We start from the raw sequence: 144,179 nt of genomic DNA on the forward strand, positions 1-144,179 counted from the left end.
CGTAGGATGTGGCACACTCCGTTTCCGGCGCCCTTTGTACCACAAACCTCCCGACTACCTGCTGCACCTGACTAGGCTGGGACAGTTCTTTCTTTGCAGCGGGATCCCAATCGGAACTGGGAAGCGGCCCATGCTCTCCTGCATTGCCCCCCCCCTTTTCACTATTCTCGACATCTCCCCCTGCTCTGTTATACGGGGGTGGCCTATCTGTCAATAATCTGTTTATCCGGCTGTCCTCTGTCTCGCTCTCATCATCTTCTTCTAGGGGGCTTTTGTTCCCGGGCATCTCTAACACTGGATACAATTTATTTACTTCCATGTTATGCACTCTCCATCTTTTAGCATCCGCATCCCACTTGGCATCCTGCACTGCCCTTACCGATCGTTTCACCCTTTCCTGTCGTCTGTTCATGTTCTTTTCGTGCGCTGCCCTAATCCATGCATTAAGGGCTTCAAACTGGGTCGGTCTAGGCAAGGGTCTCGTTGAGGTCATAACTGCTTTTAATCGGTGTAGCACCTCTAATCTGAACGTCCCGTACTTCGGGAACGTCAGTTCCTCATTTCCTTCTGTAATCTTACTCCACTCTGAGATCCACAAAATTGTATGCAGCCCAACATTTGCCGCCATGTAACGAGCCGGCGTACCCTCCGGCGGGGCTTCTTCCCCTTCATACGATCCCCGCCTCTCTTTTTTAAACGCCGCTCTCAACCATTTAAAACACTTCATAATTATACGCACAATTTCCAGCCTCAATACTCTGTTTACTTCCTGATGACAATCCACCAATCCTAGCGCGGCTTTGCTAGCTGGCCTATCGCAGCGCGGTCTTTCTCCGGCCGGCCAATCCCAGCGCGGCACTTTCTGACGTCACTCGTCTCCGCTTCGCAGCAGCACCCCTCCTTTCTCAGCTCTTCGCCCGGTCATGCATGCGTCCCATTCATACCCTGAAAAATGACTACTTTCGACCAAGCGGTCACTTCCCTCGACTGTACGTCCACAGTCTATCTGTAATTGTCAACACAACTGACGAAATGTCTATCGTCTCTCTGATAGGTTCTTTACACACACAGTAACCTCCGACCAGCGTCCGTTACTCACGCACTCACTCTTACGTTCCCCCTATCCCGGTCTTTCGGGTGATCAATGGTACCTCATGACCCCCTTCACACTAGTTGACAATTACTCTGGGTGTCCGATACACCCGAACCACTTAAGCTCTCCTTGAACTTAAGATTTCCACCGGTTGCGCGCGCTCACAACCTGTTCCACAGTCTCTCTACAGGCATTCAACTCCGCCAGACATTACAACATAGATACAACACAAAAACACCGCAATCTAGCACGCATGACCCTTTATACTCACTCTCGACCGATACTGCTGCTTTTCTGTCTCACGTCATCCGGACCTTCTTCGGCGGGCGGTTCTTCCGATCATCGATCTCTAGGGGCCTTGGGGTAATCTAACCTGGCCTAGATCACCTTCCTCAAGAAGGCAACCATCCTCTATAGCTACCAACTGGAAGGGCGAGATTTTGATCGATACCTTATCACTATTGATCTAAAACCCCGATCTGGTCGACTGAACCTTTGTTGCCTGTCATTGAGGGAAGAAAGTGCATCTCTTACCAAGTTAGTTCACCCAATAAAGGACTCCGCTCCGAAAGATCACAAACAACTTCTAGCTTTCAAAGGTTTATTATATAGTCAGAATAAGCTGCAAGTACAGGCATCTCAGAATGAGATTCACAAGATACACGGGCCCAACTACATACATGTGCTCTCTGAAAACTCTCAGACGAGCAAAGAAGACTACGAGTACAAGTTCTAAGAATAATAAAGCTATCAGCATTGATACGTACTGAGATCTCTCCGTCATTTAAGTTGGAGGAAAAACACAGGTTAGGCTGTCCCTACCCTGCTCTAGATGGTATCCCTACTTAACCCGGTCTCAACCTAACAAAAGGTGTCAGCGGTGAATGACCCCCTAGGGAAGTCACCCACTCTTAGTCTCTTGGTGAAAACCTATAGTTCTCCAGTCATGACCCCTCTCTGCCTACCCATCCGCTCTCTAAAGGGTCCTCAGGCATCTGCTCTAACTCCACCCAGGGGTGCTGTCCCTAATACAAAACATACAACAGCATTTGGGACGCCCCTCGTGAGACGCCCCTCACGTGGTGTAGCTTCTGGCTTTTTCCATGATGAGGCCTCGTGCGTTAGAGTTGACCTTGCTTCTCAGACTCTTCTCCGGCCCGCTGATACCCCTTAAAACATTCCGGAACCCTCCTCCATGTCTGGGCCGTCTCCTGAACAAACCTCTATTCATTTCATTTATAATTGGATCCCCCCTTTCTCTTGCAGACAGACATCTGCAGCCAAGATCCCAATTCTCATAGACTTCCAACAAAGGTTTGCAACATTTCTCGGCCCAGACCAATACGTATAAATCAATGTCTATAAACATTTCAGGCCTACAGCATTTCTCATAATGATTATAGCATTCAACTCCTTTATTAATTAATAGCATGTTAATACTCTTATTCTATTATTCGGTAAACACATCTATAAATCATGGCTCATTAACGCTATTACTAAAAACATTAGTGCAATCCATGTCGTGAAAGGAAACACCTTTCCCATTCCCTTCCAGCTCTGGCCCTGAGGCCTACCACGTTCTACGTTTAACCGCATGCCATCTTACATTTTAGCAGCTACACGACATGGATTCAGGATTAATCACGTCTAATAAAGTCATATAATTTCACACATTTCTGCATTAGTTCCACTTCTACTTAAATCTCTAAGTTAACTACACATTTCAGAATATAGATGCAGGTACTATCAGCACTCATGGCATTTCTCTTCATGACTTGTGCTTACTACGTGTAAGTGTGATGTACTTATACATTTAGGTCAGTTTGCGCTCTCTCAATGGCCATTGCTTATATCCTTACTAAACGTAAGCAGTATGGTAAAAAGACCAGCACACATTTTGTTTTCCAATCCACAGATTGCAGTACCCCCAGGATTGGTGCACTAGTTCCAAGTCCAGGGAAAACAAAGACAAGAAAACAAAAATAGTGCTTCACTGGCAAACTCTGTACTTCACTGGCAAACTCTGTAAAAGTGGCGCTGTTTCAGTGTGAATAAAATCAGTTTGGCCAGTTTGCTACCACTCTGTCTTACTTTATTTAGTTATTTAGTTATTTATCTATTTTTCATGTTATTAGCCTTTTATTCACAATGCTGCACTTTGGAATTAAAATGTCAGAAAAATATGACATTTCCAGCAACAGCGTCCTTCTTTTTTGGATCCATTTCATAGGGAAGCAAATAAAAGAAAGGAGAGGAAAGAGAGTGAGAACCCTGTCTTGAAGTGACGGTTTTCATGGGCGTCCGCAGGGGGGGCAAGGAGGGTTGCTCCAGGGGGGGGCAAGCGCCCCTCCTTGCCCCCCCCTGTGGACGCCCATGGATCGGAGTCTCTTGCACTGGCAGTAGTCCGCCCGCATCGGAGGACGGTCATTTAGGCTGTTGGCCCCTCAACTATGGAACTCTTTACCTTTGTCTTTGCGTTCCACGTCCAACTTACTCGCTTTCAGGAAGAGTTTAAAGACCTGGCTTTTTACCCGTTAGAGATTTTCTGCCCCATCTTAGGTTTGTGTCTTTTTACCTTTTCACTGTTATGTTTTGTCTGTTCTTTCTCCTAGGTCTGGAGCACAAAGCGCCGGGACACTCCTTTGGAGTAGCCGTGCGCTATAGAAGACCTATAATAACATAACATAACATAACATCTTGCGTGTGACTGTGCCTTTGGTACCCTGGTGGCAATGTCTGTGCCTGCTTGCCCTGGGCTATGTGTCCAAGTGCCACCTGACTGTTTCCATGTCTCACCACCATGTGTCTGCATATCCCTGTTCCTAGTATGTGTGGTCCTGGGTCTGTGTTCGTCTGCATCAATCTCCCTTGTTAGTACATTGGGCCAGTGGATACTCAAGACCAGACATCAGAGGTTGTGCAGATTTTAAAGAAATACTGCACATAGAGTGAAACACCAACCTTATGGGCCCGATGGATGAGGCAACACTCTGAGAGACACTTTATTTCTTTTCCGTTCTTTAGTGTCTATGTTGAATTAATGTATGTACTTATTGTTTTATATAGCGCAACTAGGACGCCTTTTGGTCTCTGTCTCCGTAGAGCAGTGTGCATACTTCATTAAAATGCTGATGGGTGTAATTAGATAACTGTATGCTATGTGTGAGCTCAGCTTGTGTGTGCAACTATTGGGCTAGCACTTTCAACAATCAAAAAGTTCAATTGCCTTTGTTATGGAATTGAAGAAGCTGCATTATTAGTAGTATTGAGGGTATAGGAGTAAGTCTACTGAGGAGTGAATTAAGGGTTATTTTGGTTGACTGGCACATCAATTGGTCTGGGTGATATTGTTTGTTGCTGTCTGTCTGCCAGTGGAGTCAAGTATCAGTCTGATGAGAGCCTGAACAATTAATTTTTCAGAATTATCCTGAAAATAACTTAACTGCAACCTAGAGCTTTGGGTCAAGAATGTAGTCAATTTAGAAATGGGAAAGCAAATGAATATCCTTAAAAATTGAAATATGTTAGGATGTTATGGAAACAGAACAATATAAAATTTGATGCAATTGTATAGCTTGACCTGAATGAATTTTAAATGACTGTCAGCAGAAACCGTGCTTCTTCCTCTTGTGCATATTAGTTGGGAACTACAATCAAAACTGAATAGCACTGCAACCTCAAATCCAGAAGATGAAACCAAGGTAGTTGCTAAGAGAAATTGTAAAACCAGCATTATCAATATTTATTTATTTATTTATTTAAAGGTTTTGTAGAGCGCGTAGTAACCCTAGAGCATCCCAGCGCTAAACCAGAGTCTCCGAGGGTTTCGGCATTGGAGGGAAGTATGGGTGAGGGAAGAGGAAGGTCTTTAGTGATTTCCTAAAATGGAGGAGATTAGGTTCTGTCCTCAGTCTTCGTGGGAGGTTGTTCCAGAGTTTGGCAGTGTGGACTGAGAAGCGGCGGCCACCTGTCCTGGCTTTTTTAACTCTGGGGACTTGAATGAGATTTTATCCGCTGGATCGGAGGTCTCTTTCCGCTTTGTAGGGGATGATGGATTCCCTGAGAAGCGGGGGGCCGTTGTTGTTGAGGGTTTTGTGGGCCAGGCAAAGAGCCTTGAAGGCAACCCTTTCTCTGACTGGGAGCCAGTGTAGAAACTTGAGGGCTGGCTTGGCAGAAGATCTTGCAGATGTGCCAGTCAGTAGGCGGGCGGCGGCATTTTGAACTTTCTGCAATGAGTTGAGGGTAGCTTCAGGGGCTCCCAGGTAGATTGCATTGCAGTAGTCCAATCTCGACAGGATGAGGCCCTGGATCAGGAGTTTCTTGGCGTTCGCGGGGAGCAAGGGGAAGATCTTTCTGCAGGCTCTGAGGAGACCGAAGCATGTTCCTGCCGTCTTTTTGGCCTGTGTTCTAAAGCTCAGGTCGTTTTCAATCCAAACGCCCAGGCTTTTTACCTCGTCCTTGGGAGCGGGGGGGATCACCCAAGCAGCTAGGCCAGAGTTGAGGCGGTAGGGAGGGCCCTTTGTGACCAAGCATGAGTATCTCGGTCTTTGAACCGTTTAGCTTCAGTGAGGAGAGGTTCATCCATCGATGGACTTCGGTGAGACAACTGTGGAGATCAGAGGGGGAGTGATGGGGGTGTGAGAGGGTTACCACCAGCTGGGTGTCGTCGGCGTAGTTGATAATTGAGACGCCGAACGGACTGACCCTTTTCTCTAGTGGGGCCATGTATACGTTGAATAACGTAGGGCTCAAGGATGAGCCCTGCGGTACTCCACAGCGGAGGGGGATGACGGGTGAGTGGCTGTCGTTCTCCCAAACTTGGAAGGAACGGCCTGTCAGAAAGGATTTTAGCCACTTCAAAGCCGTACCCCTTACTCCGATTTCTCCCAGTCGATGGATTAGGGTGGGATGGTCCACAGTGTCGAAGGCCACACTGAGGTCCAGGAGGATACAAAGAAAGGGCAAAGAGGCTGAAATGAGTTGGCTGATTTAAGTTATTTTCCTTACAACACAGCATGGACATCATTAGGGGTTAGTAAAGGTCGCAGCTGCAACCCCTGACTTGCCCCCTTGCTACCCTGACACTGCTTATCCGACTCCTGGCAACAGAGGTGGTAACATCAGTTCCTGGAACACAGGGGCAGCTCTTCTAATGGATGCTGGTCTGAGCACCACTTGCCTTGTTTCTGTCAATTTTATTATTGTACAAAAAGTTATCATTCACTATTAGTGCAATAAAAAATGGAGTACATTAGTTGGAATGTGACCCTATATGGAAGCTAAGGTAAGTAAACTATGCTGTTAAATGAATGTTCTATGCATGGCTGCAGGTGAAAGTGCGTTTATGTGGGTGAGAGTGTGTGAATGTGTTAGTGTGTGTAAGCATGTGCGTGTGAGTCAAAGTAAAGGTCAATTGGCTTGCAATGTCACTTCCGCTACCCCTGGCATTTTCGTGAATTGATGTCCATGGCACAGAAATCTTCTTTTTATGCTATATTTTCAAATATTTTGTCACCAAACAGCCAGTATTCCACTTACTTCTTCTAAAAAGTGAATAGAGGGATCCCTAAATTAATTCTTCTGCAAGACCCAAATTGTTCATAGGCAATCAATACAGTGTCAGCTGCTTAAGATGGAAAGAGTTAGGGTGGAAATACCCACATCGCTCTGGATTAGAAGCAGTGATGGCCGGTTAAGAGCGGTGAGGCAGGGTGGGTTGACAGATGAGTGAAAATAACATTTAAAAAAAGGAAACCACTTACCTTGAACTTGCTGGTGAAAAAATTATTTTTACTCATTGTCGGTCGACTCGACCCCCTGCCTCACTGCCTCACCGGTCTTACCTTTACCAGCCGCTACTGATCGGAAGACCAAAGTAAGTGATTCCCACTCTAGCTCAAGTGATGTGGAGAAATACGGAAATACAGAGTGAAATGGTGCATTTAGAACACATTTAAGGTGTGCCAGGAAACCCTTACCCTCCCCAGGGATGTTAGGGCTTACTCTTCCTTCTCCTGTTTGAGAAAAATGATTATGAATTAATGGTCACAATGTTCCTCAGAGTAATTGAAATCATCTGTTTTAGAGATAGTTAAAAATCTGCCCATGCAATGTGACACAGCCCATGATTTTAGGCCTTTCATACTAGACAGCACATGCGCTGTTTGTTGTGAGTCGTATAATTAGCTTATAAAGGGCTTCAACCCCCCCTTCATTGTCACTCTTATTTGCTTGCTTTTTCATTGCAAGATTGTGTGGGCTTCCCATTCGCTTTGTGCGTTTCTCTCTTCCTGGAGCATGGATAAATTGCTTGTGCAGGGCACAAGTCCTAAAAAAAGAAGTGGGGGGACTCTCCAAGGTAGGCGTGGTCACAGGAAGTGACATCACGACAGGAAGTGACATCACGACAGGAAGTGGCATACCAACAGGGAGTGACATCACAACAGGAAGTGACATCACATGTAAGGCACATCTATCATTTGCATATAATGCAAGATTTAACAATTGAAGCTGCTTGGTACTTAAGCCTGTGACTTAAGGTCCCTGTATGGAGGAATTAGCAGCCCAAATGTGGATGAAGTTTGGCGAAGGTGACATGAACACATTTTCAAAACGCTGCAGGAAAGTTTGACTGCAAGATTTTGTATACGTTACAGGTTCCCAGAGAGGCTGCTTCCCACACTCGACAATGACTATTACACACAGTAGGGCTCCATATTCACGTTATTCTATCGATGAGTGTTATATGTTATCTCCCCACCTATTGTAAACTAGCGACTCTGTATTAAATAGTTTTGTCCCAGCTGCCTCTCTCTAGCTGTGGCTAGATTTATTTATTTTATTTATAAAGTTTTATATAGCGCGAACTTGATCCCGAAGGATATCAGAACGCTTTACAATTTGCAGCAAAGGTAACAAATCAGAACATTAGTCTAACATTGGGAATCTTGGATGAAGACAATGGAGCTGCCGGGGCATTAACTTGGGTCAATGCCTAAATTTTAGATATATTAACTGGCCATTGTATTTCTTTTAGCAGATTTATTTATTTCTATTTATTTTAGGAAATGTATTTAGTTTTGGTATGTTTTAGTTTGACTTATTTGCCTTCATTTACTTCAGTGCAAAAAAATATAAACATTGCTTTACTTTGTATTAATACTGTTTATTTTTGTGATAGTTCCTAAAAAACAGGGCCGATTATGACTCATGCATTGTAATGGTTGTTTCCCCCTTTACAGAGACTACTTACTATAAAATCGGGGTGGGCCTAGCTCATGATGTAATTTTGTAGGGACCCCTTGAAGAAAGCGGGCAGAACCTTTTCAAAACTTTGTGCCCCCCTATCCAGTAGTACAATTATCCAAACACTGACAGGATTGAGCCTAAATTAAAAATATACTGACATACGTAATGCCAAGTCAGACGTCATCATGGAGTCATGTTTAAATGAACAATCCAGCTCCATCCTACACCTCCCCATTCCACAAAATTATACAATTCAGACCGACAACACAAACTAGAAGAGGGCGTTGCTGTCATCATTAAACATTCCATGTGGAAACAGCGACACACGGAAGAACACACAAGGGTACACCATCATACTACTTACATTTTGTAGCCTGGTGTCAATTGTTCAATGCAGGGCTTAATTTGTGCCAGTGCTTAGCGCCGGCACTTAATTGGCAGGGCCGGGTCTAGTGGGACTCTGATTCTACACGCACGAGGCGCACAGTGCATGTAAAATGTTTTCATTTAACCTACAGCACACTTGCTAGTACTAATACTTAATTAACTCCTCAAGTCTCGTGCAGCCGCATCGCATTGTGTTTAGTTTTTCACATCTCAGTTTACCCTTAATTGTTCACGATCACTTGAATAATGAAATATTCTGAGTGGGAGAGCTCTTTGGCAGCACTCTGCCAGGTTTCTCTCTCGTCACTCTCATGCTGCTGTGTTAAAGAGCCTCGGTTCTACCGCACAAAGAATTTGGGTGACCAACTGGCATTGGTGCATATTCAGGACGGTGAGTGTAAAAATTCAGGACAAAGGGTCAAAATTCAGGACACAAATTCAGGACAGGAGGTCAAAATTCAGGACAATAGGTACGTTTTACAGACACATCAGAGGTCGCGCAATAGTATATAAGTAAGCCCAGCCATTTCCAAAAGTATTCAACCATTTGCAAACCTATCCATCATGTATCCTTCCATCTATCATTTCACTCATCCATCCCTTCATCCATCCCCTCATCCATCCTTTCACTCATCCTCCATTATCCATCCATTTATCCACCCTTTCACCCTATCCATCTGTACACTTATCCATCCACTCTTCATCCCATCCATCCATTCACTCATCCATTCAGCCATTTACCCTTTCACCAATCCAGCCATCCTTTCACTTACTAATCCTTCCACCCATCCACTCTTTTAGTCATCCATCCATCCTCCCTTTCTCTCTCCATCGACCCTTTCACTTAGCCTTCCTTCCACCCATCCATCCACCCACCCATCCATCCATCTACTCATCCACTCATGAATCCATCCATTGCCCCTATCACTCATCCATCTATCATTTCACTCCTTCACACATCTATTCATCCTTTTGTCCATCTACCCTCCCTTTCACTCACTCATCCATCCTTACACCCACCCTTTCACTCATATGTCCATTCATTCACCCTTGCACTTATCAATCCATCAATCCATCCATCATTTTACTCATCCACCTACCCCCCATCATCCACCCACCATCCACCCACCCACTCATCCATCCTTTCACCCACCCACCATCCAATCCACTGATCCATCCTTTCACACATCCACCATCCACCCACCCACTCATCCATCCATCCTTTCACCCACCCACTCATCATACATCCATCCATCCTTTCACCCACCCACTCATCATCCATCCATCCATCCGTTCACCCACCCATTTATCCATCCATCCATCCCTTCACCCACTCTCCATCCATCCATCCTTTCACCCACCCATCCATCCATCCCTTCACCCACTCTCGATCCATTCATCCTTTCACCCACCCATCATCCATCCATCCATCCATCTGTCCTTCCCTCATCATCCATCCATCCCCTCATCATCCATCCATCCTTCCCCTCATCATCCGTCCATCCTTTTCCCTCATCATCCATCCATCATTTTCCCTCATCATCCATCCATCCTTCACCTCATCATCCATCCATCCTTTTCCCTCATCATCTATCCATCCATCCATCTGTCCTTCCCCTCATCATCCATCCATCCTTTTCCCTCATCACCCATCCATCCTTTCCCCTCATCATCCATCCTTCCCCTTACCCATCCATCCATCCCATCCATTTATCCTGCCCCTCATCCATTTATCCTGCCCCTCATCCATCCATCCTTCCCCTCCATCCATCCATCCATCCTTCTCCTCATCCATCATCCTTCCCCTCACCCATCCATCCATCCCATCCATTTATCCTGCCCCTCATCCATCCATCCTTCATCCTTCCCCTCATCCATCCTTCCTTTCATCCATCCTTCCCCTCACCCATCCATCCATCCCATCCATTTATCCTGCCCTTCATCCATCCATCCTTCCCCTCCATCCATCCATCCTTCCCCTCCATCCATCCATCCTTCCCCTCATCCATTTATCCTTCCCCTCATCCATCCATCCTTCCCCTCCATCCCTCATCCTTCCCCTCATCCATCTTTCCCCTCATCAATCATCCAGCTACCCTTCCACCCATACATCCAGCTATTTACATTTTCTCTCCATCCTTCCCCTCACTCATCAATCCATCTATCCTCTCTCATTATCCATCTATTTAATCTTTCATTCATCCATTCACCCTTTCACTAATTCATCCAGCCATTCACACATCCCTTCACTTACTTACACGCCCACCTTTCCATATTAATTTTGAGCTGAGCCCTTTTGAGAAGAGGCCCATCAAGAACTTCACCCTCGCTGCAGGGGCCGTTCCAGGACTGGGACAGAAGCCACCCAGGGCGGAGACAGGATCCACCACAGGGGGGGACAAGAGCCATCACAGGCGGGGTGGACTGGAGCCACAACATGGGGGAACAGGAGCAGGAGACATCACAGGAGAGGGAACGTGATCCACCAGGGTGGGCACAGGGGTGGGCATGCAGTATTCTAGTATCATCGTGGGCTTCTCGCCCCCTCCTGCACAAGACAACGAGAAGACAGGCTCTCTGTTCAAAATGCCATCCCCCACTGTGATATACAGTACTTACAGGAGATACTCCGAGAGAACTGATTGTCCTCCATACTTTGTTAATCAGTGTGGGTGCGATTGTGCCATTTCTTTATTGTATTACATTATGCATGTTTGAAGAACCGAGGTTTGCTTACAAATTAGTGACAGTAATTAAGCTCGGTGAAGAGAAGCAGGTGCTGCCTCGGTGTAATCAGGGGTGTAATCTGGCCGAGTCTAGGATGTTTGGGGCCCTGGGTAGAAATGGAATGTGTGAACCCCCCTCTAAATAGCAGATACAAGACGCATTCAGGGTTGTTTGCGTGTGAATGGATGCCTCCTGCTCCTGAACCTGCAGCCCCTCCCTCTCAGTCACCTTCAAGCACCTTTTAACAGCTCATCGAGGGCTGGAGGTCTGAGGGTTGCCATCCCGCTGTGCCTCTACAGTGCTGCTGGGGGTCGGAGCTTTCACACAGCATCGGAGTCAAGAAGGGAGGTGGGGGCAAGCTGTGCCCGGTTAAAATTACGGACAAATAGTAGGTGCAGGGGCGTGGTGACCACCGGCGTGCTTGGTAACTTCCGTTTTCAGACAGCCACTCGCCCACCCGGAAATGCTTTATTTGTGCGCACCGCGCTCCCGTTTTTTAATGGTGGACGCGATTTTGATTTAGCAGGGTGGACGGCGTCCACCCTGAAAAACCCTCGGAAATAAGTGGGGGGATGCCGTCCACCCGCGTGGTACCCCGACTCGTGCCCTGTGCTTGTGTCTTTCCACTGCTCGCTTTTCAAGTGCTACTTTTTTATTTTTTTTAAAGTACTCCATGAAAGTGTGTGTGTGTTACAGCTGTCAACCTTGTGCATTTCTCTCTCCACTTTACCGCATTCTGTGTTTCTCTCTCTTTTGCCTGTGTGCTTCTCCCCGTCACCATCTTGCTTTCTCACCAGTGTGTTTTTCCCCTCCAGCTACACGTTGCTCTTTTCAACTCTTTGCTCCCTCCTGTCTTGCTTCCACCCACCTGTGGCCCCTTTGTGCTTCCACCCCTGTCCTCTGAGTTGCTTCTGCCATCACCTGTGTCACCACCTGTTGCTTAGCCCATCTCCATATTGCACAGCTTTCCAAACCTTTCATGTTGGTGACACACCTTTTTGTGAATTTTTTTTCAGGGACCCGGTAACGCGAGTGAGCGCAGCGAGCTAGCCCGAACCACCCACAACCCCACACACAACCCACACCCACATCCCCACACACACAACCCCACACACACACCCCCCACCCCCAACACACACACCCAGATAATGTACGTATGTTTTGTATGGATCTGAAGAAAACCCACATGGTTGGTAACAGCATGAACAGGAGATTTGCACATTTGTGATATTACATTTTATATATTTACAATCACTTTACATTCCACACATATTTACAATTTTATGCACAGTGAAGTCAACTCATTTGCCCAGAAGCACACATTTTAAAGTCAAGTGCCAGAGCTGGAATTAAAACCAAAGTTCCAGATCACCAGGTCAGCCGTTTCGGCACCAGACTAAATCTCTGTGGTCTAGAATCCCAGAATGTTGCATGTTCTTGGAGGAATTCTGTCTTGTAAAACTCTGCTCTTCATGGCCACACTTTTGATCTAGCATCCTGGCTTCAGCTGGGTTTGCTTTTCCACACTGTTAGAAATGGGATAGCCAATTCTACGGGTGTAGCATGGTGCAGAGCGGGCAGGCCAAACTCCTGAGGACATGTGTGAAGCATCCACGCAGTACGCACAGACGACACATCAGGCACACCACAAAAAGAGACACAACACCAGTTTTGGTGAAAAAGAATAACTCTTGTACTGGGTCAAAGATGCAATAGTAAACACAGTAGTCACAATACTACGCCCACCGGCGCCAGGGCAGTATGTACACGGGGATTATTTACAGGGAGAATGAAAAAGAAGAAAAAGGTAAGTCCATTAGGGTCAATACTGAAATAGAAAAACATAAAGCATTCTCGGTTGGCATGAGAACTCATTAGGGTCAATGTTGCAATTAAACCGCAAGACTTAACATCCCTCGTACGCCTTAGGTGGGCCCCTATCAGGCCTATAACGTTAGGCGCAGAACCATGAGCAGGGGCTGCATTTCATAAGATCACTTCAATAAACATGACTCTCTGCTCGGTGCAGACTAGACCATATAATTTCCAAACAACAAGGGCATTAACCATACCATTTCACCTATGCAGGTTCAGTCAGGCGCGGTGCGTCCATTGGGGCGTAGGGGCGTAGCCCCACTAAGCCCCATGGACCCACCGCGTCGCCACTAAACCACATACAATTTTTTTTAAAAATCGCGCTACCTGCCGGCCGGGAATCCGGGAGACACCCGACTTTCCCGGAGTGCGCAGGGGGGGTGGGGGCCTGATGGGCCTGCTAAAGCTGTGCATGTCGACTTTTGGGCACAAACATGCCCGCGCATGCGCAGATTGTTTCCCCCCTGATTTTCCCTTTAGAGAGAGGACATGGGGGCGGGCGGCAGCCCCCGGGGTTGTACAGGGCGACTGGGCGAGCAGTTATGGTGCCCCCCCCCCAGCCAATCCTGGCTGGGGGGGCACCATACAGCGCCAGGATTGGCTGGTCAATACCTAGCCCGGGTACATAACCCCGTCTGGGGGGCCAGAGCTCTCTCCCTCCCTCGTACTGCGGCCTCTGTTTGTTTATGGGGTTCGTTTGATGGAAGACTTGACCTCAGACCTGACCTGACCAGACCCAGGAAGGAATACTTGAGAGGGCGACACAGCGACAGTCAAGTCCCGAAGGAACCGCTCGGCCAGGTAGACCCGGTGTTCACACCAGCTCAGGTATGATCAGAGTGCTATGAAGGAACATTGTTTACTAAACGGGTTCACTCTAGTAGTGTAGTGTACACGGAAAGTGAAATCCGACCTTGAGAAATATAGATGCCGAGTGATTTTAATTTATTAAATTATGCTGCAGTAGCAATCGCCAGTTAGGCAGCACAGGTTTGCTTATGAAATGTGGTGATAGAAAAGTAAATACCTGATTAACTCATTAAAGAAACACTATAGGAAGTAACGTCGTTATGCACGCGCTTGGAATGGCGGTTTTTGGCGCGTTGCTACAAATGAGTGTAGCTTTGTCGGCAATCTAACTGCTAATGACTCGTTTTGCTGCCCTTATTTAGACTCGTTTTGCTGGCCCTTCTGCCCTCATTTACACTCGTTTTGCTGCCCTTCTGCAACTCGTTTTGCTGCCCTTCTGCCCTCATTTACAGTCGTTTTGCTGCCCTTCTGCAACTCGTTTTGCTGCCCTTCTGCCGTCAATTAGACTCGTTTTGCTGCCCTCATTTACACTCGTTTTGCTGCCCTTCTGCAACATTTGTGTTTGTCAGTGTTACATGCAATGTTTATTCCCCACGATCCCCACCCCTTTATGAATGATGGATGCAGGATGGATGCAGGATGGATGAGTGGATGGATGGATGGATGAATGAATGATGGATGCAGGATGGATGCAGGATGGATGGGTGGATGGATGGATGGATGGATGGGTGCATGAATGAATGATGGATGCAGGATGGATGGATGGATGGATGGATGGGTGGATGGATGGATGGGTGGATGGATGGATGGATGGATGGATGGATGGGTGGATGCATGAATGAATGATGGATGCAGGATGGATGCAGGATGGGTGGATGCATGAATTATTATTATTATTATTATTATATTTCTTATATAGCGCCAGAATCGACGGATGTAGGATGGATGCAGAATTGGTGGATGGATGGGTGGATGGATGGATAGATGGGTGGATGCATGAATGAATGATGGATGCAGGATGGATGCAGGATGGATGGGTGGGTGGATGCATGAATGAATGATGGATGCAGGATGGATGCAGGATGGATGGGTGGATGGATGGGCGGATGCATGAATGAATGATGGATGCAGGATAGATGGGTGGGTGGATGCATGAATGAATGATGGATGCAGGATGGATGCAGGATGGATGTGTGGATGGATGGATGGGTGAATGCATGAATGAATGATGGATGCAGGATGGGTGGGTGGATGCATGAATGAAAGATGGATGCAGGATGGATGCAGGATGGATGGATGGGTGGGTGGATGCATGAATGAATGATGAATGCAGGATGGATGCAGGATGGGTGGGTGGATGCATGAATGAATGATGGATGCAGGATGGATGGATGGGTGGATGCATGAATGGATGCAGGATGGATGGGTGGGTGGGTGGATGGATGGGTGGATGCATGAATGAATGATGGATGCAGGATGGATGGGTGGGTGGATGCATGAATGAATGATGGATGCAGGATGGATGCAGGATGGATGGGTGGATGCATGAATGAATGATGGATGCAGGATGGATGATGGATGTGTAGATGGGTGGATGCATGAATGAATAATGTATGGATGCAGGATGGGTGGGTGGGTGGGTGGGTGGATGCATGAATGATGTATGGATGGATGCAAGGTGGTTCCGGCTCGCTTGCTGCGCTCGCTGCGGTGCAATATGCAAATTAGTTTACGCCTCACCACTTTCAAATGTCACTAGCCGCCCCTGGGTTCAGTATTGACAACATTTCCTGGGACCAGTTCCATGATGAACCATTGCGGGTGAACGGGGTTCCTCAAAGCAGCTCAACAGGGGCCTCAAACATGCACAAGCAATACTGGCCTGATTCATGGGTATGGCCGGAGCAACAGGCACTTTTGCCTAGACCCATGGACATCAGCAACACTAAAGAAGGGCCATCAACAGTTCCGAGGCAGGGATTAATTCAGGGTGTGCCTCCGCTGGTCAAGGCAAGTATCGTCAGGCAGTCAGTGGGTGTGAGCAAAACAGATACCCTAACTTCGGGGGTCAATAATCCAGGCCGCTACACACCCCTAGGCCTTACTAAAGGAGACAGGAGCATTCCGTTACCCCCAGGACTGCGGGGATGCCGGGCAGGTCCCCTCCTGCATTACAGTTCCCAATGTTCACAGGCGCCTGGGCAGCGCGCTAGGGAATTCAGGCCCCTCTGGAGCCCATCTCCCCAACAATGGTCCTGGGGATGGGCACGACTCTGTGCCCCGACACACCCTCCCACTCCGTCACACGCCCCACTCACCGGCAGACCTCCAGCACTCCTTCGCTGACGGAGGCGGGGTAGGCTCCCGCCTTCCGCGCAGCCCTCTCCCGGGCTGCAGGTGTCTTCAGGGGCTCTGGGCCAGCACGGGCTAGGCTCCCGCCTGGCTCCTCGGTCCACACGGGTCTCCCTCGTTGCCACGGAATCCTCACAACGCCACTTGCTTTCGTCGTCTTCCGGGTTCCGGCTCCTGCAGGGCGGGACTTCCTCCCGACGTCCTCGCCAGCGCCAATCACAGCACGGCTCCAGTGACGTCACGGGGAAGCCCGCTCGGTGCTCCCGGGCCGGCGGAGTGATCCTGGGCAGTTCTGCGGTGCGGGGTAGGCTCCCGCTCTCCAAGTACGCTTGGCGGCACGGCAGCAGCGGTGATGTTGGCAATCTGCGGGGTGGGTACCCCCGTAGAGGCACTAGAACGCGAGGTAAGCACCCACCATATTAATAAGGCGGAGAGGCAGCGATAACGCGGGGTAGGCTCCCGTGGGGTTTTCAGGCAGGCACCTCTCTTGTGGCAGCAATAAGGGGTAGGCTCCCTCCAGGGCACAAGCGCACACGTGGGGTAGGCCCCCACAATTCTCCCAGAGGCTCATCTCCCTCAGGCAGCACTATAGGTCCCACACACGTCGCAGCCTCGCGCTGCAGGCCCCCAACACTCCTCACCTCCGCAGGGTCCTGAAGGTTAGCACCCCACCAGCGTTAGGTAGCCCCACCGACTCCGAGGGCCACACGACAGCGCCTCTCTCTCTCAGGTCAGCGCCTAATTGGCACAGCGCTAGCAGGAGGGCAGCAAATTCTTCCAGTCTAGCGCTTTAGCAGCCCAGCGCTAGCAGCAGGTCAGCGCCTAATTGGCACAGCGCTAGCAGGAGGGCAGCAAATTCTTCCAGTCTAGCGCTTTAGCAGCCCAGCGCTAGCAGCAGGTGTTGGCTCCTCACCTCCTGGGCAATAGAAATCTCACGCTCCAGGGACAGCATAACCGGACCTCTCTCTCCTGGCACTCCACTTACAGCACTCACAAGGCGCTAGGAGGCCGGGGAACAACAGCAATTCCCGTCTGGCGCTCCTTTCTTCTTCAGGGGCCAGGGAACAGAGCAGCAGGCACTACTGGGCCAGGTCAGCAGTCAGTGGGAACTCATCAAGACAGGGCGGTAGGCTTTCACCATCCTCCACTGTAGCATTGTCCTCCTCCTGTACAGCAGCCTGTACTCTTGCAGTGGGGCTGTCACCAGCCCTGGGGGACCGCAGAGGGGTTCTAGTTAGGTGCAGGGTCCAGCACACAGGCCCAAGTGGCGGTATCCCCTGGCAGCAGGTCCCCTCACTTCCATGTCCCTGCTCTGACTGAGCACATGGTGGCACAGCCCCCTTATTTATATGCCCCTCACCCCACCTGCCAGGCAGTGCCAGAAGCTTCTAGAATCATCTGGGGAATTGTTTCTAGCTGGCTCAGGGGGAGGAGTAGAGCACCCTGGGTTCAAGGCTTTCCCTCCAAAAGCTGGGATGGCTGGGTCTCAAACAACTAGACCGCTAACCCACTGCAGTCAGGTGGCACAACACATAGCCATGGCACCCATTTTAAATGCAGCATTTCTCCAGGGTGCATTTCCACAATTGGGGGGGGGGGGTTCATAAGTGCACACACCATTGCATTACATTTTCACATTAACCAGGGCATCTCACACCACACATGGCTTATATATGTCTTTACCATGGGAAGACATCCTAACACAGGGGGGTGAAAAGCGAAAGATTTTGGAGGAAAATGGGCCAAGTCCAACACACACAACACTCAAGCCTATTCTTGCCACCCAGTGGCCTAATGCACAAGTTACTTACCTTCGGTAACGATATATCTATAAGAAACAATAGTTAGTATTAGATTCCTTACCTTAGAATATCCCCAGGTGTCAGACTGGATCCGGAAACTTTTGCGTAGCAGTATCCTTGCGCGTCGGTAGGCGTCGTCTGCAGCTCCGCGTTCGTCGTTGGCGCCAGGATGACGTCGCATGAGTACTTAGATGCCGCCCTTGCGCGCTGACGTAAGTTCTTATACATAGCTTTTCTGCGCCAGAAACGCAGAGCCATGATCAAAACCAACACTGGTGCCATGAAACTAGGGTCCTGAAAGGGGATGAATTTAAATAGAAAGAAAGAACACCCTGCCTCAGGATATAAAGGCCCCAGCTAGAGGGTCCGACAGATATATGTGAAGGGATGATTAACCTAGGGGTTGACACTACACATAACAATCACATGGTCAAATCAAATAGACTATACAGTTCATGTTAGAAATATATATATTTTTTCTTTTTTAAAGATGGCAAGGATATAAATATTGAATGAAATTTTTGTATCACAAGTACATTTAGATCATAAATAGGACAAACATAGATATGGGGGCAACAACAACAGGGAAGATAGTCCTACCCAGTACCGGCCACACTTCACACACACTCTTTCTCATTCACTTCAATCTATTCCCACTCTTTCTCATTTTGTACCATTCACCATTCATTCTACCATTCATTCTTCTGATCCTGGCGAATACAACACATAGGTGGTTAATGTGTTGTATGGATCGGAGTGTTGGTCCAGGTAGATGGTTTTAACTACGGGTCCTGATGTAGTAAGGACAATAACCGTATTCCTGGAGACACAAGCCGACGCGCGTTTCGGTGACAGGCCGGTGAGGCCGCACCTTCGTCAGGGCTAGGGGCAGTATACTGGGAGGGGCACAGGGGTAAAAATCTGTATGCTTATTTCACTCTGTTAATCAAAGATAACAGGCATCTGATGGCAACATGTAGTGCAGGAGCACCACTGTAACTGGTTTTCATAGGCAAGACTTCAGGTCGATTCGGATCCGGAATAACCGGCACATCAGCGCTGTGTTTTTTTCAATGCCCCGGAGGTCACGCAAGTTCTTAACAATAGTTGGGATCTATCGAGCCGGGGCTGCCGGCTCGTCAGCGCTGTGTTTTCTTCCCAATGTCCAGGGGTCACAGAGGTACACAATGATCTTAGGCGTATGGCGAGCCTTCCGTGAATTGGACAACCGTTTCTAGACGGGATTTCAGTTGATTCTTTACTTTGTCAGTTTTATCCGTAGATAGCGGGCCGATGCGGTGCCTTCTCTACGCTGTAGATAACCTCTGCAGGGGGCTGACTGAAGCAAAACCTTAGTCCTGAGGGCTGTCTCCTTCAAGATGGGGTTCCGCCGACCGAGTCTGCCGGCCCACTGCTGGAGACTGGACCCCATCTTGAAGGAGACAGCCCTCAGAAACGGTTGTCCAATTCACGGAAGGATGTGCCGGTTATTCCGGATCCAAATCGACCTGAAGTCTTGCCTATGAAAACCAGTTACAGTGGTGCTCCTGCACTACATGTTGCCATCAGATGCCTGTTATCTTTGATTAACAGAGTGAAATAAGCATACAGATTTTTACCCCTGTGCCCCTCCCAGTATACTGCCCCTAGCCCTGACGAAGGTGCGGCCTCACCGGCCTGTCACCGAAACGCGCGTCGGCTTGTGTCTCCAGGAATACGGTTATTGTCCTTACTACATCAGGACCCGTAGTTAAAACCATCTACCTGGACCAACACTCCGATCCATACAACACATTAACCACCTATGTGTTGTATTCGCCAGGATCAGAAGAATGAATGGTAGAATGAATGGTGAATGGTACAAAATGAGAAAGAGTGGGAATAGATTGAAGTGAATGAGAAAGAGTGTGTGTGAAGTGTGGCCGGTACTGGGTAGGACTATCTTCCCTGTTGTTGTTGCCCCCATATCTATGTTTGTCCTATTTATGATCTAAATGTACTTGTGATACAAAAATTTCATTCAATATTTATATCCTTGCCATCTTTAAAAAATAAAAAATATATATATTTCTAACATGAACTGTATAGTCTATTTGATTTGACCATGTGATTGTTATGTGTAGTGTCAACCCCTAGGTTAATCATCCCTTCACATATATCTGTCGGACCCTCTAGCTGGGGCCTTTATATCCTGAGGCAGGGTGTTCTTTCTTTCTATTTAAATTGGTCTCTCCCCCCTACTACCTGCCCATATCCTAAAGCTACCCACGGGGAACCCCCTTCTTTGTCTTCCTGAAAGGGGATGACCTTAACCCTAGATATCGGTTCGCAGAACGGGGAGGATGGGTGGGGCGGTAAGGAATCTAATACTAACTACTGCTTCTTACAGATATATCGTTACCGAAGGTAAGTAACTTGTGCATCTGAAAGAAACAGGTTAGTATTAGATTCCTTACCTTAGAATAGATACCCCAGCAATACCAACCCCGGTGGTGGGTCTGCGAACCTATGATCACCCCAGAAAGTCCTGGAGAACGGAACGGCCGAAAAAGCCATCTCTCTGGACTTGGCTGTTCAGGCAGTAGTGTCTTGCGAACGTTTGCAGCAAGGCCCACGTAGCTGCCTGACAGATGTCCTGCAAGGGGACTCCCTGACCCAGGGCAGTAGTAGCCACCGTGGCCCGATTGGAATCGGCACGTAGCCCCAAAGGAGGCTGCTTTCTAGCCAGAGAGTAACAAGCCTTGATGCACAATACGACCCATCTAGAAATGGTTCGCGTGTGCACCGCCCGACCCTTCTTAGCGCCCACATAACCAACAAAGAGTTGGTCATCCACCCGGAACTGGCATGTGCGATCCAGATAGAATGAGAGCGCACGTTTTGGGTCCAGACGGTGGAGCCTCTCTTCCTCTTTCGAGGGATGCGGAGGCGGAAAGAAGGTGGGCAAGGTGATGGACTGCCCGATGTGGAAGGCTGTGACTACCTTGGGCAGGAAAGAGGGTCGTGTCCGCAACACAACTTTGTCCGGATGGACAGAAAGGAAAGGGGGTTTAGAAGAAAGAGCCTGGAGCTCACTCACTCTCCTGGCAGAGGTGATGGCAACCAGGAATGCAGTCTTAAGAGTAAGGAGACGAAGAGGACAATTATGAAGTGGCTCGAAGTGAGCGCACATCCGATAAGTCAGAACAAGGTTCAAGTACCACTGAGGCATCACGAAAGGAACAGGAGGGAACATATGAGTGATGCCCTTCAAAAACCTATTTACAACTGGGGACTTGAACAAAGAGGGCTGATCAGGGAGCCTTAAGAAGGCGGAAATGGCAGAGAGGTAGCCCTTCAGAGTGCCCAGAGCAGAGCCCTGCTGGGCAAGAGAAAGAAGAAAGAGGAGAATCTCTAAAAGAGTGGCACAAAGGGTATCTACAGCCTTTCCTGTGCACCATGCCACAAATTTGGTCCACCTGCAGGCGTATACCGATTTTGTGGAGGGACGCCTGGCTACCAGAATCACATTACAGACTTCAGGAGGCAAGTCAAATGGCCTCAACTGTTGCCGCTCAATCTCCACGCATGTAAGTGGAGACTGGACAGGTTCGGGTGGAGGACCGTCCCCTGCTGCTGTGACAGAAGGTCCTCCTGAAGAGACAGACGAATCAGGGGATCGACAGACATGCTGAGTAGCTCGGGATACCAGTATCTTCGTGCCCAGTCCGGAGTCACAAGGATGACTTGGGCCCGGTCGCGTCGGATCTTCTTCAGCACTCTGAGCAGAAGTGGTATAGGCGGAAAGGCGTACAACAGACCGCAGCTCCACTCGCGACGAAAAGCGTCTCAGAGCGAGTGCTGCCTTGGAAATTCCAATGCGCAGAACTGATGACATTGCGCGTTTTCTTCTGTGGTGAATAGATCTAACCAAGGCTCTCCCCATTGCTGAAAGAGATCTTGCGCCACGTCCGAGTTCAGACGCCAATTGTGATCCATCATGCACCGACGGCTGAGCTTGTCTGCCCTGGCGTTCAGGGAACCTGCCAGGTGTTGAACCACCAGGGTCACACCCTGATGTTCCAGCCACTGCCAGAGGCACAGAGCCTCCTGGCATAGGGTCCACGACCCCACCCCGCCCTGTTTGTTACAGTACCACATGGCAGTGGTGTTGTCCGTGAACACCTGCACTACACTCCCTCGGACAGAGGGGAGGAATGCCTTCAGTGCTAGCCGGATCGCCCGCAGCTCCAGAAGGTTGATGTGGAGCCGGGACTCCGCCGGAGACCAGAGGCCTCTGATCTCTGCCTCTCATGTGGCCCCCCCCAGCCTGGAGGGATGCGTCTGTCACAACTACGTGCTCCGGTTGAGGCAGGGAGAGGGATCTACTGCTGACCCAATCGTGGTCCGTGAGCCACCACTGCAACTGTCTTGCAGTGCCCTCCGAGATCAAGACATGGTCGGACAAGTTGCCCTGATGCTGGGCCCACTGAAACTTCAGGTCCCACTGCAGAGCCCGCATCCGCCACCTGGAGTGATGCACCAGAAGGATGCAGGAGGCCATCAGCCCCAGAAGCCGCAGCGTCAACCTGACCGAGATTCGGGATAACGGCTGAAAGATCGGAATCAGAGCCTTAATATCCCGAACCCGCTGTTCAGGAGGATAAACCCGAAACTGCGCCCAGTCTAGAACCGCTCCAATGAGGAGGAACTTCTGAGAGGGACACAGGTGTGACTTCGGCACATTGATGGAGAACCCCAGCAGGTGCAGGAGGTCGGCCGTAGTCTTGAGGTGGCTGACGACAGTCTGGGTTACATGTACATTCATCAAGGTAGTAGACTTATTCTTATTGCCCAAGGAGGGAAGGGCGTGGGAAAGAGGGACAGGTAAGGGAGGTAGAGTGTAGTGAGGGTAGTGTGAATATAGAAAGTTTCAAAAGAAATCACACGTGGTCACATGTACATTTAGAAAATGGTACCACAGGGGCATATTCACATTGCCATTTGAGTGTTTTTATACAATTGCGTATTCCTATCCCATTACATTCTAACACAACCAAAAATGATCTGTTGCTGGTGGGTAGGAATGGAAGATGGTATGTCGACGTTTCGACCCCAGAAATGTAGGCTGATTCATGCCCTACTGCGGGGTCTTCATCAGGACAAGTGGGGGCGGGATGCCGGGGAAGTGAGGGAGAGCACCTATGAGTAAAAACATACTATTCAAGATGGGGAATACCATGTACAATTACTTGAAAAGGCTACTACATTCGCAAAGCATTACCTATCAAGCCACACTGGATCGCGTGGCACCGTCTAAGACGAATGGTGGGCCTGAAAGCTACCCACCAGCAACAGATCATTTTTGGCTGTGTTAGAATGTAATGGGATAGGAATACGCAATTGTATAAAAACACTCGAATGGCAATGTGAATATGCCCCTGTGGTACCATTTCTTTTGAAACTTTTCTATATTCACACTACCCTCACTACACTCTACCTCCCTTACCTGTCCCTCTTTCCCACGCCCTTCCCTCCTTGGGCAATAAGAATAAGTCTACTACCTTGATGAATGTACATGTAACTGATCTGCAACTGAGGATGTGAATTAAAAAAAACATCACTCTAAATTTATATTCTCCAGAAAGTTCTTAATTTTTTTTTTTCATGTAAATCCTGTTTTTGTGTTCTAAAATTTGTTTCAACTGGGACCCCTTTACATGTAACATTGACTACCCAGGTCCCAGTACCGTTGGGTCAACCCTTACTCTATAACGTGACGACAGTCTGGGGCGAGCCCGCCTTCAACAACCAGTCGTCGAGGTAGGGGAAGACTGAAACCCCTAACCTGCGCAGATGAGTTGCGCCCACCGCCATCACTTTCATGAACACCCGTGGGGCGCTAGTAAGGCCGATGGGGAGCACGGTAAACTGAAAGTGCTTGTGGCCTACCATTGAACCGCAGGTAGCGTCTGTGGGCCGGCAGGACGGGGATGTGAAAATAAGCCTCCTGCAAGTCCAACGCCACCATCCAGTCTCCCGGGTCCAGGGCAGCTAAGACCTGAGTCAGTGTCAGCATCTTGAACTTCTCCTTCCGGAGGAAGCCGTTGACAATCTGCAGGTCCAAGATGGGGCGTAGGCCCCCTTTGCCCTTCTTGGGAACCAGAAAGTAGTGGGAGTAGCAACCACACCCTACATCTGGCCCAGGAACATGCTTGATGGCCCCCTTGGCCAAGAGGGCCGTAACTTCCTCTCGCAGAAGTTGCAAGTGAACCCCCGGCACATGGTGGTACTGCGGTGGCATGGCTGGAGGGGTCGCCTCGAAGGGGATGGAGTAGTCCCTTCGGATGATTTGCAGCACCCACCTGTCCGATGCAATGGAGCGCCAGTGGAGGAGGTGATGGCGAACCATGCCCCCCACTGGCGTCGAATGGGCCTTAAAGCTCGGACTAGGAGGGCTTTGAGGCAGATGCTGCGGGGGTGGATGTGGACTGGCCTCAGCGTTGTCCCCGGGCACCGCCACGGTGGTTACCATGTCCGCCACCGTCCTGGATGTTAGTCTGTGGCCCGTGGCTGGTAGGACGTGAGGGGGCGCCCCTTCCTTGGCCACGAATGGAGCGAAAGGCAGCAGTTTGTTGGCGCGGGCCGACAGGCCCAAGGACTTGGCTGTAGCCCTGGAGTCCTTAAAGCGCTCAAGCGCATTGTCTGCCTTGTCGCCAAAGAGGCGACGGCCATCAAACGACATGTCCATAAGGGTGTTTTAGACACCAGCTGAAAAGTTGGCGGACCTCAGCCAGGCGTGGTGACGAATCGCCACTGTTGTTGCCATCTCTCTGCCTAGCGACTCCGTTGTATCCAGTCCACACCGGATGGAATACCGTGCCGCATCTCAACCCTCCGCAAGGGCTTGGGCGAGTTTAGTCCAGGCCTCCTCCAGATATTGTGGCAGCACATCCGCAACACTGTCCCACAGAGAGTGGGTATAATGGCCCAAGAGGCACGCGGTGTTAACTGACCGCAACCCCAAACTCAGTGAGGGGAACATCTTCTTACCATACTGCTCAAACCTCTTGGATTCCCGATCGGGGGGAGCCGTCGGGAATGCGGTCTGGGAGTTAGAGGCCTGAATGACCAGGCTCCCGGGAGTGGGGTGGGTGGACAGGAAGCAAGGGTCGCCCTGAGCTGGGCGGTGGCGTCTGGCCACGTTCCTATCTACAGGGGGACCTGCAGCGGGCCTGGACCAAGTGGCCAGAAGAACGTCAGACAAGGCCTCATTAAACGTCAACAGAGGCTCCGAAGAGCTTGCTTGCGGTTTATTGACCTCAGTGAGGAGGTTAGTCCTCACGGCCGCGACGGGGAGTTCAAGGGATAAGGTCTTGGCCGCCCACGTCAACACCACACTATAGGCAACCCCCTTCTCCGTAGCCACGGTAGGAGGGGAGACAAAACCAGTGTCTGGCGAAGTGTCCAAACAACTGGCATCCCCTAGCTCACCTGCCCAGTCCTGATAAGACTGGCACTCACATGCCAGAGGGTCCTCAGACCCCTTCCAATCCGCCTCGCCACCCATCTCTTAGTACTCAGGTTCAAATGATAGGGCCGGATCATAGAAGAAAAATTCTTCTCTCGATGTTGAATGCGGCGTCGGCGTCGGAACTGGGTCGAGGGGGGGGCCGGGGACGACGACGTCCGGGGACGGCATCAGGGGCGATACCCTAGGGGCCGGCGCTGGCGAGGTCGTAAGGTCGACCGGCGACGCCCCGGATAACCGGATCCAGCGGGGGCCTGCGGCGTTGGGACTGAAGTCCTCGACGGTGCCAGGGCCTAAGCACCTGACGGCGCCGGGGCCAAAGCACCCAATCCGCTTGGGCTCCCAGTCGGGACCGCAGGGCCCGAAGGCGCCGCGGAACCCGACGGAGGAGTGAGCCACCTCATGGCCGTGAGGAAGGCATCGATCTCCTCTGGCGTCACGTTATTTCCAGGGACCAGCGGGTATGGAGCAGGCCGCGACACCTGCGGCTCCGGCGGAGCCGCGTGGGCGGTGTCGCCCAAACCCCCGGCCGTGTCGCGCAAGCGTCGGGGGAGTCAGAAGAGCGATGTTGCTTCTTCGACTTCTTGTGCCTCTTACCTGAGGACTTGGAGCCCGAGGAGTGGTGACGACTCTCCGAGCTGTGATGACTCCAGTTCCGTGACCGGTCCCTCGACCTCCTTCCGGATCGGGACCTCGAACGGCACGGGGCCTACTGCCGGAGCTCGAGGCGCTTGAGGGACCGCTCCCGCCTAGCCTTCGACGTCAAGGCCCGGCAGTTGGGGCACGACTTGTCATCGTGGTCGGGCCCCAGGCAATGTAGACACCGGTGATGGGGGTCGGTAACCGACATCAGTCAGCTGCAATCGACGCAGGGTTTGAACCCGGGCATCCCTACCGGCACTGTCGGAGTCGTTTGACTTCGAAGAAAGATAAAAAATGATTGAAAAAGTTTAGTCAAAAATTGACTAAAGGGTACCACTTTTTCCGGATCTGTGCTTGCTGGCGCGGAAAAAGAAGAACTGACGTCAGCGCGTGAGGGCGGCGTCTAAGTACTCTGGCGACGTCATCCCGGCGCCAACGATGCCGACGATGGACGTGGAGCCACAGACGGCGCCTACTGACGCGCAAGGGTACTCTGGAATCGTCCAGTGTGCAGTTATGTGTTGAAACTGTTTACAGAAAACTGCAATGCTCGTGCTTAGCTGCGATATGAGCAATCCCACACGAGAGTCAATAAATCCCAAAATATTAGCGATGCTGATTTTTAGGACTGCCCCCAAACTTTCATATTAAGAACATTTTTCACCGCAATTTTCTCCTTTTTTGCAGGTGAGACACTGTGTGCGTGCTTTGTTAAACGTTCTGTGAATACACCCCGGACTGGATTCTAAGAGCCTCAACCTTCACTCATGTTTTTTTTTTTTTTGTTCTTTTAACCAGGCGTATTCCAATGACAACCTTCCACCACTTCCCCTGCCAAAGAGATGCTTTTTACCTTTGGGACACCATTTACTGAGAACGCCGCTGAGACTCTGACAATGCCCCCACTGAGCCTCGGTATAGCTGAATGGAGCTCCTGACCATGAGGCTCCGCTGCTACTCCGCCTTGCACGAGGTAAACACTGAGCAAGGCTGGAGTCAAATTACCCGATATCGGCCACCCCTGACGTCATCGCATTGCAACGCAACGCATCGCGTGACACACCTACGCATGGGGCGCACAGTTTGGAAAGCTGTGCCATATTGCTTCCCCCACCTACGTAAAAAAATCACTTTTGCTCATATTTTTTACTTACCAATCAAACATGTATAGAATAGATAACTAAAAAAAAAAAATACAACTGCATAATTTTGTAGGCACGTTGACATGTATGATGAGCATGCTTACAAAATGATGCAGCCGTTTTAGCCATGTCTCACGGCATTGGAGATGCTGGTCAGAATGGCTTCTGCCTCCTCAGATTCTATGTCATTTGTTCTAGCTGTTTTTCTACTCAGCATGGGAGATAATCAAAAGTAACACAAAATTCCCAAATGAAAGGGCACCTACAACAGGGCTAGGAAACTCCTATGAGCTCATACAGTAAGGCTACTGCCCAATGGAGTGGAGCTGACAGGATCAGACAAGTTGCTCACATTCTGCAAGCAGAAGTGATAATATCATGCACAGCCATTTTTAAAAAGATGAATAATCACTACAAAAGCCCTGACATATATATCAGTTATACCAGTAAGCCTCTGGCTCAAAGCAACCAAAATTAAGAGTAAGCATCCCGACACCATAAATGACTCATTACACACATCCAATCTTTAAATATGATTGAGCACAAAACATCAGCTTGTCAGGTTCTGGAAAAAAACAAACATTTCAGCATAAAATTCTGAAATTTCATTTTGTATACATAAATTAATTTCCAGAGACAGAAGCTTGCCTTTTTCATGAAAAATCTGTATTTTTGACAGAAATAGCTGGGTCTGTACTACATATAGGATGCACTGGCTCCAGTCTGTGCCACCTTCAACAGGATGCGCTGAACACAGACTGGGTGGTGTGCCCTACTGCGGTGTATGGTACCAGCTGTTTGAAGCGGGTGGTTTGCCTTTCACTGTACAGGCAGCAGCACATCCTGCATTTCAAAGGGGTGCACAGAACCCACCGCCACCCTGTGTGTTTTTGGTCCCCATGTGAGTCTACCCTTTTGAATATCTTAACTGCAACCTGCAGTAGTAAATTAGTACAATAATACAGCAGTATGGGGAGTACCGCAATCTAGCATAGTGTTACCTTCCCCATGTCCCTGTGACCAATCGTGGCAGAGTGAGCCAAAGCCCAATATTACATCATCCGCGTACAGTGAAACGAGGCGAGAAGTGTACAACAGGGTAAGGCCCCTGTCACTATTCTGTCGCCTATCATGGTTTGCTAGTGGTTCAATAGCAATGGTAAATGCAACTGTGGAGAGGGGGCATCCTTGATCAATTCCATTTTCTATCAGATAAGGTGCCGTGGGCATCCTGTCTGTGTATAGTGCCGCAGTTTGGTAGGCATAATGAAGCGATACCAATGCATAGACTCAGGCTAGACATAGCCAAAACAAGGCTGCCTAGAGGAGTTTCAAATAAAAGTCTGCCCAGCTGCTTCCTACATCTATGTTTTTTGCACCTATATTCCAATTTTGTTGAGCAGAATCCACGCAAGGTCACAAATCGCATCCCTTTGCTCATGTATGAATTCAGGCAGCGTACCAGCCACAATAAACATTTTAATTTTACCAACCCCCTCATTTTTAGTGTCATATTTCACACTTTGCAAGTTTTAAATAGAGAATATCCCTTTCCTTTAGGCATATCAGCTCTGAGTTTTTTCTGCGTGCCTGCCCAAGCTTCTGGGCCTGTTCCTAGTTTTTATTTTAATTCATTCAGCAGGTTTTGTATCTAATCTGGCTTAGCCCTTATGATATTTCGACTTCAAAGTAGGCATTCCACTTTCTGCGCAAGAGATAAACACTGCGTTAAGGGATCAGGGTCTCCAGAAAACCCTGTTCCCCTTGATATGTATTTTTGTGGTTGTTTTTTAACATCAGTGAGCACTTTGCCTGGTATGCTGAGTAGAGTCTCACACATTTAAATGGTACCACACTTGGGAGATTACAATGGAGCTGCTTGTTTATGAGGCAATGCCATTGTGATTAATCTTCATTTTGCATTTGTAATTCAAAAGGAGCGCGTGATGAGCTCAGCTTGAAGTGATCTTTTTTTTATCAAAATGGCCGCGCTCTCGGACTCAATCAACAAGCAGCCTTTATTCCCCGTTTGAGATGTCCTGAAAGCAAATGAGTTTTCAGGAAATGCTTCCAGCAGAGGGGATCCAATTTGCATTGCCTGCAGAACTGTATCACACCGCTACGCTGAAGAAGGGTACAAAAAAGCTGCAGAGGAGAAAACAAAAGAAGATCCCGGGTGTAGGCTTCTCAAAGGGCTCTTGACGTGACATGCCAAGCCTCCGGCACCCCTACTTTCTCCTATTCTGCATTTGCAGTGTGGCTTTTCTTTTGCCCATCACCCGCTCATTGCAAAAAGAGAATAAAATGTGTGCATGCAGAGATGTCCAAATGCGGTGTGAACTGTTCCCGACCTCTCACGCCGCCCCCCCACTCTCGTCGAAGATTGACAAGACCACCAACCCCTCAAGGAAATGTACATTCAAAGGGTGGACAGGCACAGAGCAGGTCAAGAGGCTCTTTAACTCGTGAAGTAGGCACCAAACAATACACACCTGTGTCTCAATATGTGGGGCGTCGCTTCTCTTTTTCTAAAATTCATATCTCCTCTAGCTTTGGGGACACTAAAAAGTCTCCTTTTTGAAATCAGTAGCCTCAACCACATATCTAATTTTTCATTTAAAATTTAAACATTACAAGGCATGCTAACTTTACCCAAAGATAGTATCTGTAAACTCTGTAAATTCACTAAAATCTATCACTCAAGTGTATTCTAAAAGAAACTCAGTGCAATCCGATAATGATTTCAATAAAGATTTACTAACATGTCTTATTGGTTCCCGAAATCAATATGCTGTGGTTTTTCCGTCGATGTTTTATCCCAACTGAATTTACATTTGTTATCTTTCACTTTTGTCAAGTCAGCCATCTTATGAGAGAACTCCCCATCGTAGTGTTTACTCATATTTAGAGCCCTACGCGGGGCAGCAAATGTAATTTTCTACAGAGCCTGCCACATTGCTGCCAAATTCAGTCTTGTTGAGCTCTCCAGCTCTGTCGACTCACGCTTTCTAATTACACCTCAGTCACTATGTAGGCTCTCCCACCAGAATTACCAGCAACTAATTCTAGACTAATGACCAATGAGAATTATTGTTAACATCAGTAAACCCTTATGGTTTTAGTTCTGTCTATGTTTGGTCTGGTCAGAGAGAAGCTGGTTATAACTCTTTGCAGATGGACTTTGGCAAGATTTTAATTCAGTAGGCTGCAACACCAGTAGAGTGTGCGGTCTCCTTCATTTTGCTAGGTTATATCCCACAATGTAAATCATTCCTGTCAGTGACATGTGTACTACAAGGCTATGTATGCATCTGTAGGTTAACACCAAGAAAGGGAACTCAACCGCTGGTGGAGTGCCATACCACACTTCATATAGGTGATTCCAAGGTTTATTAGACTGGAGGGAGAAAAGGTTGTCTCCTTGACCAATGGAATGAAGCATGATTTACAACTGATATGCTAGCGTTGTTCCTAATCAATAGTGTTAGGAGAATTCAATGAAGACCTGGGATTGTTCAAGAATGTTCTTTTTGAGTGGGCACGTTTGACAGTATGCAGAGGGTTGTTGTGGAGTTGGAGAACAAAAAAAGTTTTTTTGCTATCATAGGAAAAATGAGAACTAAGTGTTATGAACCGATGTTCATTGACGAATAAATAGTAATTTTTTGTAACTCCTTGTGGAATTTTGGGTGAGGGAAGTCACCCCTGCTAAGGAAGAAAAGTATTTTAAAGTCCTGGGCTCCGAAATCTTTGGCTCAGAAATGGATGTCGCGGGGGCTAGACATTGATGTTTAACACCGGAGGCTCATGGGAGATTTTGCCTTGAATGATAGCTATGAAACCTGAATGTCAGTATAATTCTACTAGATTTGTAGCATGCATGATGAATAAGACACAGGCACCTAAAAAGGATGTTACAAAGAGAGAGCTGAAATGGCCACCATCTTCCCCTCTAAAGTCTCTCACTGTTATGTCTGCAACATTAAATATATTGTAAGGATTGCAAAGCATCATCTTTCTGATGACAAAGGACGCTGGTATTTGCAAAGAAGCATATGTCTCTCAGGACAGACGACACCTGTGCTCCAAAGGTATAACTGGTTCCAAGGCGTGGTCAGGATGCTCAACCAATTAAGGAGCCACACTGTCTGAAAGCTTCCCCTGTACACCCTGGAGGGGTCAATCCTTTTCTTGGGGGCCCTCTCGAGTCTCACCAAAAAGGAGGAACATTCTGCATCCATAAACAGAACCCTCTTCACATTAGAAAACAATTCACGGTGGATGCACTGAACTTCAATAATACACCTTGTGTGAAAATCCCACAATGCTACCACTTAAATGTGCATGCCTTTAACTACAACTTACTTAGGTAAAAATCCTAAGGTATTACATGGCTCTTACCTGCCAATGTCAACCTAAAAAATGAAGATGGTTGCTCTGTCTTATGGTTAAGTCGTAGGGGATTCTCATAATGGACTAGTGATCAGAAGGTGAAGTGATGAGGTTCTGGTTTTAGATGCAGAATTCTCTTTATTTTTGGTTAGACTAGAGAAAGATCATAAAGGGATCAATAGCTTCTCAAGGGTTGTGTAGGGGATGATGTGAATGCTGTGGCTCCTTCAATGGTTGAGCTCTCTCACCACACCCTTGAACAGGTGCATCGCTGGACCCAGGGCTGCGCCTGTCCTGAGATGCATGTGTTTCCTTGGAAACACGTCCTTTATCATCAGAAAGATGATACTCTGTTCTCTTTACCACATTTCTGAATGCGGCAGGTATGGCAGTGAGAGAGCTTGGAGGGAAGGATGGTGGCAAGCGTTGGAGCTCTCTTAGTATCGATACCCTCATTTTTAGGGTTTTGTGTCTCATTCTTAATGCATGCTACAAATCTAGCACTGTCTTACTGACAAGCTTGATGGCTTTGAAACCCAGCTTTCACCAAATGCCATGTCACCTGGATACACCTTGGACACCAATGTCACCCTCAAGGGCGACACTAATTTGGCCTGGTATCACCTTTCTCTTTTAAAGAAAATGAAACCTTTTCTTCCAGAAAGCTACTCGATGGAGTCCAAGAACCAACACATGCACCCCATAAGGGCATCCTAAATGCTGTAGCAAATCTTGTCCAGAGCCTGAAGATATATTATTACATTACAGCTATCCTGAAGGAAATTCACTGGGTCCATATGCCAGCCCACACCATGCTCAAACCCAGCTACATCATTTACAAAGCCAGTACAAACCGCTCAACCAAAGGTTGACCTATTTTACTAATTATGGAGCTTGACCATGACATATTGGAAAGGAAAAGCTGACTTGAATCTAACACAGAAATAGAGACAAGAGGGCTTAGAATAAAACAAGTAGCAACGGAAACAGAAATTCAAAAATGAGATACAGACTCCCATTATCAAATATCATTAATATATTTATTTTAGTCACACCACAGTGTGGAGACTATACCTTTTCAAGTAGGCAGGTTTGGTCTTGCCTTTTCTATTTTTCATTGTACAGCTACCTTTACAGGCAAATGCCTAGTAGGGTTTACTAGCCCAGGGGCTTTAGCTTCTAAAGGAAATGTCTAAATTTACTACTTCCCACTTACCAGGCCCATTACCATGATTCTGCTCCACAACTGCAGGTTCTTTTACCCAAGCAGTGGCAGGACAGGGGTGTAGCAATGGCCTGCATGGGATGCTGGAAGAACTTCCTTCTGGTAGCTGCCGGGTACTTCTGATGGTCCCATGAAGTTGTGCTGCACTTTCTTAGCATTCTCCCATCTTCCTTAAGGATCAAATAGTAGAAGGCTAGGGGAAGTGTAGCTAGGCTGAGACAGCATTTAGAAGACATTAGCCCAGCCAGGAGCTCGCCTGGAATCTTCTCTTTACTGGGGGATGCTCCTCTTTGCTGACCATGCACCCTTGAATTACCACATTTCTGGGTGCACCAGCAGTGATCTAAGCTAAAAACGTGTTTGTCCTGTATACGAGGCAGTGAGTAATAGCATATGTTAGAAGAAATAGATCAGAGTGACATTTATTGCGCATTAAGTACTACCTTTTTAATATTCGTTTTTGTTCATATACAATTTTGACACTCCACAACAAGTTCAGAGAGTGAGAGCATGTGAATAAGAAGAAATTATTTTGACCACCAAAATAATAGCTGAGAACTAAACAAGCATTATTCTCTGCCCCTGCTACAGTTAGATTCTACGTCCATGTGCCAGAGAGTCCATACTACAAAAACATGGAGAGACAATTTGTCTGAGGCTCCTAGGCTGATCCGCTGACTCTGACGGGTGAAATGTAACTCCCAATGAGGTAGGTTTAATTTCAGACTGCTGTGAGATTTTAGGATTCCCCAAAGTTTCAGGGTACAGAGTTCTCCTGTCCATATAATGAGTGTGTGGCATCTGCACAGGGGCACCATGGGTTGGCATCTGGGAGAGTTCTATGGTGCACCAGCTTTGAGGAATCCCCTGAGAGTACCTTGACCTTCAGTACCTATTTTCCAAAGGGCACCCTTGCAGGAACATTTTCCTCTTCACCCAGGTTGTGCACATTCAGTGTATCACCCGTCAAGGTACGGTGTCGTGGTGCATGCTTTGGAAAGTGGGGCATATTGGCAGGCCAAAGTGATTCCCTCATTTGCACATAGCCACACACTCAGGCAAGCGAAGAAATGCCCACATAGTCCTGCTGCTAGGGTCTGTCCATACTCTGTCCTAAGGAAAGGTCCTAATTAGGGGTCTACAAAGTAGCAACGTCCATCAATGCACAACTCCATGGGATGAAAGCCAGTTTGTGGGTGCAACCAACAGGAAATATTTGCTTCAGTTATGTCTGGAGAAGTCTAAAGATTTTGCCCAGCTTCACTGAGGAGAAATTTACAAATCTGACTGAGTAAGGCGTTACCTTCACCCTCCGCTAGTTCCAATAGGTCCCATCTAGTATACTGAACTGCAGTTCTTGCATAACCAACAGAATCATGTGCAGTTTGTGTTGGACAGAATTTCTTTGTCTATCGGTCCCAGGAGTTCCATTTGATGAATTTGCTGTGTATCATTATACGATATTTCTTATAGGCGGGAGAATATTGCTATGCAGAAAAAAAACTATTTCACAGAAATAGGAACTACAAAGACAATCTAAGCTCAATGAAGTATTTGAGCCATTTGTGTAAACATTCAGCTAATGTTTGAATTGTTTTCTAATATATCATACTTGCAGCACATTTTCAAATAGGTAGTAAAAACATTATTGATCCTGACCATAGTCTGAAATAGAGGTGGGCAAACCACTGAAAGCTTAAGCCTGAAGCCAGGCTTTGGCTCAGCTCGAGGTCCCGTTGGAACCTTGAGCTCATAATGAGCCAAGCTTCCTGGGGGCTTCTGTCTCCCTCCCTCAACTTGGGACATGGTGTATGGCCAGAGCTCTGAACCAAGTTTGAGTCTTGGGGCAGATCAACATCATGTGAATCTGGCAAATCAGTTAATATCCCCAAGCCTATAAACAAGGTGTGTGTGACCTTGTGTAATGTAACTAATGCTCATGTAAAGAGCTCCAATACTTTTGGTCAACCTTGTGCTTCACTTTAAAAACTGCAGAAGAGTGCAGTAAGATGTAAAAACAAAGCCTTAACATAAGGAAAGGCAAATAGATCCCATTTACTAGCTGAATTGTACAGAGTGAAACCAGAAAACCTAGATAAATCGTGGCTTCTCTGCTTAAATTGTGTGATCTTAGGCACATATTTTCTTTCACCAACACTCGTTTTTCTTAATTATCGCATATAAAAACAGCTTGTTCGTCTCTAGTCTAAAACAGTAGAACTTCACATGCCCTAGTAAGGGTGGGTAATCATTTAATTAATAGTAATTAGAACATTGGAATGCTGAGAGCTCCATGGAGGACAATGGAGTGGCTCCGGGCTTAAAATAGCAGGTGTAAGCCTTCTGCTCCAACATTCCAATGTTTCTCTTTCTATTTCTCCCTTTTTGATTTAGAACATTCTATCTTTAGTGAGCGAATGTTCTAATAGCCTTAGAGCCCTTCTGCCTCGTTCTATACCTGTGGTTAAAGCCCCTCACCCATGTTATAGGCCCTCGCCAACTAGGGTCCAGTGCCTTTCACAACCAGCATAGTCCTCTGCATAGTAACTATCTTGGGCAGGTTTGTTGATATACAAGACACACAGTGTGTATGTGGCGAAGAAAGTTAATGTTTTGTCGGCAGTAGGGCTGACACCCCCTCACCCTGGCCCACAGATCTGAGTAAGCCTGGTCCAAAACTTCAAACTGCTTACAACACATTTTTTCCTGAGCAAAGTGCAGGTTTGAAAGGAAAAGGATCAATATGATAATATTAATAAAACAATCGCATAGCTCACAAACTGAATGGTCTCTAAGGAGCTAGAGCAATACGTGGGATCATCTGACGAAGCAAAGGGCTCGGATTCCTGAGGTTTTAAGTGTTAAGGGATGGTCAAAAATAGTTTTGCCACTACTGACAGCAGGTTGGGGTCCCTTTCATTGGGACTTAGCATGGAAACTCAACAATTGCTTTTCCTTTTTTAGGTCGAGCCTTTACCATTCCGCAGGAATGGGAAATGGGGAGAATTCAAGTCGGCTATTTTCTCTTCAAACCAAAGGGCTTTCAGCCTGCGGTTTTCATGCAGTGCCCGTCAACATGCACGCGCATCGCATGCAAGCCCAGCCCAGTCCTCCCCTCATTCACGCCCACCCACCAGGCTCTCCCGCCCCCATCAGGCTTCTCTCCCAATCCGCATGCAAGCCCAGCCCAGTCCTCCCCTCATTCACGCCCACCCACCAGGCTCTCCCGCCCCCATCAGGCTTCTCTCCCAATCCGCATGCAAGCCCAGCCCAGTCCTCCCCTCCTTCACGCCCACCCACCAGGCTCTCCCGCCCCCATCAGGCTTCTCTCCCAATCCGCCTGCCTCCCCTCGCGCATTCACGCCTCCCACCAGGCTTTCCCGCCCCCATCCGGCGTTTCATTTTTTTGTTTCTGGTGTGCCTTCGCCACAATTATACTTCTGTGCGACCGTCACTTATCTACGCATATATTTGAATGCACTCGAGTGACACATATCAGGTAATCAGCCTCCCTCCCACAGCTCGTGCGTGCGCTCTCACTCTCTAGCTCCGCTTTAGATTTCCCATTTACTTTCGCTTTCCTTGTTTCAGGAGCATCTTCCCATTAACTCTTCAACTTGTTAAAACATGGCACGATGCTTCTCCCTTAGTGTTTCACGTGATTATGTTGGTTGTTACCTCTTAAACATAAGTGCCTTATTGACCGACCTATAGCTTGGCTCTTTTCCCTTCCTTCTCTTAATAGTGTGCCTTCACCACAATTATATACTTCTGTGCAACCGTCACTTATCTACGCATATATTTGAATGCACTCGAGTGACACATATCAGGTAATCAGCCTCCCTCTCACAGGCAGCTCGTGCGTGCGCTCACTCTCCAGCTCCGCTTTAGATTTCCCATTTACTTTCGCTTTCCTTGTTTCAGGAGCATCTTCCCATTAACTCTTCAACTTGTTCTTGTTGCTTACATGTTTTGTGTGTTAATGACGCTCGCTCGCCAATGTCCCTTCCACCCTTCCTTTGATCTCGCTTTTCTTTGAACTTTCAGGCTCCTCTCCGCCCCCTTCCTTTAATGGCCCTCTCCCTCCCCCAGCAGAGAGCGCGCATCGCTTGTTAAACCCTGCCCTTGTAACTACGTTTGTGTTCTCGCACACTGCCCCTGCCATTCCAATTGAGGAACTATAAGCAAGCTAACGGTCCGATATCACTTCCTTGGATTCATAAAGCATCTAACATGCCTTTCTCTTGTGGAATGACCTCTATCACTGTCAGTCATCGGTTACCCTATCCCAACAGCACGTACTGCTTGTGTGCTTCTCGGCACTTTTGGCTCCCTGTCTCTGTGCCTTATGCTCCTCCTTGTTTGAGTATGACTCGTACTCCCCATGCGTCCGAACCGCCACCCGCCTCGAGGGGCCCCCTCCTCTCCCGAAGGTGACAGTCTGCTCTGCCCCACCTGTGCAAACCAGCTCCGGCTTCCCTCGCATCTCTCACTGTATAAACTCCCTTCCTACCGCCCCAGACAGTCTCCCCCCCCCCCCCTACAAGAAATGACAGTCTTTCCTGTAACTGGCCTTGGAAAGATGCAAGGCGGAGTGCTAGGTAAACTTTCGCCGTCTCACCCCTACAAACCAGATTTGAGGGACCGCCCAATGGCTCATAGCCAGCCCACCCCATTCTCCTTATCTGAAAATTCCTTCTCTTGGAGGGTCTCGTCCCCCGGCTCCACCCCCCCCCCCCCCCTTTAGCCCTGTAACTAGACCTGTCGCTGCCTCTTCCCGTGGCTGCCTCGCTCATTAAACCTTCTGTGGTACTTCTATTCCTTCACAGATAGTTACATGTCAGTGGGCCGAGCCCGGCAAAACATCCATCCTCTGCCATTTCCCAGTATTTGCGCATACCCAACTTGAATTGATAACGCCCCCACCCTACACACGTTAAAGCCAAATCTTGTACATTTGCAATTTTTGTTTGTTTGTATCTTTTATGGAACGCAGTAATCCACAGTCCTTATGTTTTGCAACTGGTTCTTATGTAAAGCGCTCCGACACCTTCGGGTAAAGTTCGCGCTATATAAAATTGCATTAAATAAATTAAATAAAATACCCCGTGTAACCCCCCTCCCAATCACCCATCCTCTCGCACGTTGCTCCACTCCTGCCGCCGGGTGAACTTGGGGGGTGGTGGTGGTGGGGAGGCCCAGGGAGGGGGTGCAAGTCAGTCCTCCATGCGCGCTGCAGGTTCCACGGAATTGTATGTACTCGATGCCCAACTGTAAGAACACCCCTTCACCCCTCCCCAGACAGCGCCTGACCCCCGCTCATGTCTCTTGGGCGCCCGTAGGCACCGCAGTGACAAGGAACTGTAACTTGTCTAACTGGCCTCAGAAGGATGAAGGGCATGAAGACTGGACCTCGAACCGCTGCTTGAATTTTATTGTTTATTTTAATGCAGATTCTGCTGCATCAAAGGCTTTTTTTAAAGTGTCACGAATATGCAAACGAGGGCTGGTGTTTTTTGTTTTTTGTTAACTTGCACAGACCACTGTGCAAGTGTTTTGCAGGGTATGGCGGCCTGTTTACAGGCAACTGAAGAAACGGGCCACACTGATTCATCAATTGAACCCTTGTCTAGTAGACTTGTCAATTTATAACCACCACGGTGTTTAATTAACGTCAAAATGAACTAAGAATGTGTACTTTAGTTACTCTCTCTAGTCATGCTAATGAAGCTTTTGTTATCTGTGATTAGCACCTCTCTTTCTGCCTGTTCTAAACAGCTGATTTGGGTGTGTTCTCAGTAACTCCAAACACTTGCAAGGAAAGAATTCAGGTTTTCTCCTGTAACTTTTTTTTGCCGCTCCCAGATTTACCTGACTGTATACATGTATGCCCGCCATCTACAGGACTCTGGATGGGCACACCTATGCCCCACCCCCAGATTCCCTTGGCTGTTCCCACCTATGCCCTGCCTCACAGCTCCCTGTCATTACACATCTATGCACCACCCAGATCTCCCTGACACTACACACTAAACCTTACTGTTCCCACCCCTGTCAAAGACAGGATGTTCATTCTCACTGCAGTCACTCTGCTAGATCACTATTATCAGGCATCGTCAGATGACAACAATCTAAAATAAATGTAAATTACTACTGAAGAAAAAAGAAATGTGCACATGGAGAAGAAGGAAACAGAAACTACAATTAACTATCTGATGACACCCATGGATGGGGCGAGTGAAAGAGGCCTCGCTTGGATTGAATGGACCAAACACAGTGGCAGATTGTTTTGTGGGTGTTCGTGAACTAGTCTACAATTTCAGAGTGGGCTTTTATCAAGTGATGTGAGGGTCTTGTCTTCTGTGCACTGAAATGCAATGTTTGTGGGCACACGTTTATTGCGGTGTGGGAGGGGCAGTTTCGGTTTGTTGGGTATCTGCTCTCCCCCACACATCTCTGTTCCCTAGACCCCTCCCCGCTAAGCGTGCACCCACGGCCCCCCAGCTCCTCCCACAAGCCCCTTTGTGTAAGCAGGGGGAGCTTCTCACCTTGTTCGTAAAACCTGTTCTATAGATATGTGTAAATCAATACCCCTCCCCTCGGCCCCACTTCCGCTTACGGCCTGGAGGGCTGGGAGCCTTCCTTCATTCATTAACTCAAAAGTGCCCTCTTCCAGTGCCCCTTGCGTAAAAAAAGAAACCCGCTCCCTCCGCTTCGGGCATTCTTGAGGACAAGGAAGAGGCTGGCGACGCTGTACTTTTATTAAAACCCTCGCTCTGAACAAAAGCCTCGTAATTGACTTCTGGACTCTGCCGTTGATCTTTCCAGCCCTCCGAGAGCTGCTGCGCAGTGAGTCAACTCCTTTGCAATCTGCTGCTACTGGGGACAAATGCGCAGGTTACCAGCAGTTTAACAACAATCGTCCCGCCTGACATCCGGGCCGTGTTTATTTGCTGGGCACTGACATCACCTTAATGAGATCTCATTCATCCAGGTCTGCTGCTCTGCAAGACTGTTGTCGTGGAAGGGGATGGTGTGTGTGCCTCTGAGTATGTGTCAGTCTGTGTGTGTGTCTCTCTGACGTGCAATTGTGTGTCAGTGTTTGATTCTGCCCGCACGCCAAAGCTGGTCGGTCTTGCTTTAATATACTAATGCAGCCAAGATTTTTTTTGTTTTAACATACAGTGGGCTTCTGGCCCAGCCCCTTGAGCTCCCTACTTCCGGTCAGCCCCCTTCAGCCATTGCTTTGTGATCATGTTGTAATGCGCCACAAGTGCCAACACATAAAACGGGGCACCGTGCATGCCCCTGCTTTTGCCTTTCAGATCTCTGGACGTGGTGCAAAAAGCAGGATACAGTAGCCATTTCACCCACTATCCAGCACTTTAAATTCAGTTTTGTCGTTGATGTATTGTTCCACAGACCTGCACTTTAAACTGTCCTACACGCAGCTTGCCACAATCCAAACACTTAATTGCACCATGGCCCCTGACCGCTTGCTCTAGCGACCTGGCACTTCAAAGTTCTCAAGTGCCAAGAAGGGAGTGTGACATCCCTGCGTACTTTCGGGTGTAGATTAACCAACAATGGTGCTTTTTTGAACAACTATTAAACGGGCCATCTTGCTATGATCAGGACGGGCTGCTAGTCCTTTCACACATGGGTCCACGTGTGGTGGGGGCACTTTGGGTTATACACGTATGTCGGCACACTGCGCAGCAGCTTTTGTGTATTTTGCTCTGAGAGGTGCATAATAATTGGTCGCGTTTAAGGGTAGGATGGGGTCGTTATCTATGTTTAAACTTGATTTTATAATTATAGCAAAGGCTTCCTAGGGATCCGGCCCTGTGTCGTTGGCAGTACGAATCAAAGACGATTTATTACCCTGCCAACGTTATACCCCCACCTCTGTTTTTTTGCTTTCTTTTTATTCAATTACTTTGCCATTCTGGACACAAGCAGCTCTTATTTCACAGGCTAATTTTTGTTTGGCGAGGCCATGAGCTTAACTTCAAAGGCATCCGCTCCTCCACCCCCTGCTTCAGTACAAAGGAATGCGCCGGCCCGGCCGCTTTTAATTTCATTTCCCGGCCGCGTTTATTTAATTTTATTTCGCGGCCGCGTTTTTCTGCCCTTCTGCCCTCTGTTAGACTCGTTTTTCCCTTGCAACCCCAGCATCACTCAGCGCAACCCCTGCATCACTCAGCACAACCCCTGCATCAATCTCTGCAACCAATTAACAACAACTGGTTCAAATATGTTCTCTCAATGTTTCAAGCTTTATTACAAATGTCACAAAAAAAGTTAATATTTCATTTCTGTTCTTGGATTTTCATCACAATAAAATACACTGAACATAATCTTCACAAAAGTTATTTACAGAAGTTTAAGCTATTGCCATTATAAATTACAATCACTTTTATTTAAGTATTAATTATTTAAAAAAATTAAAAGCCATTGTAATTTGTAATATCAATACGTCCAAGTCACGTAAATACAAAACATGTTGCATTACAAATGCTATAGGTATCCCATTTGCGAACGTTATAACTATTGGCATTGAAAATGACAAAGCTATTAATTTAGCTATTTTCAAAACCAACACATAAATAAAAAAAAATGTCATTTACAAGACCAATAGCTCAAACTTTCCTACTGCGAGACCTATTGGCAACGCCAGTGCTTGTTTTTTGTGCCAACACAAGCATGAATTATATGATAAAGTAACAATGGCGGATAAAGTAACAATGGCGCACCTCGTGCCCATCCCAAAGCATCCATCCTTTGCACTTTGTGCACCATTAGCAGAGACGTTTTAAGGCATCGGCAAAGTGGGTTCTGGCACAGGGCCCAGCCTTTCGGGGGTGGGGGGGCTGGTAGAGACAGCTCTGTTCTGCAGGGAGTCTTGTCCTTGTGACTTGAATAATTCGTAAACTGATTGTTCTGAATACGATTTCCCTTTAATTTATTTTAATGTGGGTGTTTTGTGAGTCTATTTAAAATATTTTGAAGAGAAATGCTGTGTTTATGTTAAATTCAAAATCCATAAAAAAGTTTATTTTAGATCAAAACAGGACCTCACTTTTGAGAAATAGGAGGGTGTCACAGAGATTATTCACAGCCATATTACATGTCACAGTAATTGAATATTAGATGTAAACACATTTAAAATGTGGATGAGCCTGTGCACTGTCCTTTACCTCTAGTCTACCCCTCCCCCCTTTTAGGTTTCCCACACCCCTCTCTTTGTTTTCTTTCACCAATACGCAGGATGTTTCGGATCGTTATGGTTGTCTGTCTCTCACTTGACTGCTTTTATCCCCCTGAAGTTCTTTCCCCTTGCCGGTATACCTGACACTTCCTTCTTTCCTTTCCCCTTTTTACCTTTCCCCCTCTACCTTCCATTCCCAATTAGACGTGTGTCCTGACTATGCCATGCGCTAATAACTCATGTCATTCTGTTATCACTGTTTTTCTTCTATGTTTATACATGTCTCTGTGTAACTGATGTAATTTTGTAACATGTAACTCGCTGATCCTCATGTAAAGCGCTCTGATACCTCCGGGTCTAGCCAGCACTATATAAAACTCTGCAAATAAATAAATAAATAACACTTCGTGACCTGGCCAAAGAATGCATGAAAGAGCTGAAAGTAGATCATAAATTCAAAGCTATTCCGAGTAGGGAGCCCCAAAATGCGTTTGGCCCAGGGCCTCCAAAATCATTAATAGGTTTCTGACCATTAATAAGGGTGAACTGGTCGTTCTGCAGCACCACAGTTGTTTGTCTTTCTTCCTAGCTGCTCTCATACACTTACTCAGCAAACCAAGGCCTGTTGATGAAATGCAGGTCCCGTCCTTGACCCAGATACTATTTCTGTTTCTGCTCAGCATGTTCTTTGCTGCTGTTTGTAAAATAACAAGCACGTTTTCCTCCCCTCCCAGGAGCTGACAACTCACAGTCTTGGCGAGAGAACAGCTCACAAGTGTATTGACCGAGTTCATGTCAAGGAGGCATGTCAACCGGGCCTCTCATTTCATCATTTAATTTCCTGCTTTGAAGGGTGTCCCTGCTGAAGTATTTAATATAATTGCAATAGGGCACCAGGGCAACATCAAAACACTCCATAGTGCCAATATCTAAACACTCCATAGCGCCTCGCACACACATTCTGGGAGCGAGTTAAGATAGAGGGAACGGAGCCATAAAGCTAGAGAAGAGAGGGCTGGATTTACAAAAACAACACGCGAGACGTGTGTTTCCTCGTTTTCAGGGTCCTCAAGTTAAAGTTGAATTTTTGTGCGTCTGGCCTGGTGCCCATTAAGGACTAAAGCATGGTAATTTACCAGAGGCATTTAGCCTTTCAGATTTGCTTGAAACCAAGAAACCATAAAGTATTTTGGTTATAGTGAAAAAATCGTCCTTTATAAACATTCACGATTAAGCAAGTATTCCTTTAATTGAAACGATCGCATCACATTAGAGTCTAAACAACATCTGTCTACACACATTTTCACTACTAGCAAACACCCTCTCGCTTCAAGAACTCCAAGAAGCAGCTCAGAACTATATCACGATTTAAGACAGCTTTGTCTGTGCCATCAGCCCCAGAGAAGTTTTAAGGCATGGGCATAGTGGCCCTGGCCCAGGGGCCTGAGCTCCAGCCTTTCAGGGGGCTCCCTGAGAGAGACAGCTCTGTTCTGCAGCGAGTCTAACCCTGATTACCTTAAATAATTCTTAAACAGATTTTGCAAATACCGGTTTCGTTTAATTTATTTTTATTGTGGGTGATGTGTCAGAGTCTATTACAGACATTTTGCACAGAACTGTTGTGTTTATTGCCCAGATGCATCAAACTACTTTTTTGCGAGTCCTAATTTGCGAAAATTACCGAATCGCAAATTAGGATTCGCAAAATGGTATGCATCATTGTTTTAGCATTTTTTTTGCAATTCGGTAAAAATCGAAATTTTTACCGAATCGCATAAAAAATGCCATTTTGAAATTGCGAATTCGCAATTCCCATTCATTCCTATGGGCTGAAATGCCCATAGGAATGAATGGGAATTGCGAATTCGCAATTTCAAAATCGCAATTCAACAAAGCATTTCAAGGGTGGAGAGGGGGGTCCAAATGACCCCCCCCTGCACCCATGAAATGCACTTTTAGCTATAAGTTACATACACACATGTCCTAAGGACATGTGTGTCTGTAACTTAACAGTTTAAAAAATGCATTTTTGTGCATTTTTAAACAATTTTGCAAATTACCACGAGGTTCAAACTCGTGGTAATTTGCATTTGTAATTTTCAAATTCGCAAATTTAAAAAAAATGATGCATTGCATTTAAGGAATCGCAAAATTGCGATTCCTTAAATGCAATTGCATTTAAAAAATTCGCTAAATTAGCAATTTTCTACAAAAAGTAATGATGCATATCAAAAAGCATTTTTGGAGTCGCAAACGGATGATTTTAAGAAATCGCACCGTTTGCGACTCCAAAAATGCTTGATGCATGTGGGCATATGTTTCATGCAACATCCATAAAAAAATATTTTTAGATGAAAACAGGAAATGGGTGGATGTCATCTAGATTGTTTACAAAATTAGTGAGTTGCTGCTGTGTTTCAATATTCAAAACATACATCACTATCCCCGTCAGCCACCAGGCCAAAAAATGCATGAAAGAGTTGACACCGGATCACAATTTCAAAGCTGTTACGAACAGCAACTCCCTTAATAGGCTTCACCCTCAAAATCCCTACTGAGCCCTGCAGTAAAGTCCACTTTTCTGATGCGCTCCGTCCGCACAGTGCTGCCCTTTCACTTGAGTCGCTGTAGGTCCAAGCTGTCCAGTGTAAGAAGTGAGCAGCCTGTGTGCTGACCTTGAGCCTTTGGTAAGGTCACCCACGCTGGAGCTTGTCTCAGCCGGAAAACAACAATGCTGACTGCTTTACTGATGTTGGTCAGGCAAAGCTTTTAAGTGTGACCCTATTTAGGCAAGGACGAAGAGGTGAGGTACAGGAGAACTGAGACATGGGCAGGGCCAGATATGACTGCATTTTGCTGTCGCATTAAATGTTGCTCCATGACTAGTGATTTAAATTGGCATTACTGAATTTTTTGCCCATGAGTATTGGAACGTCTCCCTGGCCAAATAGAGTACCGGTACTCATGCGGCAGAAAGGCAAGTTAGTGGAATGGATATATACAGTAGCAGCAGCTGCTCCTCCACAATGGCAGAGGAGCATAGCCCCACTAGATCAGAGCCAGCAGCTAAAAAATAAAACATTCTATTATCGTTTTATTTTTCAGCTGCTGGCTGAGCCAGCATGTGCAAGGCCAGGGGATGGGTTGGAGGAGTGGTATTTGTACTTTTTTTTGGTGCATAATCTTTTATGACATTTTTGATAAAAGAGAACATACAAAAAAAATGCTCAGAAAATGTACAAATGGATATCAAGTAAAACAATATGCATGCAAATAAACATATATAATATAGACAAGCATCAAGAATAATTTATAAAGTACCTCTAATACAAAAAAAATATCACTGCAAGAGAAATGAAAAGAGGACAAATTCACAAATCTATATCTATAAATTTATCGAGCTCCTACAGTTAAATGTTAAACCTAAACATAGAAAGTTAATACCCATAATAACACTTATTTGATGATTTAGACCTAGATAATCATCCATTAGTTTCCAAAAAGTTTGATCGTTCGGAGAATTATGAATGATACCAAATAATGTCAAATTAGCACCTCTCCTACTAAAAATTATGCAGGCCCACCACGCATGAACTAATAACAATGAGGCATCTTTCCAATTAGTAGTAATTGATTTTAATGCTGTGGATATTAAATTAAAATGTTTGTTGTACATTAGAGACATTTTAGTGGAGAGTGTAGAGGATTTACAAATTACTATAGTATATGATAAAGTATCTGTGACATTCAATATTTGAGTAATAACCTGCCAAACTTCATTCCAGAACTTCGTAACAATATGACGTTCATATAACATGTCTTAACGAACCTGTATTTAAAAACAGTTCCAACAAGTGGTTGAATTTAAAAGTTTTGCATTATATAATTTTTAGGTGGTCCATAGGCGATTAAAAAGTATAAACAAATTCGTTTGGTATAAAGATACAGGCAACCAACCTGAGACAGAATTCAACCAAATTTTCTTCCATATTTTAAAAGATAACGACAAGTCTAATTTTGTATTCCAAAACATAGAAAGAAAATTGACATTACCCCTATTAGAATTATTCAATACTTATATAACAATGAGACTATATGGGCTGAAGAAGCTATTGTTTGGAGATACAATTCCAAATAAGAAGTAGCAATTAGAGGAAAGTCATTCGAGAATCGATCAAGAACAGAGTTACATAGCAATTCATATTTAAAAATATCTGACGGTTGCAAATTAAATCTTTGTTGTAATTCATGAACAATTGAAATGGCATTATTATTGTAAATATCTATTATATAAAACATACCAGCTTTTATCCATGAAAGCTAAAAATGTGTTTGGTGTGCTAATTTTAATAACGTATTATGCAACAATGTTAAATATGATGTATGTGAAATAGAACACTGTAACACCATGTAATATCAATTTTGTAGATTTTAACGTTACTGATTACTTTAACAAAGCAGGACAATTGGACATTGTGAAAAAACTAAGTAAAGGAAATGGTGATATTGAATTTTGTTCAATGCAAAGCCATGAAAGTGAATTTTCAGGTTCTGTATGCTGAAACCATAAAGTACTTTGTTTTAAAATAGGAGCCTTATGATAAACAAGGAAATCCGGTAAACCAAACCCACCATTCTTTTTTGACAATTTCAGTTTTTTATAACTTAACCCAGGAGATTTGTTATTACAAATACATTTAGAGAAATATTTATCAATGGCCTTACAACATTTAAGTGGGAGTTGAAAAGGTATCATTGAAAAAGATAAAAAAGGTTTTGGAGCCATAATCATTTTAATTGCATCTAATCTTCTTTACGGGAAAGTCAACCATTAATAAAAAGTTTGAACGATGGGCTAGAGTATAAAGCTGAAATTATATGGAAAAACAATATACCAAAAATGAAAGCAGACAAGGTGTAAAAAAGTTATTGACAATGTATTTTATCGAAAGCCTTTTCCGAATCTAATGCCTGTACACCTGCTGGTAACAGAGTTAATGATCCAGCATCAATTGCATGAGATAATTGATCTAGTATTGTTTGTCGAATTCCTGTTCTTCATAAAGCCAGACTGGTCCACATGTAAAGTCTGAGGAAGCATAAGAGATAATCTAGTTGCAATAATTTTAGTATAAAGTTTACAATCTTAAATTATTAAAGAAATAGGGTGAAAATTTGTAACCAAAGAAGGATCTTTATCAGGTTTCAGGAGGACTATAATCAGAGCTTCAGAGAACGACCTTGAAGTAGATCCAGTACTACAAAAATAAGAAAACGACTAAAGCAAGTGCAGTGAAAGGTGAGGTGAAAATTTCATATTAAATTCTGAAGGAATACCATCTGGGCCTGGAGATTTATGTCACTTCACAGATTTAATTGCTGAAAGTATGTCATCCAAAGTTATTGGAAGATCCAATTTAGGTCTGTCTGCTAGCAAAATATTAGGTAAACCACATCCTTCCAAAAATGTATCAATATGCAGTAGACCATTAGGAGGTGGTTTATAATGTAAGTCAAAATAATATTTCACGAATTCAATAATTATGTCTTCACTGGATAATGCAATTGATCCATTTGGTGCGTATAATATAATATTAATTTGATTTGTATCTTATAAAGCTCTGTAATCAAAAGGCTAGCAAAACAGAACTGAAATATCATTGAGTTCAAGTATCCGTCTCATTTATTTCCATGGAGAACTGTGACTGTTGATCCAAAAGGGATGAAGATCATCTGGATGCTGAAAGGCCTTAGAAGACCCATCATTCCATATTCGCATAGTGGACGCATCTAACAAACTATACTTATAACCATCATTTCTCAGTCTTGGTCGAAGATCTGCTGGCTGCAGACTCGCCCGCAATGTAAAAGGACTGTGCACAGCATTGCCATGCACTACATGGCAAGCGCCACATGGTGCCTGCCACATAATGCACGGCAATTATAGGTACCCCCCAATGTGCACCCCCACCCCCTCTTCACGCAGGGGGCCCGCAACGGGCCCCCAAAGCAAAGACTGTATGCCTTTCCATGGCGGAAAGGCATACAACCGCCAGCATTGTAATATGGTTGGCGGTGTCTTTCAGACACCGCCACCATATGCAAGCACTTTTTCTGCCGACCGCGGACCCTCCAGCCATCATAATATGGCGGGGTCTTTTCTGTGTGGATGACGGGCGAATCGCACCCGCCGGCCCGGCGTGGTCGATCCGTCCACTATCCTAATGGGCCCGATGTATCATTTGAAAAGGCTTATCCTGTCTTGGATTACGATGAGAAGGAATGCTAGGCGCATTATCAATCTCAAATTATTCAGGAAACTTTACGCGTAAAAGACCAGGTAATACGTTTTCTAAATATGACCTGCAGCAACTACCTTCCACATACTCTGGTAAATTAAACATTTGCAGATTATATTGTCAGTAATAACATATTAATTGGTACAATTTTAGCAGCAATAGGCATAAGGTGGTCAATTTTAGATTTATTATCCTGAATTTTAATAGCATTGTCAGAAATTTTCATGGAAAGGCCAGCCATATCCTTTCGTAAATTTTGTACTGTAATTCTTCCAGTGATGTGGATAATGAAGGCTCATTAATAGCCATTAATTTAGACTTAACTGGTGGAGGAGAAATATTTTGTTAGCGTTTAGTAGACATAGCTTCAGTATTCAGTATTCTTATCATGAGAATCTCAAATAAAAAAGTCATTCACAATATTACTTGAAAAACAAGTAAGCAGGAATCAAATTCTACCTTAAAATGAGCTGTGCAACTGTGGAAATGGCCTAGGCCACATCTGCGTCCTTTCCTGGGAGTCACTCCACCCTTCTGACAAGAAGAGTTGGCAGTGCTAGCACAGAACACACCGGAGAGCAGTCCACAGCAAGTTGCTCAACCCAGCTGACAACGAAAGGCAGCAGAAGTACTCAGCCAGAAATGCTGAACAAAAGAGGCCAATCCCCACGCTGCTCTCACGTTTGAGAGCAGCTCTAGGATTGGATAGGGAGTTTGTGATGCCAGGAACTGGAAGCAGAGGAGCACAAGGTGGCCGGCAGCACCAGCTAAGTCTTTTATTAATATTCTTTTTTATTATGCAACCCTAATCGTGCGCTCCTCCCGCGCACACCCACCTCACCACTCCTAATGTGCATCGGCCGCCACTGCACACTAGCGTAGTTGCAGCTAACTAGCTGACAATGAATTAGTCTGTTGATTGTCATCCTGCACTCTAACAATTGAGTGCCATTCTACCATTGGCCTGTGCTGCTGATAACTAATTCCTACAGTTTGAGTGCTGAGAAGCTGCATACTGGCCAAGAAGAAAGTTCCAGGAGTACATTTTATTATGCATTAGCCTGAAATTCGATACTGGAATGTCACTAACAAGACCTTGTTAATATTTGGTGAGCGTCCATCATTAAATGGGCTACAACCTCCTAAAGTTAATTTGAAAAAGAACAGACATCCTGATGGCGAGTGGTGCCAAAGCACTCTTAGTTCTTCCATCTGGCCACCTTCCTAGGACAATTTCCCATCTAAGATGATTTTGTTAAGAATTTAGGATTTAGATTTTAGAAACAGCTCAGCAGTGACCTTCTGCTAGCACCATCTCTAGTTTCTTAGGAAAACCTTTTCTCTTTTCCAACACCCATTACAAGCAGCAGATTTTGCCTAAAACGTTTATACTCTTGAGACTAGATCAGATTAGAACAATGACCTTTCTAAAACCTCTAGATTCCTTCTCATGCAACACCAGTGGGTACAAAATCTTACTATTGGGCTAATATGCAGCTTCAGGAATTGAGATCACATGACTGAAGCTTAGAGAACATTCCATTAAAAGTATTTGCACTGTCCATCCCTCTACCAATCTGGCAGCAAAAACGTTATCGCCCACAGTTCTGCCCACATCCTGTGTTCAAGCTCTGAATGGCTTAAGGTTTTTTTCAGTTTTTCTCATTTGCCTGCCTTTTCAGTGACTTGTCTTGGGACTATGATGGCTTTCAAAGACTGTGCTCTTTTCAGGCTTCAGCTAACAGGCACATTATTAAACAGTCTGAAAAAATGAAGAAAAACTATTTCTGTTAGTAATCAAAATATATGTGCTTTCCAAAAGTTCCTTTGGTTCAGTGACTTTTTTTCTCCATCTAATGTACTGTTCTTAAATAGGCATCCACCATGTTATAATAGTAAATTAAAAACAGCCGCCATGAATAATGCATCAAATATTTGTACCATTACTGTCCACCACCAACAAGACACTGACTCCATGCATGTGTGACCTTGGTGGTGCACCTATTTGCAATATGGGGAGCCACTAGTGCCCCTTCCCTCCAAAATGGTATGATGCAGTTTGCCCCATTGGCCTCTAGTGTGACAGATTTCTTCACCCCACATCTTGGTTTGTTGAACTACTGGATGCCTGATTTTCATACCCCTGCATTGCTTCATACTGGTAAGCTCTGGTCGACTTCAAGCCACTATATGTGTGTGTGTGTGTGTGTGTATGTGTATGTTTTATGAAAGCAATCAATCTGTTTATGGCTATATACTCCGAAGGGCCCTACCCTGAGCAAAGTAACAAAACTCAAACAGTTCTGAACATGATAATAGCGAGCAAAGATTTCATGAAAAATGTGAATTAAACAACTATTAAGATAAATGTTAAAGGGTAGTGAAATAAATTGCTGTTTCTGTTAATTTGCTCACTCAACATGTTGCAAATTTAAAAATATAAATGTGCACTAATACAATTGATCTAATGCAGGCAAGAAAAAACCCCAAGGAGGCAAGGGGGCAGTACACGCTAGCACTGCATCTCATCTTGGCTAAGTTCAGACTGTGAGGTTGTTCCAGTTCATGTGTTTCTCATGCAGTGTTGTAGTGGCTGCCAGACATTGTGTACCATGAGAGATGCGGAAGAAACGGTGTGGGTACTGAAAGGCTCATGGTGTTCTAACTGGTAATGAGTACCAGGCTGCAGTGGCATGGGAGTTCCTTGGGAAAGTCACTACTGAACTACTTTACAAATGCAAAAAGTTGCCTCCAGGATGCAGAGGAAGGATTCAACTCATTCAATCAGAAAACTGTGAGACCGAGACCTAAAAATGGTAAGAGCTAGAAAGAAGGTTAGGTGTGGAGATGAGGTATAGAGGTAAAGCAGGGAATATGTATAGCCATGGCAGAAGCCAGAGAATGAAAATATTCTAATTTGGACCATACCTCAAATACTACAATCATACAAGGCAAGCAAACCCTACCCTCTTTGGGACAGCATCACCGTTTATACATACATCCAGCCATATATACATCTATCCTTTCACAGATCCTCCCATCTACATATATATATATATATATATATATATATATATATATATATATATATATCCACATATAAAACTATCCATATATTTATCCATATACCGCTCACTTTTCCCCATCTTATCATTCCTCATCCTTCCACTCCTTCACTCTATTACCCATCAATTCTGCTGCTCTCTCATCCATCATCTCACCTTGCCATCTATCCACCTTTTTACCTGTTTTTCCTTATTTCCTTTTTCCTTTCCTTCTATTCATCCTACATTTCTCCTCCCATTCTTTCTCCTTCTATTTACCCATCTTCTGTTTAACACAACTACTTTCTCTCTCTTACGTTTGTCTCATGCTGGCTTTTTCTCTTTGGACCTTTGTGTTTTCCCCTTAATTTCATGAGTTCTTCCCTTTTAGGTTTTGCCTGCACAGCACTTGACCTGTTCTTGTGAAATCTATTGCATTTAATATATCTTAAAAGGGACTTACATTCTGCCTGCACTTCTTATTGGTCTGTGTGCTTGCCACTTACTTTCCCTCCATTTCTATTGGCTGTAGACTGTTGCTCCCCCGTGCTTCTCTTATCAGTTTCCAGAGCCCTAACTACTCATTCCCATCCACTTTGATGCGTGGAACTTTTTTTCTTTTCAGTTAAAACTGCATACAGTTTACAGTGTTTGTTGTTTATGTTATTACTCCTGTCTTTGATTAAAACATTTTTGTGTTAGTTCGCATTTCAAGCGTGGTTGTACAGGATGCTGAGCCAGCGCCGAAAGACGAACTGGGCTTCCCTACACCTAGGTTAACAGTTATGGCCACTAGACCACATCCTCTGTACTGCCCTTTATCTTCCATTTTCACATGTCCATAAGAGCACTTTCTACTTCTGGGAGGCTGAAAATAACCAGCCGGCTAACAGTGAAGAGGGCCCAGAAATGTAGTAATATAAACAACGAGCATACGTATTACCTACCTTGTTATATTTCTTCAAATTACATTTTATATATTTCACTGTACTGAACGAAAGCGATGAAGTGATTTGTAAACTACTCGCATATAAGCGCTACACTGCTTTGACAATGACATGTGCTGTGAGAGTGGAAAAACAAGCTAGCTCCGCACCGTAAAAGTACAGGGCTTGTTGCACATGTCACAACACTAGATTAAAGCGGCAACGGGGTCTTTGTATTATCAGTTGCTTTGCAGACACTGACTATGAGAGATGGTGATGTGTGTGTCTAGGGTCCGTCAACACATAAGTTCAAGCTGCAGGATCAACCCAACAGTTGTTAAGTGACGAACATTGGCACATTAAGCTCACTGGAAAAGGAAAGCAAAGAGATACATAACAGACAAACCCTACCATCCATTTGCATGTGTTATTTTCTTTTCAAGTTTCCTCTGAATGTGGGGGTCTTAACAAACCTCTTACTCAGTGCCCACCTTGTCACCTCATGGCAAAATGTGAAAAAAGGTTATGAATTGCAGATGCAATTTCCCAAAGTCACTCCGCGCTGTTCTGACAGATGAAGGCCTTCAAGCAGCAGATTTGTTGCCCACATAAAAATCTGAGGACTTCCTGGTGGTGATGGAGAGAGCGCCCCCCCTAACATCTCGACAGGAGAGGAAACCCTGGGGCTGCGGACGGCGGTGCAAGAGGGGTGACCGACGCAGTAGAGGGCCGTGGGCCTTCGAGGTGGGTCGTGACTCGGCGGTGTTGCCCCCCCCCTGGTCATCGAGAAGAGGAGGCCGACTCGACATGCACCCCGACGCCCGCTGAGGAGACGAAGGCGGTTGTTTGCCGCAAGAGGAGCTGAAGGGGGTCGCAGAGAGTGACAGGGGCCCCGCGTCGGGGTGTATAGGAGGGAGTGGAACGAGAGGCTGCAAGTGGACACCGACCTAGACACACTTGGGACCGCCATGGATCGCGGAGCCGCTGATTGCGGTCGGGGTGCCGCTGCAACCCCCGTGGGGGGTTTCCCTCCTCCCCCCCGCACGCTCCAAGGAGGGCGCGCATCTCGTCGGCGGCCGTCATGAAAACCAAGAAACCCACGAACACCCAAGCCAACACTATGGACAACTATACGGCGGCAGCCCATGGTGGGGGGGATGTGCAGACCGGGGCCCAGACGGACACACCGGAGCCTTCCCTGGCATCGATTCTGCAGGCAATACAGCCATTAGGGACCACGCTGGAATCGAAAATAGACAAAGTATCCATTGAAATGACATTACTACAGGCGGACCTTAACAAAACATCGGACAAGGCTGCCCAGAACGCTGCGGACATTGTGGAACTCCGAACGACCACTAAATAAATGCAACAGCAGGTGCAGCGTCTAACTCAGCTGCAGGACCAGGAAGGGCGGGTCCGCCGGAACAACATATGCGTAGTAGGGGTGCCAGAGAAGATTGAGCGGCCGAGCGTGGACCTTTTTCTCGAGGACCTAATCCTCAAGCACCTGCAACCCAAACGCCTTTCGAAATTCTTCGCAATCGAGCGGGCCCACAGAGCACCGGTCCCCCTGCCGTGTCCAGGAGCTCCACCGCGGACCATAATCGCATGGATCCTTAACTATAAGGATCGCGATGCCATCTTGCAAGCGGCTCACCAGCGTGGAGATTTGAGGCTGGACAATGCCACCATCAGGCTTTTTCCGGACTTTACGATGAAGGTGCAGCGGGAGCGTAAATCCTTCGATGGAGTCAAAAAAGTGCTTTGTGATAAGGGCATCAAGTACATGATGTTTTTCCCAACGAAAATTAAGCTCCTCAGTGGCGGGAAGTCCTATTTCTTCACCTCTCTGGAGGAGGTCCATTCCTGGCTGGAGGAGCGTGTGGATGTGGATGGCCCTGGCTCGGAAGGTGGCTGGAGAGATACGGCGCCACAGTCTCCGGCATCTACAATTGGCTCTCCAGGGAGGGGGCAGCGATGGCGGGGTTCTCCATTACCTGCCAGCAGGAATCAGCCACGAAGCCTGTCGGCCTCGCCGGACATGGGGTGAAGGGGCTGCTGAACTTCACGTAATGTATGCTGTCTACTTCAAGTCCCCTGGGACTGGGTATCGGGGCTGAAGTTGGATGTTGTTTTCTTGGGGGGGGGGGTGGGGCGGTGGGAGGGGGGCCTGAGCGGGATTATCTCCCGAGTGACTATACAGTTGAGATCCTACGGGGCAGGAAGTGATGTTCGCCAGACTATGAAGCGGGGCCGGGGGAGCCCTCAAGTTGTGGGACTAAGTAGAGGAACTCACCCCCTTGTTTATCGTTCTAAGGGCTACACGAGCTCTGCTCATTGGGGGATGTCCGGCCCTGTTGGCTGGAGTAGCAGGGTAGCAGGGAGGGGGGTTAGTTCTACAGGTTTGGGGGCGATGAGTTGGTCGCAGTTTAGTTTCTTGAGTTCCTTTCCTGATGTGTTTGTTTTGGCTCCAAAGGCACTATTGGTGAGACGACGGGATGGGGGGGGGAGGAGGAGGAACGGACTTGTCCCCCTGATGGTTTGTGTCAGTAATCTATCATGCCTATGTCACACGCTAGCCACATTAAAGTACTGTCCTGGAATGTTAACGGCCTGCAGAATAAGCTAAAGAGAACCATGGTACTCCAGTATCTTCATAGACACACACCAGACATTGTCCTCCTGCAGGAAACGCACTTGTTAGGGAACCATTGTAAGGCCCTTAATAGGTTCAGCTACACGCTACGAGCGCACGCAGGGTACACCACAGGCCCCCCCCCGACTTGACACGTTCTTGTTTAAGGACCAGGAGTTTCAGGACGCATTTAGGGAACGGGTTGACCATTACTTTGCCGACAATGTTGGCTCTGTTAGCTCGAACTGTAAGTGTGGGAGGCGTTCAAGATGGTAGCCAGGGACTATGTGCAGGCGGAAGTAGGGCGACGCCGTAAAGATAGAAGGGCGCAGGTTGAACGACTTGAGCATGACCTGCTGGCGCTGGGTGGCGCGGGAGGGTGATCTCCTGAGCAGGAACTGGACAGAAGGCATAGGCAGAGACTCTTGGAGAAGGAAATTAGGGATGTCCTCACGGACCAGGCGAGATCCCATGCCCTGGCAATCCAGAGGCAAGTGTATGATTTGGGGGATAAGGCTAACAGGATGATCGCTTGGCTGGAGTGCAGGGACCGGGACCGGATCTGGGTCCCGAGAATTGTGCGGTCGGATGGATCGTGAACACCATGGGTCGGGAAACAGCGGCGGAATTTGCGGACTATTACAAATCAATTTATAGATCACACACTATCAGACAAGAGCTGGACTGCTGAGACTTCCTGGCTCCCCTGCAGCTTCCCGTGTTGGAACAAACAGATATAGACGCCCTTGAGGCGCCTATTACAGTTCAGGAAGTGGCGCACGCCATGGGGGATCTGCAGAGGTGGAAGGCACCGGGGCCAAATGGGTTCCCAGCGGAGGCATTTGGGTGCGTGTCAGGGCTACTAGCGCCCCACATGCTGAGTATGTTTACCGAAGCCAAACAACGGGGAATCTTGCCGAAGGATCTGCGGTCGGCAACGATCACGGTCACACATAAAGCCGGCAAACCGCACGAGCGGTGCAGTTCTTATAGGCCCATCTCCCTACTTAACTTCGAAACTAAGGTACTTGGTAAGATCCTGGCCACCAGACTGGGAGCAGTTATCCATTCCTTGGTCCATCTAGACCAGTCTGGCTTCATGCCCCATAGGAGCACACGGCTCAACCTAAGGCGGTTATTCGGGATCTTGCAGGGGGTGTCAGAGAGGCCTGGGGTACCGGCGCGCTGCTGTCTCTTGATGCGCAAATGGCATTTGACAGTATTGAGTGGCACTACCTCTATGCAGTCCTGGAAAAGCTGGGCTTTGGCGAAAACTTTCGGGCTTGGGTGCGACTTCTGTATACCGAACCGCTTGCTAGAGTCTGGGTCAATGGAGCGCTGTCCAGGGAGTTCCGTCTGCACCGGGGCACGTACAGGGCTGCCCCCTTTCACCCACCCTGTTCGCGCTGGCACTGGAGCCACGAGCTCACTGGATACGTGCGGACCCCTTGATTTGGGGTGTTGACTTGGGAGGGGGCTAGGAGGAGCGTATTTCATTATACGCAGATGACATCCTTCTCTATGTTCAGGGGCCGGACGGTTCCATTCCGAGATTGATGGAGATTATGAGTGAGTTCGGTATATACTCAGGCTATCGTATAAATTGGGGCAAATCCTTTGGTCATGTGTTGACGGGACCGCAACCATCGGTGACCTGTGAGGGCTTGGCCTGGAAAGAAACCTTCAAGTATTTAGGAATTTGGGTCAGGCGGACCGACTCGGAGTTCCTGCGCCTAAATGTGTCAACCCAGCTGGACCGGCTCCGAGGGGATGTGGGGCACTGGAGGTCCCTACCGATTTCTTTAATGGGACGTGCGGTCTTATTCAAAATGATGGCCCTCCCCCGCCTGCTCTACGCCTTACAGAGTGTGCCCTTCCTGATCCCTGATTCGGTTTTCAGGACAATTGATTCGGAGATACGATCCCTGCTGTGTGGCGGTGGGTGTCCCAGAATAGCTCTTAAGAAATTGCAGAAGGGGCCGTATGAGGGGAGTCTGGCGGTGCCGGACGTGCGTCTTTACTATTGGGCAACGCAACTAGTAAATGTGAACGGGTGGGTGTTTGCCCCATTGGATGAACCAGCCTATAGAGCGGATAGATTAGCATTTGGGAGCGCCACATATCTGGGCGCCGACGCGGCCGGCCTCTGCCTCCACAAACGGCGGCAGTGGTTGGGGTGTGGAAATGAGCTACTAGGTTGCTGGGGTGGGACACCAAGCTCACGCAACAGACTCCTTTGTGGGCTGGGACCTTCCTGCCCGCAGTGGCAAAACTGCAGGACCTGAGTAGTTGGAGCCTTATAGGGATCGATGTGCTCGGGGATGTCTGGAAGCGGGGAGAGATGGTGGGGTTTGCAGCATTACCGACCGAGTATCAGATGCGTAATGGGACTTCCTACACTGTCAGCTTAAGTTCGCCATACAAAGACACCTGACCCCGGGGGCGGAGTTGCCAGAGTACACCCGCTGGAGGACAGATTGCTCTTAGATCCGATGATTGACAAAGCGATTTCCCTCACCTACAGAAAACTTGTTAATAATATACCAGACATCTTAGGGCCTTTGCGGGAAAAGTGGGAGTCGGACCTAGGCTTGCTGGAGGGTGACGACTGGGGAGAGGCGTTACAGTGCCCCTGAGAGGTGGTGATTCGGGCCCGGTTTAGGCTCGTCCAGCTGCGTATCTTACACAGATCATACACCCCGCGATCCACACAACACCTGATGGGTTGTACAGACTCCTGTTATTGCCTACGAGGGTGTGGGGAGGAGGGGACCTTCTTTCACATACTGTGGGACTGTGTTAAAATACGGACGTAAAGGTCCAGACTAATAGACATCATGGCCGCAGTGGTGGGATCAGGGGTTCCGCTTGAGCCCAGATGGCATGTGCTGGGTGTAACGACAGATGTCACCCGGCCGAAAGGGGACAAAGTCTGGTTGGCCCTAGCAATCATGGTGGCCAAGAGAAACATCGCAAGGTTGTGGGGTAGTGATCTATCACCCACGGTGGAGAAATGAGAATGGGATCTGGACTGGTGCCAACGGGCAGAAAAGGTGATTTACAAAAGTCGAGGATGCCCCAAGAAATGGGAAAACATATGGACTGCTTGGAGGAGATATAGAGGGGAATGGATGGACTCCCAGCCGACCGTAGAGCCATTGTGAATGAACGGTAATATATGATTTGCTGACTCTGGCCTGTGTCCTGCAGGGCATGCAACTACACGAAGGGGTGTTGAAAGGTTCGGGTGGAAGGGAGGGGGAGGGTGAGGGATGGTGTGTGCCATGTGTAGGAAATGTTGGGTCTGATGGAGGGTGGGACAGTTGAGGGAGATGGGCTTAGCCTGTGCTATCTCCCATTGGGTGATTACGATGTGGTGGTCAAAGAATTTCCGTTGATAAAATGATGTGATTCGCTTTGAAGCCTGTTACTTCAATAAAAAGATTTTAAAAAATCAAAAAAATCTGAGGACCTCAAACCAAACCTAAATTTAAAAAGTAGCACAATTTTTAAATTCCAGCTGGGTAGGGAGCAGGCAGACTTCTGCTGCAGAGTGCTGTGCAGTCTGTTTTTTAGGTTTTACCTGCAAGTTCAAGTCGTATATGTAGCTCGCATATAAGCACTACACTGCTTTGAAAATGGCATATGCTGCGAGCGTGAGGAAACAAGACATAAAAGTATGGGGCTTGTCGCACATTTCCTGGCACTAGATTAACGTGGCAGCAGCATCTTCGTATTATGCTGGCGCTGCATAGCAATTGTAAAGCCGGGTAGACCATTACCCCATGCTTGAAAAAGGCAAACTCTGTGCGGATTGAAAAATAGTGCCCACACTGCCAGCGCTCGCTCTGCACTGCACACGTGAACACTTATATACCAAGGAGACTCATGAGACATATTTGTGGGAAAGCAGTGGTGCAGGTTTATTTCGTACAACAAGTAGCTGATAAGGTGGGTCATCTTACAGGCGATCCAATGAGGCAGCCCCTCGCTGACCCGCATGCCTAAGGAGCCATCTTGCACGGCGAGTCGATGCTCTGACGGTGCAGTAAATTATCACTTTATTTCGTTATACTCCCGCCCCCCCTGTCAGGGCGGAGCGATGAGGCACACCCCCGGTCGGTTCAGGCCCCCCGACCGCCCGAAGGACTAACGGGGCGCCGACGCTGTTTCCTGGAACCCCCTCGGCTCCAGGTTCTTGGCTCAGGCACCCTTACTGTGCCAGGCAGAGGTATTTAGACTGTATCCTTCTGCCGCAGAGGTACCCCTACTGTCCATCTGCTTCCAGATCGCCCTGTGACTCCGCCTGCAACACAAAACATGACCATTAAAAGTTCACAACCTTCGCCCTCCGCTCTGCAGCTGGGTCAGGGTTAGGGTGGGAACAGCGCAGAGCAGCCCAAGGAACCGCGCAGGAAGGAGAGGCCGAGCAAAGTTGTTGGACCGCTATATACCCCCCGGGAACGCCCCCCATCCCTAAAAGAGCCCTCCCATTGGCCGTTGGCGAGGAGTGCGGCTCAGGGGGGGTTGGCGCGCTGCAAGCTCCTCTCGCGCGACGTGTGGGACTAAGACGCTGTCTCGCCCATGCTCCCCTCCGTGTCACGCGGCCAGCGGCACAGACAGTGTTGTCTCTTCCAGTGCAGTGTGATGACGTAGCGAATTTGTCAACACTTATTATTTTTTTTTCAAAAAGAGACCTCTAAACCAGCAAGTTTTTTCAACACATCTGTAAATCCTTGGGAAATTAGCATTCTGAAAAGGTTGCATCATTTCAGTGAGTCAGTGTGGGCTGCTTCAAACAAAAAAATGCCAATGACATTCTATATACACATGGCAGTTTTGTGATTGAGTCACACGGTGGACACACAATAACAACAGCTTCATCATGTAAAAATAACATCTGTCATGTTGAATATGTTATTTTGCCGACAACAGTAGGTTAATAATCTGTTAATTCTGCAGGACACTTATCCAAAGCAAATTCTATACACCATATTTGTTTACAATTATAATTAATCAATCGAAAATGGTTCTAGTTTAATTGATCTTGGAAGAGTCACAAGCCATATTTACCATGCAGTGATTTGATGCTGCGATCCTGACATCACTGGCTAGATTTTGTAATGTAGAAGGATGAAACATACTGTAACTATTGTTTATTTACACAATTAGGTTTCCAAATACTGGGGCATCTCTCAACGTTCCAAACAGCTGTGCACATGTTAAAGGCATAGGAGAAAACAGCCAGCAGAGACCAATCATTGCTACAAGGCTTAAGTAGGTATCTGCATAGGGAGTTAAAAACACATAATTCAGTTAGGTTGTACCAGCTTTTGTATAGTACATATCTTCCGTTTGTAATGCTAGTGGGGCTTGTCCATGGGACTGGGCTTTTGTATACAATTGCCCTCCATGTCAGGGAACCTATGGCTTCCACTCCTCTGCCTGCCAGATGCAGGAATCTCCGCCTGCCTGGGACCTGTATCAAAACTAATACATTTTCCTATACCGGTCCTGTAACGGTTGAAAGGTTGCAACAAAAAAATGTTCTCAACATTCAAATATATAACACTCTTGTTAGGTTTTGCCTACAATGCGCTTACGCTGTTCTTGTTTGGTTTTTACTCTAACTTTTTCTTAATCTCCCTGTGTTTGCACGCATTTCAAACGTTTTTGGCTGCTATATGTTTTTTTTTCTTTGTCCTCCGCCCTTTACATACTTTCCCCGCATTATATTACCACCAGTTACTGCACAATATTTTGCCTTTCTCAATAAACAAGCCGTAACATTTTTATGGAGTTTCAATAACGTATATCGCGCAACTGCTCACCAAGCTAAAACTTACAACAACAAAAAATGTATATTAATCATGTAGGCGGAACCAATTGCATTTACCAATGCTTGTTCTTTCCCTCTGTGTGTGTGCAAGTCTGTTCGCTTTCCTCAACCCTCTGTAATTTATAGCTAACCAGTATAATTTAGGAGCTTTTTGTCGCCACATTGGCAGAGGAAACCTATAAACAGCTAATTAATGTTTATTGTGACCAATTTTACAACCCCATGGCACACAGTGGCAGCCCCCGCTTAAGCTGCTTATGTGAGTGGTTACCTCCTGGGTACAACAATATGCCTAGAGCCACAAGTAGGGATAGACATACATGTAAAGGAAGTTTCAGGGGCAGGTGAAAGGTTGTTATAGAAATAAAGCAACATCTATGCCAAGGTTTAAGTGAAGAGGTAGGTGCAGCTGAAGGGTAGATATGTGTGCAAGTGTAGAGACAGGAAGGAGCAAGTGTAGATGTAAAAGTAGGTGCAGAGGTCGCGGTAGATGTTAGTGCTAGGAGAAGTACAAGGTTTGGAGTGATTACCATGTTTTGCCATCATTGCATTATTTATTATGGGTTCATTATAATTGCTTTGCAACAAAATGCATTGAAGGAAAGTGGCTATTAAAGGGTTTGCAATGATTGCCTCCCCTGCTGGCAACATACACTGTTAACATAGCACTATGAAAAAGTTGTGTTCATTTCAACATTGGTGCCCATGCGGTCTAGCAGACCCGCTTATCACAGCTATCAGTCCAGCACCTCAAACAGACCCACACTCATAAATGGCTTACACATGTAGGAAAACAGCCGTGGCACAAGAAACAGAAGGCATCAAGGACCCTTCTGTTTCACCACGCACATTCCACCCTCCTTATCTAATTGACCAAGCCTTTCATAGGCTGCCATATCCAGGGATATCTTCGAACCCTCGCTGTGCCAAAGGCATGAAATGCCACTTTTTATGTTGAATAATATTTTTCCTGGCACTGCGACATTTTAATGCACAGGCAGGTTTCTGAAACTTTATAATTCAAAGGGTTTCTTCGTTTTTTTCCATAGGTTCACAGTATACAGTTAAAAAATTCCTTTTTATTATTCCTTCCATTACTTTATATAATTCATATTATTATTTACCCCTCTTTACTTTCTATAATTCCATTTTTATTTTCCCCACTGTGCTTTAACAATTGCTCTCAGATCTAAGAGACTTCAAAATGTTTTTCTTCTTTAAGAATCTCCAATTAATGTTTTCATTTTCGAGTTAAAACTGCTGACTTTTGGACAATGGCACTTGCATTTCAGGCTGCACATACTAAAGTTTTAATCCAAATTTGAAACTCAACATGGCTGACCTCGAGTCTGAAAACATGCACACAAGCAAAATAGAACATAGAAAGCCACTGATTGACTATCGTTTCCACCATGTATTTTAGGAGGGGAGTTAAAGTATTGAAAAAAATATATATATAGCTCCGATAGGCATAGAGCTCCGTGTAGGAGCTAAAGGTATAAAAAACAGAGTATACTCAATACAGAACACCCTGGGTCTTCTACAAAAGAGTGAGAGAGGAGTGAGTCAACTAAATGAAGCAACCACTAGGGTACCAGACTTCCGAGTGGGAGCGAAACGTCCTTCTACCAAGACCCATCAATCACCCAATGTGATGTCTCATCATCTGGGTTTAGGTATCATCCCATCAAGGAAAACCGATCTAGGGATTGATCGGAAAAAACCTTGACTAAGAGGAAGACTATGGGTTAGCTGGTCACCCTACATAGTACTTACTCACATCCAGAGACTCACTTAGGAAGGTGAGAGGATCAGGAAGGTATGGGTAAAGGATGTGAAATGTGCAGCGCAAAATAAAGTGAAAAGGTGGTGTTCTAAAAATGACTAAGGAGTGCTTATAACAATTTTATTCAGCAAGCCCCCTTGCCATTACTAAAAAGCAGAGTGCTGACGCTTGTTATTTACAAGACGTCAAACAGTGTGAAAGGTCAACATGTTTCTGCCCTCACTAAGATCAAACTGTATCGGGGCATTCTTCAGGACCAAGCTATAAATAAGTACAGCTGCTGCTACAAAAAGTGAAAATTATAATAGTGTGAAATTAATATACAGATACTCCACCGGTAATGTCCAAATTGGATGGTTAAGGATACATTAACCGGAACCTGCAATAGATAAGAAACATCATATACGTGTCAAACAGTACTCCATAAGTTGCACTCACTCATACTCACTCTGTGCTTGCGTCAAATGACGCTTTCGCATTTCTAATTGTGTGGTGATACTCAAATGTGGTTTATCACTTACCCAGAACACTTGGGTGTCGCCCTCACCTCGACCTGGTACACTACTCAGGGAAGGGGGCCCCGCTCTAAAATAAGGACAAAAAAAGATATAGTCAGTGATGTATCTACATAACGACCAGAACGTCTTATATTTACTACACTCGCCCCTGGCTAGGGCCAATTGAAGGTACAGCGCGTCAGGTATAGTCCACAAGGGGTACCCGTCATAAATCTCTTCCCTCATTAATCACGGGGTGTCATGTGGTGTTCTTTCATAGTCTCACATATTATCCATTTCACCCCTCTTAGTGTAATCCTCTCTGTCTAACCTGCTATTTGATTGAGTAAAGCAGTATGCTCTTGAGAATGGAGCAAGTAATTTTAATTAAACACAGAGAGATAAAACTAGAAGCTAAGTCTTGGCTAGGTTGTTGTTGAATACAAAGCAAGTAATCCTAGTTTAAAACAGAGATACTAAGTCTCGGCTAGGTCTCAAGTGGGGTATCCAGTTCCCACTCCTGAACCAGCGTTCGCCTGCTCGAGTCAAAAAGTCTAGGCATCTCTTGTGAAGAGACTCACCTGTCCGTCGGTACCCCGGGCCGTGAGGAGTAATGACCGGAGGTACCGACGTTCTAATCTGTACTGTTTTTAAAGTAGATTAGCCGGCTCGCCGCGTCGCGGGGTCCTCCTCACATCAGGCGTCCAGGGATGTGCCTGCAGTGCTATGCTGATACCGCGCATGCGCGCGGCGACATACACTGCATCTGGTGTGCCCGGCCCCGATTGCGCATGCGCCAGGCACCAGACACTCTAGAACGGACATGCTCTGTGAGTCAAGTGTAGTGCTAAGCATGCCCGAGTTCGTGCCACTATACTCACATGCCTTGAAATTTATCTCGTTACTATATATCGGTGTCAAGTTTCTGGTGGAGTATGGGCAAGATATACAGAGGTGGAACACAGGTTATTCTCACTAAAAAGATGTTCATTAACACTTGTGAAATCCTCATCATAGGGTACATACCCATTAGCTTCACTCATATTCATTCTGGTGTGTGGAGATTTCGGTGAATAATGATTTTTATCACAAATGAGATGAGTGATGTGTTTTATGTACATTAAAGTATCTGGTGTGTATTATGTACATTAAAGTATCTGGTGGAGATTTTCAACCAAGACAGCCTCAATAGTCTGCAGTAAGTTCTAGAATGCCTCCCTCTAAAAGGTGTTATTTCTTAGAGTAATTGTTCTCAATAACTTCTGGGATTGTTACTCCCCAGCATGGGGAAAAATGACAGATTGCCTCACCCACTCAGAACCTGGCCATGTTACACCCAGGAGGTTACTATATGAGAAACAGTTGATTTTGCTCAAATACCACATAGATGTATACAGAAAGTGGTATTTCCTGCAACATGGTGGTTTTATTTATTGTAATGCCAGCCACGGAATCTCTTCATTAAGCCCATCCACATCTGTATGTAATCGGAACACCCAGCGCTGTTCGCGTTGTAGGAGACATTTTTGAATATCCGTGATGTGAGTAGGGATAAATGGTTTCTCTAGAATCACCCAGTGTAATTCTGTATCCGAATGTCCTGCCTCTATGTAGTGATTAGTTAATTTGGTGGCACTTTTCTTACACCGAATAGTACTCCGGTGTTCGGAGATTCTCACCTTGATCTTTCTAGATGTCATCCCTATGTATCTCTTTTTGCAGGGACAAGTGATGAGGTAGATGACCCTCTCGGTGTTGCAATTAGTGTGTTTATTTAGGGTCCAGGGCCTGGCTGTCCCTATGTCTACCTCAGTGGTATGACTCGTCAGTGGGCAAACAGAACAATTGCCACATGGGAAATGACCTGTCACAGGTGGCAATCCCCATATTCCTGGTTCCATGAGATCCTTCTTGGGTTCACGTGGTCTCGTATGTACCAACCGATCTTTGACATTCATACTCCTTTTGAATGCAAAAAGCGGAGGGGGTAATGTCTTCCCTCCGATTTCCAGAATCTTCCAATGTTTTAGAATACTCTTCTTCACAGCATTTGAATGTCCTGAGAAGGTGGTTACACATGTCATCCTCTGTGTATCTGTTCCATCATTCGGTGGTATTCTGGGCTCCAATAGGGCGTCTCTATTATTATTGGACGCTCTTTTCAATGAGGTTTTGATTGTTTTCTTCGGATAATGCCGTTCCTGCAATTGTACAGAGAGTGCTGTTGCATGTTCTTTGTATTTCGCACTGTCAGAGCAGTTCCGCCGAACTCTCAGAAACTGTCCAAAGGGCAGATTTTCGCGAAGTGCCTGGGGATGATAACTCTGAAAATGTAATAATGAGTTCCTCGCCATTGGTTTTCTATATAGTTCAGTACTCAGATGCCCATTCTGAGAGTAGATGTTAACATCCAAAAACGGGAGATTCTTCTTAGAGAATTCACAGGTAAAATTCAGGAATTGGTTCCGATGGTTCAACCAATGGTGAAATTCTTTTATACTCTCAGCTGTTCCTCTCCAGATGACTAGAACGTCATCTATGTAACGTTTCCAAGTCACAATGTGATTCAGAAATGGATTAGTGTTACATAATACATGGGTCTGCTCAAAGTGATGAACATAAATGTTCGCCAGCGAAGGAGCAAAAACACTGCCCATGGATGTACCAGATACTTGGAGAAACAGGTCTTTATCAAACTGGAAAAAGTTCTCTTTCATGACTATGGATGCACATGCCATAATAAAACTGAGCGGAGTCCTGCTATCCAAATCAGTCTGTAGCAGGAGAGTTTCTATCACAGAGAGTGTTTCGTCCTGAGGTATACAAGTGTATAAGGACTCTACGTCAAAAGACACAAGAAAATCTTGGTCCTCATCATACTCCATGGCCGTTAGTAGACGTAATTCTACCATTCTCTTGATACCAACGCTGAGTCTATGCGTGGGGTCCATTTTTAGAGGACGATAGAATTTCTTATTACCCAGTTGTCTCTTGCACTCATTGTCGTATGTGTCTATATCAAGGATCACAGTTGCCCCCCCCTTGTCGGCGGGTTTGATGACAATGGACTTGTCATTAGACAGAGTTGATAGTGCTAGGTGTTCATGTTTTGAGAGATTGTTGTATTGTTGATGGGTAGTGTGGAAGATCCGTTCTGTATCATTGAGTACTGCTCTTTCGAAAGTCAGAACTTCAGGTGGAGTGAGACTTTGCGGTGGATTGAATGTTGACTTATTACGTAGACCGGTATTCTTATCCTTGGTTTGGTCATCATCCTTGGTCGTCTCATCTTTGAAAAAGGCACGCAGTCTGATTTTCCGAAAGAAAGCAGCCAACTCGAGTCTGGTCTCGAAAGCATCGCTTTTATGTGTAGGCACAAATCCAAGTCCTTTCTCTAGAACCTGGGTCTCCTCTGTTGTCAGGACGCGTTGGCTCAGATTGACAATTAGACTCGCGCCGTGCTCGGTCCCGGTGGAGCCGATTCCTGTTGGTTGCTCCGGGTTCGTGAAGACGGTGGGGGGCTCCAGTGTACATTGGCCTGTGTTGGTCGTCTCTTGCCTCTGGAGCGGCGTTGGCCCTGGCCTAAAAAATGCTGCTGTTGTGGGTAGTTGGTAAATGGTTGGTAGGGATACATTTGTCCCGGAAAACGGTGGATGAGCAAAATCATATGGACCAGGTGGCCACCACTGTGGTGGAGGAGGTTGTTGAAACTGGTTTCCTCTTCTTGGTCCTCGCGATCGACGATTCCCACCCCTCCATTGATTGTTAGCAGAGGAGTCAGAGTCTGTGGAATTCCCATCACTCCCAGAGGTGGAGTTTATGTATCTTACCAAAGATACATAAAGGAGTTACACCTCCTCCTGGAAGGCCCATTATTTCAGGGATAGGCTCCTTATTGGAACCCCTGTCGACATTTGTTGATTTTTTTCTTAAACCTCTAGTAAAACTAATGCCAACATACATTCAGGACACCAAACATCTATTACGTCTACTAACGGCCATGGTGTATGATGAAGACCAAGATTTTCTTGTGTCTTTCGACGTAGAGTCCTTATACACTTGTATACCTCAGGACGAAACACTCTCTGTGATAGAAACTCTCCTGCTACAGACTGATTTGGATAGCAGGACTCCGGTCAGTTTTATTATGGCATGTGCATCCATAGCCATGAAAGAGAACTTTTTCCAGTTTGATAAAGACCTGTTTCTCCAAGTATCTGGTACATCCATGGGCAGTGTTTTTGCTCCTTCGCTGGCGAACCTTTATGTTCATCACTTTGAGCAGACCCATGTATTATGTAACACTAATCCATTTCTGAATCACATTGTGACTTGGAAACGTTACATAGATGACGTTCTAGTCATCTGGAGAGGAACAGCTGAGAGTATAAAAGAATTTCACCATTGGTTGAACCATCGGAACCAATTCCTGAATTTTACCTGTGAATTCTCTAAGAAGAATCTCCCGTTTTTGGATGTTAACATCTACTCTCAGAATGGGCATCTGAGTACTGAACTATATAGAAAACCAATGGCGAGGAACTCATTATTACATTTTCAGAGTTATCATCCCCAGGCACTTCGCGAAAATCTGCCCTTTGGACAGTTTCTGAGAGTTCGGCGGAACTGCTCTGACAGTGCGAAATACAAAGAACATGCAACAGCACTCTCTGTACAATTGCAGGAACGGCAGTATCTGAAGAAAACAATCAAAACCTCATTGAAAAGAGCGTCCAATAATAATAGAGATGCCCTATTGGAGCCCAGATTACCACCGAATGATGGAACAGATACACAGAGGATGACATGTGTAACCACCTTCTCAGGACATTCAAATGCTGTGAAGAAGAGTATTCTAAAACATTGGAAGATTCTGGAAATCGGAGGGAAGACATTACCCCCTCCGCTTTTTGCATTCAAAAGGAGTATGAATGTCAAAGATCGGTTGGTACATACGAGACCACGTGAACCCAAGAAGGATCTCATGGAACCAGGAATATGGGGATTGCCACCTGTGACAGGTCATTTCCCATGTGGCAATTGTTCTGTTTGCCCACTGACGAGTCATACCACTGAGGTAGACATAGGGACAGCCAGGCCCTGGACCCTAAATAAACACACTAATTGCAACACCGAGAGGGTCATCTACCTCATCACTTGTCCCTGCAAAAAGAGATACATAGGGATGACATCTAGAAAGATCAAGGTGAGAATCTCCTAACACCGGAGTACTATTCGGTGTAAGAAAAGTGCCACCAAATTAACTAATCACTACATAGAGGCAGGACATTCGGATACAGAATTACACTGGGTGATTCTAGAGAAACCATTTATCCCTACTCACATCACGGATATTCAAAAATTTCTCCTACAACGCGAACAGCGCTGGGTGTTCCGATTACATACAGATGTGGATGGGCTTAACGAAGAGATTCCGTGGCTGGCATTACAATAAATAAAACCACCATGTTGCAGGAAATACCACTTTCTGTATACATCTATGTGGTATTTGAGCAAAATCAACTGTTTCTCATATAGTAACCTCCTGGGTGTAACATGGCCAGGTTCTGAGTGGGTGAGGCAATCTGTCATTTGTCCCCATGCTGGGGAGTAACAATCCCAGAAGTTATTGAGAACAATTACTCTAAGAAATAACACCTTTTATAGGGAGGCATTCTAGAACTTACTGCAGACTATTGAGGCTGTCTTGGTTGAAAATCTCCACCAGATACTTTAATGTACATAATACACACCAGATACTTTAATGTACATAAAACACATCACTCATCTCATTTGTGATAAAAATCATTATTCACCGAAATCTCCACACACCAGAATGAATATGAGTGAAGCTAATGGGTATGTACCCTATGATGAGGATTTCACAAGTGTTAATGAACATCTTTTTAGTGAGAATAACCTGTGTTCCACCTCTGTATATCTTGCCCATACTCCACCAGAAACTTGACACCGATATATAGTAACGAGATAAATTTCAAGGCATGTGAGTATAGTGGCACGAACTCGGGCATGCTTAGCACTACACTTGACTCACAGAGCATGTCCGTTCTAGAGTGTCTGGTGCCTGGCGCATGCGCAATCGGGGCCGGGCACACCAGATGCAGTGTATGTCGCCGCGCGCATGCGCGGTATCAGCATAGCACTGCAGGCACATCCCTGGACGCCCGATGTGAGGAGGACCCCGCGACGCGGCGAGCCGGCTAATCTACTTTAAAAACAGTACAGATTAGAACGTCGCTACCTCCGGTCATTACTCCTCACGGCCCGGGGTACCGACGGACAGGTGAGTCTCTTCACAAGAGATGCCTAGACTTTTTGACTCGAGCAGGCGAACGCTGGTTCAGGAGTGGGAACTGGATACCCCACTTGAGACCTAGCCGAGACTTAGTATCTCTGTTTTCAACAAGGATTACTTGCTTTGTATTCAACAACAACCTAGCCAAGACTTAGCTTCTAGTTTTATCTCTCTGTGTTTAATTAAAATTACTTGCTCCATTCTCAAGAGCATACTGCTTTACTCAATCAAATAGCAGGTTAGACAGAGAGGATTACACTAAGAGGGGTGAAATGGATAATATGTGAGACTATGAAAGAACACCACATGACACCCCGTGATTAATGAGGGAAGAGATTTATGACGGGTACCCCTTGTGGACTATACCTGACGCGCTGTACCTTCAATTGGCCCTAGCCAGGAGCGAGTGTAGTAAATATAAGACGTTCTGGTCGTGATGTAGATACATCACTGACTATATCTTTTTTTGTCCTTATTTTAGAGCGGGGCCCCCTTCCCTGAGTAGTGTACCAGGTCGAGGTGAGGGCGACACCCAAGTGTTCTGGGTAAGTGATAAACCACATTTGAGTATCACCACACAATTAGAAATGCGAAAGCGTCATTTGACGCAAGCACAGAGTGAGTATGAGTGAGTGCAACTTATGGAGTACTGTTTGACACGTATATGATGTTTCTTATCTATTGCAGGTTCCGGTTAATGTATCCTTAACCATCCAATTTGGACATTACCGGTGGAGTATCTGTATATTAATTTCACACTATTATAATTTTCACTTTTTGTAGCAGCAGCTGTACTTATTTATAGCTTGGTCCTGAAGAATGCCCCGATACAGTTTGATCTTAGTGAGGGCAGAAACATGTTGACCTTTCACACTGTTTGACGTCTTGTAAATAACAAGCGTCAGCACTCTGCTTTTTAGTAATGGCAAGGGGGCTTGCTGAATAAAATTGTTATAAGCACTCCTTAGTCATTTTTAGAACACCACCTTTTCACTTTATTTTGCGCTGCACATTTCACATCCTTTACCTATACCTTCCTGATCCTCTCACCTTCCTAAGTGAGTCTCTGGATGTGAGTAAGTACTATGTAGGGTGACCAGCTAACCCATAGTCTTCCTCTTAGTCAAGGTTTTTTCCGATCAATCCCTAGATCGGTTTTCCTTGATGGGATGATACCTAAACCCAGATGATGAGACATCACATTGGGTGATTGATGGGTCTTGGTAGAAGGACGTTTCGCTCCCACTCGGAAGTCTGGTACCCTAGTGGTTGCTTCATTTAGTTGACTCACTCCTCTCTCACTCTTTTGTAGAAGACCCAGGGTGTTCTGTATTGAGTATACTTCTAATAGGGGATATTCACCCTGCTGGTCTATAAAATTATCCCTTAGACCCTCCATTAAGATATTTGTCGTGATTGAAGGGATAAAAAACAGAGTACCGGCCAGGAATTGCCGGTCATACGCATGGTCGTTTGACTGAAACGTTTGGGTGGCACTTCGTGTTTCATATTTCTATGTAATATTATTAAAATTTGCTTTTCAGTTGAGTGTAGCTCAGCCTCTCCTTCGGCATTTGAGAGCTTTATATATTGGATATATATACCCCCACACACACACCAAATATATATATATATATTCACTTAAATTCACTTATAGGTTTCAGGCCTTATATAGTTAGGAATTAGCATTTAAAAAACCATTGAAATTTCTCCTATATAGTTAGTTGTACTAACTATATTTCGCGCACCCGCAATCCACTGCTGATGATGTCACATATTACATCATTCATGACATGGTCAGTGACATCATGCATACCCTCGATTTTTATTTTTTTTTGCCCTTGGGGGTCCTTCTGGGACCCCCTGAGAAGGGCTAGAGGGTTGGGGGGTCTCTACCCTGCCCCCTTTTTGTGTTTTCCACTCTTGTTTTGGGCTCCCTTGTGCCTCAGTTCTCCTGAAAAACAAGATGGTGGCCAACACTTCCTGGTTTGGACAGTTTGGAATGTTGACAGTCGACTGCCAAGCCAATCAGAAACTCGCTCGCGCACGTAAGGGTACGCGTACGGTACGCGTACGGTACGCGTACGGTGCGCGTACGGTGAGCGCATATAGATATATAATTTGCTCAAATTCAATTTTCTCAACAACTACTGGAGGAATTTTCACCAAACATAGCAAAGGCACATGTGCATACCAGGCCCTATCATTTTGGCAAGTTTGGTGTAATCCTATTCAGCCGTTCGGGCTGTAGCCGTGTCTAAAGGTCCCTATGGAAATTAACATGGGGAAAACACGTTTTGGGACCTCCTTGCGGCCCCCGCTTGACGAATCCCCCCGAAACTTTCAGGGAAGGAGCAGAGTGTAGATGAGCAAATGTAAGGAAAATTACACGCAGATTCCTTAATCTGCGCCAAAGTTATTCCCAATAGAATGTTGGGGATTTCCTATGGTAACTAGGTCCTAACTATATATACCTACCGGCGACCGCCAGTAGGTAATATATATATATATATATATATATGTATAATGGCTGTCGCTACGCTGGTTAAGACCACGATTCCATAGGCAGAGCATTTTTTGGTTTTCTTATAGCATAGGTGCCGTTTGACAAATCTTGACAAAACTTTTTACAAGATAAACGCATTTCCGCATTCATTTTTCCATAGAAAATTTAGACTCAGCCTAATGGCTGAGCAAATTTACCCACATTTTGTAGAAAGCTGGATCTTGGTCCAGAAAGTGTGTTTTTGTGATTTGGAGTAGTTTTTTAGAAATTAATTCTCAAAAACATTGTATCTATCACACCGTGGAGGATCCCTGGAGCTAACAAGGAGATCCGATTGGCTGGCACCACATCAATAACAATGTCTCAGTCAAGTCAAGAGACCTAGAAAAAAAACATTTATAAAAAGATATTAGGGGGAAAGATTTTCTCAGCACTAAGGGGACCTTACTTGTTGCACCCCTTCAAAGAACAGGGAAATTGACCGGTGTCAAGCACTCTTCTCTGTGGGATTATTTGTAGATGTGCAACCCTCACACTGACACTCAAAAGCATAGCAAACACAACCTGTATGTCAGCAAAATTATTATTGTAATCTTGGCAGCCATAATATAGAATCAGTTAGGCAACAGAAAAACCCAAAGCATTTAATGCCATACATCCATACTATCTGTAATAATTGGCCGGATTTCTACTGATGCCTACATATATATATTTTGGGTACAGATATTGTGGATTTTGCTGACTCCGCATCATCGACGTGCTCTTCAATCAGGAGTATGACGGCGGCCAGTAGTTACGGATGAAGATATATATCGATGAAGAGGAGTCAGCAAAATCATCAATATCTGTACCCAGTACATCACTCCTCCTCAAGCAAGGGAGTCAACACTTAAGAGTGTTGCCAAATATTAAATTTGTTAATATGGTGCTCTTGTGCTACCCTGATGCGTTTTGGTTGCACTGTAGACTTGATAACAGATATCGAGGCACCATTTTGATCCAATATTTACACCACACAGCATGTGACCTCACATCGGTCACTTAAGACAGACATTTTGCTATATTACAATTGCCATGATCACATCAATATTGCTTCACAAAACATTTTAAAGCATTATAAAATAATTTAGATATTTAAATATTGTAAACATTTTAAAGCAGGGCATATTAAATTCACTTGTGGGTCGCAGAAAATTATAATGCTGTTAAAAACGAATTCAAACTAGTTCTGATTATAATATACCAAACTATTGACGTTAAAAGTTAAAATTTAAAACAAGCATTTTTTTAACTTTATTTTCCAGTTTTGACATACAGACTTTTGAAGATTGGTACAATGCAGAATATAGCAGCAATAATATCAAATCTCATGTAAAGCAGACCAAGTATAGCATGGTTACATACATCAATGGAAGTGTGACTAAATCCTAGTTTAGCAGCATTGTATAAAGCCCTAATGGGTAATGCTTGTTGTACTAATTGTACAAGTTCCGTGTTAATCACCACAATCATGAATTTTGATATGCAATTTCTACACTTCAAAATTACTGCTTTAATGACTGTCACTAGAATAAGCTAGGAATTATGCCCATGTGGGCTATGATTAATTTCTCTCATCTGAAATTACATGTGGAGTTGTTGCCTTGTATAGACCCATCTATACCTATAAAAAAATCATAGACATGCTCTGTTTCACTTTATTCTTGATTCTCTAAATTTTAAAATATATATTTTGCAACAGAAGGAATGAATGATCATACATTTTATCATATTTGTCTTATGTATAGGCCTATCTTACTGACCCAGTGGTCCCTATGTCCATGTGTTACATAGGTTCTATGCGCTAATTTCTAAATAGTTAAAAACCTGAACTACCTCTATTCTTTGAGAGATGACATTCATTGGATTGTCTACAAATGCGTATATAAGTCCTCTCCTCTTCCATGTTCAGTCCACCAGGGGTTTTTGTATTGAGCTCAATGATACATCGAGACTCTCGTTGTCTTAGTGATTTCTCTCGATTGGCCCCTCTCTTGTTAGCTACTTTTGCATTTACGACCAAATATGTCAGACCTTGAACATCACTCAAATGCTTTTGTTTGAAAGGATGAGATGCTGGATACGTTCTTTCTTTATTTTTTATAGCTCATAAGTGCTGGAGTATTCTCTTGTGGACCGGGAGCATAGTACTAACTACATACCTTAGTCTTCAAGGACATTGTAGAATGTAGACTTCATAGTTGGTTTTACAGTGGTAATTTCCCTTAATGAACGTAATCTTCTTAGAGAAGGGTTATTTAAATTTGTTCACATTTTTACCATGCCTGCAGGCCTTGCATCTGCCGAAGTTCCTGAACCCTGGACTGTCACTGTTTTTCTTTGTTTGTTTGTTACTTTCAGGACTGTTCTTTATTAGATCATCACTCATCAATTTAGTTCTTCTGAAAGTAAGCCCTGTTCTGCTTGGTGTCACTTTACCTAGCACTAAACAGTTTTTTATTAGGCACCAGTATTTCTCTATTATAGATCACACTGCCCCTTCCCCCTTATTGAAAGGTGTGATTAGTTTAAAGTGGGACTCAATCCTGAATCAGTGGTAATGGTTAATGGGGACATATCAGATACCATCAATGGGACTAGAGGTACAAGGCAGGGCTGCCCTTGCTCCCCTCTATTATTTGCTATTTTTATTGATCCATTTATTTTGAGGTTAGAAACAAACCAATTAATACAACGCAGGAAGACAAACAATGGTGAAACGAAGACCTTGGCTTTTGCCGATGATATTGCAATAGTTACAGCTGATCCAAAGGAAGCAATTAAACAAGTGCAAGAAGAAGCGAAAAAGTTTGCCGCAATATCAGGGTATAAATTGAACAAAACTAAAACCCAGATCATAATCAATAGTCAAATAAATTTCTCGGACGATAGGGTGGTAGATAATGCATTATATATCGCATCAATATTACCTCAAATTTAAATAATTTAGTAAGCCTTAACTTGAACCCACTTTTAAAAAAAACAGAAAAAAGTCTAATTAGCCTGCATAACCTACATCTAACAATCATAGGAAGATGTAATCTTATTAAAATGTTATTCTTTCCTAAATTCCTGTACTTTTTTCGCTCTATCTGTTTAAATTGCGATCATTTGTGGAGGCTAACATATGACGGTCATTTAAAAAAAGTGCGCTTTAAAACACTTAAAGGTATTTATATCGTCTGGAACCACGTGCGAAAACTCTTGGGGCTCGGTAGGTTCTCCTATTATACCACTCTAGATAGAAATACTAATCTCCCCGAGATTTTTACTGATCACTGTATGATACGATGGGTCAGATCGGGAATTTCACAATTCGGCTCGCTATACGACTGTACGGGCTTTTGCTCTTTTGATTCCTTAAAAACTAAATTTGGGTTAGAATCTCGTGATTTTTATAAATATCTACAAGTTAGGGATTTTATTTTAAAAAAGGGGGGTGGTAGTGTGGCCATGAATAAAACTCCAGCAATTGAAACAGTGGTGCGCACGGATAGGGTTAAAATTGGTGAAATCTATAAAGATCTAGTTGTAAGTCTTCCAGATGACTTAGACAAACATATTCTTCATTGGCAAAACAAATTAGATATAACAGAAAACCTTACACAAAAAGCACTAGAAATTTCAAACTTCTCATTAATGTCAACCAAACTACAAGCCCAATTTTACAAGACGCTCTTCCAACTTTACTATACACCAGATAGGATATCTAAATGAAGCACCGGTAAAGGCACATTAAGTCCGCGATGTGCGAAGTCCGAAGCAGATCTGATACATGTGCTGGCCACATGTCAAACCCTAATTACTATCAGACGAGATATATCTACGTTTCTATCAGGAATCTTTGAGAACAATATTGAGATCACTACAGCTGAAATAATACTAGGGGTAGATAGGAAAGCTAGACCCGCCAATATGCAGGGATTGCTGTTTATCTCAATGGCGGTACTTAGAATCTGCTTAACAACTGCATGGTTGGATTCATACCCACCTACATTCCAGCAATGGTGGGGACGACTCTTAGCCACCTATAGCCTGGAAATAGCCATATATAAACATAAGGGCTTAAAAAAGAAAAGAAAAGGATTAGAAATATGGTACCCTGTCACACAGTGGATCTGGGGATCGGATGTGTAATGCCGATTAACTGCTATATCAGAAAGGTTTTTCTTTTTTATGTATTTGTGCTATTCTGTTGCGTTTTTTGCTTATCGCTTTGTTTTTTTTACTGTTTATGTATTGCCTTTTCTAAAAAATTCTTGATTAAGATAACATTAAGAAAATATACGCACTTAGTATCTATTGTTGCCTGTATGGGGGGGGGGTATATTTTATTTTTGAGTGGGGTGGGTGGGATAGAATTGTAAAAAATTTCAATAAAGAATCATAAAAAGAAAAAAGAAGGAATGAATGATCATACATTTTATCATATTTGTCTTATACATGGGCCTATCGTCGTGTTCATATCTAGGACCCTAATTCTACATTCCCGATTTATGCCCTTGTGAGGTTATAATCAATAATATCCTGATAAAGGCATGCGAATCAGATTCATATTCAGTAATAGCCCATGCAATTCAAAGCACAGCACGGCTACTTCCATCGACTCCTAGAAAGCACAATGCGTTCTTTAAACAAACCAAGCCTACAGCAGCCCGCGAAAACACCCCTGCTTTTGTTTTGATTTGAACAAGAACTCCTGAAGTCCAGAAAGAACTGTTAGTTCTTAGTGACGTCTTATGTCCAACCTTACGTCAAACCCGGCACCTTCCAGGTATAAAATACCAATGGTTGCCTTAAGCAAACACACGGTGGTTTGGAGCAGAGCGGCCATCTACTTGCCAGAGAGCCCAGCTGATGCGAGTGCCCACGGAAGCCGCCCCTCCTGTTTGACGCACTGAGAGAGACGCTGTCTTTTTCTCCAGCCGAGAAAATCCAGCTCCGGTGTTTCCAGCCAACCCTTGCGGGTTGCTGGAATATCGAGTCCTGAGGAAAGAGATACCAGACCTCCCACATTCTATTACCAAGGTACGGAACTGACTAAACCCTTAAGAGAATTCTTGATGCAGATTCTTGGCAAAATTTTATCTTAACCAACTGAACTTAAACTGCTACTTACTCATCCCTTCCCACATATTAGGCTTAGGTCAGGTACACCGGGGTAGGCTAAGTTAGAAGCACCAGTTGAGTATGTTAGTCAATGTATTTATGTATGAGTATATTTTATCCATTTTAAAGTATCATATGGCTAAGAAACCATATCAATGATTTGACAGTATTATTTCACAATACTACTTTTACTGTACACACTTTACTTTACTTTAAGTATTGCAATTGTGGCAATTCACTTCTCTTGCATGAGAAAGAAGACTGCTCAATAAATAATACCTTTTTATTGGAAAAGCCCGTCTTTCTATTTCTCTGCACTCTGGTGAAACTAAGTGTGCACTGCTGACTGAGTGAAATAGCTGTCTATTGTTTTCACACAACTCTAGAGATAGACTCTTATTCTGAGGGAGCAAAGTTGTCATGTTTATGCGGTTGTCGGAAACTGAATCCCTTCTTGTCCGAGCCAGGGGAGGTTGCCCCTCCCTATTCATTCAAGAAAGTTTCCAGTGACCTCTGAGCTAGCTGGCGCAAACCTAAATTAAGTTTAACATAGTCAGTAGAGACCTAGTTGACCTCAGTCCTACGTCTACACTGCTGTTTATGTTATTCCAATGCGCAGAGCCTATTGGGAAAATAGGAACTACACTACATGGCGCCCAACGTTTGGTAAGGCGATAATCTAAAGCAAGACACTAGAGTAACTCAGTCGTGCTTTTTCACACAGAACCCTTTCCCCGTAAAAACTCCAATAGACGTCTGGAGTGGGTGAAAGGTTAATATCCGCCGGAACTTAGTAGGATGAGAATCCTATGTACTAGTTTTTGGTTTGATCAACGTTGAAGGATACAGTGTTCCAAAATATTGTGCACCTAATCTTTGTTTCCTTGAAACTCGATCTGCAGCAGAAAACTTTCAGTCAGTTAAATGGCAGAAAGTGACGAAGAAAGGGACCGAGCAAGAATAGCAGCTCAACTCTTAGAGGAAGACGTAAGTCTCCATGAAACCGACCCGGATGCAATACTCATTCCGGTCAATGTAAGAAGAACTATAACTCTAAAACTTATAGAAAATGGACTGACAGCACAAGGTGGTACATTCATATTTGTGATAGAGGCACATGAATATCGGCAGACAGAGGTATTCTATACATGGATACATTTTCCAGCAGCACACGCTACAACAAAAGACTTCCACTATTCCACTATTACAAAATAGAGGAACCTCTGGATGAATACACTCCTTTCGAGGAGATTGTAATTCCACTAAAATACCAAGAGCACCTGCTCTGGTTTAAAGGCGCCCTAAAACATAAAGATCACATTACCAGGCTCGGTCCACTAGGTAGACCAGGAGAAACGGGGCCGGTCCTATGCAACTATGCAACACACCCAGACTACGAAATAATGTCAAGCGAACAACTCCTAGTTAAACTAAAAGAATTAACAAAGGCATATAGAGAATTAGTGGCAAGGGATGATATAAAGAACCTCCAGAAATTGAAGGAAACAGATATAACAGAACAACCATTTGAACTCGCCAGAATCATAGAAAAATCCTATGAAGAGCTAGGAAGAGATAGTTTGGGTGGGAAACCGGTAAAATCCCAACTAACTGAAAATCCTGAAAACACATTTATTAAAAATAATTTAAAAACTCCAAAATAGAGTTGGGATGGTAATAAGCAATCCACTCCCAGGGAAAAGCATTTCCAGTCCAGAGGAAGGTCTCCTCAGCGTAGAGAGAGATCTCAAGGCCGAGAAGACAAGTCTCCCCAAAGGGAACCCTCTGAAAAAAGATACAACCTTAGAGATGGGGATAAAATAAGAAAACCAGACAGATATCAAGATATTGATACACGTCCCTCTCGATCCTTCTCACTGAATCTTTCTCGATCTTCCTCACAGAAATCGGAAAGTAGAGGTCGGTCAGAACACAGAGAAGAGCACGTCAAGTCCAAAGACAAGGAACCTGCTCATCAAAGTAAAAAACATACAATATCCCAGAAAGAAGGTAGCAAGTATTAAGAATAAACATGCCGAGAATTCTGAGGACACAGCTGAAAAACGGAGAGTGGGCACAAACAATGCTAGACCGCGCAGCAGAAGTGAGCATAGCTCGCAAGATCCTGATGAATCTTCTGGAGACAGTGGACACGAATGAGTACATTCAGGTGGAAACTGCAGACACACGGGTTAGTGTGCCCCATAAACTATATGAAATAACATTACGTATAGAGGGAGATAAAACTAGGAAAATAAAAGGTCTCTTTTGGGAAAAACTTTCAAAAGGCTATGACATTCTGTTAGCTGAGAAAGACTGGCCACAAGAGTTTGTCAGGGAGTGCCCTCACGGCGAAGAAATTATTATGCCTGCCTTCTCGAATCACATCCCGATTCATAAAAAATACACATTGGCAAGAAATTGGGCAGTAGCCCAAGCTCCTGCTTTGTACAAAAATCATGTAGGATGGGATGAAGACTCACCTCACCACAAGATCCAGTTATAAAATCAGCCCACTGCACAAAGGCAGTATCCAGTTAAGCAAGAAGCTAAAAAACAAGTCAGGCAGATCTTAGATCAACTTGAATACCAAGGGGTGATCGAAACATGCACCTCTCAAATGAACAATCCTTTGTTTCCTGTCTCCAAGCAGATGATTCATATCATCTAGTTTTGGACTACAGACACCTTAACTCATGTTGTAAAACATTTGCAGTACAAAACTCACATAGTGCAGCACTAATGAATAACACTATGCGCAAATAATATAAAACGACATTAGACATCTCTAATGGATTCTTCTGTCAAAACATTGCACCTGAAAGCAGGTATTTGACCGCTTTCTCAATATTTGGATCGCAAAAACAATTTTGCCGACTCCCACAGGGATTCAAGAATAACCCAGGATTATTCTCAGCAAGAGTAACAGAGTTACTACAAATATATGATGATGAAGCATTGTCATATGTCGATGACATCTATCTCACAGATGATGACCTGAAGACTCATTTAAAAAGGGTGAACACCATAATACTTGGACTCACTTCAGAGGGTTACAAATTCAACCTTAAAAAGTCACGAATTGCCCATCTAACTGTCCTATTTTTAGGATATGAATTATCAAGTGAAGGCAAAAGCCTGGCAGACAATTTCTTAGAGAAATGTGCTGTACTCCAAGCACCAAAAACGCTGAAGAATTTACAATCACTACTAGGTTTCCTGAATTTCAGAAGAACATACGTTCTAAATTATGCTGAGAGGGTTAAACCTCTCTATGAATTAATAAAACCAGATTTCAAACAAACACATTGGACTCAGAAACACACAGAGATTTTGAGATCATTGTAAACAGACATGTTAACTAAAACAAAATTACAAACACATGAGAATACACGCAATCTTGTAATCCGAGTCATCCCAGGAAGATGCAGATTCACATACCTGACCTCTAATGAGGGAGAAACGGTACCTATAGCTTACAAATCTCATTTGTACACTGAAGCGGAAATGAAATTCAGCTCTACAGAAAAAAATCTAACTGCAGTTCAAACGGCTGTAGCAAAAGAAAGAGCCCTGGCCCAAGCCAGAAGGATAACTGTTTTTACATCAGAACCAGCCCTTGAGGCATTAACAAGTCCACGTAATCTGATTAAAGTGGCCTTAGATCCAGAATGGATACAATGGGAAAATTATCTTGCTACACAAGACGTGAAATACTATTTTGACTCAAAACTGAAAAAACTAGATCTAGTATATGAACGCGAATATCCTCTGCCAGCTGAAATTCTGCCTCTAGAAACATATACCTGCATAATCTATATGGACAGATTCGCACAACACTATGATGTAGAAAATAAATCCTATGAAGCAGCGTGCGCGATTGTTAAAGGTCGCTGGCGCTCTGGTAAATTCAAACCAATGATTACCAAAACTGAATCACTCAGGAAATGTTCAGCTCAGCGAGCTGAAATAAGAACTTTAAAGATGGCGCTTGAAAATGCCGATCGCGAATTCCCCACACTAATAGTGTGCTATTCGTATTTCTGCGTCAAATCCTATAACAGTGACATGCAGACATGGATCAAAAACGGTTACAAAGATGACACAGTTGCTACAATAAAGCATAAAAGGCTTTGGGAATAGGTAGTTATTTTGCTGAAAGAACTACGAAGGACTCACGTGATACACGCATTGAGTCATCAAAGTGAGGGCGTTCACGTTGCAGGGAATTCATTGGCTAACACAGCCACAGCGGAAGCGGTTCAACCGGCTTCCGTAGCCACTGAAAAGCGTTCAGAAAAACACATAGATGGGGAAACCATGCTAGCGGTGAAAGCCTCATTAAAAGGCTATTATGCAGCATTACCTCTCAACTATCCACTCAGTAATACATACATAATTGATGCAAACTCCGTTCCGTTTGCTCGAATCCCTGGAGTGGGGGATAGGGTAATTCCAAACACGAACCGGAGAATCTTCTTACTAGAAAAAGCACATATGGGGTTGGGTCTGAGGCACCAAGAGATCCTGAAATCTCTGATGGAACTACAATCGGAGTACTGGTGGCCGGGAATGAGCGTAGATATCTACTATTTTGCAAAAAATTGAAAGGACAGCAACAGAGATCGCAGTTGTGAACTGGCCCAGCCAGTAGCCCAGATACCACTATTACATAGCATCAGGCTATCTATAGCACAGAAATCCAGTCGAAGAAATGCGTCCCCATAATAATTAAGACCGAATTCACTTAAAAATGTAGACCCCAGCGCTCGGCTGACGCCAGAACTGTTATAAAAGATTTGCGAGTCTTTATCGGCACATACGCAATTGGCATGCTACATTCTGATCAGGGTCCTGCGTTTAGCTCTCGAGCTTACAAAGAGGCCATGAACAGTATGGGAATCGCATTGCGGTACTCTTCTCCCTTCAATCCTGGGGGAAATGCGTTTGTGGAAAGAAAAAAAACGGGACATAAAGCAATCTATAACGGCGAGGGTATTAGGTTCGGGTGATGGGTGGGTCAAACATTTAACAAGTGTCCAACGTAGTCTTAACAATCTGCCAAGAAACTCTCTAAAAGGTCTCACTCCATACGAACTATTGTTCGGAACTAGAATGCATATTCAGGACAATGATAGTCACACTTCAGTGGTAGAAGATAAAACCTTTGATATCAAAGATCGTTTGGCTGTTTTACAGGATTTAAATGAAAAAAGAAAAAACCTGAGTAACAAAAGGTGAAACAACAGTCGACAGCCACTGAAGAAAAACCACCTGTCCCAGCAAGACCTGTCTGGATTCCAAAGATTGGGGATCTGGTCAGAGAAAAGATTGCGGTAAAGAAGGAATTTGGGCCTTCTTACAGAAAAGCAGTACCTGTCTTAGCTATCAACGGAACAAGATCAGTTCTACTACCACCGCTTGCTGGTAAAAAGGAGAACCGAGTTGTATCCATCGACCTGGTAAAACCACAATCATGTGGCCGATAATAAGTAGTAGGCCCAGTGGACTCCCAAGAAATAGCAGAATACCAAAATTTGCAACAATCCAAGAGGTTCAAATTGAGATACTAATCACATTTGATAAACCTACAGTGCATAAAAAAGGACTATGCAACAAAGCCATGGAACTTGTGCCTCTTGAAACACAAATATCACCAGTTCGTCAAGAAACACCTGTCTACAACGATGTAGCCTCGGACTATGGAAATCAAACAAATAAAAATGCAAAAGCAAATGAAAATCCGGAAGCAATTCCAACAATTGACAGAACTGCATCAGGCTACTTCATCAATTTCGACAATTTCTCTGAAGATCCAAGCGAGCATGAAGAAACGCCTCCAACAAAAGTTTTAAAAACAAAATCATTTAACTTTTTTACCAACTGAAAGAGACATATCTAATTTCACCATGGACTGAATTTTGGATTATGTTAGGTGTACTTTTCCTCTTGCTTTGGCTCATCATGGTTCTATGTTTGGGAAAACTCATTGAGGGGAAATATTGTACAATGGACACAGCAAGTCAGAACATCAACTTGGTCCTAAAGCCACACACATCCTCTCACATCGAGAAAAGAGAACTGTCATCAGTGAACATCACAGCCATTCCAATACTCGGTGGGGTAGCATGGGACAGAACTGATTATGACATTTTTGGCCTGGTCGAGCTCTTCAAGTATCCTCACCAGCTCAAGATTTTATTAAGTGACTTTGTGACACCTAGTACCTTCACTGATGACTGGGACTTTGAAAACATTAATAATATGATGTCAGATTTAGTAATGTCAGCTAAATTTACAGAACATGATTACTTACAGGGTTCATCCAATTATGAAGGGCTATACTGCTACAACCATTATGGTGATCACTATTTGCATAAAACTGCTCAGCCTAGAAATGCTTTATCTTTTAACCAGTGGGAACACTGTCCAACTTCACCAAAAGGCAGTTCGAAAACATTTTTTGAGAAATTCCAATACTTCTCAGGGCTTAATAACAGTGATCCAGGAATGTTTTATTTTAAAATGTTAAATAGAACAGGAATGAAAACAATGTTGACAAATACTAAATTGATTTATTCAGAAACATTTTATGACAAAATGTCTACATTAGGTTTCGAATTTTGGAAAAACACCATTGAAACAAAAACAATCTGGGGTTCCAAAGATTGGCAAGCACAAGGCCTAGAAGCACTATTTAGGGCTGCATGATCCCAGAACAAATGATATTTTTGAATGACACAATTCAACAAACTACTTGTCTTGGCATAGCTAAGATAAAAGATTTGAATACATCGTCTATTCCAAAACCCATACCTGATAGTGACAGCACTACTGATGTGGAGATAGACGTATCTAATATTTTACACCAAAACAGAACACATACTGATTGGAAAAAGTGGTTGATCTGGCCAACAGACACGAATAACTGTCAAGATAGATTCCTGAACAAAACACAGGGCTTCAAAATGACCAGACCAGACCCTAGGTATTCCCAGAGACAACATCCAGGGATAGTTGCAACATAAAGTGTAAGGAAACTATGCCTTGAGTGGCTACAGAAATCCACTACGGTAGAAATTAAGCAACACTTGACTTTACTTAAAGATGGTGCTGACTTGTGTGGTTTCATAATGGGACCATGCAAACAGCGTCAAAAACGTTTCATAGCGGCCGGTTTATACGCTGCATACAACGAAGCATTGAAAGTAATGCAAATTGAGACAGCAGAAAAAATACGGGAAATTGATCGTATAAATTTGGAAAAATCACTTTCTGTTGTGGACAATGGGTTAACGACTCTGTCTTCCAGAATATATTCACTGGACAGCATTGTATCATCTGCTTTTGATATAATAGAGCAGGACTTACTTATGTTACATCATGGTCAGTCTCAATTACGTTCTATTGTACAGCTTGGCTGGACGTTGCAAAATCTACGTTCTGGCTACGTACCATAGCGTTTAATCAACACAACGTCATTATTCCGTATCTATAACCTTACTGATAAACAAATCAGTTTGGCGCAAAAAGGAGCAGACTATACGATTCTGAGCATTGAAAAACTTGAGAGATTACCATTGACAATGTCAGAGAGACCTGTTCTAAATAGTGATTTTAGCTGGGGAATTGAAACAGGCACACTGACACCTTCTCTCACGCTGTATTTCCTTTGCCCTGCCTCACCCAGCCGTCTTTTGGGAACTGCTGTTTGCGGCGGTGGGCGCCATCTTAGGTAGGGCTGGGGGTGCGCTCTAGTCGCGCCGCCCTCCCGCCCTCCCAGGCTATTTAGAGCTGGCCTCTCAAGCCCTCGCTGCCTTTCCAGAGCTCTCCCTAGCGAGAGACACTAGGGCTGCGAGCGATTTTACTGGCTTTTACTCTTTGGCATATGTACTGATGATTTTGTATGAAAAACGGCAAAAATAGCGTTTTTACGAATTTTTAATTGGGGGTTCTAAATAGTGATTTTAGCTGGGGAATTGAAACAGGCACACTGACACCTTCTCTCACGCTGTATTTCCTTTGCCCTGCCTCGCCCAGCCGTCTTTTGGGAACTGCTGTTTGCGGCGGTGGGCGCCATCTTAGGTAGGGCTGGGGGTGCGCTCTAGTCGCGCTGCCCTCCCACCCTCCTCACACACTATAAAATGTGTATTCCGGCCAGACGGCGCAGCGGGCTGGCGCAGCGGGCGCGCCGAAGCTGCGCCTAAGCCAAGCCCGTCTGCGCCCGTCCGAGCCTGGACCGAGCCCAGGGACACCCCCTTTACATCTCTGGCGTCATCAAGGTTAGTTTATACTGCAAATGAACTTCACAACTTAAACAACACTTTACAGAAGGCGCATGTTCCCCCTATATGTTTACTAGCTGATCCTATTGGAGGGCCATTTCTATGCACTATGTGTACAAATAATAATTCAGTAACTCCAATTCCAAAACCCCAGAAACTGATACATGCTGCACTAGTTAATGCCCGCTCGCTTCCTTGCCATAGAATTGACATATTAGAGTTACTTAACACTTACGCTATTGACCTCCTATTTCTTACCGAAACTTGGGGAGACGATGCATCAGGACCTGATTTCAAGGCTGCTATGCCAGAAGATTATTGTGTCCACAGGCAGGACCGCATCTCTGACCATAAAGGCGGAGGGATTGCAATAATATATCGCAACAGCCTCCGCGTCAAAGCTATTGATTTAAAACATAGGAGCTGTGAGGCGTTTGCCTTTACGGTCACTCTTACTACTAACCAAACATTCACAGGCACTCTTTTGTATCGACCTCCAGGCTCTCGTTCGATTTTTCTCTCACAACTCCATCAACTGAGTGAGTTAGCCGCAGACCACAAACACTTTACTGTTCTGGGAGATTTTAATTTTCATCTTGAATCCCTGTCAGATAGAGACACTGATCAGCTTATTAATGACCTTCTTTCTGTAGACCTTGAACAACTGATAACAGCTCCAACACACAAAGCAGGACACACGCTTGATGGCATTTTTACTAACAACCCCTATATTATCATGAATAAAATACTTCCCTTAATGTGGTCTGATCATTTTGCCATTCTATTTGATATTCAAACTAAATCTATAGCACTTAAAAATACATTTCAGAACCCTCATCTTACCACTAGAGACTGGAAAAATCTAGATTATAATCAACTTACACAGACTCTTACTGATGCTTTCATGGGTATAGACATGGTAACCGACTCTAATATTGCAGCTACCACATACACTTCTATTCTGGAAGGGGCTTTTTCTATATTAGCTCCATCCAGAACCTCCAAACATATTAGGAAGACCCCTTCGGCCCCATGGTTTACTGAAAATCTTAGACTTCAACGACAACATTGTCGTAATATTGAGCGCCATTGGCGCAAACACTACAACCTATCAGACAAAGCAACATATAAAGCTGCACTTCATAATTACAAGCAGAGCATAGCAACAGAAAAAAACATCTATTATACCACTCAAATAGATCAAGCTAGAAGCAGCATGAATAAAATGTTTGAAGTTGTAAACCACCTCGCCGAACCAGCCAACCCTCCTACCGAAACATCACAAACTCTTTGCAATGTACTGGCTGATTTCTTTTCTGAAAAGGTCACACCTATATTCAAAGATTTTACCCCAAATTCTGACATTACTGATTCTTCTAACACTCAGATAAATATCATCTCGACAGCTTTAACTGAATTCACCAGGATAAACCCACAATACATTTATAAATTAATTCAGTCAATTAAATCTGGCTCTCCACTGGACCCTTGCCACCCTTCCATACTCAACACTATTCCAGACATCATTACTAAACCACTGACACATATCTGCAATATTATGTTTTCTACAGGTTCTTACCCTACTATTTGGAAAATCACCATAATCAGGCCACTCCTCAAAAAACCTTCCCTGGACCCCTCACTGCCTTCCAGCTACCTTCCTATTGCTTCACTGCCGTTCCCAGCTAAGATCTTTGAATCTGTCATGAACAAACAACTGTCTGACTATATTCAAACTAACGACCTGTTAGATGATACCCAGTTCGGCTTCCGACAAGGTCACGGAACAGAGACTGCCTTGATCAAGGCGGCAGATGAAATAAGGGCCACGATGGACAAGGGTGGACAGGCTGTCCTGATTTTGTTGGACTTGTCGGAGGCTTTCGACACGGTCGGTCACTCTACTCTGATCGGCCATGTCGAGGCCATCGGTATTAAACATAGAGCCAGAGATCTTATCACATCCTTCCTGGCTGACCGCAAGCAGGCAGTCAAGTTAGGCACTTTCACTTCACCTACTTTCAGCCGTCCGTGTGGAGTCCCTCAGGGTTCCTCGCTAAGTCCGACCCTCTTTAATATCTATGTTTCGGACTTAGCGAGGGTAATAAAAGAGTATAACATCAACCTAACAACTTACGCCGACGATACTCAGTTGGTATTATCCATACATAAAAATGGACTCAATGTTGCAGCAAACTTCAAGGACGGTATGAGAGCCATTAGTAGTTGGATGGCCTCCAAATGCTTAAAACTTAATTCATCTAAGACGGAGGTCATGCTCTTTGGAAGTATTCAACCTTTGTGGTCCCCCTTATGGTGGCCAGAGGAACTGGGAACTCCACCTCAACCAGTCAGCAAAGTCAGAAATTTGGGAGTAATATTCGATGACAAACTCCTGTTCCATCACCACGTGAACGCTGTAGTATCATCATCTTTTAACATCTTAAGGAAAATAAGGAAACTTCTTCCATATCTTCCTATAACTACAGGCAAAACACTTATTTCTACACTGGTGTTTTCACGTACTGACTACTGCAATGCCCTCCTCCTCATTGCACAAAAAAAGGTTATTTCCAAATTACAAATGATACAAAATGCTTCTGCCAGAGTCTTACTGGCCATTCCTAAATACAGCTCTGTCTCTGGACATCTGGATCAATTGCACTGGCTTCCAGTCAGAAGTCGTACGAAGTTCAAGGCCCTTTGTATTGTCTACAAGGCAATAAACAACACGGGACCCAAATTCCTTAGAAGTTCCTTTAAGCCTTTGGCAACTCCCAGAACGCTTCGTTCCAACACGGCTCATCTGCTGCAGATACCCAGAACAAGGAAAGTTAACTGGGGAGACAGATGTTTTACTATAGCTGCTGCTAAATTATGGAACTCCCTCCCTCTTAATATAAAAACCAGCCCATCTCTGATTGTCTTCAGAAAGCAACTAAAGACTTGGTTGTTCTCTCAACGACATGATTAACTATAAATCAATCTAACCTCTGCCTAGAGATCTAATCACCGGTATCGGCTTCTAGCCCCCAGCGCCGAGACACCCACGGGTAATTGTAGCTCTTTAAAAATGGCAAAAATAAATAAATAAATAATAAATGGATAATACATGGAACGATTACAATTCCGATAACAACTTTCCACTTCAAATACTGTCAAGAGTATATACCAGCAGGCCAGTATGAAAGGTTGGGTAAAGAATACATCAAATCAACCTGGGATTTACCTTATACACACAGATGTTATAGTGAAGGAAACAAGGAGGTATTTCTTAGTGGTAAAAATTGTAAAAAATCACTAAGCGGTACACTTCTGTGTCAAGGAATTAATTTGCATGGAGCCTGCAAAGGGTCTTCAAACAACCTTTCATGTCACCTGCATGGCATGCATGCAAAATAGATAGAGCCATTTTTTTGACCAGTTTCTAACGGTAGTTACATTTTAATAAGTGACCATAGCTGTTGTGGCATGCTGCCAGGAAAAGCCTATCTGACCACTGTAACTTCCAGGGCCATTTGCTGTATGCAAGTATTGTATCCACACAGCAATCCAGATATGGGGGCTGCGTTATGGCCTCGGTTGAATATCTCGTCTATTCGAATTGATACTTTAAGCAGAATGAAGTCTATTCTTTTACAAACAACTGTGCCTTTAACGTCATCAAAAAAGACATATGATCTGCAAGTTGCAAGGACAGCAGCAGAGATACATACCCTTTTATCAACAAATTGCCCCGTACATTTCGTAGAAGTGTTAAGCCAAATTTTAAACATGTCTGATACCAGTGGCATCGCACATGTATTTAAGACAATTTATTTGGGACTGTTAGCACCCTTTGAAACAGTTCTGGGCATCTCCCGAATTTTGTCCATTCTGTCTTTGGCGGCCTACCCTTAATCTTGGGACTCGTGGCAGGAATTTTATTTTTGCTCCTTCTGCACTGATATGGCAAGCCAATCCACAAGCAAGACTCTAGCAACAATGGAAGAAACGATCCTAGCAATGCGATACCGAGACCGTATCACTAAGGTCCTCGGATTGGCCCGGCTAAGAGATCTAAGTACAACCTGGTTTCTTTCATTCAGACCGATCTGGCAAGATTGCATCATACCTGTGCTTCGATGTCTGCTATGCGGTGAAGAATGTGTGTTTGACGTCTGTCGTACACTACAATCAGCAGTACCAATGGAAATCGATACTTTGCTAGGTCCGGTAACGACTCATGCATCGTGTTGTCCCCAGCGGCTACCGATTCTGATGACGGCATTCGTTGAGACTTCAGCACTACGAGTAGGTGGCGGTGAGGTACGAGAGGAAAGCAGCACCAAACAGGTACAGCCTTCTGTGAGCATTGCTGATCCAACCATCGATGATAGCACTCACACAGAGAACTGCGCAGTTTCAGTATTTTCAAACTTAGCCGAATTTTCACCTGATGTGGTAGACCAATTTTTTGCAGGTCTGTCTGAAATAATGTTCTCTCCAGTCAACGAGAATAACTCTTAATAAAAACAATGAGCACACAGCGTTCCCTGAACTCTGAATTCGGCCTTCAGTTTTTGATAAACAAAGCTACAGAAAATATTTGGAACTTTTTCCCCTGAAAGCGAAATTATTTTCCCCATTTTTTCAAAATATTTACCTTTTATTTTGGTACATGGAACTCTGCTTAAAGTAGAACTATTCTTAGAGAACAGAGCTTCTATTTTAGGATACTAGAGACAATATTTTACCTCAGCCTCTAGCACATATACAGCAATTTGTATAAATATGTGATGAAATGGTCTCAACCTTCTTTTCTGTATTTAGAGCCATTTCATGTGTAATTTTCACAATTCATTCAGCTGATATATATGCATTTATCTGAATGATGACACTGCTTGAAAAGCGTACTGTACAAACACAAATTTTTCGTGTATTTACCTTATACCATTTCAAATGCGAAATATGTATTTTGGGGTGGGTTGGAAAAAACACATGCATCATTGAATGTTTACTATTGCTTAGTTTTTTAGTAATGATGGACATCAATCCGTGGAGTGGGTGTCGTGTTCATATCTAGGACCCTAATTCTATATTCCCGATTTATGCCCTTGTGAGGTTATAATAAATAATATCCTGATAAAGGCATAAGAATCAGATTCATATTCAGTAATAGCCCATGCAATCCAAAGCACAGCACAGCTAGTTCCATCGACTCCTAGAAAGCACAACAGCTTCTTTAAACAAACCAAGCCTCCAGCAGCCCGCGAAAACACTACTGCTTTTGTTTTGATTTGAACAAGAACTCCTGAAGTCCAGAAAGAACTGTTAGTTCTTAGTGACGTCTTATGTCCAACCTTACGTCAAACCCGGCACCTTCCAGGTATAAAATACCAATGGTTGCCTTAAGCACACACACGGTGGTTTGGAGTAGAGTGGCCATCTACTTGCCCGAGAGCTCAGCTGATGCGAGTGCCCAGGGAAGCCGCCCCTCCTGTTTGATGCACTGAGAGAGATGCTGTCTTTTGCTCCAGCCGAAAAAATCCAGCTCCGGTGTTTCCAGCCTACCCTTGCGGGTTGCTGGAATATCGAGTCCTGAGGAAAGAGATACCAGACCTCCCACATTCTATTACCAAGGTACGGAGCTGACTAAACCCTTAAGAGAATTTTTGATGCAGATTCTTGGCAAAATATTATCTTAACCAACTTAACTTAAACTGCTACTTCCCACGTATTAGGCTTAGGTCAGGTACACCGGGGTAGGCTTAGTTAGAAGCACCAGTTGAGTACGTTAGTCAATGTATTTATGTATGTATATAATTTATCCATTTTAAAGTATCATATGGCTAAGAAACCATATCAATGCTTTTACAGTATTATTTCATAATACTACTTTTACTGTACGCACTTTACTTTACTTTAAGTATTGCAATTGTGGCAATTCACTTATCTTGCATGAGAAAGAAGACTGCTCAATAAATAACACCTTTTTATTGAAAATGCCCGTCTCTCTATTTCTCTGCTCTCTGGTGAAACTAAGTATGCACTGCTGACTGAGTGAAATAGCTGTCTATTGTTTTCACACGACTCTAGAGATATACTCTTATTCTGAGGGAGAAAAGTTGTCATGTTTATGCAGTTGTCGGAAACTGAATCCCTTCTCGTCGAAGCCAGGGGAGGTTGTCCCTCCCTATTCATTCAAGAAAGTTTCCAGTGACCTCTGAGCTAGCTGGCGCAAACCTAAATTAAGTTTAACATAGTCAGTAGAGACCTAGTTGACCTCAGCCCTACGTCTACACTGCTGTTTATGTTATTCCAATGCGCAGAGCCTATTGGGAAAATAGGAACTACACTACACTATGTTACTGACCCAGTGTTCCCCATGTCCATGTGTTACAAAGGTTCTATGCGCTAATTTTTAAATAGTAAAAACCTCAACTACCTCTATTCTTTGAGAGATGAAATTCAATCAATCAATCAATCAAAAATTGATATAGGGCGCTACTCACCCGGAGGGTCTCAAGGCGCTTGGGGGAGGGTGGTCTTCTACTGCTCGAACAGCCCGGTCTTGAGTTGCTTCCTGAAGGAGAGGTGGTCTTGGGTCTGACGGAGGTGGATGGGGAGGGAGTTCCATGTCTTGGCTGCCAGGTAGGAGAAGGATCTTCCTCCCATGGTGGCTCTTCGGATGCATGGAACGGCGGCGAGGGCGTGGTTGGTCGAGCGAAGCTGGCGGGTGGGAGTGTAGAAGGTCAGGGGGTTGTTGAGTTACCTGGGGCCCAGGTCATGGAGGGCCTTGTGTGCGTGGGTGAGGAGACGGAACTTGATTCTCTTGTTGACGGGGAGCCAGTGCAGGTCTCTCAGGTGTCCGGAGATGTGGCTGTGGCGGGGGATGTCCAGGATGAGTCGTGCGGAGGCGTTCTGGATGCGTTGGAGTCTCTTCTGTAGTTTGGCTGTGGTTCCGGTGTAGAGGGTGTTTCCGTAGTCCAGTCGACTGGTGAAGAGTGCCTGTGTGACCGTCTTCCTGGTTTCGGTGGGGATCCATCGGAAGATCTTCCGGAGCATGCGTAGGATGTTGAAGCACGAGGACGAGACGGCGTTGACTTGTCTGGTCATCGAGAGGGAGGAGTCCAGGATGAAGCCCAGGTTGTGTGTGTGGCCCATTGGTTTGGGTGCGCTGCCCAGGGCAGGGGGCCACCAGGAGTTGTCCCGGGCGGAGGAAGATGGTCCCAGGATGAGGACTTCCGTCTTGTCTGAGTTGAGTTTCAAGCGGCTGTTCTTCATCCACTCAGCTACTTCTTTCATCCCTTCGTGTAGGTTGGTTCTGGCGGTGGCTGGGTCGTTGGTGAGGGAGAGGATCAGCTGAGTGTCGTCAGCGTATGAGATGATGTTGAGGTTGTGTTGGCGTGCGATGGCCGCGAGGGGGCTCATGTAGATGTTGAAGAGGGTGGGGCTGAGTGATGATCCCTATGGTACGCCGCAGATGACTTCGGTGGCCTCGGATCTGAACGGGGGGAGGCGGACTCTCTGGGTTCTTCTGGCGAGGAATGAGATGATCCACTCCAGAGCCTTCTCTTGTATTCCGATGTTGCTGAGGCGTTGTACTAGGGTACGGTGGCAGACAGTGTCGAATGCTGCGGAGAGGTCCAGGAGGATGAGGGCAGCTGTTTTCCCGTTGTCGAGCAGGGCTCGGATGTCGTCAGTGGCTGCGATGAGGGCGGTCTTGGTGCTGTGGTTGGCTCAGAAGCCGGACTGCGAGGGGTCGAGGGATCCGTTTGTCTCGAGGAAGGTGGCAAGCTGTCAGTTGACGGTCTTCTCGATGACTTTAGCAGGAAACGGGAGGAGCGAGATGGGGCGGTAGTTCTTGAGGTCGGTGGGGTCAGCTGATGGTTTCTTCAGGAGGGCGCTGAGTTTGGCATGCCTCCAGCTCTCCGGGAAGGTGGCGGTGTTGAAGGAGCAGTTGATGACGTCTCGGAGTTGGGGTGCGATGACGGAGGCGGCCTTGTTGAAGATGTGGTGGGGGCATGGGTCGGTTGGTGATCCGGAGTGGATGGAGTTCATCGTGTGGATGGTGTCTTCGGTGCTGACCGGGGTCCAGGCGCGGAGGGTGGTGGTGGGAGGCGTCGGTTCAGTGGTTGGGTGCCTGGGCTGTGTGCCGAAGCTGTTGTGTATGTCGCCGATCTTGCTGTGGAAGAACGAGGCGAGTGAGTCGCAGAGTTCTTGTGAGGGGGTTATGTCATTGATTCCGGCATTGGGGTTCGAGAGCTCTTTGACGATGTTGAAGAGTTCTTTGCTGTTGTGTGCGTTGTTGTCTAGTCGTTGCTTGAATGCTGTATTCTTGGTGGCGTGGATCAACTGGTGGTGTTTGCGGGTGGGGTGCTTGAGGGTGGTCATGTTGTCTGTAGTCGGGTCTTTGCGCCAGGCTTTCTCAAGGGTGCGGCAGTTCTTCTTGGAGTTCATGAGCTCGTCGTTGAACCAGGAAGCCTTCTTGCTGCCGGGTCTACTGGGATGGTTTTTCAGGGGTGCGAGGTCGTCAGCGCAGTTGGTGATCCACTGTGTGAAGTTGTTGGCTGCCTGTTTGGGGTCCGTTGAGCTGGCGGGAGGATTGAGGTTCAGGGATGTGGAGAGCTGGTTGGGGGTGATCTTGTTCTAGCTCCTGCGGGGAACCTGTTGCGGGTGGTGGTGGGTTGTGGTCCTTTTGAAGCTGAAGTGGACGCAGCTGTGGTCTGTCCAGTGGAGTCCGGTGGAGTGACTGAAGGAGACGTCCCTGCTGGAGGAGAAGACGGGGTCAAGCGTGTGTCCGGCGTAGTGGGTGGGGGTGCTCACCAGTTGCTTGAGTCCGAGGTTGGCGAGGTTATCCAGCAGGGTGGTGGTGTTGCAGTCCTTGTTGTTTTCCAGGTGAAAGTTGAGGTCTCCTAGGAGGATGTAGTCAGCGGAGGAGAGGGCGTGCAGGCTGATGAAGTCTGCGATGTCTTCGCTGAATTGTGTGCGGGGTCCTGGGGGTCTGTAGATGAGGGTGCCTCTGAGTGTGGTTTTGGGGTCGGTGTGTATCTGGAAGTGGAGATGTTCGGCGGATGTGAGGGTGTCGTCGGAGTTGGTCGTGATGCGGATGGTGTTCTTGTGGATGATGGCGATGCCTCCTCCTGTCTGGTTGACGCGGTCCCTCCGGGTGATCTTGTATCCGTCCGGGATGGCGATGGCGATGTCGGGCGCTGAGGAGGCGTTCATCCATGTATCCGTGAGGAAGGCGACGTCTGGAGATGTGGTGTCGAGCAGGTTCCAGAGTTCCACGGCATGTCTGTGGACAGAGCGGGTGTTCAGGAGGATGCACTTCAGGTGGTTACTGCTGGTGCTCGGCTTGGCGGGTGCGGTGCAGGTCCGGATGCAGGAGAAGTTGCAGGATCGGCAGCGGAAGGGTCCGGGGGTGCGTCGCGGGTCGGCTCGGTAGCATCCGGGGATTCGGCCGGTGTTGAGTGCGTTGAGTGTGGCGGTGTCGTAAGTCCGGCGGGTGGGCTGGCATCTGCGGGGGCCAGGGCTTCTGTCGCTGGGCGCGGTCCAGGCACGGACGGGCGCAGACGGGCTTGCCTTCGGCGCACAATCGGCGCGCCCGCTGCGCCGATTCATTGGATTGTCTACAAATGCGTATATAAGTCCTCTCCTCTTCCATGTTCAGTCCAAAAGGGGGTTTTGTATTGAGCTCAATGATACATCAAGACTCTCGTTGTCTCAGTGATTTCTATTGATTGCCCCCTCTCTTGTTAGCTACTATTGCATCTACGACCAAATATGTCAGACCTTGGAACATCACTCAAATGCTTTTGTTCGAAAGGATGAGATGCTGGATACGTTCTTTCTTTATTTTTTATAGCTCATAAGTGCTGGAGTATTCTCTTGTGGACCGGGAGCATAGTATTAACTACATACCTTAGTCTTCAAGGACATTGTAGAATGTAGACTTCATAGTTTGTTTTACAGTGGTAATTTCCCTTTATGAACGTAATCTTCTTAGAGAAGGGTTATTTTAATTTGTTCACATTTTTACCATGCCTGCAGGCCTTGCATCTGCCGAAGTTACTGAACCCTGGACTGTCACTGTTTTTCTTTGTTTGTTTGTTACTTTCAGGACTGTTTTTTATTAGATCATCACTCATCAATTTAGTTCTTCTGAAAGTAAGCCCTGGTCTGCTTGGTGTCCCTTTACCTAGCACTAAACAGTTTTTATTAGGCGCCAGTATTTCTCTATTATAGATCACACTGCCCCTTCCCCCTTATTGAAAGGTGTGATTAGTTTGGGACTCAATTTTGGTCTTTTTCTTTTTAAACAGAAGTTGCTCTCTTGGTCTCACATTAGCTTTTCTTTTTGCTTCCACAATGCAGGTCTGTGAATATCCCCTTGTCTGGAACCTCCTCATCAGATCTTCTACGGCCTTTTTTTCTTCACATTTCTCACTGTAATTTCTTCACTTTGAAACGGTACATAAAAGCAACAGAGACCTGTTAAGATTATTTTGCTTAGACCAGGTGCCTAAGGACGAATGAGGGGGAGATAGAACTAGAAAATTATCTATTTTAGAATCAAAGTACATAATAGAACTTCAAACAATGGCCCCCCTAGGTTTTAATAACGAGGAAGAGCTGTGTGTCTACCTTGTCTAAAAAAACTAGAAACAAACTATGCAGGAACATGTCCAGGGATCTGGGCTTCCACCCATCACTCTAACTTATCAGGCTAAATTCTAAAATCTGATACTAATCATACCAGATACGACTGACAACATGTGATACTAAATATCTAGCCTCCACTTAATATATGAATCATGTAATTGAAAAATAGAATTTATTTTATCTATGCCGCTTCAAACGTTCCGTGAATCATGTATGATTGCCCATTCAGGGCGCTATTATGTAGATACATGAAAGACTTATTGAATGCTATTGAATTGCAGCTTTCCATATTCCATAAGAAAATTGGGGACATCAATTATTAATTCTTATTAATGACTGTAATCATTTTTTTGCGCTATCCAGTTGATGAATTGTCACTGTACGGTCGCCGATTCAGGGCACAATTGTGAAGGTGCATGAGAGTACCATGGAGTATCATGAAATTGCCGCTACCCATATGGTATTAGGGGATATATGATTGACATTTATTATGAAGTGACTTTAATGATTGGAATCATCCCTTGGTGCGATTTAACAGGACAAATAGTCTTGATGTATGTAGATTTATTTATCACATTTACTATTTTCACTTTTCTTAACACATATTTATGTTTTCGAGCATGTTATAAGATGGCTGTCACGATTCTGGCACTAACTGAGACCAGAGGACTGTCTTCTAAGTTGAATATTGACATTCAGTCATGAAGTTTGTCCAAACTTTATGGATAATGTTGTGTGATCAAGCGCTCTTTGGAGCGCGAAACGCGTCACGTTAGGTTTATGGAGTCAATAAACCTTCCCTTTTTGGATACGTTGTAGTAGCCCTGTGTTTATTTTCGACCCGAGAGCTCGTTTGGAACGCCGTTTTTAGTGGATATTGTCAGCCGGCTGCTCTGCCGGTATCGAGCCACTCCAGCATAACGCAAAGGATTTCCAGCAGGAGTACTTTTGTTGTTTTATATATATATATATATATATATATATATATATATATATATATATATATATATATATATATATATATAGCTGCACGTTCCTGGAGCCCAATGATGGTATCAGAAAAGGATTGGCTGGCACACTGGTATCCGGTTCACAGATTTTATTACACCAAACCCCCTTCACCCCTTACAGACGCGTTTCGCCTTTGCAGGCTTCGTCAGTGTAACGTTAGTGCATAATTGAAGTCGCCATTTAAAGCCGTTGGCCCGCTATACATGTCATAAACATAAAAGAAGGACATTATCTGTTTAACATTTTGGAGGCCATCTTGTAATGTGCAAATTGCATTAGAATATCAGGCTATAAAATGGTGACTGACGTGAAAGTGCATCGTGCTCATTAAAAACTTTTAACGTTATTATACAAAAGTATGTTTTCAAGAATTCATTAACACAGCAAAGTTAATATAATAAGCAATTGAAATATTTACAACAATTATTTTTTCAATATGCCTAATGTTGGTTATTCAGCCCTGAATGGGCGATTTCATCGACAGTGCAAACAATACTATTAAGGCATGACAGATTGTTGGAAAAAATGGAGATGTTATATGGTTTCGACTCATCTTCTTCCTATTTTTTCCATACACTCAGGACAATTCACAGATTATAAATGAACCCAAAGCTCTTCATTATTATTCAAACCCCACAGAGTCATGGTTTTTAAACTAATAATGTGTTTGGACTCCAAGATACGTAGGGACTTCTCTCTATCACCTCCTCGTTCTAATTTGGGGGCCTGATCGATGCAATAGAAACTAAGTTTTTCCCACTTGCTCTGATGGTATTCGGCAAAGTGGCGGGCAACAGGATACGATTTATCTTTGTTTGTGATCGCCCGCATGTGTTCAAGAATTCTTAGTTTCGCTGGTTTAATAGTGCTGCCAATGTATCGCAGCTTGCAAGGACAGGTGAGACAGTATACAGCAGGGTTCTTCAAACTGTGGGGCGTGCCCCCCTGGGGGGGTGCGGCACCATCCCAGGGGGGGCGCGCACTCCACTCCGATCTTCCCTTTGTGCCCGTTCCTTTGTCTGGGGGATTCTCCCAGGAGGGGGCCAATTCATGGAGTCGACAGCTTTGGCTGCAGTGCAGGCAAGGAGTCTCCTCTGCTAAAAACTAAAGCAAACAAACAGACACACTTTCAGCTTTAGCAGAGGAGACCCCTTGCCTCCCACTGCAGCTGAAGCTGTCGACTACGTGAATTGGCCCCCTCCTGGGAGAGTTAGCTCTTCCCCGAAGGGAAATAAGGTTTCCGTAGAGGGTTTGAGGCACGGGCGGGGTGGGCTCTGGCCCAGGGCCCCAGCCTTTCAAGGGGGGTGGGAATGAGGGGGAGGGGGGGACGGGAGTCCTTCAGTTATTTTGGGAAGGGAGGGAGAGGTTTGGCCTTGAATCGGGACGGTGGGCTCTGGTCTGCGGTCATCAACTCATGAGGATCTTTGTGTGGGGCACCGAAGTGTCTGTGTTCAGGGATGTTGGTCTGCAGATTCGAATTTGAATCATCAAATGTGTGAGGGATGTCGGGTGGAGCCGGCCACCAGACGTCCATTATGTTACCATGTGGGTGAATAGATGTATGGGTGGAGTGGTGGATGTATGGGTGGAGTGATTGGTGGAATGGTGGATGTGTGGGTGACATGGTAGATGTATGGGTGGGGGGGATGGATTAGTGAGGGGATGGATGGATGGGTGAAGGGGTGGATGGATGGTGGGAGAGAGGATGGATGCATGAGTGGAGGGATGGATGGGAGTGGATGGATGTGTGTATGGTTGGAAGGGTAGATCGATGGGTGGAGGGATGGATGGATCAGTGAAATGGTGGATGGATCGATGAGGGGGTGGATGGTGGACGAGTCGGTGGGTGGATGGATGAGAGAGGTGATGGATGTATTGATGTATTGATGGGTGAAGGGGTGAATGAATGGATGGATGGATGAGTGAAGGGGTGGATGTGGGGATGGATGGGTGATTGAGGAGGGTGGATGGACGGGGGATGGATGGAGGAGTGAAGGGGTGGGTGAGAGGTCAATGGATGGATTCATGAGTGGATGAGTGGATGGATGGATGAGTGGGTGGATGGGTGAAGGGTGGATGGAGGGATGGGTGGCTGGGTGAGAGGGGAATGGAGAGAGAGGGGGAGGATGGATGGATGGATGAGTGAGGACATAGATGAATGATTGGCAGAGTGGATGGGCAGGTGTGTGCATGGTTGGGTGAGGAGAGGAGCATGGAGATGGATGGGTCAGAGAGTGCATGCATGAGTGGGGGGAGGGTGGAGAGCGGGAGGGATGGGTGGGTGGATGGATGAGTGGGGGGTTGAGTGGGTGGACGGATGAGTGACTGGGTGGATGGATGAGTCGGTGGGAGGATGGCTGGATGAGTGAGAGGGTGGGTGGTTAGATGGATGAGTGGATGAATGGGTGGAAGAGTGGATGGATGGGTGGAAGAGTGGATGGATGGGTGGAAGAGTGGATGGATGGGTGGAAGAGTGGATGGATGGGTGGAAGAGTGGATGGATGAAAGGAGGAGTGGGAGGATAGCTTGGGAAGAGTGGATGTATTGGTGAGGGGATGATTGGGTGAAGGGATGTATGGATGATGGATGGATGGGGGAGCTGATGGATGGTGGATGGGTTTGCAAGTGGTTTGGATGTGGATGGGGCACAGCTGGAGGGACGGAATGAATGGTGGGGGAGTTGGTGGATGACAAGGTGTACATGATGGATGGGGAGGGTTGTGATGACTTCCTTTGCCTTGGAGGATTGTGTTTTGAGCTGTGTGGTACGCCTCTGTCGTTTCGCCACACCCACTCACAGGACTGCCGTTTGCTAGGCACTCTTGTTGTGTTGTGTTGAGCATTGTTTGCCGGATATGGCCCGTGGTGTGCGCATTGCAGTCGATCATGTGGTGTGCCGGATTCCGGAGGTTTCGGTCAGGTGGTGGGGGGGGCCCAACATCTGGGGGAATTCAGCTGGGGGGGCTCAACCTGGAAAAGTTTGAATTCCTCTGGTATACAGTATACTCTGAGTTGCAATTGAGCAACTGCTTGATTTTTATATTGGGTTTGTTGTCGCCTGTGCGATTTGGGTATTCAGATATTTTGCCACTAAATCTGCATGCCTTACACTTAAGACAGGGAAAGAAACCAACCGATTTTGATATTTTGATGGGTTGAGCCAAAGATCTAAAATGGCTATGCACCAAATGGTCTGCCAAAGATGGACATCTTTTGTGAGTGATTAAAGGCCTCTTTGGCAGATTTTTCTTGAGGACTTTGTCAGCAGTGAGTATATGCCAGTTTTTCTGAAAAATACTCATTATTTCGCCTGATTTGGTGTTAAATTCCGTTATCATACGGACCTCATCAGGTGCCTCTGTTTTCAGTTTGGGAACGAGGAGATCCCTCCTATTTGTCCCAGAGGCTTTAACACTGGCTTGTTTAAGAATGTTGCTGTTATATCCCCTACTCTCAAATCTACCCTGAGCTTCAATTACTGCCTGTTTGTAGTCTTGTTCAAGAGAGCAATTTCTCTTTAGGCGTAAGAATTCGCCGTATGGTACATTTTTTACAAGACTTTTCGGATGGTATGACTTGGCATGCAAGACCGCGTTTCCCGCGGGTTTGTAAGATGTTATTATGTACAAATATTTCCAGGTCTAGGTAATTTATGCTACTGGTACTGATCGTGCTAGTGAATCTTAAATTGAGAGTGTTGGTATTTAGGGTAGAAATATACTCTTCTGCTGACTGACGATCACCTTGCCAGATTATAAACAGGTCATCTATATACCTAGTCCACATCAGGATTTTCTCAGTCCATTCCTGATTCGAGTCCCTCCATGCCTCGTGCCTCTCCCACCAGCCCACGAATAAATTCGCGTAGCTGGGGGAGAAGCACGAGCCCATAGAAGTACCCCTTTTCTGATTGTACATAGTCCCATCAAATAAGAAAATGTTATTAAACAAACAAAATCTGATCATAGACAAAATCATGGCATTATGGCTACGGAAATGTTCTGGTTTTTGATCTAGAAACCATTTCTCAGCAGTGAGACCCTGCTCGTGGTTGATGCAGGTATATAGATTAACTAAATCTAAAGTAATTAACAGCATTCCGGAGTCCCATGTGATATTGTCCATAATACTTAGGAAGTCTTGCGTATCCTTCAAATAAGAAGGAAGGTTTTTAACGAAGGGAGCCAAGTATGAATCTACAAATCTGGAAGTGTTTTCGAGAAGGCTTCCAATGGAGGACACTATTGGGCGTCCTGGAGGTCTTTTGGCATGTTTATGCACCTTTGGCAGGTGGTAAAATGTAGGTACAATCGGTGCTTCACATTTTAGAAAGAGGTACTCTTCCATGGTTAGCATACCTTCTTTCTGCCAGTTGTCTAACATGCCATGGAAAGTCAAAATGCTTTTGTTATACTCAGATCTCTGTATTGGGGTATAACATTCTTTGTCTTTCAACTGTCTATGTGCCTCTGCTAGGTAATGGTCCCGATCGAAGATCACGATATTACCTCCTTTATCAGAAGGTTTAATTTCAATTGTTGTGTCTTCTTTGAGCGACCTGATTGCTTGCCATTCTCTTTTCCATATGTTTGATGTTTTGTGGTTTATTTTACTCTTTGTTCCAGATGAGATTTTGTCTAGATCTTCAAGCACTGTTTCGTTAAAGAGATCAATTGCATCGTAAAAAAAATAAAATATATATATATATATATATATATATATATATATATTTGCAAAGGATTGTGAGGGACTCGATCCAAGGAGTCCTACTGAGACGACGCAACTCTCGATTAGGTGGAGACAGTCAATTCTTGGATACTTGCTGTATATATATATATATATATATATATATATATATATATATATATATATATATATATATATATATATATATATATATATATATTTCCTCTCCGTTCCAGTGTGACCCACAGGAACCCAGCAGCAGTGTTGATTTATTTTTCCTATTCAAAATCCAAAATCCAAATGAAGGTACAGGCGAGCAACCTACGCGTTTCGGTATGCTTATACCTTGATCACGGTTAGTGTGTTCACAACAAACAGAGTTTTTTGTAAATATCAAATCATTGCATAATTTCCTGTTCCTTTACTAGGGTCACAACAGTGCATTATGGGACATAGAGTCTCTATATTTGCAATTTAAAAATCGGAAAGAGTGTATTTTGGTTCACAAAGAAACTTCTTTTTCAAATTACATTGTATCAGTTCCTTGTCATTTTAATGTTCACACAGCTTGAAAAAAAAGGGGGGGGTTGCACTAAGCATGTTCTAAGGATTTAGCCTATTTAATGACTTTTTGTTGTCATTTTGTAACTTTATTGTTCAAGCCACACCGCTTCTAGAATTGATTTCATTCTTTTTTATTTTGATCTTCCCGGCCCATGGTGTCCATTCTGGTTTGTGTCTTGGTTGGCTTGGGTGTACTTGCTGATATTATAGCTTGATTCCATTTCAGGTTTACAATAATAATATTTTCTTTTCTTATTAGACCACTTTTCTTTGTGGAACCAACTTTTGTTTCTTTTGCCTGATCTCTTTCCTTTTAAGAACACTTCACGGTTTCCAGGAAGCTTCAAAGGTGTATGCATAATTCTTCAGATAAATTCAATCCATATGGGGACATGGTTCTGAAATTGAGGATGTCTGGACTCTTTCTGCCTTAAAATGTGTTCCCTGTTGCCTCCATACTCACTCTGGGAGACAGTTTCTATTCCACTAAATTTTAAGCATTTCCAATCACCCTTGTGATGAATTTCCACATGTTTTACAATGGCATTTTTTTGTCCTTGTTTACCGTCTCTCTCACGTGTTCAAGGACTCTTCTTGAGCTCACAAATTGTGCTCCCCACATATTTAAGTTTGCATGGGCATTCAAATATGTACACAGTGTACTGGCTGTTGCAGGTGATGAATTGCTGTATCCGCCATACCTTACCATCTGGCCTAGTTATTTCCCTTGTAGGATTAGCGATTTGGCACACTTTACAATTATGGCATTTTGTAAAGCCTTTTGTTTTCAGCCATGTTTCTTTTCTTTGGTTGGTTCTTAAATGGCTGTGAATTAATCTATCCTTAAGGTTGGTGGCCCTGCGGTACGTGATGGTTGGGTGGTTTCCCATTAGTTTGCCAATTGTGTTATGCATTTTCAGGATTTTCCAATTTTTTCTTAGAATCTGTGATATTTCTTTTGCTTCTTGGGTATAGTCGAAGATTAAGCGGAGAGGTTCCTCCGCTTTTGATATTTCGATTGGTCCTTTTGGGGTTAAGCATTCTGATCTTGATTTTTCATAAGCTTTTAGCCAACATTTATTCACAATTTTGCTGTTACACTTCCTCTTAGAGAGTCTGCTTTTCGTTTTCACACTGTGATGTAGCCACTCTTCCTCTTCACTGCAAATTCGCCTCAGTCGGAGAAACTCTCCATATGGAATACTGGCAATTGAAACTGGTTGGTGAAAACTTGTTGCTTTGTGGCTGTTGCCTTTCTGTGCAGGGTGGTTTCAATTTTGTTATTCTTTACATATATCTCGGTGTCAAGGAATGTCACCCTTTCACTACTGATATTGTAAGTGAATTTCAGACTCTTTACACTTGAGTTTAATACTTCCAAGTATTCCTGAAATTCTTTCACACTGCCGTCCCAGATGATCAGTAAATCGTTGATGAATCGTGTCCATTTTATAATTTTTTTGACTGATTTACTGTATGTTGGATTGCGTGCCACTTCACTCTCCCACCAGCCCATTACAAGACAGGCGTAGCTGGGGCTAAAAGAATACACCATTGCTGCTCCATTACATTGGTGGAAAAATTAATTTCCGAATATGAAACAGTTTTGCGTCAGGCATAGCGTTATCATTTCCAATAACATGTCGTTATGCCAGCTATAATGCATGTTTCTTTCTTTAAGGAAGTATGAGATTGCTTTCTCTCCCAGACTATTATCAATGTTTGTATACAGTCCAATTACATCCATTGTAATTAGCTTGAGATTTGCCTGCCATGTACTCTCCTGTATGATTCTAAGTACATAACTGGTGTTCTTTATATATGATTTTAACTGTGTAACATAAGAGATTAAAAAGAAATAAATGAACTTTGCTACGGGTTCAAGTATGGAATTTTTTGCTGACAGAATTGGACGTCCCGGTGGTGTTTTGGAATTTTTATGAAGTTTTGGTAGGAAGTAAATAGTTGCAAGAACCGGATGGTCTACTGTCAGATATTTGGCTTCCTCAATATCCATCAGATTCTTTTGTCAATTTCCCTTTTGATATTCATCGTTGGGTCTCTTTGTAGTTTTTCATAAAAATTGTGGTCTTCCAATTGTCTGTTTGCTTCCATGATATACGCATTACGGTCCCAGAATACAATATTTCCGCCCGTCAGCAATTTTTATGACAATTTCTTTTTCGTTCATTAGACTAGTTAGTGCGTCTGCCTCACTGTTTGTCAAGTTGTTTTTGTATTTGGCTCTCCATGAGTGAGCACATTCTTGGCTGATCCAGATAATGTTGCCCTTGTGTATGCGTGTGTAGCGGCTCACCACCGCTGCGGCACAAGCCAGGGCACGTGGAGCGGCGGCAGTGACCTGTGGCTTTGGGAAATATATAAATATATATATATATATATATATATATATATATATATATATACTGAACTGTGAATATTTTACCCCAATGCCTTATGCCAAGCCATGCAGTATCCCAGTATAAGTTAAGTTTAGAAAACTACCAGGCTTGCAGATAGAAAACTGCCCTATAGCTTTTCTTTCAAGCAACTAGTCTTCATACGTGCCCTCCCAAGTTCTTAGTTTTTCTATATCTTTGTCCCCAGTAATTCTCTCTAGAAAGGGGATGTGGAGTTGCTGTGCAGTCTCTTGCATCTGCATTAGTGCATGAACAATGCTTCAGTTAGAGACCTATACGAAAAGCCTAAGGGGCTTATAACGAGTACGGTGGTCCTGGGACCGCAGTAGTTGTGGTGAGGGTCTGAACATCATGGTGGGTCTGCTCGCCATATTATGAGCGGGCGGTGTGACTGCAACGAGACTGCCGCCTCAGCAGGGATTAAGGATGCAACTGTGGCGACGGTCTGCAAATGGCCTGAAAATGCTGGCCGCCCAGCACATCATGACCTGCATATCCACTGCCCTTTTCATGGCGGGGACCACACCATGAAAAGGCTGGTGGACATGCAGCTGAATCTGGGCTTGGGTGTGCATGCTGGGAGGCACATGTTGTGCACCCCCTGGAATGGCACCCACATTCCTGCATGGGTTGCCATACAGGACATGGTGCATGCCACACCATGCCGGAATGTGCAGTAGGCACTCTCACAGCGGCGGTCTGCTTGTTAGGCTTTCCTATGAGCCTAAGAAACTGCTGCTGTGACACCACTGCCGCACCGCCCACCCACCCTAGATTCAAATTGTAACCAGGCGGGTGGGCTCACTATGGGCTTGACTGTCTTCCTGGGACTGCTGCGGTGGCGGTCCCATTGGAAGTCCACCAAACCCATAATATGGCCCTAAGACAACAATTAAATCAAACCACACTTCCTTCCACATTAGCTTTGTACCAGTTCAATGAACTTGCAATGTGGACTACAAATAGCTCTCTGGACGTAGCTGGGGCTAAAAGAATACACCATTGCTGCTCCATTACATTGGTGGAAAAATTCATTTCCGAATATGAAACAGTTTTGCGTCAGGCATAGAGTGATCATTTCCAATAACATGTCATTATGCCAGCTATAATGCATGTTTCTTTCTTTAAGGAAGTATGAGATTGCTTTCTCTCCCAGACTATTATCAATGTTTGTATACAGTCCAATTACATCCATTGTAATTACCTTGAGATTTGCCTGCCATGTAATCTCCTGTATGATTCTAAGTACATAACTGGTGTTCTTTATATATGATTTTAACTGTGTAACATAAGAGATTAAAAAGAAATAAATTAACTTGGCCACGGGTTCAAGTATGGAAATTTTTGCTGACAGAATTGGACGTCCCGGGGGTGTTTTGGAATTTTTATGAAGTTTTGGTAGGAAGTAAATAGTTGCAAGAACCGCATGGTCTACTTCCTTCCACATTAGCTTTGTACCAGTTCAATGAACTTGCAATGTGGACTACAAATAGCTCTCTGGACAGCATAATGGAAGTGTCCTCTTTGCTGCATTTCTGTTATTTTGGGTCAACTATCAATTTCCTTACAAAACAATATGGTCTGATTTGCATGGAACGTGTACACTAGAGCCCCACGATTGCTAATGAGAAGATGAAAGAACATTGCAAAGCATTTCATCAGCAAACACAAAACTTGAAAGTTAATAAGTGGCATTTGCCAAAAACAGTTGCACTAGAAATTTCACAAAATCACAAAAGAACTACTGCCAAATAAAAGCAAAAACTTCCCAAAAATTAGCTTGTCTCTAATAACTCCTAATCCCAGATGGGTTACCAGAAGCTGATCCTGCAGCCATTACCTTCTGCCCACAACAAGAGGCCATAGGCAAACCGTGAAGGCCCATGATCCAGTTGTTGTGAGCCCTCACAATTTTAACATTTCCAGAAGATCAGGTCTAAAACAATAGCATTCCTATCAGAGAAGCCTGACTTTGGAACTGCCTTACCCTTCCTCTCAAACAGAGGAAGACCAAATTGACCATCTGGCAGATAATGGTAACTAATCTCTTCCACTAGGGAATAAAACACCCATCCCTCTTAGATATGACCAGTGCAGTAGGTGCAGTGACAGCAACACTCCACGTACCACTGTATTTCAGTAGCCAAGACAGCTTCAAAGTGGAGCTCAATTTCCTTTCCTGTATTAGGGCCCTATGCCGTTCACACCTATGATGTGTACTGTGCGACAAGCTCTCCTCCACCGGTGCCAAGATGCCATTCCTGGTGCTTTAAAATACAATAAACATTAAAAATATACTATAAGGGAATATCAATTGCTAAGCCCCTGTTTAAAGTATAATGACAATTCAGAAATTCAGAAAACATAAAATTGAGCGCCAGAAATTACTGCATCTGATTATCAATTCATACTTCATTCGGTATAAGAAAACATAAAACCAGGTAACACATTTAATAGAATAAAATTCATCAAGAACTACGTAAAAATAAATAACACAGTACAGCAAGCAGACCCACAAAAAGAAGCATTTGAGAACATGGAATTCAGAAGTCATTCTTGTTCCTGATCCTAATAGTAGTAGACAGAAAACTACTGACACACATGTACACTCAAAGGATTAACCAGTAATTGCAGAAAAAGAAATGCAGGTCTACACTGGGTAAAAGTAGAAACTTTTAAGTACTGGGATAATAAATCTAGTTCTAGGTGCAACATGAAATTTGCACACAACATTTTTAAATGCATGGCAGGAGGTTGCATTGCAAGGACAGATGTTCAAAACATCAGACACCGAATTCCCCTTTGGAAAGGCAAGGGAAAAATGCACAATATCCATCCTAAAATGTGTTAAAGGTCCCAAGTATTCTCAACATTAATTAAGTATGATTCCATTGATTTCTGTATTTTGATCAAAACCAATGATTTAACAGTGCAATTAAAAAGTTCAAGGAATTTTGTATTTGGTACAAAGCGTTTTTAGCCCATTTTTTATCTGATTTACTGCAAAGTGTTACATTTAGCCAATTAGAAAAAATATGGAAATCCTGAGTTAAGCAGTCCTCGATTACCCATCTGTTTAAGTCTGAATAGGAATTAGACTAGATAGGTAACCACAACAGGAGTAGGCAAGTAAATTCTATCCTGAAAACTAGAAAGACCTGACTCTTAGGATATGAATAATGCAGAGTACTCTGCAAGAGAGCTAGCAAAAAATCTACACAATCTGTGTTCCTCGCCCTCTAAAATCCCAAACTCTTGCACTGTAACACCCTGAAGAAGCCCACTTTGTGTTGCCTCATGTAATTATATGTGGTAGAGGTCTGTACCCCAAACTGAGGAAGAAGGTTAGAATAGCCTGTAGGGACATACAAGACAATCTTCTTGAGGACAGGTGGCGAGACCAGCGGGTGTGGTTATCAAAGATGACTCCTAAGTAGGAGGCGGGTTGTATTTTCCCAAAAACATGATGGTTAACATAAAAGATTCTTGTTGTAGTGGACTTGAACCCAAGTACCATGACATAAGATTCACTTTATCAGTCTATTTATAACGTGGCAGAATTAGAGCATTCACATAATATTACACACCTTGAGATACCAAATGAAGTGTGTCCACCTAAATTAAGGTTCAGCTACAACGACCCTTCTATGTGGCTGCAACAGTTCATAACAATGCTACCACCAAAACGTATGTGGCAAACAAATGCCACACACAATAAAACTAACACCAATTCCCCAATTCGCAGGCACTAACTGGATACCACAGGTAGTGCCAGCATAGGTGTCACTGTACATTTGCACTGGTAATGGCATTGTAGTGACAGTGGCATTTCATTATTTGCACACATGCATGGACTACATGTTTTTTTTCTATATTGATTAACAACATTTTCAAAGACAGCACTAACATTTGTGTCTGCCACAATATTAAAGTTTTAATATTGACACAAGCTTAAGTCTACTTCACAATATCGACTGTTAACTTGTTATCAAAATAATTATAGATTAAAGAAGAGTAAATGAATGTTTCCCTGTATATGTTGCTTACCTTGATAGCATGTTGGAAGTCCATAGTCTAGAGTCGATAGGTATGTTAGCTAACACTACTCTCTGCTGTATCGTGATATACAACCCTAAGATTGTGTCACACGAGGCTGTTAAGTTCTAGATAGGCCATAGCCAACATTGGTATATGGTTCTGTCTTTATCAATATCGGTTTCAAAGTATAATTTCCCACTTAGGCAATAGTGCAATGTGTGCAAAAACACATGCAGTAATATCAATGCACTTTGTAACACTGCATTTCTGTTAATGTTTAAAAGCAGGTATAATACCAATCAAATGGGTGAGGAAACTATATCAACATATGGAGATATATTTGATAGAAATAGTACCAAACTCTACATGAGGTAACAGTGTGACTGGACTTCTCACTTGCAGCATGGCCCCTTACTTTACTATGAGTGTTAAGGGCAGGTAGGTGACTAGGTCACAGACAGACCTGTACCTCGGTCACCTCCGTACACATTAACTCAGATGATAAAGGTTATCAACCAAACTGGTTGAAGTTCGGGTCCATCTGCATCACACAAGATTCAATTTGCATTTACTGGGGTTATGATATCTTCTAATACTTAACTTAACCCCTTCGAGGCTGATGACGAGCTGGGCTCGTCATGGTGTAGCCTCCTCAAACACTGATGACGAGCCCAGCTCGTCATGAACAATGGGTTTTTTAAAAAGTCAGCATACAAGCAGAAGTAGAGCAGCGCGCATGTGGTTAAGAAACCCATTTTAAAGTAACATCTATTTTCCAAACTTGGTTCAAGTATGTAAAACCTACCCAAACAAGCATTTGCAATGTAATCGGTCTGGCCTTTGGGACCTTATATGTATTTGGCTATGCAGCACATTAGCCTGCGTGCTGAAACATCTATTGTTCTTTAACATGGAAACAAAGTAAGCACACAACTTAGTGACACGCCAGGTATGGGAACAGATGGAGAGAAATATTGCGTTTCAGCTGGAAATGGTATAGTCCAAAAATCTGTTTTTAATATAAAATCAGGGCCTTCGGTGGTCATATCACTGAAAATATAAGAATTGAAAAAAATATTATTGTCTATGGGTGCTTGTGGAAGACAATTTCTATAGACTGGAATCTAGAGAATGCTAAATAGATTCTGGTATTTTACTGATCTCTGCTGATCGTTTTCTATCAAGAAAGCTAAATAGAGGCAGTTACCAGAAATATTAAAAAAAGAAAATGCCTCAGCAGAAAGCAATTCTGGTATTTCACTGACCTCTACTGGTCGTTTTCTATCAAGACAGTTACATAGAGGCAGTTGAACAAGCAGAAAGCAATTCTGGTATTTTACTGACCTCTACTGGTCATTTTCTATGAAGAGAGTTCAATAGAGGCAGTTGAACAGAAAACAAGCATTCTCAATGCAATAGGTCTCACATTAGGAAAGTTTGAGGTATTGTAAATGACACATTTTTTATTTATGTTTTGTTTTTAAAAATAGCGAAATTAATAGCTTTGTCATTTACAATGCCAATAGTTATAACTTTTGCAAATGTGACACCTATAGCATTTGTAATGCAATATGTGTTGTATTTACGTGACTTACATGTATTGATATTACAAATAACAATGGCTTTTAATTGCTTTTCAATAATTAATTCTTAAATAAAAGTTATTGTAATTTATAATGGCAATAGCTTAAAGTTTTGTAAATAACGTTTGTGAAGATTATGTTCAGTGTATTTTATTGTGATGAAAATCCAAGAACAGAAGTGAAATATTAACATATTTTTGTTACATTTGTAATAAAGCTTGAAACATTGGGAGACCATATTTAAACCAGGTGTTGTTGAATGGTTGCACAGATTGATGCTGTGGTGGTGATGAGTGATCTTGTGATGGCGAACGAGTGATGCTGTGGCGTTCAGTGATGCTGTGGGTGCGCATAGTGATGTTGTGGTGCCCCTGAGTGATGCTGTTGTGGTGCTGAGTGAAGCTGTATGGTATGCTATGTTTTGCTATCCTTTATCTTGTTTTGGTATGCTATGCTATGTTTTGCTATTCTATGCTTTGAATTGTTATGCTATGCTATGCTGTGTTTTGTTATGCTATGCTATGTTTTGTTATGCTATGTTTAGTTATGCTATGCTATGTTTTGCTATGCTATGCTTTGGTATGCTATGTTTTGTTATGCTATGCTATGTTTTGTTGTGTTTTATTATGCTATGCTTTGTTTTGCTATGCCAGGTTTTGTTATGCTATGCTATGCTATGTTTTGTTGTGTTTTGTTAAGCTATGCTATATTTTTGTGTGTTTTGCTATGTTGGTATGCTATGCTTTGTTATGCTATGCTATGTTTTGTTGTGTTTTATTATGCTATGCTTTGTTTTGCTATGCCAGGTTTTGTTATGCTATGCTATGCTATGTTTTGTTGTGTTTTGTTAAGCTATGCTATGTTTTTGTGTGTTTTGCTATGTTTTGTTATGCTATGTGTTTTGTGTTTTGTTATGCTATGTGTTGTTGTGTTTTGGTATACTATGTTTTGTTATGTTATGATATGTTTAGTTTTTCTATCCTATGCTTTGTTTTGTTATGCTATGCTATGTTTTGTTATGCTATGCTAAGCTTTGTTTTGTTATGCTATGTTTTGTAGTGTTTTGTTATGCTATGCTATGTTTTGCAATGCTATTTTTTGTTATGTATGCTATGTTTTGTTGTGTTTTGTTATGCTATGCTTTGTTGTGTTTTGCTATGTTTTGTTATGTTATGTTTTGTTATGCTATGCTTTATTTTGCTATGTTATGCTGTGTTTTGTTATGTTATGCTATGTTTTGTTCTGCTATGTTTTGTTGTGTTTTCTTATGCTATGCTATGTTTTGTTATACTATGCTATGTTTTGTTTTGCTATGCTTTGTTATGTTATGCTATGCTTTGTTTTGTTATTCTATGTTTTGTTATGCTATGCTATGTTTTGTTGTGTTTTGTTATGCTGTGCTATGTTTTGTTGTGTTTTGCTATGCTATGTTTTGTTTTGCTATCCTATGCTTTGTTTTGTTATGCTATGCTATGTTTTGCTATCCTATGCTTTTTTTGTTATGCTATGCTATGTTGTGATTTGTTATGCTATGCTATGTTTTGTTATGCAATGCTGGTGAGGGTGTGTGAGTGTGTGTGTGAGTGTGTGTGAGGGGGTGTAAGGGTGAGGGGGTGTGAGGGTTTGTGAGGGTGTGAGGTGTGAGGGGGGTGTGAGTGAGGGTGTGTGAGGGTGTGTGAGGGTGAGGGTGTGTGAGGGTGACAGGGTGAGGGTGTGTAAGGGTGTGTGAGGGTGTGTGAGGGTGAGGGGTTGTGATGGTGAGGGGGTGTGAGGGTGTGTGACGGTGAGGGGGTGTGACGGTGAGGGGGTGTGAGGGTGAGGTGGGTGAGGGTGTGTGAGGGTGAAGGTGTGTGAGGGTGAGGGAGTGTGAGGGTGAAGGAGTGTGAGGGGGTGAGGGGGTGTGAGGGTGAGGGAGTTTGAGGGGTGTGAGGGTGTGTGAGGGTGGGGGTGTGTGAGGATGAGGATGTGTGAGGGTGAGGGTGTGTGAGGGGGTGTGAGGGTAAGCGTGAGGGGGTGTGAGGGTGAGGGGGGTGAGAGTGAGGGGGTGTGTGAGGGTGAGGGGGTGTGAGGGTGTGGGGTGTGAGGGTGTTTGGGGGGGTGAGGGTGAGAGGGTGTGTGTGGGTGAGAGGGTGTGTGAGGGTGAAAGCGTGTGTAAGGGTGAGAGGGTGGGTGAGAGGGTGGGTGAGGGTGGGTGAGAGGGTGAGTGAGGGAGTTTGTGAGGGTGAGGGTGTTTGAGGGTGAGGGGATGTGAGGGTGAGGGGGTGTGAGGGTAAGAGGTGTGTGAGGGTGAGATGCTGTGTGAGGATGAGAGGGTGAGAGGGTGTGTGAGGGTGAGAAGGGGAGTGAGGGTGTGGGGGTGTGATGGTGAGGGTGTGGGGGTGTGAGGGTGAGGGTGTGGGGGTGTGAGGGGTGTGGGGGTGTGAGGGGTGTGAGGGTGAGGGGGTGTGAGGGTGTGTGAGGTGGAGGGTGTGGGGTTGGTAGGGTGTGGGGTTGTGAGGGTGTGAGGGTGAGGGTGTGAGGGTGAGGGTGTGAGGGTGAGAGGGTGTGAGGGTGAGAGGGTGTGAGGGTGAGGGGGTGAGGGGTGTGAGAGTGAGGGAGGGGGAGGGGGAGGATGATGGGGGTGAGGGTGATGAGGGTGATGGGGGTGAGGGTGATGGGGGTGAGGGTGACGGGGTGAGGGTGACGGGGTGAGGGTGACGGGGTCTGAGAGGCTATGAGGGGGAGGGTGTATGGTTGTGCGGGTGAGGGTGTGGGGTTGTGAGGGTGAGGGTGTGAGGGTGAGGGGGTGTGAGGGTGGGGGAGGGTGAGGATGATGGGGGTGAGGGGGGGTGATGGGGTGTGATAGTGAGGGTGTTTGAGGGGGTGGGTGAGGGTGAGGGGGTGTGAGGGTGAGGGAGGGTGAGGATGATGGGGTGAGGGTAAGGGGGTATAAGGGTGAGGGGGTGTGAGGGTGAGGGGGTGTTAGGGTTTGTGAGGGTGAGAGGGGGTGTGAGGGTGAGAGGGTATGTGAGGGTGGGGGAGGGTGAGGGTGATGGGGTGAGGGGGCATGAGGGTGAGGGTGTGTGAGGGGGTGTGAGAGTGAGGGGTGTGAGGGGGTGGGTGAGGGGGTCTGAGGGGGTGTGGGGTGTGAGGGGGTGTGAGGGTGAGGGGGTGTGAGGGTGAGGGTGGGTGTGAGGGTGTGTTGGTGTGTGCGGGGGAGGGGGTGTGAGGGTGGATGAGAGGGTGTGTGAGGGTAAGAGGGTGTGTGAGGGTGAAATGGTGTGGGTGGGTGAGAGGGTGGGTGAGGGTGGGTGAGAGGGTGGGTGAGGGTGGGTGAGGGTGTGAGTGAGGGGGTGTGTGAGGGTGAGGAGTAGAGGGGGTGTGAGGGTGAGGGGGTGAGGGTGTTATGGAGAGTGAGGGGATGTGAGGGTGAGGTGATGTGAGGAGATGAGAGGGTGAGAGGGTGTGTGAGGGGTGAGAGGGTGTGTGAGGGGTGAGAGGGTGTGTGAGGGGTGAGAGGGTGTGTGAGGGGTGAGAGGGTGTGTGAGGGGTGAGAGGGTGTGTGAGGGTGAGAGGGTGTGTGAGGGTGAGGGTGGGTGAGGGTGTGCGAGGGTGTGGATGAGGGGTGTGAGGGGGTGTGAGGGTGAGGGGGTGTGAGAGTGAGGGGGTGTGAGGGTGAGGAGGTGTGTGAGGGTGAGGGGTGTGAGGGTGAGGGTGAGGGGGGTGAGGGTGTGTGGGGGTGTGAGGGGGTGAGGGTGTGTGGGGGTGTGAGGGGGTGAGGGTGAGTGAGGCTGGGTGAGGGTGTGAGGGTGAGTGAGGGTGTGTGAGGGTGAGAGGGTGTGAGAGAGTGTGAGGGTGAGGAGGTGTGAGGGTGAGGGTCCGAATTAAATGGTGGCAGGGCAGTCATAAGACAGAGAGAAGAGACTGCGTGGTGACTGTGTTGGTCAGTTTCAGAATCAGGAGGGGCAGAGTCAGCACAGTCTGCGAGGGATCAACTTGTCTAGAGGCAAAGCATAGCGGATGTAGCATTGCAGCTAGCAAGTCGAGTGTTTTCAAGCTGAGTGTCCCTAGAGAGATGGCAACACAGCAACAGCATTTGAGGAGCAAGGCTACTGTAAACAAGCACGGTAGGCTTTCATTTTCGTCCAGAAAAAAAAACGAGAAAGGTGCAGAGAACGCCGAACAAAACATGGCTTCCCCATGAAATGGATGCAAAAAAACCCAAGCTCTCTGCATTGCTGTGGCGGGGTGGCGGGGGAGCGGGAGCGCATTCCTTTGAAGTCTTATGGGGGGTTGAGGGAGTGGCTTTGAAGCGGATTCCTTTGAAGTCTGATGCCGAGGCTCAGACAAATGGTGGTGTGCGAGCGGCTTCTTTTGAAGTCTGATGACGAGGCGAATGGTGTTTGATGTGCACGCGCCTGCCTCACACGCCTGCCTCACATGAACTGTACGAGATCCGCAGACTAGGTAACCTTTTCGTACAGTTTACTTTAATCTTGCCTATTCAATCCCTCACGGGATAGAATAGTCGAGACCTAAAAAGTCCCAAAGTGGAAGCAGACAAGTCCCAGGGCTGATCTCCAGGGGCCCACAAAGTAGATACACATATAAATATGTACTAAAGTGTATACAAGAGGTCTCAAATGCTCAGCCTAAAAATTTCATTGTTCATAGTTCTTGTGCAAACTTAATTTCAGTTTTGTTTGCCATCATTTGTCCCTAGCAGACATTTGCATTTCCTTTTAAAAATGTACAGAACTGAAATGTATTTACTTCAATAACTTCTGCTACAACTACCAAGCATGTGCAAAATAAGCATTGGTAAAGCCAATATGTCTAGCGTTGGCAGCCAATCTTTTTAATTTTTGAAAATTCTGGACCTTTGCCAGTCTGAAAATACAAAATAAAAACATTGACTAAAAGCATACTTTTTTTGTCTCGAAAAGCACACATTGCAATAACAGTCCCTTGTACTTAAGAAACGAATTTGTGTGTGGATGTGCTCATTTTAATAAGGAAGAGTTCAATCACTATCAGTGATGTTAGCTAATGGAATAAGTTGGCTGACCCAATGCCCATGGTGTGGTTTAAAGGGCATAATTAAAAAGTGAATGGCACAATAATAGAGCTAGTACGATTACGCAGACATTTCTTAGGAGCAAACACAGAATTTGTGTTATTTTCTTAATGTAGAATGTACTTGTGCCCAAAATGGATCAGAGAATGCGTTCTGTGGTAAGAAAATAGAGCTAAATGCAACAAAATATGAACAGCAGCAGATGCTCAAGTTCGCTATGTTTGTTATTCCAGGTATCATGTGGAAGGCTTTCCGTGCCAAATTACTTATAACTATGTGAACTCTTGTAATTGCATAATTTTCAGTAATTTTGCATCAGAAAAGTAATGCAATATAACCAAAATTACTCTGATTTCTCTGGAGTAATTAAAATGTTACCTAAACCTACCAGTCTTTCAACTGTCAAATCAAAGATCGGACCCAGATCCAAAGTGCAAGTTTTGTTGTAAACCTGGGTCAAGTTTAGGATTAATTAAAAAATGGTATGAGAAGATGCATAGCTATTAGCACTATCAGATCATGGATGGGATTGCCACTTGGAGTGCGATGTGGGCTTAGCTAGATGGTTGGATCTTGGATAGGAGCGAGATGTGGAACGGTAGCTGAATCTTATTTTTCGGTCAAATCTAGGATCTGATGTTGGCCTGGATCTCGAAGAAGTTTAATTTGAGGTCAGAACTAGTCTTGAATATAAGCCTGGAACAAGAATTGAATTCGACTTTCTCTTCAGAGGTCAGGTGGATTCATATTGGTACCTTGAATGAAAGGTACCTGTAAGAGAATTTCACTTGAGTTCACAGTTTGGCTTGAATCTGGACCTTGAAGAGGAGGATATTTTAAATTTATAGTCAGAGCCACGTTTAGAAAGGGACATTCAATGAGTGGGTGTAAGCTTCACATTCATACAGGATCTGGCTTCAGACCGAGATCAGAAGAATAATGCAGTATTACCTTTGGAGTTGGGCTTGGGGACAGAGTGGGTTCTGGGCTTTTTGTGGAGTTGTGGCTTGTCTCATTCTGCTCCCAATCATTTTTTACCTTTTCATCAAACACTGTGATCTCTGGGCCCTGGGGCAGGGAGCTGCTTTTCATGCATTCCTTCCTTCTACTTGATTTTCAATCTTGTTTGATAGATGTTTTTCTTCATTCACACCTGGTACAGCTCCTACTTTCATGGTCCTCATTGCCACTCTGCCGTCCTTCCTTTCCTTCGGTCCTGCCCCCGCTCTCTCTCTCGCAGTGTACTCGTCCTTGTTTCATTGCTTTTGCTCTTTTGGTTGCGTCTGTCCAGATCTTTGTTAACTGATTTTGAAAGGCCATATCCTTACCGCTGACGTGGTTTGCAACTAAGCAACTCAGGAGAGTGGTTGCAGTCAGAGATATAGTTGCCATCTCCTGAAGCACGCTCCGCCAACATGGGCTTACTACATACGTTTTTACACTAGAATAAGTAGACTGCACTGGCTGTATCATGTAGTCCATCAAGCTCCACAGAGCCATGCACATTTTTCAGGTTCACATCCAAGATGGATTAGTTACTTACCTGTAATCCTAGTTCTCTTCCAGGGGTATCCTCATCAAAGTCATAAGCATTAGAATATTCCCGCCCATGCGCGGGACCCCGGAAACACTATATTATATGTGCCCCACATATATATACATATATATATATATATATATAAATAAACATATATATAAAAAAACATGCAATAGCAGCCAAATAACATCAGAGCTGAAATATGCTGTGAAGAATTTCCACCATACATGAATAATCAGCATTAGAAACATGAGAAACAACACCAAAGATTGTTTAGAAACTGTTTCAATGCTCAGAAAACAGCAGAAATTCTCATAACTCACTGGAAGCATAGGAGGCTCCCAGGCTGCATTGCAAACACACAGTCTAAAAAGACTGAAAAGCTAACCTGTAGCTGAATAGCAATAAACTGACACCGTGCCTTTAAGGCACTCATGACCCCCTGTATCACATCATGCCCCAGGGGTGACAGTTAAGTCAGTTGTTCTTTTCAGAGACTGAAAACAAACCCAGTAACAAATAGGTTAACAATATCTCCTTATTAAAGAGTATCCTTTGCCCGGGGAGGCAGGAGGGTTGCTTATGACTTTGATGAGGATACCCCTGGAAGAGAACTAGGATTACAGGTAAGTAACTAATCCTTCTCTTCCAGGGGATCCTCATCAATAGTCATAAGCATTAGAATAGAATAGCGAGCCTCTCCCCTTCCCTGCGGGCAAAGGAATGATAAGACAGTAATCTCATCAACAAGTCTGAGTAGGCTATAGGCTACGCAAACAGATTCCTCAAGGAGGCTTGCCCTACTTGAGTATCGGCCCTGGAATCAGATTTGAGACAGTAATGCCTCGTAAAGGTATGAACCGATTTCAGGTTGTAGCCTTGCATATTTCCGACATTGGAATGTCATGCAAGAAAGCTACTATAGCGGCTTTCCCTCTAGTGGAATGCGCTTTGGGTGACACCAACAAAGGCTTGCCTGCCAGCTGATAGGCCAATTTAATGCAAGAGACAATCCATCTGGAGATGGACCTCTTGGCCGCTGGAAAACCTGTCCTCATTGAACCATAGTTCACAAACAGTTGATTCGTTTTCCTAATCCCTTTAGTCTTTTCCAAATAAAACATGAGCACTCTCTTAAGATCTAAGGAGTGAAGTGACCGCTCGGCTGGGGTCGTAGAATTTGGAAAAAACGAAGGGAGGGAAATGGACTGATTTATATGAAAATCAGAAATGACTTTAGGCAATAAAGATGGATGAGCCCTTAGGACTACTCTGCTGTGGTGGAAAACAGTATATGGTTCCTTCGTACAGAGCGCTTGTATCTCGCTTACTCTGCGCGCAGAAGTAATCGCCACCAAAAAGGCCGCCTTCCAAGAGAGATGTTGCAAGGAGGCCTTGTGGATGGGCTCGAAAGGAGGTGACATTAACCTGGATAGAACCAGGTTCAATTCCCATGGAGAAGAAGGGTTTCGCACAGGGGGGATACACTTTTTTTAACCCCTGGAGGAAGTCCTTAACCACTGGAACCTGAAAGAAAGAAATCTGATCAGGAGATTTTCTGTATGCGGCTATGGCTGACAAATGCACCTGAATAGAAGTGTACTTTAAACCAGCCGTTGCCAGGGAAAGGAGGTATGGCAAGATGACCTCCTCCTGCCCTTTAGTCGGATCTAAGTGATGATCCCTACACCATATGTAGAACCTTTTCCACTTGAACGCATAGGACGCTCTCGTGGAAGGCCTCTTAGCCTCCTTTAAAATGTTCATGCATTGGGGAGGCAAGTTCAAATGTCCATATTGCAGAACCTCAGGAGCCATGCTGTTAGGTTCAGTGATGGGAGGTTGGGATGCATTATCCTCCCGTTCATCTTGCTCAACAGGTCCGGCCTGCAAGGGAGTCGTTTGTGTGGGCACACAGACAGATGTAGAAGGTCCGAGTACCACCACTGCCGCGGCCAATCCGGAGCTATCAGGATAATTTCCATGTTCGACCTGAGGAGCTTGGAAACTACTCTCTGAATCAGAGCCAGGGGAGGAAACACGTATGCGAATGTCCCTGACCAATCCATCAGTAGAGCATTCCCCTGCATTCTTGGCCGGTGGAACCTGGACGCGAAGGCATGGCATTTGGCGTTTTCGTCGTCTGCAAACAAGTCTATGGATGGACGACCGCAGCAACGAAAAAGCTCTTCTACTACTTCGTCGTTTAGGACCCAGTCTGGCTGATCTTCGAAGTGCCTGCTGAGTGCGTCTGCCTTCACGTTCAACTCGCCCGGAAGGTGCACTGCCACTACCGTGAGGCCTCGAGAGAGAAGCCAATGCCAGATTGTCTGAGCCTCTCGAGAGAGTGGGCGAGATCTTGTGCCTCCTTGTTTGTTCAGATAGAACATAGTGGTCGTATTGTCCATCTGAACTAGGACAAAGTTGGACTCTATCGCTGGAAAGAAAGCTTTGAGAGCCAGGAATACCGCTCTGAGTTCCAGCATGTTGATGTGGTATGTCTGCTCCTGCGCAGACCACTGACCTTGAATTTGAAGCGGACCAATGTGTGCTCCACAGCCTTGCAGGGAGGCATCCGTCTCTATAGACTGGGATGGAAAGGGTTGGTGAAACGGTACCCCCACCAGTACATTCTTTCTCCGAGTCCACCATTTGATGGCGTCTTTCGTCGCTTGGGAAAGAGTGATACGATCTTCCCAACGTCCTGTCGCTTGGTCCCACTGGTCCTCTAGAGCCTGCTGTAGAGGACGCATTCTCAGCCTGGCGTTTGGGATGAGAAAAATGCAGGACGCCATGGAACCCAGCAGGGATGCTACTTGTCAGGCTGTTGGAAGCCGAGACTCTAGCAGAATCCCACATTTCTGACTCATGGAAAAAAGTCTCTCCTCCGAAGGAAACGCTTTTCCCAAGCTTGTGTCCAGAACGGAGCCTAGGTAGTGGATGGACTGTGTAGGCCACTGGACTGACTTCTCTAGGTTCACATGGAGGCCAAGCCTGTGTAGCTGGTGCAGGCACGGTTGTAGATAGTTCGAGTTCAAGTTCAAGAATTTATATAGCGCACTACTCACCCAGAGGGTCTCAAGGCGCTTGGGGAGGGGGTTCATTATTTGTCGAATAGCCAGGTTTTAAGTTCTTTTCTGAAGGAGATGTGGTTCTGTGTAAGGCGGAGGTGAGTGGGGAGTGAGTTCCAGGTCTTGGCCGCCAAGTAGGAGAAGGACCTACCTCCCATGGTGGATCTTTGGATACGCGGAACTGCGGCGAGGCCTTGATTGGAGGATCTCAGTTGTCGGGTGGGTGTGTAGAAGGATAGTCGAGTGTTGAGGCATTCGGGACCTAGTTTGTAGAGGGCCTTGTGTGCGTGGGTGAGGAGACGGAATTTTATTCTCTTGTTGACGGGATGCCAGTGGAGGTCTTTCAGGTGGCCGGTAATGTGATCTTGGTGAGGGATGTCCAAAATGAGTCTCGCTGATGCGTTTTGGATGCGTTGGAGTTTTTTCTGTAATTTGGCTGTAATTCCGGCGTAGAGGGTGTTTCCGTAGTCTAGTCGACTCGTAACCAGTGCGTGGGTGACAGTCTTTCTTGTCTCGGCGGGGATCCAGTGGAAGATTTTTTTGAGCATACGAAGTACGTTGAAGCAGGAGGATGAGACGGCGTTGACTTGATTGGTCATCGAGAGTGAAGAGTCTAGGATGAAGCCAAGGTTACGTGTGGTCCGTGGGTATGGGTGCTGAGCCCAGATCCGAAGGCCACCATGAGTCGTCCCAGGCAGAGGGGGTTGATCCTAGGATGAGCACTTCCGTTTAGTCTGAGTTAAGTTTAAGGCGGCTATCTTTCATCCATACGGCTACTTCTTTCATGCCTTCGTGAAGATTGGTTTTGGCGGTGTTGGGGTCTTTGGTGAGGGAGAGGATCAGCTGGGTGTCGTCTGCGTAGGAAATGATGTTGAGGTTGTGTTGACGCGCGATGGAAGCGAGTGGACTCATGTAAACGTTGAAAAGGGTGGGACTGAGTGATGATCCTTGTGGTACTCCGCAGATGACTTCGGTGGCCTCTGATTTGAACGGGGGAAGTCGGACTCTCTGAGTTCTCCCAGCTAGGAACGAGATGATCCAGTCCAAGGCTTTTCCTTTAATACCGATGTTGCTGAGGCGTTGTATGAGTGTGCTGCGACAAACAGTGTCGAAGGCGGCGGAGAGGTTGAGTAGAATGAGGGCCACTGTTTCTCCGTTGTAAAGTAGTGTTCGAATGTCGTCTGTTGCTGCGATGAGGGCGGTTTCAGTGCTGTGTTTGGCTTGAAAGCCGGACTGTGAGGGGTCGAGGGAGTTGTTGGATTGGAGGAAGGCAGCGAGTTGGCTATTGACGGCTTTCTCAATTACTTTGGCCGGGAATGGGAGGAGGGATATGAGGCTGTAGTTTTTAAGTTTGGAGGGGTCTGCTGTGGGTTTCTTCAGGAGGGCGCTGACTTCGGCATGTTTCCAGCTTTCTGGGAAGGTGGCAGAGATGAAGGAGCAGTTGATGACATCACGGAGATGGGGTGCGATGATGGAGTCTGCTTTGTTGAAGATGTGGTGGGGACAGGGGTCGGTTGCGAGCCAGAGTGGATGGAGTTCATTAGACGGATGGTGTCTTCGGTGGTGATTGGGTTCCAGGCGCTGAGATTGTTAGAGGGCGGTTTAGGTTCTGAGGGGGGTGGAGATGATTGTTTATTGGAGCTGTTTTCGAAGCTGTTATGTATGTCGGCAATTTTGTTGTAGAAGAAGGAGGATAACGAGTCGCAGAGGTCTTGGGTGGGAGTGATGTCGTTTGAGGCTGCGGTGGGGTTGGTGAATTCTTTGACAATGTTGAATAGTTCCTTGCTGTTATGGGCGTTGTTGTCGAGTCGAATCTTGAGTGCTGATTTCTTGGTGGCTCGGATCAGCTGGTGGTGTGTGCGGGTGGCTGCCTTGAAGGTGGTCATGTTGTCGGTGGTTGGGTTCTTTCTCCAGGTTTTCTCGAGCGTTCGGCATAGCTTTTTGGATTTTTTAAGGTCATCGTTGAACCAGGGGGCCTTTTTACTGTCTTGTTTGGTGTGATGGTTTTTCAAGGGTGCTAATTCGTCAGCGCTGTGAGTGATCCATTGTTTGAATTTGATGGCAGCTTGGTTTGGGTTCAATGAGAGGGCGGGTGGGTTTTGGTTGAGCGATGTGAGGAGTTGGTTGGTGGTGATTTTGTTCCATTTTCTTCAGGGGATAGGTTGGGGGGGGTTGTGGGTCGAGGTGGTTTTGTAGCTGAAGTGAATACAACTATGGTCCGTCCAGTGGAGAGCTGTGGTGCGATCGAAGGAGATGTGTTTGCTGGAGGTGAAAATTGGGTCAAGCGTATGTCCGGCAACATGGGTGGGGGTGTCAACAAGTTGTTTGAGGCCGAGATTGGCCAGGTTGTCAAGAAGGGTGGTGGTGTTGTTGTTTTTCTTGTCCAGGTGGAAGTTGAGGTCTCCTAATAGAATGTAGTTCTCGGAGGCGAGGGCATGTGGACTGATGAGGTCGGTGATGTCTTCGCTGAATTGTTTACGGGTTCCTGGGGGCATGTAGATGAGGGTGCCTCTGAGTGTGGTTCAAGGGTCGGTGTGGACCTGGAAGTGGAGGTGTTCGGCGGTTGTAAGGTTATCGTCGGAGCTGGTCGTGATTTTAATGGTGTTCTTATGGACTATGGCGATGCCTCCTCCTGTTTGGTTGGTGCGGTCTTTTCGGATGATCTTGTAATTGTCCGGGATGGCTATGGCGATATCGGGTGTTGATGATGCGTTCATCCATGTTTCAGTAAGGAAGGCGACGTCCGGTGATGTAGTGTCGAGTAGGTCCCAGAGTTCGGTGGTGTGTCTGTGGACCGAGCGGGTGTTCAGCAGGATGCACTTCAGGTGGTTAGAGTTGGAGCTGTGTTTGGAGTTAGTGGATTTGGTGTGGGTCTTGATGCTGGTAAATTTGCAGGAGTGGCAGGCGAAGGGTCCATGGGTGTGACCTGGGGCAGCTACGCAGGATGGAGGAGTGCGTCCGGGGTTAAGGGCTAGGAGGGAGGCGGCGTTGTACGTTATTTTGGAGGAGTGCGCTTTGCGGGGACCAAGGGGTCTGGCGCTGGGCGCGGTCCAGGCGCGGACGGGCGTAGACGGGCTTACCTTTGGCGCACCTTCGGCGCGCAAGGGGCGCGACCCCTGCGCGCAAATGCTTCTGTCATATGTGGATAATGGAAGGGGAGGGGCGAGGGAGGAGCAGCTGGGAGGCGGGTGCGTGGTGGAGGGGGCGGGCTCCGGGCACAACAACAACAATAATGGCGGCAAAAACGGAAGCGCAAACCGGGTTGGGGGAAACTGAATAATTATTTACGCGGTGGGCAGCGAGGCGCTTGAGGAGTGGAGCACAGAAGCAATGGGCCACAATAATAAATAAATAAACAATCCGGTAATGCGAGCAAACAATACAGGCACTACGATCCGGTAATGCAAGCAAACAATACTGGCACTTAAAATTAATTAAATAATGCAGGCACAGTCAAGCGCAGGCACAGTCAAGCGCTATTATGAGCAACAGAGCAGCGCTAACGATACCCAGGCAGAGTAGGCAGGGGAGAGCAGGGGCTGTAGGGAGCGACCGCTTCTGACGAAGTTGGAGATGGGCCTTTTAGGAACCAGTCGTCCAGGTATGGGTAGATGAAGAGTCCCTTTTTGTGAAGAAAAGCCGCCACCACTGCCATGCATTTGGTGAAGACTCGTGGTGCGGACTTGTACTGGTAGTGCTTGTTCCCTACGACAAACCTCAAGTACTTGCGATGTTGTTGAGCAATAGGGATGTGAAAGTACGCATCTTGCAGATCCACTGAACACATCCAATCTCCGACTTGAAGATGTGGGCATATTTGGTGAAGAGCTAGCATTTGGAACTTTTCTCTGACGATGACTTTGTTTAAGAGTCGTAGATCGAGTATTGGTCTGAACTTGTCCTCCTGATCTTTTTTGAGGACAAGAAAGTATCTGGAGTAAACTCCCTTTCCTCTTTGAGCGGGAGAAACTTCCTCTATCGCTCTTTTTTGCAGTAGGACTTTCACCTCTCTTCGGAGCAAGCTTAGCTGGTGAGGGCAAGAGCTCTTTGGAGGAATACTCTTCGGAGGCGCACGGAAATGTAGCTTGTATCCATTGCGCAGTATATTCAGCACCCACTGATCCTTTGTGATGCTGACCCACTCTGTCAGGTGTTGTGAAGCACTTCCTCCCACTGGAGTGGGTAACGGCGCCAGAGGAAGCCACTGCTCAGGCCTTTCCTCCTCTTGTGGTGTTAGAGGACTGTTGGTGACCTCCTCTACCTCTGCTGGGTTTGCCTCGAAACTGGGATTTCCCCTGGTTCTTACTTTGGGACCACTGAGGGGTTTGAACCCTCTGTTGAGCCCCTCTCCCCCTGTTGGTCCTGAAGCGGCGTTTGAATTCTTTTTTCTTCTCCAAACCCACCGCTTTCACTGTATCTAGTTCCGTCTTCCTTCGGGTCATCTCTTCATCAGCATGTTCCCCGAAGAGAGCGGAACCCGAGAAGGGGAGATTAAGGATGCGATGCTGAGCATCCGGCTTCAGACCTGTAAGGCGCAACCAGGCCGACCTTCTGGCACAAACCCCATGTGAATAGGAATGCGCCGCAAGTACTGCACCATTCGCAGCCGTGCTTATCATCTGATTCGCCACCAGACATCCTTCTGTCACAGTCTCTTCAAAATCCTGCTGGTCTTCCTTTGGCAGTTTGGATTTGAACCTTTCCATGGAGTCCCATAAGGCTCTGTCGTATCGACCCAGAAGCGCAGCCGCACTAGAAACCTTAAGAGTGGATGCAGCTGAGTTGCAAACCTTGCGACCCCAGGAGTCTTGAGATTTGCTGTCCTTGTCTGTCGGGCCTGAAGAGGAACCAGCGACTGCGTGCGTCTTCCTCGCCGCTGCCACAATTACAGAGTCTGCTGGAGGGTCAGATTTTACAAAAAACAGGTCAGAAGAGGCCGGTTTGTATTTTTTCTGAATGCGGGCTGGCACCGCTCTGATAGCCGCTGGAGTTAGGAAAACCTCTTTGACAGGATCCATAATCCCCGGGACTAAAGGCAGCAGTGGACGGGAGATGGCTTTCTTGTGTAAAGTCTCAAAAATGACTGTCGTTGTTACCTGAGGGACAGACATTTCAATGTTCAGTTTCAGTGCTCCTCTTTGCAGGACATCCGGATACGTGCCAATGTCATCCACTGGGGAGGATCTGAACGTAGGACTGTCCGTCAACGTAGGGGAGTAGTCCCTCTTGGACGACCTGGTAGATGAAGTAGACGGAGTTCGTCGACGTCTACGGTGAGCACTGTGCCTCCGCTCCCGCGATCTTTTTGAACGCTCCTCCCATTTAGGAGAGCGAGATCTGATCCGATCTTCTGACCGACGTCTTCTTCTGGGAGATCGGGATCTTCTGGGAGATCTGGTTGGTGTTCTCACAGGTGATTTGCGCCTGGGAGGACTACGCTTGTCCATCTCCTCTACCAGATTCTGAAGAGGAGACCTGTGTTGTGGGCTGGCATATTCTTGCATACGTTTGGTAGCCCCAGAATTTCACCAATGGTCCAAAGACTTGTACCATCTAGGTGACTGTCTGACTTGCTCAGCCGAAGGATCTGGCCGACGTTCAGGAGATCTGCGCACAGGACTTCTGGACCTTGTAGATTCAGTTGAGGAGCCAGAGGACCGTGAAGAGGAATGACAGGAAGCAGACTCTGTTACCATGATCACATCTGAATGCCTCGACATCGAGCGTTCTTCCCTCGCCGCCGAACGCCTTCGGGGAGTCGGCGGGTCAAACAATCTCGACTTCGAATGTCTATGTGAGGATCTATGGTCTCTCGACGTCAAGCGGCGATGACCAGCCGTCGACGGAGTCCTCTGTCTCGACGTCGAACGGCGATGACCGGCCGTCGACGGAGTTCTCTGCCTCGATGTCGAACGGCGATGCCCGGCCGTCGACGGAGCCCTCTCTCTCGACGTCGAACGACGATGTCCAGTCGTCGACGGAGGCTTCTCTCTCGACGTCGAACGACGATGTCCAGTCATCGACGGAGCTCTCTGCCTCGCGTCGAACGGCGATGACCGGCCGTCGACGGAGTTCTCAGTCTCGACGTCGAGTGCCTGTGCGACGATGGCGGAGGGGTATTGGGCACCCTCGACGCCGAGCGTCGACGAGACACTGACGGAGACTGCGTCCTCGACGCCGATCGACGAGTTACTGTCGATGGCAGAGGGGTCTTGGTCCTCGACGCCGAACGCCGCTTCTTGGACGACGGCAGAGGGGTCACACTTCTCGACGCCGGTCGTCGCCTGGATGACGACGGCGGAGTGACCTCCCTCGACGCCGATCGTCACCTGGTTGACGACGGCGGAGGGGCATTTGATCTCGACGCCGACCGTCGCCCGGTTGATGGCGGCGGAGTCACATCTCTCGATGCCGATCGTCGCCCGGTTGACGACGGCGGAGGGGATCTCGACGACGGAATTGGATCCTTCGACGTCGTCGACGTACCTGTTCTTCTTTTCGACGGCGAGCCCACCGTCGACGGCCTTTTTGACGCCAAACAATCCACCGGTGGTTCTTTCCTCAGCGCCAAGCCTGACGCTGAGGCTGAAGGGATGGAAGACCTGTGTTTTGAAGGTGTTTTAGTCTTCTTGGAACCCTTCTTCCCCGGAGACCTTTCTCTGGATGACCTATGAGCCAGGCCATAGATGCGAATTCTCTCCCTGTCTTTGAGAGTTCTTCCTGACAGGTGCTCTCAGTGAGGACAGGTGCCTGGATCATGTTCTTCAGGCAGACACAGGATACAAACATCGTGGTTGTCTGATTTTGCTTTCTTGTTACCACAAGAAGGACACTTATCAAAAAGTGAAGGCATTTTCACTGAAAATGCCCAGTAAACTGACTTAAAAAAGGCAGCTCCTTACTTGACAAGATGAAAAATGTCAAAGTAAGTGAAAAAAGTTGTTCAAAGTGAGCAATTTTCTGTCAGAAAACAGAAAAATTAGTGGAGCTGTGTAACCAAGATCCTTCCTGAAGGAGCCGGAAAGAACAACTGACCTAACTGTCACCCCTGGGGCATGACGGGATACAGGGGATCATGAGTGCCTTAAAGGCACGGTGTCAGTTTATTGCTATTCAGCTACAGGTTAGCTTTTCAGTCTTTTTAGACTGTGTGTTTGCAATACAGCCTGGGAGCTTCCTATGCTTCCAGTGAGTTATGAGAATTTCTGCTGTTTTCTGAGCATTAAAACAGTTTCTAAACAATCTTTGGTGTTTTTTCTCATGTTTCTAATGCTGATTATTCATGTATGGTGGAAATTCTTCACAGCATATTGAAGGACCAGGTTTTAGAACCTAGCGGCGCCAGGGGAAACGCCCGATGCCTTCGAGTTCCCCTGCCTCGGCAAACAGAGACACGGGACGCTTCTTGATGACGTCAAAGACCAAAGTTTATTGGCTGCAACCAGGAACAGAGGTCTACGAAGCACAACACAGGTGGTTCGCTAGAGACTGCACAAATTCAATGAGAGGAGCATGGTCTTTTATGCCAAAAAAATCACATTCCAAAGGTGGCATTGGTTACATACAAACTAGCCAATCACAGGGTGACATTTCAAACATATCGCATGACGACAATCCCACTTTCCGTTGTCCAGCCCACCAGAAATGACCAAGCAAAAACCAATTTCTTGTTCGGTCAGGCCGGACAAACCCATCATAAAACCTCAACCCAAATCAGTAATCATGTCGTAAAGGAAGGAGCAGAAACAGATTGGAAGCAAGATAGAAAGGTGGGTGCAGTGTACTGTAAACTTCGGCACGTCCTGCTCTATGATCTTTATCTGACCAGCTGCTTAACAAGTAACTGCTCAGCGAGGTCAGCCTCGGGCAAGGGAGTCAGTTCGGCCAGGTCATTCAGAAGTCAGCTAAGGTGTACGTGTCTCAAGGACTTGTTCAGCCGTAGTTATCGGCCTATGTGAGGGCAACCACACAAAATGGCTGCCGCACTAGTGTTCTCATTGATCAATTAATGCGAAAACACTCGTACATACCGCACTCGTGATTTGCGGTCCGCAGATACCAAAATCGTCTATTTCCGACGACCCTTATTAAACGGGTTCGGAACCACCAAACCAGACCCTCAAACTACGGAACTACAATATTTCAGCTCTGATGTTATTTGGCTGCTATTGCATGTTTTTATATATATGTTTATTTATATATATATATATGTATATATATATATATATATATATATATATATATATATATATATATATATATATATATATATATATATATATATGTGTATATATATGTGGGGCACATATAATATAGTGTTTCCGGGGTTCCGCGCATGGGCGGGAATATTCTAATGCTTATGACTATTGATGAGGATCCCCTGGAAGAGAACTTAAAGTAGCCCTTAAAAACGCTGATCATTCTCTGATGCTAGGCAGCTGAGCCGCCAGATGCACACTTGGTAAACATAATAGTTTTGCAAAGTCGCAATGCTTACCAAATGCCTGCATGAAGGTTAAAAAAAAAGCTTTGCAACTGTGCACACCACACCTTCAATGACAATAGCTTATTTGGACACTGATGAGAGTAAAAGTCCCCTCAGAGAACTATACTTTAATTGTGTGTAAATTGAAATTCATTCTTTATGTTTAACTTCGGTTATGCTTATTTAATATTCTTTTCCTTTACGTTTGGAGCAGTTGTCACAGTTATGTTTATTCCCATATTTCGAAATTAAATAAACAAATGTGAAATGGAAAATTATCTCGAAGGGGCCTGGCTCAATCTACGACTGCGTTGTAGCCTTTAAGGAACAAATTTGTCTCTGCTCTTTTGATCCACCTTTCTCCAATTAGTTTCCTCTCGGCATCTTAAAAGCAAAACTACATTTGGATGTATGACGCTACAACGCATGCTTTTACAACGCGGTTTTTACAACGCATGCCTTTACAACGCATAGTGCTTTGGGGCGCTGGATAGTGAATAGTTTAATTTACTATTCCAACTCCAGTCCCCGTGGATAGAAGGGAAGGTGTTGGATAGTACATTAAACCTATTCCCTATCCTAGAGCGTCGCCCAGCGCAATGCATTGTAATTGTTTGCGTTGTAAAGGTTGTGTCGTAATGGTAGTGCATTGTAAAGGTTTTGTTGTAAAGGTTGTTTACCCTACATTTCAGGTCAAAGGACTAGCATAAATTCCAGTTGCCTATGTTTCTGACTTAGCCATGCACATACCATGGTGCTAAGAAGCTACTTAGCCATGGATATACCACGGTGCTAAGAAGCTTTGCCCAATAAATTTGATGCACAGGAAAAATATGCCACCTCATTCTGCAGTGATTGAATTTGTGTATGTAATAATGATGCAAGGGTATGAAATGGAGTCAGCAATTGCTTCCTCTGGATTAACCTTCAGTACCCCGAGCACTGCCCTTAGTACTGCGCTTGTCAAGGCTTGTGAAGGCTGCAGCAGAAGCACCAAGCCAACATGGCCCTTGGAGACCTGATGACTTCCTGAGGGTTCCACTTCTTGACGTTGTCTTAGCCATTCAGCCAATCAAAGGCTTTTGAGAAGCATAATGGTGGATTAAGGTGGTCAAACAACACTGTAACAGGGGCGGCCTTAGGCATGTGCAAGCTGTGCACCTGCACAGGGCCACCAAACCCCAGGGGCCACCAGGCCAATATATATCCTTAGTATAATAATCCTCTGAGGATGGATACATATTTGTGTGGCGACCTCTGGCAGGGATTTAGCAGCCTCCGACTCTGTTCCACTTCCAAACACCCTGACACCCCTCTCCACTGGCCTCCGCGCTCCGCCCCGCCCGGAACCCCTCTTCCGGGGCCCCCTACCTACGCTCCCTGCCCAGGGCTGCCATGAACCTAGAGCCGCCCCTGTCTGTAATGTCTTCAGGGGCCAACATCTGCTTGATGTCCCTCCTGCTACCCCATATATGTTGGTGAATCTATCTCAATTTAATGACCTCCTCACATGACTCCTTAAATTAGCTTCAAAAGCATGTACAGAGAACGGCAGTGGTGCTTTGGGTGGTGCACAGGTATGGAAGAGAACCCTCTGTTGGAAACGGATGAGAGTTTTTGGTAACACTTCCCATGCAGGCGATTGCCACCGCCATCTTCTGCTAAAGGCCCTACTTTCTGCAAGGAAACAGCTGTCTTTCCACAGCTGGCCATCAAGCTGCAGAGTAATCCAACCTCCAGATGTGCATCTTCCGCTGTCGCCTGCACTTTTGTTCACCCTCTCTTTGCTGGTATCAAAATTTGCACACGATCAGAAACTGGGCATTGATTATTTTGAAAAGCTGCTTGTGTAGCCTGCCACAGAAGAACGCTGTTCCCTCTAAATCCCTGCCCTCAGCAGGGTTTATTTGTCCAGTGTGTTCCCAGAACCCTCTTGGGAAAACTGAAGCCCAAAAAAAAAATAATGATTGCATTACTTCAGCTCCCCAATACAATGCCAACCTTGTCCGTCACGGGGCACAGAGGCGGCCCAACACCGAACACCTGCTCAGAGATCTTTTTTGTGTGTGATAAGCTCCATGCTCCGTTAATATAAACCTGATCCTGTTGTCCCATAGAGGGGCAGAAGGGTGGAGGGGGTAAATAAATCCAGTCACATGATCCACTGAGCCCTGCCCAGCAGCTTATGCTTTTACCCTTGAAACCTATCATCCCCTTCACCAGTCTCACAGGGAAGCCTCAGATGTTCAAGATGGCCCCGCCGTTAGCAGAGCAGATGCGGAAGGCGCGCGGTTTCCCAGGCCTTCCGACGGATTAACGGAAAGCGCCCGATCAATATGAGATTTGTTCGAGCCCTGGCCACATATGGGGTCTTCCAGCGCGCACAGAATGCCTACACACACACTTGTTGGCACGGTCGGCCGGCCTGAAAGGCGAGCTTAATCACACAGCCCATTAGTTACAGCAAAGAGGGGAAGGCAGAGGAAAAGAGTCCGGGATAATCGGAGGCGGAGGGGATCAAAGATCGGGAAGGTGCCTAAAGCCACTCTTCATCTGCATGGAAATGAGGGAGATTCATCGTGCACACGAAGCAGAAAATACATTTGACAAAGTTCCCCTGTGCACCGCTGCTCCCAAACGACCAGTCCAATTGGAACTGATGCGATGAATATTAAGTGCGTTCCATTTCTAAAGGGCATTGTAATGATGAACGGAAGCGGGCTCGGCTGCCTGATTCAGAGTAAACCCATTGATTGCCTGTCCTTGCCTGCTGCAGGTGACGTCAGAGCCTCTCTCAGAGCCTCCACGCGCCCTTCAGTGCCAGGGAATACGTTAAATACCTGTGCATCTCATGACGTGGACATACGTCATAAGGGCAGGAAGATAAACAGAGAGATGCGTAGAGGGCTAAGGTCTTGAGAGTTTTTGACGGGGGAATGATTGACACGCTACATCCTCTCAATGATGAAATAACAAGTTATTGACAAGTTATGCTAATGGGATTCCTATAGAGCTTCTGTTCATTATCACAGCACTGCAACACTTTCCTATCCCGGGCGCTGTTTCATATGGACCTGGCAGTGCTTCCACCAGGATGGTAGCTTGACCACTAACATTTGGGGAAGGAGGGCGAGCATCAGATTTCCCGACATTCACGCTGGCATATAATATTTAAATACATTAGACAAGCAGGGTGCATGAGAAGAATATAACGGGCAGTGGAACGGGAGTGGAATGCGGATTGGCAGGAGTACTAAGTGAGAGAAACACAATATTTTGTAATATACATTTTTTTTAGGATTTTTCCAAAACAAAATTGAGACGAGAGAGTGTGCATGCAAAAATCCAAGGTGAAATCCAACAGATACCTCACCATACACGGCTGAAAGCACCTGTACCCTACTATTTATTAGAATACACATTTATTAGCAGTAGCGGATGACAGGTAATGAAGGGTGGAGGGGCAGAGGGAACTAAAATAAAAATGCCACTTACCTTCTCGACGTCTTTCCTCTGCTTCCCTGCCCAGAAACCAGGAAGCACCCAGACTCCCCATAGCCAATCAAAAGGCTGCAATGCAATGAGCACCATGGATCGGCGCTCAGATGGGGACTGGGGGCCTGTGTGTGTTTCCCACCAGGTTGTGTAATGCAACCTGGTGTGGAACATGCAAAATGCTCATAACTGTTTGGCCCGGCCAAGATGGCCGGCCAAGCAGTCATGCACACTTAGTGTGCATAGTCCACTCCTCCTCCCTGAGCCACCAGCCCCGCCCACCCTAACCCAGTCCACAGCAACCAAAAATAAAATGATAAATAGCGTTTAGTTATTTTAATTTTATTTTTTCAGCTCAAAGAGCAGTGAGGCAACGCTCCTAGCAACCCCTGTCTTTTAGAGGTGTGTAACAGCCCAAACACATCCCCCTGAAGCTACGCCCCTGGCTTCAACCAATTGCCTTTCTTGTTTTTTGGAGTATGGTTGTGTAAGGTTTGGAGAGAGTGTTTTATTCACTGTTTATATTTGAAGCAGTTTTCGTAAGTTAGTATGAAAGTAAATGAATTGAGTCTAGGAAAGAATCTTCGTAAGGTACTTGGGCCCACATGCATCATTGTAGGAATTTGTGACTCCTAAATTGCAAAAATTAAGGAATCGCAAATTCCTATACATAAAAAAAAATCGCAAAAGTTTTTGCGATTTCCTAATTTTCCTTATTTGCGATTCCTTAATTGCGAATCGCAAATAAGGAATCGCTTTACATTGATTCCTATGGGCCTGGTGGCCCATAGGAATCAATGGGAAGGCATTCTCATTTTGCGAATTCGCAATTAAGGAATCGCAAAATGAGAATGCAATTTAAAGGGTGCGGGGGGGCCCAAAGGACCCCCACCTGCACTCCTGGAATGTCATGTAAGTACATTTTACTCACACACATGTCCCAAGGGCATGTGTGTGTGTAAAATGTAAGTTTCAAAAATGCATTTTTTTGCATTTTTGAAACTTTTCACAAATTACCATGAAGGTTCACTTCATGTTAATTTTCCCCTTCCTAATTGCGAATTCGCAAATTAAAATTAATCATGCATAGCATTTAAGAAATCGCAAAATTTGCGATTTCTTAAATGCTATCGCAATTTGAGAAATCACAAAAAATTGCGATTTCTTAAATTGCGATAAATGAAAAATAAATGATGCATCCCAAAAAGTGATTTTGGAATCGCAAACGGCCGAATTTTGCGATTCGCACCGTTTGCGATTCCAAAATCGCTTGATGCATGTGCCCCTAAGAGTATGGATGGGCTATTGGTCTTCCATTGATTGGTCTGTGCAGAGTACTTTCCATATATGCATCATAACCAATGAGGGGATCAATCCTGATCCCAGATCCGACAGCTGTCAGGGAGCTGGATCTGGGATCCTGTCTGGCCCCAGTAAAATATACTGAATTTGTGTGACTTGCCAACACTAGGACATATTAAGGAATTATACAATGTCAGATTTCCAATCAGAGCAGCAATGTGCTCGGGGCGAGAGGGGTTCTCATTTTCCCTTCCAGCTGGACCCAACACAAAGGCCTCATTAGAAGGGCCATCAGCAATTTGTTGGAATCTCGTTGTGGCTGGGAGCTACCTGGAGCCTAACACTTCACAAATGCTTAAGGTATGATTTGGAGGCAGACTTTGTTCAATCTCTCTATGTAAGAGAAATGCATGCATTGTAAGAATGTTAGAGATATCTGTCCGTAAGAGTAATTACACTCATAGTGATTTGAACAGGATTTACTAATTTACCCTTTCATTTCTTTTACAGTGCTACTCATCCCATTGGGGGGTGTGCGAGTGCTTTACATTACACACACACACAAATTATATAGACACAATGAATAATGCAAGTGTGTAAATCAATTGACAGAAAATGTTACGTAAGATAATGAAGGTTGCAAGGTGTAGGAGTCACATATCCTCATAAATTTTATCCTTGTAGCCAATTCAAATTTCGTTGTTGCTGAGTTGTTAAAAATAAATCTCTAAGTTGATTGTCAGACACTGTTTTTTTTGGCTCTGCCCCTTGTGACTCAATTCCCTTTTCTGCTGCCACAGGATGACCCTCAATTTTTGGAATTCTTAAGTAATTTTTCTTTCATTTCCAGAACAGACCATAATCGAAACAGTTAACTATGTGTTTTCCAATCCCTCGGCCAACTCCAACGACATCACCCCCTCTCAAACCCTCTGCGACTCCCTAGCCTCATTCTTCCACAACAAGATTGCAGACATCCACAACAGCTTTGACAACCAACCCGGAAACCAACCCACCCTACCATTTGCTGATCATCTTCCCCCCGTGAACACCCTTAACGACTGGAACCCAATCTCCACTGAGGACACCATCCGCCTGATGAATTCCATCCACTCAGGATCCCCCACAGACCCATGTCCTCACCACATCTTCAACAAAGCAGACTCCGTCATAGCACCGCACCTCCGAGACGTCATCAACTGCTCCTTCAACTCCGCCACCTTCCCGGAAGACTGGAAACACGCTGAACTCACCGCCCTTCTGAAAAAACCCACAGCGGACCCCACCGAACTCAAAAATTATCGCCCCATCTCGCTTCTCCCATTCCCGGCCAAAGTCATCAAGAAAGCTGTCAACAACCAGCTCGCCGCCTTCCTCGAAACCAACAAATCCCTCGACCCCTCACAATCTGGCTTCCGAGCAAAACACAGCACTGAGACCGCCCTCATCGCAGCAACAGACGACATTCGAACTCTACTGGACAATGGAGACACAGTCGCCCTCATCCTCCTCGACCTCTCCGCAGCCTTCGACACAGTCTGCCACAGCACCCTTCTACAGCGCCTCAGAAACATCGGAATCCAAGGAAAAGCACTTGAATGGATCACCTCGTTCCTCACCGGAAGAACCCAGAGAGTCCGCCTTCCACCATTCAAATCCAAGGCCTCTGAAGTCATCTGCGGCGTACCACAAGGATCATCACTCAGTCCCACCCTCTTCAACGTATACATGAGCCCCCTCGCGGCCATCGCACGCCATCACAACCTCAACATCATCTCGTACGCGGATGACACTCAACTGATCCTCTCCCTCACCAATGACCCCAGCACCGCCAAAACCAACCTACACGAAGGAATGAAAGAAGTTGCCGAATGGATGAAACAAAGCCGTCTGAAACTAAACTCAGATAAAACAGAAGTCCTCATCTTAGGTACATCCCCCTCTGCATGGGACGACTCCTGGTGGCCGGAAGCCCTCGGAAAAGCACCCATCCCGACAGACCACGCACTGAACCTAGGCATCATCCTGGATTCTTCACTCTCAATGAACAGACAAGTCAACGCCGTATCCTCTTCCTGCTTCAACATTCTTCGCATGCTCAGAAAAACATTTCGCTGGATCCCCTTCGATACAAGGAAAACAGTCACCCACGCTCTGGTCACGAGCCGACTGGACTACGGTAACACCCTCTACGCAGGTACTACCGCAAAACTCCAGAAGAAACTCCAACGAATCCAAAACGCCTCGGCCAGACTCATATTAGACATCCCACGCAACGATCCCATCTCTGGTCACCTTAAAGACCTCCACTGGCTACCCGTCAATAAGAGGATCACTTTCCGACTGCTTACCCACGCACACAAATCACTCTACGACATCGGTCCAGAATGCCTCAACTCACGACTGTCCTTCTACACCCCCTCCCGCCATCTACGTTCCTCCAGCCAAGCCCTCGCCACTGTACCTCGCATCAACAAGACCACCATGGGAGGTAGATCCTTTTCATACCTGGCTGCTAAAACTTGGAACTCTCTCCCCGCTTACCTTCGCCTTACCCAGAACCACCTAGCATTCAGAAAGCAACTTAAAACGTGGATTTTTGACAAATAATTCTCCTCCCCTTCCTAAGCGCCTTGAAACCCTATGGGTATGTAGTGCACTATATAAATCCTTTGACTTGACTTGACTTGACATGTTTAAACTAGTTTTATCTGAATTATGGTGTTTGTTGCTGTGGTGCATGATGGTGTTGTTGATTTCCCTGCCCTTTGCCAACTATATGGCTTTGGTCCTTGTGCACACAAGAGGGAAAGGGTATTAGGTGGTGTGTGCCTTGCGTTAATGATCATTTATAGCTGTGACTGGAACAAAACTCTGTGGTGTTATTTTTGGTGTGTGAAGAGTGCTGATGATTGCCCAATGAACAGCAAATAGAACAATAAAACGAATGTGTAAACAAAATACTGTATTTTTGCCATGGCTGCATTGAGTAGAAGGTAAACAGACAAAAGCTGGTGTATTTGAAAATTATAGAATAGAACAAAACAGTGTAGTAAGATTCATATGGACTTATGTTTCTTTAAGGATATACATCACAAATGGATTTAACCCCTTTGCTCCTGAGGTTATTCCCGCCTCAGTTCTCGAGGCACTTTGAGCTTAAGCCATGATATTTCTTTTTCCACAAAAAGGGAACAAGGACATATATCAGTGCTTTTTTCCCCACATCGTGCGGATTCTAAAGGTACCTAGGGTGTGTGTATTCTCCTTGAGGAAGCAGAGAAAATGAATAGCAGTATTTTGGGATTCTTTTGAATTATGGCATAAAGACTTCTGTACAAGCAATCCTACAGGTTTTAGTTTTTTTTAAAATAATGTCAACAAAAGATGTGCTGTGCTGAGACGGCCATCTTCTCAACTTTAAGGAACAAGAAATTGAGTAAAATAAAAACAACTTTTTTCCGTAGGTTTTACATTTTCGTAACTCGCAGTCCATTTTTTCCCTAATTTTGTGGTTTCTACTAGTTAATAGTGAGGGAAATAGGTCTGAAACCCATGGGTGGTCCTGAAAGCTATATATTTCTCAAACATAATAAAATTCTGAACTTAGCAAGGGGAAACAAATTGTTGAAATAAAAAATAATAAAAATAAACAGGCTAAGATAGCGATAATGTTTTCATCTGTAATGTTTTGGCCTGATGGCCAATTTACAAAAGTAATTTACGTTTACGTCCATCAGGCCCTTCTGTCACAGGGATACATACTGTTTGTGTTGGTTGTCCAGAAACAGGCGACGTTCAGAGCCAACAACAGCTGCCGTTTATAATGATTTTTCATTGTGTATGACACAGCAGCAATTTACTTTGCAAAATCTATTGAACGGAAAATGGCTATTACGGAAACCCATGTATTTTTTAAATGTGAATAAGATGTTGAGTTTAGAAACATAAGTTGTTTTTGCAACTCTGAATTCGAGGTTGCCCATAGTATTGTGATTCATAGGGCATTTTGCAAAATATGTACTTTGTTGCACACTGGCTTTCATTTGGAAGCCAAAAATGGAGTGAAATCCAATTGATAATAACAATTGTTCTACTATTCTGTGTTACCACAATTCTCCAGATAAAAACAGTACCCTTCTTGTGTAGCTGGGCCTATAGCCTATTACAAAAAAATGTCCCCAAAACATTGTCATGAAAAATGACGCTTTTAGGTGATGTGTGGACCTACGAAATTTTTTTGCCCAGGCTCAGCCGCTGCCCAGGGAAACATACAAAACCCAGACATTTTTTAAAAATTGCACTCACAGAATTCCAGGATGGACCCGTGCAACACAATGCTGAACATTAGACTAACCCAGTTGTCGAATATTTTTAAAAATTTGATCAGCATATAGGGTGGATGACAGGTAATCTGGTGGGGGTTTCCAATCCTAACTATAGGACATGATAAATTCATAGCTTTTAAGGTAAACATTGCTTGAATAGGTAATATTTCATGTACGGGCGGGCTGCTAGGGACCGTTGTAACTAGCTGGTTTATATCCTGCCTGGCTTAAGTAATCAATTTGTTTAAACCTGGCATTTTAATGATGCATAGTTCGGTATACCTGCACTTTTGTAGAGGGAAAACCATGGTCCATCTAGTACTGTATAAATACCCGCCCCAGCCTGTACAATGCACTTCATCATCAATAGCGACCTACGTATGTGAATTCGAGTTACTTGTATGGCCACTTTGCACATTAGGGAAATGACTAGTCCCCGATTTGCCATTTCTGTCCATTTATTATTTTAATCTGGCACCCCTACTAACATACTTAGGAAGGAAACTGAAGGACTAACGACAAGATGTTTAGCGGTCGAACTAGATGTATGACAAATCTTTTTACATTTCTCTTGTATGCTTTTTTAAACTTTAAGAATTGTATGATCTTGTTTATGGTTTTAATTGACTAATAAACTATATATTCACAGAAAGCCAGACATTTCACAAACGTAATCAAATTCTGAATTCAGCATGGGGTCATTTGTGTAAATTGCTCATTGCACTCCCAAAGAAACAAATAGTTATAATAAAAAATAATGAAAATAAGCAGGCTAAGATAGCGACAATGTTTTCATCTGAAATGTTATGCCCTGGTGGGCAATTTATAATAGTAGTTCATGGTTACGTCCATCAGGCCCTTCTGCCACAGGGCTACATACTGTTTGTGTTGGTTGTCCGGAAGCAGGCGATGTTCAGAGCCAACAACCGAGCTGCAGCTTATAATGATTTTTCATTGTGTATGACACAGCAGCAATTTATATTGTAGAATCTATTGAACGAAAAATGGGTATTATGGAAACCTATGTATTTTTGAAATGCGCACAAGATACTGAGTTTAGAAACATAAGTTGTTTTTGCCATTCTGAATTCGAGGTTGCCCATAGTATTGTGATTCATAGAGCATTTTACAAAATATGTACTTTTTTGCACACTGGCTTTCATTTGGAATACAAAAATGGAGTGAAATCCAATTTATAATAACAAATGTTTTACTAATCTGTGTTACTCTTCTTGTGTGGCTCGGCCTATGGCCTACGACAAAAAATGTCCCCAAAACATAACATCGAGACAGTACATTTCTGTTATGAAAAATTACGCTTTTATGTGATGTGGAGAAGCGCAAAATTTGGGCCAGGCTCAGCCGCTGCCCAGGGAAACCTACAAAACCCACACATTTTTTTAAAAATAGCACTCACAGAATTCCAGGATGGTGTGACTTTCATGGATCCCACTATGTTTTCTTACCTAGAAGGCCTTACAAACCTTGGCTAAAACCATGCATTTTCCTCATATTTCTTTGAGGGGAAGTTCCCAATTCCACAGGAATGCACGAAATTCCTAATACCCAGCATTCCCACACTTCTACTGATGAAGATGGAACCCATTTTGTCTGTCTAGGCCTATCGACTGTGACACACTAGGCCCCAAAAACAAACGTTAAGACATCAAGATTTCACAGTAAAAAAAAAAAGGTACCCAATTTGGCACTGTGGGTAGCTGCAGTATTTTGTTCCAGGCTTCGCCTCCCCCTAGCAAAACCTGCTAAACCCAGACATTTCTTAAAACAAGACGCCCATGGGAGACCAGGGTGGTGTGACTTGCATGGACCTTTCTATGTATTCTTACCTAGAATGCCCTGCAAACTTTGGCTACAATTGTACATTTATCTCACATTTCTGTGAGGGGAAGTTTTGGAATGCTTGGTGATCCAAAACATTCCTAAAACCCAGTGTTCCCACACTTCTCTCAGTATAAATTGCACCTCACATGTATAGCTGAGCCCAGCACTCGCAACACGATAGATCTCAAAATGCAATGTGAGGACATTAATTTTTCTCCATGATAATAAACCCAGTTTTGCATATATTGATAGCTGTGGTATTTAGGTTCAAGCTAGGTTGCTATCTGGAAAAATCTACTAAACACCGACATTGCTCAAAACTAGGCATCCAGGGCGGTATGACTTGCATAGACCCCCACTCTGTGTTCTTATGCAGAATGCTTGGCAAACCTCAAACCTTTTCTTTTTTTTTATTTCAACATGTTTTATTAACAACATTTTCAAACAAACATAGTACAGTGATAGCGCTGATAGTGCCTCGCTGGTGCCCTTAGAGTTACAACGGGCTTGGCGGGCTTCATGGCGGAGCGTATATCACATATCCGATAGTAAGGGTTCTTTGTTGAATCTTGTAAAAGCACACATTTTCCTCACAGTTATGTGTTCCGAAATCTGTGGAGAGCCACAAAATTCCTAACACTCAGCATTCCCACTGTTCTCCTGATAAAATGCTACCCCTACCCGTTTTTTTTTTCTAATGGCTGCAACAGGAACAGGTGAAAAATGTGACCTTGAAGTCAAAATGATCTTTTCATTGTCCTTTGTTTGCTTTGTTCTTGTCTCTTGTAATAGGCCAAGCCACACAAGTGGGATGCTATTTGATTGGACGAAGTGTGGGAACCAATGAACCCCTTTCCAATGGTGCCCAACATGTCTGGGTTCCAACCCAGGGAGCAGCTAAAAAGCTTCTAGGTAGGAGCACCCACAAAACAAAATGCCCACCAAATGTTCCGTTCCCTGACAGGGTATGACCACACCCTACTCGTGGGACCAATCGATCACCACCGTGAAGACCCATGCCTCTGGCCAACACCCCACAAGAGTAAAAATTCCTAGTGTCTAATGGGGCTTCCTACTTAGAGTTCATGATCCCCGAGCAGGATTACTTTTGGGAGAGGCATTGCTTTAAAAGGGGACTTCCCTATTTCCAATGATGCCTCTTCCATTAATGAAGAGAAATACCACTGGTGGAGCAGCATTTACCTGCTTCTAGCTGCATATCATCAAGTGGACTAATGTCATCAGCATTCTGTTTACTATTCAGCTTACTCCTGCCATTGATCGGTGGAACCAGAGGGCAGGAGCTAATCAGTGGTGGCTGGTAGGGAACGGTAGAGGGGAGGCAGGCGAGGTGGGGTAGGGTAGAAAATAAAAAATAAAAAAAACGTACCTGCTGTTAGCGCCGCCGCTAGCCGCTGCCTCTCCTCGTCGCAGGGGAAACACCTGGGCTCCCAGGCTTCCCAAGCCAATTGCAATGCTGCAATGCAGAGTTGTGACTTATTTCCCTATGTCGCCCTAAGCGAATCACAACGCTGTCTTGCAGCAGTGTGATTGGCTTAGGGGTACTACGTAGTGCCACTAAAGAGGCAATATACTGCAGAATTATTATTCCTGTTAAAAGAAACATATGGGTCCTGTGCTCACTGTGCTGCTGGAACCTAGGTACACCCAACGGAAGACCCCCAATCACAGCAAAACCAGTTTTTGGCTGTTTTTCCCAGTTCAGGGAGGGCCTGGCAATTTCGGCTGGACTTTTCCTAACAGAGCATGAACAAGACTGATTTGCATATGATTGTGCCCAAACTGACGTGGCATGGTGGACAAAAGAGCAATGGGTTGTAATGTTATCCTGAGCAATTGCCATTGGTTAAACCTATTGCAAGTATTCCTTCCTTCTCCTTTTGTGTGTTTGATGTAATGATCTAGGTGGCCTGGAATGGGTTCTGTGCTCACCTTGCCACTGGAACCAAGCTACACCCGACTGAAGAGCCCCATTGAGGGCGAACCCGGTCCTGGGTTGCTTGTGTTGTGGTTCAGGGAGGACCTGGCAGTTTGGTCTGGACTGTTCATATTTGAGCAGGGTGAAGACTGATTTGGAGATAGCTAGGTCCAACCTGAGGTGGCATGGTGGACAAAGGACCGATAGATGGGAATGCTACTCTGAGCGATTGTCGTTGTTATACTTATTGCATGTTATCATGGGGTGCATGTTTAAGTGTATCCGAGACAAGTGGGTGAAAAGCACCCAGGTAAATTGGTGCTCGCCTCACAATTTTCCCATATCCCAAGAGCGCCCCAAGTTTCTTTTAACCTAACCCTAAATTCCATATCATTAAAATTGGAAATCTAGGATCCAGAGGCTATTTTAATCCACCTGTGCCCCCTGCCTTCACTCACTTCTACTATCCAAAGAACTCCGCTTACAAATGCGTTGACTCCACCTATTTATGTCCAGTGTTTGGGTGAGGTCCGATGATGAAGAGAGCCATGAGTGGTACCTTTGGATGAGGGCCCCATATAAATATATATATTTGTACACACATACATATTGGCAAAAAAGCATATATAACTCACAGATCTGAGAAAATTGTGATGCGTGCACCAATTTCCCTGGGTGCCTTTTGCCTACTTGTCTCGGATACACTTACACACGCACCCCATGACAACAGGGTCTCCCCCCTCTTTGTTCATTCACTAATTGGAATCTGGAAAGCTGGGGCACACCCATTGTAAAGACTTCTCACTCCTCCCAAACTTTTTTGAGTAGACTTATTGCAAGCATTCCTCCTATCACTTTTTGTGTGTTTGATTGAACCCTAAATAATCTACTCATTGGCTTTAAGAGTCAACATTGCCTGTCGATCTATAGAACAAGTAGTAAAAAGGAAGATATAAAACCACTTATACAAAGCATAGTGTGAGACAAAATCCAGTGTTTAGGAGTATCTGCTGACAAAGAGTAAATCTTTGAGGGATACTAATAAAACTTGATTTTTATTTTTATATTTAAAAACAAAACTACAAGGGGACATTCTCAAATCTGCAAATATTTGAATCTTTAGTTTAAGTGTGGCCCATATCCCAAGAGCCCCATGAATCGCTTGAAGAAGGCCACGGGCTGACATGTGTTTGGGGCTACCACTGGTTACAGCATCCTGACAAATAAGGTCATTGTTGTTTCATGGAGTTCTTTCTATTCTTCTTACAGATGAAGAACACACAGGGGTTTGTTTTTATCTAGAGTGGGAATTGGGAAGAGAGATCAGTGTGACTTCGCAAAATTGACCCTAACTAATTAATGAATTTCAAAAGAGTGAATTTGAAGACAAGGACTAATTCAGTGAATGTCAGATCTCTCGTAGGATTTCAGAGTGGAAGAATCATTCAAATGAATGGGGGCTCAAAGTCTTATGACGTTGCTGAGACCTCACAACGCTTCTGACAGCATCTGATTTGAAAACAAAGAAACATTCCACGGATGACAGTTAAAGAAATCAAACTGGTGTAAATGCACCAAAGTCGAACGGAAGAATCTTCTTTTTAAACTTTGACAGAAGAAAATGCCTATTTTAGTGATCAAACAATAGCAAGAAAAGATTCATTGTGATGCATTTTTTTAATATATCAAAAAAGGAAAATAAGTTGATCGAAAATAAATTAATAGTTCTGTGAAATGTATCTTGCGAATCCTCGTTATTACTGGAATGAGATGACTGAATTTTAATTCACTATTAATATTTATAACGGTATATATATGTAGCTATAGAATGAGGTCATATCAATGCATTGGAGATCATTAGCAAAGTTACAATTAGAAATTGTTGATTCACATAAAAAATCTAAACATCCATATTGGACAACTGGCCACTTATTGTGACCCTGAGTCTCTGGTGACATTGGCAAAGCATCCCTCAGCCTTCAGCCTCACGGTTTAATATAATCTCACCGGAACCACTCGAATCCGTTATGAGTCCAAAGGTAGATTGCTGGGTGTTCTTTATACAGATGTGTGAGTGTGTGCTCCAGCCAGCTAAGGGTTGCAGCACCTGGAAGGGACTACTCTGGATCAATACTGCTGGTCCTGACACTGTATGCTTAGTGCATTTGGATGTTTTTCCCACGGGAGCTGCATTTCATCTGAGCATAATAACACAGTAGGCGCTGCTTTTCCAAAACAGTGTCTTCGATTCTGTCACTTTGACATTCTGCTCTTGAACCGACAGCTTCCTTTGAATGCGATATGCCAATTACAGTTTTCTCTTTAGCTGCCAATGCCACTCATGCATAATAATTACATGAAAAGCAACTTTGTAAGGATTTAGTGAAATCGATTAAAATACATTTTCATGAGCCTGGTTGTTCAGTGTCCCGTGCAGGTCTCTGCTAAGACTCTTTCTTGGGCCCTGAAGGCGCC

The sequence above is a fragment of the Lissotriton vulgaris genome, chromosome 9 (genome assembly GCF_964263255.1).
Source record: "Lissotriton vulgaris chromosome 9, aLisVul1.2, whole genome shotgun sequence".
Lineage (NCBI taxonomy): Eukaryota > Metazoa > Chordata > Amphibia > Caudata > Salamandridae > Lissotriton > Lissotriton vulgaris.